This window comes from Nyctereutes procyonoides, unplaced genomic scaffold (genome assembly GCF_905146905.1).
Source record: "Nyctereutes procyonoides isolate TBG_1078 unplaced genomic scaffold, NYPRO_anot_genome, whole genome shotgun sequence".
NCBI lineage: Eukaryota > Metazoa > Chordata > Mammalia > Carnivora > Canidae > Nyctereutes > Nyctereutes procyonoides.
The window spans coordinates 8,283,016-8,404,911 of record NW_026575121.1 but is presented as its reverse complement, the minus strand read 5'-3'; the positions used below and the strand labels follow the sequence as shown (position 1 = coordinate 8,404,911).

The following is a 121,896-nucleotide window of genomic DNA, read 5'->3' as shown; positions in this document are numbered from 1 at the left end:
GAACGCTCTTCCCTCCGACGTCAGCCTGCCGGTTGATGCAAACCACGGCTTCCGCGGGTCCTCCAAAGGCCCGCCCCTCAAGCAGCCGCCCAATCATCACCATCACCATCGCAGCATCGACTGTTGTGATTTTCCTTGCATTGAGCTTGACGCCCCCCAACACTTGTTGTCCTTCTCCCCTTCCTCCCCGGGAAGCACCCAGACTCCTCTGCCCCCATCGCTGCTCAATCCACGGCCTGGAGCCGTGCCTGACATTTGCAGCAGCCCGCCCAGTGCAGAAATGGGATGCACGAGGGTTGCACCCTTTGACCCCCCACCCCCATCTCCCAAACAGGGGTTAGGACTCCTCATCACGAGGATGCCAAGTTCCAAACGTCTTCCGCATCCTCTGGGGACTTCCCGCCTGGATGAGAGGTCCGCCGAGGAGGCTGTGCAACTCGCCCGGACTAGGCCTTCCCGGTCCTAAACGCAAATAACACAGTTAGGTGATCGTGCGCGGCTCGGGGGCCCCGCGGGGACCCACGCTTGACTTCCCGAGTCCGACACCGCGGACGTCGGGAAGGGTGAGCACTAGGGCCCGGAGAGCCCGCGATGCTCCTCGCTGAGGTTCGGGGAGGGCCGGCGGCCTGCAGCGCTGAGTGGTCCTCCCCCCCCCCCCCGCGAGATGCCGGGGAGAAGGGGCGGAGCCACGCCGAGAGGATGAGCCCCGCTTAGGCCGCCGGAGGTGCCGGGGCTGCGGCTCTGGGAAGAGCCCCCGCTCCCCGAAGACGGCCCGGCGGGCCCGGCCCCGCTGACCCCACGGCGGTGAGCCCAAGGCGCGGTGGGGCGGGGGGGCGGGCAAGGAACGCAGGAAGGGCCCGAGACCAAACCTGCGCGGCCGGCCAGCGCCTGAGCATCTTGCCGGAGGAAAGGGTTAAGCCGTTTCCAAGGTAACGGATCAGGAAGCGCGCATGACGTTCGCCGCAGGTTCGTAGGTCAGCCTGGAGTTTAAAGCTCCCACGGCCGGGCGGAGTCTGGCCAATAGGGAGGCCGCCAGGGCGTCACGTGACGCACGCCCCGCCCCCGCCGGCGAGCGGCCCCAGAGCACGTGGGAAGGTTTTTTTTTTTTTTTAAAAAGCCCACCCACTTTTGCGCGGGCTCGGCCACCGAGTTGTTCTCTCGCGAGAGGCGCCGCGGCCTCTCGCGAGAGTGAGTGGGAGGCGTGGGGACTAGGTGGTGGTGCGGGCTTGGAACTGCGGCGGCGGAAGCCGGGGGTGGGCAGGGCGAGGGCGGGGGCGGGGGCGGGGGCGGGGCGGGCCTCGGGGCGGGGAGGGGGAGGGCCGGGGGCCGGGGCGGGAGGGGGGCGCCCGGCCGCTCGGCGGCTCGCGCTAGGCTGGTGGTTGCGGGCCGGTGACATGCGTGGGAGCTGCGGAGGCTGCGGCCCCAGGTGAGGCGGGTGCGGAGCCTCCCGCAGCGTGAGCCGCGCTTGGCCCCGGGGGCGGGGTGGGGGGGGGGCGCGGTGCAAGGGGCGGCCCGGCCCGCAGCCCCCGCTGGGATTTCGGGGCTGCCCGGAGCTGCGCCGCCGCACGGCGGTGGGAGGAGGGCGGGAGGAGGGCGGGAGGAGCTGGGCGGCGAGAGGAAGCCCGCGGCGCTGGGTCGGGGGGGGAGGGGGTGTCCTTGGGCTCGAGACGGGTGCCCCGGGGTCCGGACTGGGGCGGCCCGGTGCAGCCTCCCCTCCCCCCGCTGAGTGACGAGCCCGGTGTGCATCGCCAGGGTGGTCCTCGGAGCGGGGGCTCCGGTGCGGGAGCTTAGAGTCCGTGGGGCGCGCACGGGAGCGTTTGCTGGAGGAGGAGGTGGAGGAGGAGGAGGTGGAGGAGGAGGAGGAGGACGTTGCACTTTGTCCCCGAGCAGCATCCTTCAGTGTCAGGACCCCAGAGCCCTGGAACCTGGCGCAGCCCAGATCGCGGGACAGAAACGGAAGGCGCCAAGCAGCTCCTCGGAGCGGGGATGGTTTGCATCGTGCTGTCAGACGTCCTCCGAGGCTGCTGGCCGTTAACGGTTTAGACGCCCTGGCCGTTCCGTGTCGCGAGGGCATTGGGCGTACTTTGTGTCATTCCCGGCGCCTGCCTACTCTGCTTGGCGCACACCTAGGCGGGGGCGACCCCGAAGTGTTAAAAGCGTTGGTAAGATGGCAACGGCAGGGGGAGGATCTAAACCACTACCTGGGGTGTGCTCTCCCTCTCTCTCTGTTCTCAAACCTGATCGAGCCCGAGCCGGTTTTGGGAGTAAGGGTGTTAGGGAAATTTCAGGCTGAGAAATAGAGCTGACACGCGTCACCTGATGGTCTTAAGTGCAAACCAGGGTTAAGCCTTCTGGATCTCTCTTCGGCTTCGCAGTTGCCCAGCCCCTTGCAAAAACATGTGAGCTGCTTCCCACCGCTTGTTAGAGGTGATGTTGCAGTGACACTGGTTGATGCTGGTTCTGACACTCAGTATCTGAGTATCGGATTCCTGCAAGATACTCAGAAATACCCAGAAGATAGAGGGGACTCAAGAGTTCTAAGGTACTCAGGAATGCAAAGATGGTTTTAAGGTCTCGTTTAGGACTTGAGAGCAGCAGTTGGTGGCAGGGTTCCCAGCACGATCAGTGTCGAGTTAAAATAGTGCATTAGTAATGAATCTTGTTGAACGTCTTGTCACCTTTTTTTTTTTTTTTTTGCAAGTAGTACCACGGATTTTCTTACTTTCTTATGTTCCTTCTGGCAAAGCGACCCCAGGGTTGAGAATGGATTTCGCTGTTAGCCGTGGCTGTGAGTAACAGGGCACTTTAGGAGAGATCAAAGAAGGTAAGGCAGTCAGAACAAATGGGTTCCCAGGCTAAACTGGTGACCAGTGATGAATAAATGTACCCATGTAATTGCACTGTTGCTGACTAAGGTCCTAGAGATAGACTCCTAGGCTAGTGATAGGGAACTTGCTAAAGACCCTGCACCACAGTAAGGGAGCTTCTTCAGCTTCTAAATTCCTGGGATAAATCTAGAAGCCAAAGAAACCCTCCTTTATCTGTAGAGGCTAGAAGAAAGATAGTACATTTATTATTATTATTATTATTATTTTTTATTTTTATTTTTAATTCCAGGAACGTACTGTCTGGAAATAGGGAAATTTCCGCTTATAAATAGGCAGTGGATTCTCTTAAATACTTAAGGAAAATATGAAAGACTTAAGAAATGTCTTTTTTGAGAATGGGCAAAACAGACAGGTCTGGATTTTAAAAAGCTCCCTCCCATTCCATCGTGGCGGACTGATTTTCAAGGACAGAAAAATCGAATTCTGTGCTAGTCTTTATAACCTTTTGGTAAGGGTTTCAAGCTTTTAGCATGTGGATATTTGTTGATTTGTCTTGCCTTTGAAAAGTAACTGAAGGGGGGCACCTGGCTGGCTCCGTCTTTAGAGCATGTGACTCTTGATTTTGGGGTTGTAAGTTTGAGTCCCACATTGGGTGTAGAAATTACTTAAAAATGAAATCTCAAAAAATAATGAAGTCGTTTAGGGTAGGATAATTTTTTAGGCAAGCTGAATTTGTTCTCTTTCTGTCAGGTGGTCTGCATTTTAATAATAAAGTCACCCATTTGGAAGGAGGGTGGGACAGGCCAGGAAGAGATCCACACTTAGTTTGAGCTTGACTTGAGGATGTATCAACTGGTAAAGTAGGCAAAGGAAAGAAAAAATACTGTTATCAGTTTTGAAACGGACCAGAAGATCCGAAGGTCTTTATTCTCCTCGTCTTTGCATATAAAAATTCATTTTATTGTTAAATACTAGAGAAAGCGTTTGAAGTGTAGAGAGACTCAACAGGTTAAAAGGAGAAATGTTAACATTTTTGGATTAATCTGAGATTTTTTCCGTGAAAAAAAAATAAGATAAATGGCGTGGTGGTCTGGAATAGATTGGATGTAACTTGAATGGAAATGAAGCAAAATATAGAGTTGCTTTGGAGTCATGCAGATCTATTAATATAGACGAGCCTCTGTTTCCTCATCCCCGATGGATGGTGAGAGTCAAGATACCTCATAGATATTTTGAAGCATATAGTAGCTGCTTATTCAGTGTTTTTCCTTTGACCCCTTTTAATGGCTTGATTATTTGGCTGCGAGAGTCAAAAACCCATTTGAATGAACTTCGTTTAAAAAGGCATTTGTCATAACAGTTGGAGGACTGCCTCTGAGGTCCCTTGCATGAAGTCCAACTCAGCATCCTGGGAACTAGAAAATCTCCAGGCAATTAGTTACTTTTGAGGTTTTCTCTGGGAACACATGGTCTTGTCTCTGCCACTCTGGACTCTGTTATATGTGTTCTAACTTCTTTTAAGTTGGCTCTCTTTAAAGCTCTTGGTTTCTGCTTCCCTCTGGCTTCGGTTTGCATGAAACTTGGGTTTGCCGTGGTGCCAGGTCGCTCTGCTTTTGCAGCATGGTCCTCAAAGGTGTCTCTATATTTTAATTCTGAATTTCTGGAGGATAGTCCTGTGGGCCAGCTATCTACTCCTGGTCCGTTTGGCTGAGGACAGGGAAGATGGGAATAGGAAAAGGAGTGGGGGTGTGTGTGTGGAGACTTAGGTGTATCTCAGTTTGTACTTTTTTAAACTGGGTGTACTGTAGGTTTCTAATAAAGAGGGGATGGACAGGGAGGAGACGCTGGATACCTCTGGTGTACTTTAACATCCTGCAGTTGGAGTTTCCCCCCTAGGACTGCATTGAACTTGCTCTCAGTAATGCTCTCCTTCAGGACTGAGTCTTGTAGGTTTGTAAGTTAAGGCAAATTACGTAAGCGTTTTGTGCCTCAGTCTCTTTATGTGAGCTGGGTATGAAAACAACACTTTGTGCTGTGAGAAATGTGAACTCTGTTTAACAGCAGTCAAGCAGTGCCTGACTGGCACAGGGTAAGGATGTCCTATCCTTGCTCCTGACCGCCTACTGTGATACGGACTCGTGCAGCCTTCGTAGGTGAAAGAATATAGTTTCTTCCTTCAGGAGTTTAGGAGTTGAACGGTGACCACTCCAGACTTAAAACTCTTTCTTGACTCCAGTGACGCTAAATTCTTCTAAATCTCTACTTCACCTGCTTTTGCAACTGCCCCTTATTTGTGGTTCTTTGTTTACCTGCCTGGCAACCCTTAATCATGGTTGTCCCCGTAGATTATTTCTTGATCTTCGGTTCTTTCCTAGTCTGTAGGATCAGCTCTCAAGTTCTGTATATATAGATGATGCCTAGAATGATGTCTGTAGTCAGGCTATCTCCAACTAAATGTATATATTTTAGATGCCTTTTAGATATTATATTGACATAAAACACTATCTTCCAGTACCCTATAACTGGCAAAGGCTCCACTTTCCTTCCAGCTCCCCAAGCTTGAAACCTTAAAATTATCTTTCATGCTCTCTTTTTTTCTTTATGCCCTAAATCTATCCTGTCGGTTAATAGGTTTTGCCCAGGCTGTTGGGATGCCTCATATGTACAAAGCACTGGGCCATTGGCAAGGAAATCTATTTACTCATTCCTGCTGCTGGCAGGTTAGAGTACAGCCTTATTACTATGTGAAAGAGCTACTTAAATGTATTTTCAGCAATATATTCTTTGGGTCATGGCAACATAGATGTCACTGATAGAAATGTTTCTTGGGCTAAAATTTTGAACTTACTTTTTGTTAAAATAATCTTAGCGTTATGTATCGGTTATATCTATCTTAGGTAGATGAGGGTTATGTAGAAGATTAAGAAACTTCTAAGCCCCTATTCACTTTGGAAGCACAGCCTGAAGATTTTAAGTTTTTTTTCTTTTTTTAAAGGTATGTTTATATTGATATACAGGAAACTAGAGAAGCCAGGATCTTAACAAATAGATAATCATTTAGGTCATACACAAATTGGGTCTTTTTTATGATTGATTATTGTTTTGAAAGAGAAAACAAAGTAGTAACTGATAGCTGTGGTATTTTTAGATTTTATAAGTCAAACAGCAAGTCTGTTCTTAAGGAAGAAGCAAATGTTTGAATTCCTACTATATCAATTCCTGCTGTATCACATACTGTTTTTGCATATGTTATATAATTGCATTCTTATAGCAGTTGGGAAGATGAGCCTTAGCTTCCTGATTTTGCAAAAAGGGGAGATAGCCTCACCTTTATGCTACTGTTTGCCTGTTAGGTATTCTGTTTTGTTTTTAATGGTTGCTCCAAGGTTTTCATGATAACTAAAACTTATCAGTATCATTTTTTGTATACTGTACAAGCAGTATTTTTTTTAACTGTAGCCCACCACATTGTGTATTTTATTTTGTAATGCATTTTACTTGTGTCTGTTGTAAACCCCAATACACATTACTTTTAGCTTAAATTTTTTAAAAAGATTAAACAAGGAGAAAGTATCTCTATAAAATATCTTTTATATTACCCTCATATTTACCCTTTCAGGCATTCTAAATTCCTTGTTTAGATGCAAACTTACATCTGGTACTGTTTTTCTTTTGCCTGTTATTCTAGTAATGGTTGGCTGGTGATGAATTCTCACAATGTTTTTTCCCTTCAAATAAACTTATTCTGCTTTAATTTTTGGAAGATACTTACATTGGGTATGGATATGTCAGTTGACAATTTTTTTAAAAGATGTACTTGTTTATTTGAGACAGAACATGTATGTGAGCATAGGGAGGGGCAGTGGAAGATGGAGAGAGAGATTCTAAAGCACATTCCCTGCTGAGCACAGAGCCCAATGTGGGACTCAATCCTAGGATCCTGAGATCATGACCTGAGCTGAAATCAAGAGCTGAACCTTCAACTGACTGAGCCACCCAGGCACCCCATCAGTTAACATTTTTTTTTTTAGATGTTGCTCAGTTGTCATATTTATGGCTCAGCATAGTTTCTGACAAAAAGTCTGCCGTCTTTCTTTGTTCCCCTCTATGTAATATATACTTTTCTCTCATTGCTTTTCAGATTTTTCTATCACCAGTTTTCAGAAACTGGATTATGATGTGCCTTGGTGTGGTTTTCTTTTTGTTTATTTTTCTTAGGGTTTGTTGATTTCCCTTGCATCTCTCAGTTTATGGTTTTCATCAACTTTTGGAAATTTTGAGCCATTTTGTCTTCCTATACTGATCCTGCCCCCCACGTTCTTGGGGATTCAGGTGACCTTTTACAGTAAATCACTTATGCTGTTTTGTGTGTGTGGATTTCTGCTTTCTGTGCTTCATTTTGAAGCTTCTATTGCTGTGTCTTTAAATTCACGTTCTCTTGCAGTTCTCTAATCAGCTGTTGATTGTACCCAGTATGCTTTTTATTTTAGATTTGTTTTTATCTCTAGAAGTTTGGTTTGGATCTCTTATATTTTCTGTTTCTCTCCTTGTGACCATGTTTTCCTCTCCTTTCTTGAGTATATGGAACATATTTGTAATATAATTTTAACATCTTTTATGTTCATTATATCATCTTTGTCATTTCTGGATCTGTACTTAATGACTTTTTTCTTCCCGGTTACAGGTCACATTTTTCTCTTCCACTGGTAATTTTTGACTGTGTGCTAGCCATTGAGTTTTATGCTGTTGCTTGCTTGATTTTTTTTTTTTTAAGAGTTGTTGGATTTAGTTGGGGTTCACAGGTTATTTGGAATCTGTTGGATTGTTTTGAGGCTTGCTTTTAAGCTTTATTAGGGTGACTACAGGTCAGCCTCTGGTCTGGCGCTGACTTAGTTCCCCAACTGAGATAATTTTCTTCTCAGGAGGCCATCCATTGCCTGACATATCTACTCTGCCTGACTGTAGATATTGTTTGGCTTGCTGCTCTTTAGTAGGTAGTTCTTTCCCCTACCTCTGATACTCGGCACAGATCAGTAGTTGACCAAGGACCCTAAAAGAACCCATCTGCAACTCTGATGCTTTCATTCTTTGTGAGCTCTCTCTCCAGTGCACTACCCTGCAAATTCTAGCCACCTTGGCCTTCCCAGACTCTCATCTCTTTCTCCGCAACTTGGTGAGACTGCAAGACTGCTTAGCTTTCTTCTCTCCATGCTGTGACCTAGAGATAGCAGGCAACTTGTGTTTCCCTTCTTTCAGCGGTCATAGGCCTGGGTTACCTGTTGTCTAATGTCTTAAAACTCAGGTTTCATACGTTCTGCCCTGCTTTGTTGTATTTATATTTAACAGAACATTAATTTTTAACACTTGGCCATTCGGAACTTGGCCAACACGTTTTTGGAGCATTTATTATAAATATATTACCAAATATTATAAAATTAGAAATTATTGGGTACTTTAATATTTTCATTAAGTGTAGAAGTACCCATACAAACATTTAAAGGTATACTTTCCTTTTCAAAGACTTTTTATTTATTAACCCAGCAGATGTTTGAATACCTTTCATGTTAGAATACAGATATAGTAAAACATTTTTATCCTCGAGGAATTCACAAAAGGAAGGAAGCATGCAAATAGTGGCACCAGAGGAGTAAAGGACAAATCACTTCGGGAACATAAAGGAGGTGGCTACTTTTTGGGCAAAGAGAGGCAGATGAGATAAGCCAGATCTTCCTCAAGCAGGAAGGTCCTTGAACCGATGCCTAAAGAGGGAGTAGTAGTTCAGCTGGTGAGAGAGTAGACTGGCGGGAAGTTTAGAAGGGAGCCAGGTCAGGATTTGGTGATTGATTAGATGTAGTACTGTGTAGGGATTGAGGGAAGTTTCCAGTTTGGCCTGCTGGCTCATTTGGTTTACTGGCTCTTACTAATGGAATACAGAAAAACATTGTTTAGAGAGAAAGTTTTATTCAAATTTTGACATACCTATATTGGAGTAACTGGGATATTTAGTCAGAAGTGTCTAATAGAAAATTGAACCAAGGAACTGAAACTTTGTGCGGGAGCTGAACTGGGGATAAGACATTAGGGAGTTATTTGCAAAGTTTAAACCAAAGGTAAAGGTTAAATATCCTTGGAAAACTAGATAGAATGAGTACCATAAAGGACAAGGATGGAGATTAGAAATGTTAGCATTTGAGTAACAAGTGGCGAAAAAATTTAGGGAAGGAGACTAGTGTAGTGGCCAGAGAGATGGAGAACTGTTTCTCAATTAGAAGTTACAGAGGGGGGATCCCTGGGTGGTGCAGCGGTTTGGCGCCAGCCTTTGGCCCAGGGCGCGATCCTGGAGACCCGGGATCGAATCCCACGTCGGACTCCCGGTGCATGGAGCCTGCTTCTCCCTCTGCCTGTGTCTCTGCCTCTCTCTCTCTCTGTGTGACTATCATAAATAAAAATAAATAAATAAATAAAAATAAAACCATTCATTAAAAAAAAAAAAGAAGTTACAGAGGGTACTTGTTTAAGATACAGATTTCAGGGTCCCATGTAGATCTGAGTCTTGATCTTCAGGGGTGATGGCGGGTGTTAGAAATAAGCTGATCCACATGTGCACTGAAGTTTGAGAACCAGTGCTATAGGAAGAGAGTCCAGATAGGACAGAGACAAAGAAGGTGTTTCAGAGACTCCTTAGCTAGGTAACTCACGCTGTAAAAAGGTCAGGAAATAGATGTCAACTTTAAAAGGAGAGGCCGGAGGAGAGGAGGAGAGGAGGAAAGGAGGAGGAGAGGAGGAAAGACTTGGAAATACCTGTTTTCTGATTATGAAAGAACTTATGCACATCCAGAAAAAGAAAACACATAATTGTATCTACCCAGGTGAAAACGTTTATACCCATTTAGTAGATGTTCTTTTTCACATTGCATATGTATCTGTGCAGTCATACAGATTTTACACAAAAAATGAGATACCGTGAACATGTGCAAACTTGTCTTTTACTTAACGTATCATCTTCCCATATTATAGTTATATGACATTTCATAACATTAAAAAAAGTCCCAGTTGTCATGAATGATGACTGTCATGAGTTTAGTCTATATCCATTACATCCTAGACATGTGCATATATACACACAGAGTTGCATGTGTATGTTAATTATTTTTTAATGACAAATAGCACCTACTGTTTACACTGTTCTGCAACTTGCTCTTTACCTTAATATCTTATGGTCATGTCACATCAGGGTGTATTGATCTAACTTTCCAGCAGCTGGTAATAATCAGTCATACAAATGTAGTATGATTTATTTGAATTGATGGACTTCTAGATTATTTTAGTTTTTTTTTTTTTTGTTTTAGTGAACATTCTTTTCCATATATCTTCATGAATTTTGTGCAAGTGTGTATGTAGGATAAATTTTAAGAAAGGAAATCACAGGATCCAAGATAAGTGTAATTTATTCAGAGTGTTCCATATGTCTGTTTTCTCTACTCCCTATAATTGTTTCTCTAATGCTTTCATCTGTTTTTATTCTGTGATGTTTCTTAAGACTCCGTTGGCGTTCCAGTGTTTATAGCAATATCCATTCCACGTTTTGGTTGCTTCTAAGGGGATTTCATTTATTTTATGGTATTGTTTTTATTTTTGAATTTATTATTTATTTTTAAAGATTTTATTTACTTATTTGAGAGAGAGAGAGCATGTGCATGGACCAGTGGGAGGGTGGGGAGGGGAGGGCAGAGGGAGAGGGACAAGCAGATTGCCCGCTGAGCGGGAGCACAGTACAGGGCTGGATCCCAGGACCCTGAGATCATGACCCGAGCCGAAGGCAGGTGCTTAACTGACCAAGCCACCCAAGTGCCCCTATTTCATGGTATTGCTTTTCTATCCTGTATCTTTACTGAGCTCTAGCAGCTTGCTTCTCAGTTGCTTGCTTCATCTGTCTGTACTTTCTGTCTCTGATATGCTTTCAAGAGAATGATCTTGATTCACTTTAATTTCTTTGACTGCAGAAAAACACACTTAGTTATTCCTTGCTTAGTACTCTTGTTTATTTACCATAATAGGGCACAAATCAAAAAAACATTCAGTGGAAAGTTTATTATCAAAACCCAGAGGTGTTCAGGGGAAAATACTGTGGTTTTGTCCCTCTTATGAAATGTCTAAAACTACATTCTAATTACATAAGATGGTGAAGAAACCCTGCTCTCTTGTTCTTTCTCTCCCATTTATCTTTGCTTCATTTCCAAAGATATGCTTTACCAGAAGTATGAGTCATACCATCTCGTGTTGGATTCACTTGAATGGACTGTCGCAAAGATTATTCTCTGATAGATTTTTTCCCTTTGTGAGATAATATTTTACTTATGTGTTAAGTTAAATGCAAAGTGATAGAATAAGGTTCAGAGGGATGCCTGGGTGGCTCAGCAGTTGAGTGACTGCCTTTGGCTCAGGCCGTGATCCCGGGATCCGGAATCGATTCCGGATCCTGGAATGTGGGACACATCTGAATAACGAGTCCCACATCAGGCTCCTTGTGGGGAACCTGCTTCTCCCTCTGCCTGTGTCTCTGCCTCTCTCTATGCCTCTCATAAATAAATAAAATCTTTTTTTTTTTTTTAAAGAATAGGGTTCAGAAAATGAGTGAAGATACAGAACTAAATGTAGTTTCCTTTTTATTTATATAAATTCTGAGGTTCCATTCTGAAAATAGATAATATGGGTTTTGGGTGGCATGATTATATTTGTCTAGATTTTTTTTATTTCTTTAATATATTTCTTTTTATTCTTTTTTTTTTTTTTTTATCTTGTGTTCCTTCATAGGTCTCTTTGAAGGTTGGATTCCATTTGCTTTAGTGCTCAACTGTGAAGAGAGTGTTCTATCTAGGTCTGCTATTCAGGAGTGTTGTAGGTAGAGCAGTGGGGTAACTAGAGGTGTCAAATCCAGGCAGGATGTTGTCTCAGAGCACCCTGGCCTCCCCCAGCCTCCTTGTCACTGTTTCTTGTGCCTCAGGTATGGCTTGTCACAGCATCTTCTTCTGGTGAGCGGCTCATCTAGATAATTGGTGAGCTTTTTTTCTTTAGTCTATAAACTTTTCTTTAGTGTATAATCTTTCCTCATGTTGACTTTGGTTAGTAGCTGCAAGGGTGATTGCTGTTGCCTGCCTCTTACCCCCCAGTTTCAGGAGTCAGAGAGAGTGAAGGTGCTTTGTGTGCTGCTCCTCTGTCCTTCGGTGTTGTTTCTAGTGCAGTTGCATCATGTGGGAACACATCTGCGGTATTCAGTCACTCTCCTGTTTCTGGCATCTCAAGGACTTCTTTGTCTCTAATATAAAGTGTGATGAACGAGGAACAGCTTTTCAGTCCTTTACACAGTCTAGAGGAGTGTTCAGAGTCTGGAGTTTGAAGGTTGAGATTTGAACCTCAGCTCTGCTGCTTACTGTGTGGGCCTGCATGAATCGCTTAACTTCCCCTGGCCTGTTTGTCTCATGGTAAACCTGGAGTACTGTTCTATCAGTCCTAAGGATTAAATGAAATGTTCACCTGAATCTCTTAGCAAAGCGCTTGGGGGCATTGTAAGAAGAGGAATTATTTTATATATAGCATAGGAATATTTTCAGAGTTTTGATGTGTATTACACAGTTGCCCACTGGAAAGGTGCTACTTGACTCAGGTGCCGAGTTCGAGAATTTTGTTTTTCTAGAACCCTTGCATAGGCCTTCCTATTTCATATGCTTTATGTGGCGTTTAAGGCAAATCCCTTTGCTACTGAGGGTTGGTTTCTGGCAGTTGAAGGGAGCTCTGTGGGGGGAAAAAGGAGAGTTGGCCTGGGCAAAGTAAAAGGATTATTGTCTTGCTTTGGCCATATAGACTTTTATGCTTACACCTTGTTTTGAGGATTAGGCCCTCTTGATCATTTTGGTCCATAAGTAAATATTTTAGTTTTTCTTTTACCTATGATTTATAGTTTCCAAAGTATGTCTTATACATTATTTTCCATTTGGTTCTTACAGTAAACTTCTCCAAAAATAAATTAATATATACATTAAGGAAGCACATCAGAGATATTGCAATTTACATAGAGGAAAAAAAGCTAATGAGAAGTAAAATAGGGACATAAATGGTACTCTGAGTCCTGGTATATTCTTTATCTTGTGCTTTTGGGACCTCCCTTGCCTTTCTCACAATCCTGCTTCAATTCTAGTCATTAATCAAATTCTATTGTTAAGGAAACCATTAGAATTAATTCTAGTTAAGAGAATATCATCATAGTTCTTTCTTAAAAATTAGAATCTAGAAATCTCTAGAGGGAGGTGCAGGTGTGTGCGCACATGCGTACACACTTTGGTTTTCTCTCACAGCGAAAGCATATAAAATTAGAACTCCACCAGCATTTAATTTCTTTGCCATTCTGATGGAAACTAGGTTGATATTTGGTTTTGCATGTATATCTCTTATAGTGTAAATTTGTATTAATCAGATGTCTTAAATCCTCAACGGGGTTAATTCTTGGTAAAGCCAGTTTGAAACTAATCATTTCTTAAATTTTATTCATTCAAATTTTTAAATTATTTATGATTTAGAATTCAGTTCCTTCTCTCGTTCTTTACTATAATAAAATACTTCCCTTCCAAGTCTCTGAACCCAGGAGAGCTATATTACTTTGTTCTCCCCTGTATCCATAGCATCGAGCACAAGTAGATTTTAGATGGACCAAGGTACTGTGATTAGATGTGAATATTGAGTACTTAATGCCCAAGTTGATTTAAGCTCTCAAAGGTACTTTCTTAAAACGTTGATAAAAAGTTTAAGTCCTTAGTTTTAGAGTTTCTTCCAAGATGTGTGTGCAGGCATGCGTGCACACATGTATACATGTGCATGTGATAGGTACTCGTAATCATTTAACTTGGATGTTTTTTGAACTCATTGGCATACTGTTAAGATTCCTAAATAAGGAGTTTGTTTATGGGATTTTATTTGGTATATATTTTGTTTGATTTTATTTCATATTCTCATTTGTATATTATCAAATATTTCTGCCCAAGAAATACAGAGTAGAGCATTTACATATCCACAGTGGCTGTAGGGTTAGACTGACTTTTGGGAGGCAAGAAGGCCGGGATTCTTTTGTGATATTTCGCTATTTCAGATTTTTAAAAGGTTTTCCAAACTTTCCTTATTAAGACTTTCAAATATTTTCTTATTTGCTAAAAACCAAAACACAAAGGCAGTGAGATTGAATAGATAAGGGCAAACAGCTTTATCATAATTTTTTATATATCAGATATTTACGTTTTTATTTTTTTTTAAGTGACTGAATTTAAAGAAGTTATTTTAGGAGAGAATGTTTGCCTGAATCACTAAAATTAGTAAATTAGTTGTTTTTCTTTAATATGTTTTCTTTAGGTGTTATATGGATTAATTCTTCATTGATTACATACAGCAGCAATATAGTTATGGCGACCTTCCAGACTTTGAGAAACAGTCACATGAAGACTCGAGCATCTGTCAGAAAAGTAAGTTCACTGTATTAGATTCCTTTAAATGATAGTTTTAAATAAAAATGTTGACCATTTTTAAAAATCTTGTTAAGCAGCTATATGGTAGTCTTGTTTTAAGTAAATTTCAGTGTTGTAATTAGTAATATTCAGATCTTGCAAAGATTGGCATATATGAATATAGAGATAGGAAGTCAATCAGCCTTATTTCCCAAAGATCACAATGCCTCCCCATTTCTTCTCAACAGATAGTTTTCTGCCTTCTGTGTTCTCAAGGTGTTCCATCTTTTAGCAATATAAGCATCAGGTATAAATTTTCTTAAGTACCTTTGCCCCAAAATATTACCATTTACTCAATTCAGTAACTATAAATTTGAATATTTATTTATTTTAAAATTTTTATTTATTCGTGAGAGACACAGAGAGAGAGGTAGAGACACAGGCAGACGGAGAAGCAGGCTCCCCATGGGGAGCCTGATGTGGGACTCGAACACGGGACGCCTGGATCACGACCTGAACAGAAGGCAGACGCTCAACCACTGAACCCGGTGCCCTAAATTGGAGTATTTATTGTATGCTAGGTCCTGTATTAGGTATTGGATAATCAGTAGTGAGCAAATTAAATATAATTCCCTGATTTTTTTTTCTAGTCTGAGGAGGAACGCTCTCTCTTCCTCTTAAGACAATTTGGTTACCCTTCCATTTTTTGACCTCTTTTTTCCTAACATTTTATTGTGAAAAATTTCAAGCATACGGAAGAGCTAAAACCTTAGCACACCTAAACTTGCATGCCGACCACCTATACTCGACAGTTGTTAATACAATCGACCTTTGAACAACATAGGGGTTACGGGTGCCAACCCCCTATGCAGTCAAAGATCCATGTACAAGTTTTGGCTCCCCCAGAACTTTACCACTAAGAGCCTACAGTTGATCGGAAGTCTTATCCATAACTTAAACAACCAACTGACACATATTTCGTGTATGTCTTATATTCTGTATTCTTAACAATCAATTCTAGAGAAAAGGTAATGTTATTAAAATCATAAAGAAGAGAAAATACACTTACAGAAGGGGACTGTTTTTTGAAAAAAAAATCCACATGGAAGTGCACCCATGCAGTTCTAATCTGTGGTGTTCAAAGATCAACTGTATTTTATTTGCTCTGTGTGTGCATGTGTGCACGCACACATGTTTACTTTCTGGCAGAAGTACTTGAAGGTTAGTCTTTTTTTAAAATATTTTATTTATTTATTCATGATAGTCACACAGAGAGAGAGAGGGAGAGGCAGAGACATAGGCAGAGGGAGAAGCAGGCTCCATGCAGGGAGCCCGACGTGGGATTCGATCCCGGGTCTCCAGGATTGCGCCCTGGGCCACAGGCAGGCGCCAAACCGCTGTGCCACCCAGGGATCCCGGAAAGTTACAGTCTTAATATCTCTTCACTCCTTGAATACTTGAGCATGCTTCTCCCAGGGATTATCGTATCCTCCCCATATAACAATAATACAGTTACCACATAACAATAATGAACTTATATCACATTCAAGAAAATTAAGTACAATTCCCTAATGTCTGATACCCAGATGTACTCAGACTTCCTTTATTACCCTTAAAATGTCTTTTTGCAGTCTTCCCCACCCCCAGCCACACTCCCATTTTGGATTTAGTCTAGGCTCCTAGGCCTTGAGTTGCACTTGATGCTTATGACTTATTTTTGTTATTTTTGGTCTGAGAGTTTCTCCTCTTTTATTTATTTATTAAAATTCAAGAATGACTTTTTTTTTTTAAAAAAAGGACTTTATTTATTTATGAGTGAGAGAGAGGCAGAGACATGAGAGGGAGAAGCAGGCTCCCTGTGGAGAGCTTGATGTGGGACTTGATCCCAGGACCCAGGGATCACAACCCAAGCCAAAGGCAAATGCTCAATCACTGAGCCACTCAGGTGTCCCTCAAGACTGATGACCTGAGCAGATCAGGCTAGTATCTTGTATGATGTCCTGCATACTAGATCTGTGGTATTTAACTTATTCCTCTCTCTTCTGTGTTTCATAGACTCTAGAAGTTAGATGTCAAAGCTTGATTAGATTCGGGTTAAACATTTTTGGCAAGAATAGTTGTAGGTGATGTGAGGACAGAATTTCAGGTTTCCCTGTGATCAGTGATGTAAAAATTGATCAGTTGATGAAAGTAGTAATGTTGCCTGCAGTCCTTTTTAAAAGTGTATTTTCCATTTTCTAGTTATCTATGAGATGATACTTGGCGGTGTGCATATATCTTGTTTTTTCCCCAACAACTTTTTATCTAATATTTTTGGTATTCCTAATGACCGTTTCCTGAATCTTTTATTTCTTAGAACCTACAAAATGATGATTTTCCTAATGTTATCATTCCTTTTATATTTATTACCTAGAATTCTTAAAGAAAAGCTTTCCCCCATTAATCTTAAATGAGCTATAGTATCTCCTATAAAGATAGGGTAAATGCCCTTGAATTACCAGTTTTCAGGTTAGTGATTTGGTGGAATAGGCAAATGAGCTTATTTCCATTCATTCATTCAATTTGTATTGCTCTGGATTCATGGATTTTAAAAATTCTGTATTTTACAATCTTTTATTTATTTATGGTCATTTATTCATTTAATTTGCTCAAGGGGTCTCAGACATGGTCCCCTCTAAGCTGGGGCCTATGTCCTGTTGTGTTAGGCTCTTAATTCTTTGATTGTTTCCCTATTTCCTGGGATAACAGATTAACCCAGTTTCACCTTCTACTTTCCTTTCCTCAGACTTGGAATTGGCTATTTCTCCAAAGAACCCTTTCTAGTTTTTAGAAACCAAGTACTCTGGGTACTAGGATTGGTGTCCATATCTCCTTCAGTGTCATGAGTTTACATCAGTAGTTTAGGTTCAGATTTCATGTTTTTTTTTTTTTTTTTGAGTTGTTTGTATCCTAGCTTAAAAACTTCCAGTCACTAATGAAAACAGAATCATTTAAAATTCAGAATATTTTTAAGCCCACAGAAAAGTTGAGGAAGGAAACCAGTACAGTGAACACTATACATACCCTTCACTTAAGTTCACCCTCTATTAACATTTTGCAGTACCCATTCTGTTTGTATAGAACACACATATGCATGTGCACACATGTGCACGCATCCCTCTCCACACTTCCCTTTTGAAACCATGTGAGAGTAGGCTGCAGACATTTCTTAAGAATATCAGCATCATTACAACCCCTGAAAAAATTAATTCAATGACCTCATCTAGCATGCGGTCCATATACAAATTTCCCTAATTGTCTCAAATATCTTACTTTTTACTTTGCTCTTCATCTAGGTTCCAGTCAAGATTTGCACTTTATTTGGGTGTTGTGTCTCTTTGGTTTCCCCCCAGTATCACCAGATATTTCCAATATAAAGATATGTATCCTTTATAACTGCTACAATTAACAAGTAATCTGTAGGGTGATGCTGAGAGTGTGAGTAGCTTTTAACCCTGTGATAGGATACATTGATAATCTTTCCCTAGATCAGTAATTACATTGGGATTTACAAATAGCATTTAAAAATTTTGTCATTCTGTCCATATTTGTCATCTAGCATTCTTAGGTAAATTATGTGTTTTTCCCCCATCCCCTATTGTTTTATCTGTCCCTTTTAATGGATTCAGAGATTTAAAAAAAAAATCCAGTTGTAAGATTCCTAAATTTGACTAGTGGAAATCCTTTAGGTTGCCTTGCCTTTCCTTTCCTTTCCTTTCCTTTCCTTTCCTTTCCTTTCCTTTCCTTCCTTTCCTTTTCCTTTTCCTTTTCCTTTTCCTTTTCCTTTTCCTTTCCTTTTTCTTTTCTTAAATTTTAATTCCAGTACAGTTAACAGTGTTATATTAGTTTTAGCCATACAGTATAGTGATTCAGCAATTCTTTTTTTTTTTTTTAATTTTTTTTTTGTTTTATTTATTTATGATAGGCACACAGTGAGAGACAGAGAGGCAGAGACACAGGCAGAGGGAGAAGCAGGCTCCATACACCGGGAGCCCGACGTGGGATTTGATCCCGGGTCTCCAGGATCGCGCCCTGGGCCAAAGGCAGGCGCTAAACCGCTGCGCCACCCAGGGATCCCCTCAGCAATTCTTTACATTACTCAGTGCTCATCACAGTAAATGTACTCTTAATCCCATTCACCTGTTGCTTCTGTGTTCTTTTGAAACAGCCTGTTTAGTCCCTGAGCACGTACTTGGTACCTGTCACAATTAAGATGTCCCCTCCTGCATGTCATACTTTCTCTGCCTCTAGCCTGGAACCAGCCATTTTCCCAAGAGCTCTAGTTCTTTTTATCGGCAAATGATATTTAAAAACCAATATCTTTGTCCTGGGTGTCCTCATTACTACTGAGGGTCATTGCTTCTGTGATGTTTTAGTAGAAAAATGCAGTACATACGTTTAAAGAATCATGAGTTAATATTGGTAATTCATATTCATATTTGATATTAGATTTTTTTCTTTACTGCTTTGGTTTCATATGGATCTTGTCTTTTAAACCAAAGATTTCCACTAATTTCTTATTTATTAAAATTAGCAAACATTTATTGAGTTCATATAGTATGTGAGGTACTGAAATCTGAGGAAACAAATTGAGTAAAACAGTCTCTGACCTCAATAATTTGGTTTATTTCCTACCATTAAATATGAAAACACTCATGATAATATGTTGTGATATGGATTAAATGCTCTCAGTGTGCAGATAATACATTTATTTTGATGAAGGGGTGGGAAAATCTTCACAGGTCTTGGGCTGGGTAGGATTTCTATAGGGAAAGATTAGGGAGTAAGGACATTTCTAATAGAAGAGCAGATCAGTAAATCAGCGGAAGGAGAATAAGGTAGAATGAAATTAATGTTCTTTCTCTCTCTGACTATAATACCTATTGTTTTCTTTATGTAATTTTTTTCCTCCCTCTGTTCCTTTGTATTTGTGACCTCTCCCCCTCCCTCATTTTATCATGGATGCTTTAGGACCCCTGAAAGCCTTAGCTCAAGTTATTATCTTTTTTTCCATCTCCAGCTTCATTATGAGAGTAATCACTTTTGTTAGCATGCCTTATTATAGCATCCACATTACCTTACTCCTTACGTAATTGTCGCTTCTGTTCTGCCAGTGACTTGGGAATCAGGTATGCGCTCTGTTGGGTTTTAGTGTGGGGTGCAAGTGAGTGAACCCAGAATGGGGGCCTTATGAGCTTCCAGGAGATCGAATGCCTGGGCAATGGTATGTGTTTTGAGCACGTGGGACTCTACTTGATTAAGCCTTTTGTTGGTTCCTCCTCTCAGCTCAGTTGAGGTCGGTATGTATCCACAGGTGCCAAATGAATATTAATTGGAGAGTTAGTGACCCTACATTTAAAAATAGAATATCTGCAGGATCTTTTACCCTGTCTCAGAATTAAATAAGAATATCTTTTATTTTCAGAGCTTCAGTGAAGATGTGTTCCAGTCTGTCAAGTCTTTATTACAGAGTGAGAAGGAACTATGCACTATATCAGCAGAGGATTGTTTAAAGCAGGATGAACATGCCAATTTGACTGAGGTTTGACCTAATACTTTATGTATCTTTTCTTAAACACAATGTATTTTCACGCTTCCTTGTAAAGCTGCATCGTCTATTTTTAAGTTGCCTAAAATCTCTACATATTAATTCATGTGTGAGAAGTATCTGTTTTAAATATCAGCTGACATAATTGTCATAGTGTATTATAATGAGCATATTTAATTCCGTGCATTGGCATTGTTAAACACTCACCGGACATACAGCACAGTATTAGTTGATTCCTGCTATGTGCAGTAATTCATACTTTAATGCTAAAATTTTCTGCTCTGGAACATGAAATATATACTATTCTCATTTATTTTTTGGTTATTGTTAGCTTCCTTGATTATTTAAGTTCAGTACTTTGATACAAAATGAAACAGTAGTGATAAATTTGTTTTGAAATTCATGTATTTATTACTCAAGATATACTATTTGCTCACCTGCTTTTGCTACATCAATGTTTCCAGTCTTTGGACTTACTACTATGAAAAGAAGTAAATTTTTTCCTGCAGTATAAACAGTCTAGCAACACATTCATGTCTTGAAATAAGAGAAGTAGGGTAAGTAAGGTATTAGGTTGTTCAAGTTCAGAAGTGGTAAGTATATTAGTTAAAAAAGAAAATTTGTTTTGAAACCAAGGATCTAATATAAAAGTCTTGGTTGTTCTTATTTCGGGGAAGGATTTTCTTTAACATCCTTGAGAAGCTATATTTGAAGTAGTTCCGTAGGATGGTGGTGAGCATACCTTTTAGGCCTCTTGTGTTCTCTGACTTGAGCCTTTTCCTTCTGTGTCAGCTAATTTCCAGGGCTCTTGACTTTATTTTCTCTGTTATCCCTTCTGCTTTACTTTAGTCAAGCTGAGCTTCTCTTAATCTCCTCAGTTGTTGCCAAGTGTGGCAAGTCTCCTGTGTCCTTCTGCCCTCACACAGTTTTCCAGCCTGTGTCTCTCCAGCTGCTTACGTAGAGCCTTTCTGAGCCCACATTCCTTGGTGAGGCATTCCTCAATCAATGGGAAGTATAAGACTGCTGGCATCTTCAAAACCCATGTCAGCTTATTTTCTCTTTTGTATTCAGTAAAAGGAAACTTGAAAGAATAGAAGGAATTCTGTCTCACTTGAGGGTGTGCGTATCTCAAAGTATTTTTTCCAAGAAAGGAAGGAAGTTCATTTTTGTGTGTCTTTGTTATTGCATGTCTGTGATGTGCAAGGCACTTTCCTCCATGTTTTCTGATTAACCCTCACGACTGTGGAAGTGGAGTTGTACGGCTTAAGTTTTGCAGATGGGGAGCCTGGCTCCTAGAGCCTCAGTTTACCTAGAAACCTGGAAATTGGCTGTAGCACTTTTGGGAAGTGATAACCATAATTAATCAGGATAACGATCCTGGGGTAATACAATATTCCGACTTGTTTGTGAGTCATCAGAAAGAGACTGAGTGTCGCTTATGTCGTAACTATGCTGCTTTCCCTTAATTCTTGAGAATTGATTGTCCATATTGCTGTCATTAGAGTATTTATATTTTTAGTCACAGTACTTGCTTAGTTGACAGTTTACCATGCTGACTTCAAATGGAATTTTTCTTTTCTTTTCTATGATATCAAAGACATAAAGGGAATGTAAATTTTTTAAAAATACTTTTTTGGGATTATAAAAGTAGTACATGATGCTTATAGAAAATTAAGAAATACTACAAGCATAAAAAAGAAAATGCCTATCATTAATCTTATGAATTAGGGGGAAAAAACCATGGTGAACAAAGAAAAAAAAGTAAGATCACTTATAATTCCATCTAGAATTAATCACTACTTACAGTTTGGTGTATTCCCTTCTAGTACTGTTTTTCACATGCATGTTTTTAAAAATAAATAAGGTTGGAATTGGGCGCATACCTTGTATCATTTTTTCTGTAACTTGTCCTTTTTACTTAGTAATGTGACCTTTTCTCATGCCGTTAGATATATCTTTTTTAAAGACTTTATTTATTTATTTATTTGAGAGAGAAAGAGAGCATGAGCCAGGGGAGAGGGAGAAGCAGACTCTCCATTGAACAGGGAGCCAGATGCAGGGCTCATTCCTGGGACTCCAGGATCATGACCTGAGTCAAAGGCAGATGCCCCACCAACTGAGCCGCTCAGACGCCCTGCCGTTAGATATTCTTTAGAAATTTAATTTATATAAACTTCTGCAGAGAAATCACTATGTAAGCGTTTTGAAGGAATAAGTGATAGTATCACAGGGAGTCAATGAGGAGTTTTGGGGACCTCCCCAGGGAAGGCCTTTCTTAGGGGTTAACATTTAAGTTGGATCTTGAAGAGTAAGGAGGAGCAAGGTATGGAAACATCCAACCAATAGAGATCCAGGTTGAGGGGGTGTTATTGCATAGCTCTTGGGCAAGAACATGCTGGGCATGCTCTAGACCCAGAAATGGAGCCCATGTATATGAATGAAAGTGTGGGAAGGTTGAAAGCACTAGCTAACCCAGAGCCTGGGGGCCTCAGTTAGGATATGGCAGTGGGAAGCATGGAAAGGTTTGCCAAGGGAGTGACATGATTATTATCAAGACCAGGTGGGACAGGACTGTAGTAGTGCAGATGAGAAGTGGTGGCAGGGGAAGTGGAGAGAGGAACATGTATGGGAGATACATTTGTGGAGTAGAATTGATGGAACTTGCTAATGCAGTGGATGTGGGGAAGGTTGAAGAACTACATTATGGAACCGTATCTTTGGTGAAAAAGCTTTGTGATGATCTTTGAAAAAAACTTATCATTTTGTCAAAGACAGGATTTTAAAAATGTATTTATTTTTAAGTGAGGTATAATTGACATGGAACATAGTGGTTTCAGGTATGCTTCAACATTTGTATATAACTGAGCATTTTAATGTTTTTTTTGTGTGTGTTTTTTTATATCTCAGCTCTGTCAATCTAATTGCAGTAAGACTTAAAAACTCAAGTTAATGGAGCTTTATTCCTTTTTTATTCAGGTTACATTTCTAGGTTTTAATGAAGAAACAGATGCTGCGCATATACAGGTATAGTCAATTTATTGAACTGGAAAAGACCATGAGAGATTATTTGGGACAGATTTTGAGGCCATGAAATTTGCCTTATTTAAGAGCCCAAAATTTACTTAAATTCATCTGTTATCATTCCTATTTAAAGCTAAAAGACATTTTGAGATCACCTTTTGAGTGTGCTTTGGGCATTTTCACTTTTAGCATTTTCAGAGTATTCTTGTTACAGAAAGTAAAGTTAGGAGACCACAAAAGTAATTTATCTGAGAAAGTTGCAAACCGCAGGCTAACTTTTCCTCCATTCTGTGCAGCATAATGTAGAAAGTGAGACTTGTTTTTTAATTTGAATAGTCTTTCTAATCTGACTTTATCAGATTATTATGTTTTTAATTGAGCTAGAATAAAATTTAAAAGGTGAAATTTGTAAAAAGTAATGATTAACCAGTGCAAAAATTTTAGCCTGATCTCTGCAGGTGTTTACAGAGAGGCTGGTAGTTGAGATTATAATCAGCAAAGGAAGCTTCACAGCTATGTATCGGTTGAAGCTTGTGTAGATGTGATAGGCATACTTTGTTTTGTTTTGTTTTTACACCTTGTGCTGCTGCTTAATATTTGTGATTGCCATGAGTTTACTTTAGTGGTAAAGTGTCTCCCAGTGGACGAAGTAATACTGTTCACTTTTTTAAGAATAATGCCTATCAATGAATAGTCTGCTGTGTGTCTCCCTTATGCCCTTGCCTGAAAGAAACTATTTAGACAGAAAGCACAACAGAAGACATACTCCTGAGAACGTAAGGCTGAAAAGAGAAGTGTTCCACAGTATTTCTCTCTTTCTCTACTTCCTCTTTAAGAGTTACTGATAAAGTCATGTTTATAAAGGAATGTATTCTATGAGGGGTCAAAGACATTCATAACTCTTTCCCTGGGTATTTACATAAAAAGGGCAAATGATAAAAAAAAGGAAATCTCTTTTCTTTTCCTTAATATCTTCATAAAATTTTTATTCAGAGTCTAGAAAGATAGATTGGTATTTTACAATACCAGAAAAATACATTGGTATTTAACAAACATAAAACTTAAGCTCTAAGAAACACTGGCCATTGGTAAGAATCCTTATATGTAGGAAATACTCCATGGTTAACCTGAAGATTGCAGGTTGACATTTGTAGCTAAAAAGTATTAAAAACCTAATTGTCATGGATGCATGAGGTACTCTGTAAAAATGCTTTTGGCTTGATGTCAGTATTTAAAAGGCTATAGAAATAGGTATTAAAATATTTTTTTTTATTTTTTTATATATATGTTTTTAATTTTTTAAAAAAATATTTTAGTACATTTTATTTTTGAGTTTAAAAAATTGTGTAAGATAAACTACATATGTTAACTCTTTTGAACTGGAAAATGTATTAACCAGTAGATCTTATGGTTTTTGGATAAAGCCCACATTATAGGAATCTTAACAAAAGTGTTATTTATTGTATTACTGTTTTAAATTAGGATTTAGCTGCAGTTTCTGTGGAACTTCCAGATCTTCTGAATTCATTGCACTTCTGCAGTCTAAATGAAAATGAAATCATTTGTATGAAGGATATAAGTAAATCATCAGATACGAACAGTGGTCCTCTAAATCAGGTAATTTTTATATATCCTTTCTAATGTGTTTTTCAGGGCAAATTTTATAAAGACATTTGATGAAGAGTATTAAACTTTTAAATGCTTGGATGAAATTTCTTTCTTTTTTTTTTTTTACTGGTATCTCAAGGAAATATGATTAGTCAAAAACATAACTCAGGAGGCTTTGAAATCACTGAAAGATAGGATAATTTTGGCCATAGCTTTTTTTTTTTTTTTTGGCCATAGCTTTAAATTAGATTTTTCATGTGCGAAGTTCCCCAAATGATACGTAAGTACATATTCATTTTTTTTTTTGAAAATTGATTTCTCGATTTCTTGGATTTCTGTCTTTTTATAAATACTACAGGAACACCCCCCCCCCCCCTTATGGCCAATTCCAAATTTATATATTGTGTTCAGTGTTTTGGAGAAATTACTTTAACTCATTTTCTGTTAAAAGAATTTAGTATAAAGTTGATATCTGAAGATATGTTTTTTATTTATAAATAAAAATGTTACCATTTCAGACAGGTAGGTAGTTTTATAATAGCGTTTAGTTCTTTAAGTATTACCTTGTTGATAATGCAGCAAAGAAAAATGCTTTGCATGTTTTACCTCCTAAAAAGTGAATTAGTAGGTTTAAAGTTTGGATTACTTATTCCAAGTATAAAAGACTACGATGTTCATTATGAGGTGTACAGATAAAAGTAGAACTGGTTGCCTCATTTCTTTAATTATGTTCTTCATTTATATTTACTTTATTTACTAGGATTACAAGAGGTGATTAGCTATTATATTTAATTCCCAGCTCTTGACTAAGTCATTTGTCAATATTTGTATTTTTTAAGATAATGTGTATGGGGAAAAATCTGATGATTCATATTTTTAACCAGCTGTAAACATTATTATAAAATTGTATTATAATACTAGGGAAATTTAGGTAAAAGGAGGGGAAGGTTCTTTTACAATAGGAGGGCAGGTGGTATCCTGCTAGAAGCTACTGGAAAATGGGGTAAAAATAGAATAGAACCTGCTTCCTGCCCTCTACCGGTTTACAGCGTGGTTGCTGAGCTAGGTTAATGAACAAGGAAACTCTTGGCGATGTATGCTAATATAGGAAAGTGTAATTGCCAAAGATATGGATAGTAAGTTCTATAATATTATTTAAGGATCTAGAATGGGTCGAATTTGAGTACCGATGAGAAAAAGATTGGGAGAAAGAAAGCTTGAGAAGTGAGAAATGTTGTAGAGAAAGAAGGAAGAGTTAATACAAAATTGGGGAGCCTTTCAGGATACACACATTTCTGTTTTTCCCTGAGATTGTGTTTTTTCTAGGCTTCGCTTCCAGATAATATGCTTTGTGTGTATAATACATTTTGAAAATAAAATTATTTTTATCATCTTTCATCTTCCCCAAGAGTCAGCATTCTGGAATGCTCTGCGTCATGAGAGTGTCACCTACATTACCAAGACTCAGAATTGATTTTATCTTTAGTCTCCTAAGTAAATACGCTACTGGTATAAGATACACCCTGGACACATATTTGCATCAGAAGCACCAACTTGAGACTGCTAAGGAAGACGATGATGATGACACCAACCAATCTGTGTCTTCCATAGAGGATGACTTTGTCACTGCTTTTGAGCACTTAGAGGAAGAAGAGGCCTCAAAGCCATATAATGATGGTTTGTTCTTTACTAGACTTTTTCATGAAAAAATAAAAGTTTAACATTCAGTTTTACTAGTTTTTGGGCTGACTTATTAATTGAAATTCATCTTGGTATTTGATACAATTTAAACATTCTAACTTTTCTTTTTGATTCTGCAAAAAATTTTCTTGTGATTCCTAAGTGCATTGTTATCTTCTCTTTAGTTGTGCTATTTCTATTTGCTGTCTGTTATGGGTAGTACTGTTCAGGCACTGTTTACTTCATTACATTAAGTGTTTGGACCATGCCTGGGTTAAAATTTGAGAAGAGTTAGCTGGTAGAGGGATCATATTAGTGTTTCTAACACGTGTGACAAGGAGCTAAGCATTTCGTAGAACAAGTATTTCTAGATGCGAGGTAAAATGAAATTATTTTAGTAAAAGGTGTATTTGCTCTCAAGTGTGATTTGGGATGAATCTGGTAAACACATAGTGTAGAAGACAGTTATGCTACAAATATATATTTCATGCTTGAAGTCTACTTATTTCCATTGATATAAACTAATTTTTAAAAGATTCTGTTGAAGAATAATTTGATCATTTTATTCTTTTCCTATAGGAATAAATATTACTGCACTAAAGAGCCAGTGTGATGCTGCTTCACAGACTTCTTCTGGTCACCATTTAGAAACCCATGATTTAAGGATTCTGGTTAGTTCTGGGAGGCAGAAGTCATTGGCTAATAACCCTTCAGCTTCCTTAATAAATGTGCTGGGACATAAAGAACTACCTTCTGTGAAAACTTCAGTCACCACGTTAATTTCTGAGCCTTGGATCCAAAAGAGTTTCTACAGGTCATCTAATGCTTCAGATAAAGGTAGTGATGCACAGAAAACATTATTTTCTTCTTCCCCTGCCTACTCCTCTGAATCTGAATGCTCAAGTCCAAGTCCTGTTATTTTCTTGGATGAAGAGGGTTATCAGAAAAGTTTAAAAGCAAAACTTGAGTTACCTAAAATTCCTGTGATGAAAGATGATATAGAGGATTCAGACTCAGAAGTAAGTGAATTTTTTGATAGTTTTGATCAGTTTGATGAACTAGAACAAACTTTAGAGGCTTCTTGTCCATTTCCAAAAGATTCTGTCCTAGGGAAGCCATCGCAAAAGAAAGGACACAAGCATGAAAAATCTTGCTCTGTAACCACTACTATGAATCCTCAAAAATTCAAGTTTGATCGTCCAGCTCTCCCAGCTAATGTTAGAAAGCCAACTCCTCGTAAACCAGAATCCCCTTATAGTAACCTGTGTGATGCCCCGGATTCACCTCGCCCAGTGAAGGCGTCAGGGGAAGACAGTGGTTTGTTTAGCCCTATTCGATCTTCTGCCTTTAGTCCTCTTGGAGGCTGTACTCCTGCTGAATGTTTTTGCCAAACAGATACTGGTGAAGATAAGATTCATGAAAATCATGATTCTCTTTATTACACCTATGAGGATTATGCAAATAGCATTTCATGTGAGGTATTGGGCTCAGTTCTTCATACCCAGCACACTCATGCAACCTCAAACATTCATAGTATTAAAAAGGGAGAAAATAAAACCATAGCTCTTAAGAATGGAAGCCTTGATCAAAAAAATAAATCTAAAAATACATCCTTGATGATTAAAGATAGTATTCAGAAATTTGCATCAGATCTTGTGGAAAAAAGTTTCGGCAGTGCATTTAAAGACTTACAGAAAGGAGTCTCTTCATGTACCAATGCATTGTGCCATTTAGCCATCAAATTGACATCGTCCATTTTTCAGATGGCATTTAATGAACTGAGAAGGCAGTGTGCATTTTCACTGAGAGAACGTGCCATTAGCAGTCTGGCTAATTTTTTGGTGAGCGAAGCTTTATCAAATGCTTTACAGGATTTACAGTATGTAAAGAAGCAGATATTCACAAACACAGTTGCTAGGTTTGCTGCAGATCTTGCCGAAGAGCTTGTTTTTGAAGGCATCATGGAAGTGTGTCAGTTTTCATATCCCCCAACACCCACGTCTCCACCGTGTTGGTCGTTGGACTGTGAAGACAGAGTAGTAAAGTCATATGCAAAAGACTTATCTGAGTCTGTAATACAGGAAGCGTTTATTGAGCTTTCACAAGTTGATGTGACATTCACAACCAAGGCAGCAGTTAGTGTTTCTACAGATAACCTAAAGTGTGCGAGCACAGAAAATTTAGTGCCATTGACACAGACCTCCACGTTTTCCCCTGCTTTTAACAATCAGACAGTTATGGCAACAAGACCCATGCAGGAATATAAAAAGGAATACACAGTACAGCAGGCCTTGTTTTGTACTTCTGGAGTTGTTACTTCTATACCAGTGCCCTTGGCGGGAAATGCCCTTCTCCCATATCATATTTCATCTAATACATATCAGGCAAAGTCTCTTCAGTCATCTGATGGTAATAATTTGAATGGTGATTCTATCCAGACACATGTTACCACAAAAAACAAAGAAGAGGAAGTAGCATGTCTCAGAAATATTTGTTTACCCTCAGACCACAATCCAGGTAGCCAGAAAGATTTTAAACCAACTAATGATGATATTGAAATGCAAAGCTCTTCAAAATTACCAAGTGATCCTGTGATTATTAGCAACTTTTCTACAGCAATGGTGCATACGATTGTAAATGAAACGCTGGAGTCAATGACATCATTCAAAGGCACAAACACAGTTGATGAACACACAGATTGTGTAACTACAGCAGTAAAGGGAAAACCCTTTGCTTTTCACTCTGACCAGGCAACACTGCAACTGAGCGAAGCTAGCAATAAGGACATGTTTGCTGATCAGTTATCTAAATCTATTCTTAAACATTCCATAGATAAAAGCAAATCAGTGCTTCCAAATGTAGATAAAAGTGCTGAACACAAGGAAGACTTGCCTATTCCCAGAGAAGAGTCACAGTTCCCCAAATTTCTTGATCCTCAAGATCACTTAACCCACTGTTTGCTTTCAGTAGGAAAGGATTGTGTTCCAGAATGTAAAGGTTCATCAGCTCACGGATTTTCTTTAGAGACACTACCACCTTGTCCAACAATTGTAGGTCAGAAACCTGATTTGAAGGAAGTTGCTAATAAGGACAAATCTGTGAAAAAGCATAATTTGAATAATACAGCACTTGAGCCCTTGTCTTTTGGGCAAGAACACCCTTTTCCTCATTCACATACTTTGTCCTCCACAGTGCTTACATGTGTAGATGGTTTGCATGTGGAAGATAAACAGAAAATTAGAGACGGAAATGTAATACCTGGCACTCCGCCATCCACTCCTCTAGTGCCATCCCAGGCTAGTTCTGAATGGGATATTAAGAAGTTAACCAAAAAGCTCAAGGGGGAATTAGCAAAAGAATTTGCACCTGCTACACCACCCTCTACACCTCACAACTCGTCTGTTGGTAGTTTGTCTGAAAATGAACAAAATACTATAGAAAAAGAAGAGTTCATGTTGAAACTCATGCGATCTCTTTCAGAAGAGGTTGAAAGTAGTGAAGACGAAGAGCACCCAGAAGTGGATGTAAAGTCTGAGCACCCAGGGAAAAAAGTTCAATTTGCAGAATCATTAGCTACCCACATCATTTCTCTCGCAACGGAAATGGCAGCTTCCCATTTAGATAATAAAGTCATTCAAGAACCCAGGGTTAAAAGCCCTTGCTTAAATGCACAAAGTCAAAGAAGTGTGTCACCTGCTGTTTTAAATTGCTCAGAGGAAAATTTACAAACGTTACGCAATTTTGCAGGTGATATGGCGGCAGAAGTCATTACAGAAGCTGAGAAAATAGCAAAAGTTAGAAGTTGTATGCCTTTCAGGCAAAGGAAGAATAGTTGTTACGTTGATGGTGGCCGAGATGATAGATCAGAAGAGAAGTTGGAAATGGAGGCTGTAGCATACCCACGAGAAGGAGATCCATTCATTCTTTCGTTACCACCAAATCCTTTTATGTCTGGTCTGACGTATAAGTATCCCAGCTGTGAAAGCGTGACAGACGAGTATGCGGGTCATATTATCCAAGTGCTAAAACAGGAAGGCGGCAATAGTGAGTTAATAATGGACCAGTATGCCAATAGACTTGCTTATCGATCTGTTAAATCAGGATTACAAGAAGCTGCCAAGACAACCAAAATGAAGTGCAGCTCAAAAATGTTTCCCCTGCAAAGCTCACAGGTGAAAACCAAGAACGAACTATTAATATTCCTAAATAAAGAACACCACCAAGAAGTAGATAAAGAACGACAAAGCAAAAGAAATGGAGGTTACCTTTGTAAAAATCAAACCTGTGAATGGACGCGGGATACATATAAAAATGAGTGCTCTGAACTGTATAATTTTTCAACCTCTTTAGCTCACAGCATAACAAGAGATGTCAAAAAAGAGCTGACAACGTCTACGGTTGGCTTGCCAAAATCCTTAACAGATTCTTGCCTTTATGAAAAGTCTGGATGTGATGAAGATACCAAGTCTCACATTGAGCCAGAATTTCTTCAGTCTCTTCAGCCTCCCTCACAAAATCACAGATTTTATCACAGTACAGGCAACTTAAATGGATATAGTCAAGGAGAGAATGTTGTTCAAGCTATAGAGCAGTATGCTAAAAAAGTAGTGGATGACACTTTAGAGCTCAGTTTAGGATCCGCAGTTTTCCATGAGTCTGAGTCCACGAAAGCAGCTGATAGGGTCACTTATGCGGAAAAGTTGTCACCTCTCATAAGTCAAGCTTGCAGATACTGTGACCGTAAAGAATTGCACGATTGTACTGGGAATTCATCTCAGCACATTTCTAGACCGGATTCACTTGCTAGTAGTGGTAAGCCGGTTTCTGTTTCAAAACTTAGAGACATCTATCAGGAGTCTAGAATTTTTCACCTTGATGTCCCACAAATTCATGTTGGTCTCGATAAGAAGACAGTGCTTGCTGAGAAGATAGTTGCTGAAGCTATTGAAAAAGCAGAGAGAGAGCTGAGCAATACCAGCTTGGCGGCTGATAGCGGAATCGGACAAGATGGCATTAGCTTTGTTGAGAGCCTGACCACAGAAATAATGACATCGGCAATGACGAATGTTGGACGCGCGGTTAGCAGGTGAGTTTCAGATTTCCTTTGGGTCTTATGATAAAATGAAAAGTTACTCAGTCATATGTGTCTTAGGTCCTGTTCAGAACCCTAAGTTAACAAATCTTCCCTACTACATTTGCGTGGTGTTTCATATCCTGTATGTCACTCTCCATCTCTGTTGTCTCATTATCCCCCTGACCGCCCTTTGAGGGAAAGTGTTAATCACTTCCTGAACTACAAGAGGAGGCTTAGGGATAGTCACCTTGCCCCCCACCCCCCCCCCACCCCCCATTCACAGAGCTGTGAAGTAGGTAAAGCTGGATTGAAGAAAAGCCAGAGAGTTGTAGACCACAAATGCAGACTATCACTGTGATAGATAATGACTCCGAGATTTCATTTTTTTTTTTAAAGCAGTGTTTTCTTTCTCTCACAAAGGTAAGTTTTCATATAAAGAGGATAATTTAACGAAACTGCTACAAGGAAGAAAGCTTTAAAAAGCAGTAATTGGAAGTCTCTGAAGACTTCTGTTCCTGTTCTCACTTCTCCTGGTGGGTGCCTGTCTAAGGGGACAGTTCTCTTTCTGATGACCTCGCAGTGTTGTGTTTTTCAGTAGCTGTGCCTTGTGCTCAGTGATTCCAACACCATAGTGATTAAACTTTTCACTTTTAGCCTTTTTTTCCTCCCTGGAAAGCATCAGGACCAACTTATGTTCTTGGTTTGTAGGATTTTGTTAGGCCCACTGGACAGAGAAAGTTCCTAGAGTTGAGGTGGAATTTAATGGCGTCACATGAGTCTTCAGAATTTTTTTTTATTTTTGTATATTTTTAGTAGCTTTTGTCAGAGCCATGGCAAGGACTGCCTCTCTTCTTAGCCATCTTAAAATAGGGAGATGCACATATAGGGAATATAAGAAATAGTGAAAGAGGTTATAAGGGACAGGAGGGGAACCAAGTGGGAAAAATTAGAGAGGGAGACAAATCATGAGAGACTCCTAACTCTGGGGGAAAAAAAGGGTTATGGAAGTGGGGGTGGGCGGAGGGTTGGGGTAACCGGGTGACTGGCACTTAGGAGGGCACTTAATGGGATGAGCACTGAGTGTTACACTATGTGTTGCCAAATTGAACTTAAATAAAAACAAATACCCCTCCCCCAAAAAAGAGAAAAAAGGAAAAAAAAATAGGGAGATGCAGTTTGGCCAGGACCCTGGAATCCAGTTGTTCCGTGGCATCTTCTTGTGATGTTTCTGGTGAACGAAGGGAGGTCTCTATTTTCTGTAATCAGGCAGCTTCCTTTCTCCTAGAGTAGGGGTTAGCAAACTGACTCTCAGGCCAAATCTGGCCACTGCTTGTTTTCTTTTCTTTTTTTTTTTAAATTGTCTGTGAGCTAAGAATGGTTTTTACATTTCCTCCGTGGTTGATAAAACAATACTATTTTGTGACATGTGAAAATTAGATGAAATTCAAATTTTAATGTTCATAAATAAAGTTATACTGGAACACAGCTGGGCTCATTAATTTATGTATTGTCTGTGGCTGCTTCTGTGCTTTAATGCCAGAGTTGAATAGTTGGAGTAGTGAGATGGCCAACAATGGTTGGGTGTTTCCTGTTTGGTCCTTTACAGTAAAAATTGCAAGCCTTTGTCCTCGACCCACGTTTCCTTTGTTCATGACTACCTGTCAGTTCTTAATATGGTGATGTATAGTGAGTGGTTAATAAATACGTGAATGCATAAGGTAGTAGACTAGGCTTTTCTACAACTGAAGTAACCCTCCTCAAACAAGATTGACCTCAGGCTATTTTAACTGTTTCTCCCTGTGCCTCTCCCCAGGCTCTAGTAGGAAAAGAGACTCCACCCTAGATGAGAGGAAAATATTGATAGCTATCGATAGCTCAATATTTTTACTTTCCCTTCTGGCTCCCTTGGGTGAGTAAGTAGGCCCCTCGAGTTAATTCCTAGAAGCTAGTGCTGTCCTAGTCGAACTTTTTATCAAGGCCAGTAGAATATTACTTTGTATTTCTTTCCTCTTTTTTCTTCTTAATAATTGTATAGGGTTCTATAAGTGTTGATTATTAAAAGCTGACTCTAGTGTGTACAATGTACTGTTTCCCATTTTCTATTTCTGAAGTTAAAATGGTGTGCCTTTCAAACTTTAGAGGGATTCATTCAAGTGGATTATTTTTAAAGGTGTCATTTGGTGTCCCTTTTCTTGTAAATGTTTGATTCATGAAAATAACCATAAATATTTCACAAAGCTGTAAATGTACAGAAGGGTGGTATGTGGGTGGTATGTGAGTGTCGAATGGGGAATTACATGGTAGTGCATTTTTAGCAGAGCAAACATCTAAACTATATTGTGAGCCATTATTTCTGGGCCAGAATAACCCAGTAGTCATTAAAACTCTTCTCTGGACTTCATTTAGTGGGTCATTTCAGCCAAAAAAACCATTAGATTGCAGCGCATTCCAGAAAAATGTAAAAAATTAAAAAAAGAATAAAGTAGAGGTCTGTTACGGCTCAAAACTATAACGTGCCTGTCCAATGTAATTCCAGTTGCTGTATCTTAAATATAAAATGAGGATAGCCCCAGAGGGGAGTGGGGCAGTTCAGGATTTATTCTGGGTACTGGGGATACAAAAATAAGCAAAACCAGTAAAAAATATGTGTTCTCTAGAACTTACATTACAGTGGAATAAGACAAGTAAAACAGCGAAGTGTATCACACAATGGTAAGTGTTTTGGAGGAAAACTGAAGCAAGGAAGGGAATGGGGGCGAGGGTGGTGGTGGTGGGTGGTGCGGCAGGTGGGCACGGGTTGCAGTTTTGAACAGGCAGAGGGGGAAGCAACACTGATAAACATTTGAGCAAAGAGCCAAAGGTGAAGGGAGAATAAGTCGCACTGGAATTGGGGCAGAGGGTTCCAGGCAAAGGGGTAGGATTGTGCATGTTGGGGAAGCAGCACAGAGGCAGACGTGCCTGAAGTCAGTGGGCTGGGAGACTAATAGATGGGAAGAGATGGAGACCAGGAGAGGCTGTCATACCAGCGAGTGTATTATAAGGATTTGGACTCTCATTCTGATTGGTGAGGAGCTGTTAGAAGATTTTGATCAGAAGACTAACATTTTTCCTCTTCATCTTTAAAAATATCATTTTAAACTGCTGTGTTGAGAATAAAATATAGAGGGGGCAATTGCAGTAATTGAGCAGTGGCCTTTCTCGTGAGATGGAATAAAAATATAAATGTCTTTTCATTGAAAAAAATAATGAGAACTGTTATGATCCGTGCTCAGAATCTTCAAGAGATTTGGCTAGTTTGACTCGAGGCTTGATTGACAGTACTAGAATTCCTCAAACTACATTTTTGTTGTTGTTGTTGTTCTTCAAGCCAGAAAGAGTTTCCTCTCAGTACAAAGAAAAGTACTGTCTTAAAAAGTAGGTGATCAATGTAGGAACGTGCGCTCCTCTGCAGTGGTGCCAGTTGAAAGTATGAATTGCTTGAAAGAGAATTCAGATCAACAGAGCATTTGGGATGGATCCATAATAGATATAGCTCATTTAATTTTGAAAGTATTTTGCTCTCCTGCAGAGTCTCTTTATTAGCAGACACAAAGGGTTGAATGGGCCACTGGTGTGGCTGTGAGGATCGATTCTTGTTTTTGTCATCTTTTTCATCAAATTGATAGCTTCGGAACTCAGAATCTGAATATTTCGGATTGAAAATTTTTTTCCCTTCTCCCCCATTCCTTCCTTCCTTCCTTCCTTCCTTTTTTTCAGTCCAAAAGAAATAGAAGACTTACAGTCAACTGAGTCTTTCGGCAGCCAGCAGATGAATCTCAGTATTGGTGATGACAGCACGGGTAGCTGGTCTAATTTAAGTTTTGAAGATGAACACCAGGATGAAAGTAGCAGTTTTCATCATCTAAGTGAAAGGTAACTAAATTTATGCATGTGATTGCATAGTTTAGGTCCTCAGACCTCAGAATTATATTTACACGGGGTGTTTAAAAATTAGAAATTTGCCATTATTTTCAGAATGTGTTTTATGGTCTATAATGTAGTTCTAATAGTTTTTTTTTTTTTTTTTTAGTTCTAATAGTTTTTGACATTTATTAGATACCATGATTAGCTAAGCTAATTTTCTATGGCTGTGACAATAGCTGATGTGAAAAATACTGCATTCATTTGATTTTATACCCTTAGGATTTTCCTGGACTTTCGTGATTTTTGAGGAAAAAATGTATTTCTCATTTCAAAAAATTTTTTTCTTTAGAAGCTGAAAAAAAAGTTATCTGTAAAAGTTATCTAAATGACCCTGTAATATTCTCGTTATTAGTGAAAGTAATATCTTTCTTGGGAGGATTCCTCATTTACCCTGCTATCCAGGAACAAAATGGCCGGGAGCATTTATACTTGGAAATACATAAACTTCTTGTAAAAATACGGTATTGTACAGTGGAAGGCATTTCCCTGGTATATAACTTGTCTTAGTTAATTTTGTTCATAGTAACAGTCTTTAGCATATTTTATTAATTATGATACATTTGTTTCTTACATTCGTGACTCTCTAAAGGCATTCCTGACTAAACTATAAAATGCCATAAATTTTTTATCTGCATTAATTGATAATTGGAATTAATAAATGCCATCCAGGGCTGAGTCTAGGGAGAGGGAAAGGTCCTAGTTTTCGGCCTGTGAGAAGGACCCTGTGAGGCTTCAGTTGAACAAAAACCCTTGGAATTGACTTAAAAAGAGGAGGAAGTGAGAAGACTGTGGGAGGAGGGGAGGAAGGGAAGGAAATGACTTCTCACCTGCTAAAACACATCATCTCAGAGCATTTTGTTTGATGCTTGGATTAACCAGTAAGTATTAATATTTGTATAAAACATCTGTTTTGTCATAGTTTCTTAAAATGCTATGTAAACCACCAATACATCTTAAAATCTGGGTCAGGGACGCCTGGGTGGCTCAGTGGTTGAGCGCCTGTCTTTAGCTCAGGGCATGATCCTGGGGTCCTGGGATCGAGTCCCGCATCCAGTTCCCCACAGTGAGCCTGCTTCTCCCTCAGCCTATGTCTCTGCCTCTCTCCCTGTGTCTCTCATGAATAAATAGATGAAATCTTAAAAAAAAAAATCTGAGTCTAAGAAGGCAGTCTTTAAAACTGGTAGTGGGAAGTAGGGGGTCATATCCCAAACATTATTTGGCCCTTTCCATAACTCTACCTGGAATAGAATGTTAAGACTTAAATTCTCCTCTCATCTTGGAGAAACATAGGCTTCTAGGATTTCAGTGAGGGTCGACATTGCTGCGTAGAAAATCCTAGTGTTGCAATGGTGAACTAGGGTTAGTGGCCCATGGCATCAAGGGCCTCTGTAGCCAGCTGAACAGCTTTGTGCAGAATGTTGTCTGGTTAGATGGCTCTGTCCTTGGTTCTGTCCTTCTTAGCATTTTATTAGTGATAGAAAATAAGGAATCCTGCCCATTGCCATCAGTGGTTTTGCTTTCCTGTGGGTTCAGTTACCCATGGTCAGTCGAGGTCCAGAAGCAGATGATCCTCCTGACATGTTGTCAGAAGGCCACTTATTGTCTAACACTATTGTCATTGTGCCTGTGTCATTCACCACACATCATCTCATCTCATCTCAGATGATTATCATCTCACATCATCACAAGGCTGGTGAGTACACGCAGTAAGGTGTTTTGAGAGAGACCACATTCACGTAATTTTTATTGTAGTATACTGTTAAAATTAATCTTTTTAGTTTTTGTTGTTAACCTCTTACTGTGCCTAACTTATGAATTAAACTTCATCATAGGGCAGCCCGGTGGCTCAGCGGTTTAGCGCCGCCTTCAGCCCAGGGCCAGATCCTGGAGACCGAGGATCGAGTCCCGCATCGGGCTCCCTGCATGGAGCCTGCTTCTGCCTGTGCCTCTCTCCCTCTCTCCCTGTGGATCTATCATGATTAAATAAATAAAATCTTTAAAATAAATAATAAATAAATAAATAAACAAACTTCATCATAGGTATGTATGTAAAGAAAACATAGTATGTGTAGGGTTTAGTACTGTACTATCCATGGTTTCATGGATAGCCACTGCAAGCCTTGGAACACATTCTCTGCAGATAAGGGAATACTGTGCTCATTACTTGTGAATGACTTAAAATAAAGATGAAAAGATCATCTCATTAACCAGAACCAAGTTTCAAAAAGACTGAATCAGGCTGAGACTCAAAGAATTATGTTTAACATGGTAAATGCATTGGGTTCAGAAAATTAACTGAATTCAGTTAATTGTCTGAAAAACACCTGTAGTTTACAGTCTTAATAATAACAGTTATGCTATGTGGCTGTCGAGATTCAAGCATAAAGAAAAAGTAGGGCTCATCCTGGGTTGGTAGTGTGATTGCTGAACATACAACTTCTAGTGCCTCACCTTCCAGAGATTAAGATTCAGTAGGTCATTGGAGGTCCCAAGAATCTCAGATGATTTTACTGCGGGTGCTTCAGAGGCCACACTTAAGATACATGGCCGCACATGTTTTGTCTTTGATGACATCTGTAGGAACTGTAATTTTCTGGTACAGAGATCAGATAGGAGATAAAAGACTTCAGTGTTTTAGACACTCCATGAGCTTTTTTACTCCCAAGTAGGAAGGTTAGTAGAGGGCAACAGTTAAAGAAAGAATAATTTCAGAGTTTCATAGGTGCTTATGAGGAATGTGTAGTTATTTGATCTGAAAGAGGCTTGGTTGGTGTATGTGGGTCTCTTAAGTACTGCAAACTGGCTGTGAATTTCTTAGAAGTTATGTAGTGGGTTAGGTAAGAGATGGGACTGGGCTTGCGGAATTCTTGAGATAGTATTTATGAGGTATGTCCAAATCGACAGTTTTCATGTGGCTGAAAACCACAATAAAGAATCTGAGCCTCCAATTATCATATGGTTTCACTCATATGCAGAACATAAGAAAAATAGTGAAAGGGACCATTAAGGAAAAGGAGGGAAACTGAGTGGGGAACAATTAGAGAGGAAGACAAACCATGAGAGACTCCTAACTCTGGGAAACAGACAAAGGGTTGCCGAAGGGGAGGAGGGTGGGAGGATGGGGTGACTGAGTGACTGGCACTGAGGAGGGCAGGCCCTTGATGGGATGAGCACTGGGTGTTATACTGTAGGTTGGCAAATTGAATTTAAATTAAAAGAATCTTAACCTTTGACCCCCACTGGCTTGAGGTACATCCCTTCTAGACATAGGAAATATGAAAAGATGTGAAAGGAAAATACACAGATAGGAATAGATAGGAAATAGGAAAAGATTTAAAAGAAAATGATGGATGCAGGGCAGTGTTTAAGAATGAAATATCACTGTTAAGTGAAGATATTCAGTTGTTTTATGTCAGATTAATGGAAGATGATTGTATCTCCTAGGTTGCTCGGGACAGGCCAGGTTTGCTTCTGTTGCTTTGGTGTAGTTATTAATGGTGACTTCTTTCATTTCCCAAAGTGTCCTGCTTAGATGAAGAATTATACAGTCCCCCTAGTTAGGTGGCATTTCATAGATAACTGACTTTAAATCGGACCCACTTTGAGGGGTAGGAGGGGTGGGGGAATGAGGTTAAATAGAGGGAGTTTGAATTTTTAGTCTTCACATTTTTTTTTGGCGTTATTTCTTTTCATGTTCACCTAAACTTTAGGGGATGGATTTTGATGATTAATTAAAAGGAGGAATCATTATTGTTGTCAAGAGTATGGGTAAGGATTTTAATTTTGTAATATTTTCCTTTGTGTAGAAAATCATTCCTATATTAGAGGTAATGCAATGTTTGAGATCTTCAGTTTTCCCTTTCTCTTTCGCTCACCTCTGCCTCTCCATTCTATATTTCCATGTTTTTCCGTCTTTGGTTTGTCTGACGACAGACCACATAGGCAAAACTCTGGTTGCTTTCAGGGTTTTATGATGGAATTATATTTGTCTGAGCATAGGTTGGAAAGAAACTACTCAGTTTTAACTTCAGTTTTCTAATACAGTATGGTTTGTGACCGTTTGATGGTGTCAGAGTAAATACAGATACGCAAATTATTGAAATTGCTTGTAAACTCTTTAGAACTTTTAAATAATCATCCCTTTTTTGGTAACTGTGTCAACATTTACTGATGCACAGAAGATGATTTTGTGTTAATTCACTTTTTAAAACCAAAATTTTGGTTTTGTGTACATACTAATTTTTGTAATTGCCTAGCCTAATGTGGGGAAACGTAAGCTGCTTATCACTGCGAACTAATGTGCTTACTAATTATTTTAATGATTAGAATTTTAAATTGCATGTTTAGGTTTTAATCTGAAAAATTAAATTTAGTATTGTTTCTGAACACAGTCGCTTATTGTTTCTTATTGCTTTGCTGCAATGTTAGGATATCGTTTGCTTTCCTCTTTTGATTAGATAGTTTAAGGTGTCTGTGTGGCATTAGTGACTGGCCCACCAGACAGGTGTATTGCTCGATTAAGCCTTGATTACTCAAAAGTCTGATGAAAATGGATGTTATTTGCCACCTACTGAATTATACATAATGTATGAAATGAAGGTAATTGACATAATAAGGGTATTTTGAAATCAGAAAAAAAAAATAAATCAGAAAACATCTTTTCTCCAAGTAGTTAGAAAAGGTCTATTTGGGATTATGTTTGGTGCCTGTTATTTCAGTACCGCCCCCTAAATCCATCTGTCTAAAGAGTGGAGAGAATGTTAACGGTAACCTGTGATTTTTTTAAAATTTTACCCAAACTGAAGAGTTTTGGCTTCTTACAAATTATAGCCCAAGATTTGCCTAAACATGAATTTAATCATGAAACTTCTTGAGGCATTCATCCACTGTCCTAAAAGTGATTCTGTTGTGTCCATATGTGAAATAAATAGAAATTTAGACTATTTTTCCTGATGTGTGGAGGCCAAATAAGAAAACTCCCAAACGCCCGAATCCGTCCAGTAGCTGTGATGGTTTCTGCCTCCACGGATGCCCCCCTCCCCGGGGGCAGCTCCCGCCCGAACCTCCCACTTACCGCTGACAGAAGCTGTTCCAAGGAAAACCAAGGTCGTCTTTACTATTCATTTTCTGGTTCAGCTCTGTTCTTTTCTTCTTCTGGCAGTAATGGTAACAGCAGTAGCTGGAGCAGTCTTGGTTTAGAAGGAGATTTGTATGAGGACAATTTATCCTTTCCAACATCAGACAGGTTGGTCCGGTCCAGAAACTTACAAAACTGATGAGTCTTTCACACTAATGCATGATGTCATACTCTGAAAAGAACGTGGGTTACAGTGCCAGTATGTATCAACCTGCTTTCCTCCTGTGTTTGGACGTGATCCTGCTTGATAATTTACATCTAATGACAAAATTCAATTACGCTAAGATACAACTGACCTCTAATTGCGAAATGTGTTACATCTATGCATGTAGTGCTCCGCCTGCTATTTTTCATCCTACCAATTACTATTTCTTTAAAAAGAGCTTGCTTCCTACAGGATTTCTGGTTTTTGTTGTTGTTTTATTTGTTTTTGTATGTAATTTTACTTCATATTTAAGGAAAGCATAGGAAAAAAAAATTTACTCTGTTAAAAATATGTACATGACATCAGCAGAGGCATTAATAAATATTCATGGCATTCTATGATAATTCAAATGCTGTGTTATCCAGAACCAAATTAGTAGACTATTTTAGCTTTAAATTATTTGAAATCAAATTTGATCATGAAATTACTTGGTGTTCTGTATCACGGTAAGGTAGGCCTTCTTGGTTACTGATGACCTACCTGTCTAGGCATCGTTTACAATTCAGATTTTAACGTGAAATGGTGTGAGAAGCAAAGCTTCCTTTTAAATTGTCATTTCTTACCTTTTTAAATGTCATATATCATATCGTAACATTCATTCTTTTCCATGTTTTAAGAATTGGTTTTAGTACCATTATTAATTAAAGCTTTTTTTTTTTTTTAACTGCTTCTGCTCTTTTATTTGAAAAGTGATGAGCCAGATGATAAAGATGAAGATCCTGAGGATGATGGAGAAGGTAATTGACTGTTTCTCAAAGTGTTTGCATGTTTTTTTGTATAAGGTTTCCTAGAAGAGTCTTCACTTTGTGCGTTTTCATCCATGGGCCTCCAGGTTATTACAAATTAGGGTATTTGCAAATCACAACAGTCCTGAACTAATGTATCTGGCGACAGGTCCTTTGTTGAACCATTTGTACCATTTGATTGCTAAACTAATGAAGTGTACCCATTGGTGTGAAAACTGAATTACTTAAAAAGAATTATTCAGTTATTTGAGAGGGAAATTTATGATAATATCTCTCTGTGTAATTATCTTTTTTAAAACATAAAACCCTTACATTATAATATATAATTTATTAAAATTATGGCATATGCTCTAGTTTTATACTTCCAAACTAGTAACTTCTTAAATTAGTGTTTAGAGTTCTGGACCATGATTTGTAATCCTTAATTCCAATATTAGAGTATCTGAGTGAATGTGGAAACTTTCCATATTGAAGCTGAATTTTCATTTAGCTGGTTTATTTAAATGGCTTATTTTTTTAAATTATGAAAATAACAATAATGTCTTCTATAGAGCAGCACCTAAAAATATTTATAGTGTTTGAGATATTTGTTTTTGAGCTAGTGCTTTTTTTCATCATTTCCTTAGAAGTAGGGCAAACTGAGAAAAATGCCTAAATGAAATCTTGAAATGTACTTTATTAACACCTGAGTATCCAGTTTTATCTCTAGTTATGCCTTTCTTATTTAGGGAAGTCATGTACCCATTTTTGAGCTAAAATCCTCAGACTTGAGGTGATTATTTTTTAGTCCCAGTGCTTCTGCTAAGTTAGACATTCTGTTTTTAAGTAAACATTCTTCATATAGGGCTTCTAGAAGTAAGTTTTTGTCATTGGATATGACGTAGGAGTAGGTCAATATTTTTAGAGATACAGATAGGCTAGGTAATATTTGCTTTATTTTGCTGACTTAAAAATATGTTGACTTTGTCTAAGAAAGCTGTGTCATGTCTGGTATCATGATATCATGGTGTACCAGACCCATGTTTGGTTAAGAGTCATTGAGGGGAGAGAAGGGAAAAGGCAGTACTTTTTTTTATCTTAAGAGAATGACATGGATCCGTTGTCTAAGTGAAAACATTAGGGACCAACACAAATCCTAAAAACGATTAGTAGTAGTCTAGAATGCCCTGCAAACTTTAAAAAAGAATCAGGGACGGTCACCAACAAATTTCCACGACTGGCACAAACTGACGTGACGTCTGCCAGCATGCCCACTGTTCACCTCAGTGTGGGAAGGCACTTACTTGTGTGAGCTCTGCTTTTGGCTCAGCCCTCTTTAAGCAGGAGTGATGATATGGGTCTACAGGTCATTAGTTTTATAGCCAACAGCGATTCATCCTTCTTTATGTTGAGAACATAATTTTCATAAAAAAGAGAAACTTGTAATAGCTTATTTACAAAGAGGTGTGCCAGAAAATTCCCTGGTCTGCCTTTTGGGATGTAAGTGGCTGCATGTGACATTTCCCCTCCGTCCTTTGCCTAAAAAATGAAGTGGTTGAGAGCATGGAGCAAGACTGTTATGTTCATGTCCTGGCTCAACCACTGCCCCATTGTAAGACTCCGGATCTCTCTCTGCCTCACATTCCTCACCTGTAAGATGGAGATGGTAATTCTCACTTCATAAGATAGGTGTGAGGGTTCCAGGAGTTTGTATATAGGAAGAACTAGAACACTACCTAGGATGTAATATGCCCTGTACAAGTGTGTGTTGCTTCTGTTACTTTTCTTAATTCAAGAAGCTTTCTTAAAGTCCATTTAATATATTTCTTTATATGAGATTTCTATTTGAGATTTCTATTTTGATGGTTTATAGTTTTGTTTTAGCTTTATAGTTTTGTTTGCTCTTTCTTTACCTGTGCATTGTATTTTGACACAAATCTATGGCATTTATAGTACTTGAATTCAATGCCTCAAAATAAGTTTTGTATTTGTGCTCTCAGTAGATAGATGATCAGTGTTATTCCTTTGTTGTAGCTTTATTTTGCCCTTTGAAATAAATGTTTTGGTTGATGTTAAGCTGAGGATGAGGGAAGACAGATTTTTTTTTTTCCTAGCGTTCATTGGAATCTTAAGAAATGGAAAATATTTCTCTACCCATGGGAACCAGAGTATTGAGAGTTGAGTTGAGTTGATGAGTTTCACTTTATGTCGTTCAAATGCAAATACTAGGTTTGGGGCCAGACAGAAAGATTCTGCTCATTACCAATATCGACATGGAGCCTTGCACAGTGGATCCCCAGCTAAGGATTATTCTTCAGTGGCTCGTGGCTTCTGAGGCTGAAGTGACAGAACTTTATCTTCATGACTCTGCAAAGAAGGAGTTCATACAAGTAAGCACCTGCTGTGCAGGGTGGTTGTAAGGCCATGCTTAACCATCTTCGGTGTTCTGTATCCCATGGGTGACCTAGCCAGACGCCCCTTGATTGCACAGTGGGTCCGTGCTTGTGTGCTAGAGTCGCATAGTGGGTCTGGATGTTAGCCCTGCCCCTCTGGTAGTGTAACCTTGGGCACGCTCGAGGTTTCCTTATCTGCACTATGAAAATGAGAGGTTACCTTACAGAGGTTTATGAGGATTAAACACAATACTGTAAAAAAAAAAATATGCTTGCTCTAGCGCCTGAGACATCCTAAGCACTCAGAGTCAGGTGCCATTAATAACCATGTATTCATATGAAAAGATTGAGTTATTCTTTGTTTTAAATTGATTCATAATTATGCCTGGCAATTAGTATGTCTCCTACTCTGTTAATCCAGTTGTATTAGTGGGAGAAGCTAGCATGCTTCAAAAAGCCAGTGAAGGTTTAAACATAAGGGGCCATGGGGTTCTTAATAATGCAATGTTCGGATTCAGTACACTAATTGGGTATTTTTATCGAGAACTTAACTGTGTGCCAAGCATGTTGTTAGTCAAGATTTTTATTTTATATAGTCTTAAGGTTTTTGTCCCAGAATCTTCCTTATCAGAATTTTGATTTAATCTTCTTATAGGGTATAAAATAGTTCAATGAATAACCAGTGCAAATTGATCTATAACAAAAAGGGAGCAGTCCAGTTACTCTTGATTCCTGGTTCAGAATTTACAAAGATATAAAGAAGTGTGTGAAAGAGATACTCAGTAAAAATGACCTTTTGTTGGTATTTTATTGTTTGTTTTTTCTTGGACTTTTGGGTTTTTCTAGGTTAGGTTTCTGGTTTGGGGCAGAAGGAGAAGATAAGACAAAGCGATCCTCAGGAAATAAATTGTCAAGAAGGAGTAGATAGGAAAGGTGTGAGAACCCACTAGAGGGAAGCAGATATTTTCAAGTCATTTAGTCTTAAATAAAGTGAGGGCTAAGGAAGACCATGGGCAGAGCTGAGCGTGAGCATGATGGTGCTAGGCGCTCATCCCCAAGTAACCTAGGGAGGACATTCTGAAAATTCCTCAAGAAGTTAAACCTGGCATTATCATATAACCCAGCAATACCCAAGAGGAATGAAAATGTATGTCCATTATTCCTACCACGCCAGAAAGGGAAACATCCTAGAACGGATAAATAAAATGTAGTATATCTATGCAATGGAATATTATCTGTCCAAAAGGAAGGAAGCGCATACATGCTACACCATGGAGGAACCTTCAAGTCACATTAAGTGAAAGAAACTGGTCACCAGAGACCATATCATATATTTTATGATTACATTTATACGAAATGGCCTAAATGGGCACATCTGTAGAGACTGAAGTAGATTAGCATTTGCCTAGAGTTCTGTTTGGGAGACATGGGGAGTGTTCACTAATGGGTAGAGCTTCCTTTTGGTGCGACAAATGTGTTCTAACAGTAATTGTGGTGATGGTTGCACCCAACTTGGTGACTATACTAAAAACCATGGACTAAGTATACTTTAAATGGATGAATTATATGGTCTGTGAACTATATCACTATAAGGCTGTATTTAACAAGGCTAAGCATATTTACATTACAAAATTAAAGTAGTTTTTACAGAACTAAATAGAACAAAATGAGTGAAGACATATTCTGATACTGGTGACGATGTATTTATTTAAACCTGTATTTAAATTTACTTTTTTTTTTCCAAAAAAAAATGAAGTATTATTGAAGCATAACATTACATTAGTTTCAGGTGTACAGCATGATTCAATATTTGTCTATATTGTGAAATGATCACCACAATATTTATATACTTTTTTTGGTTGTTTTTTTTTGTTGAAACATTAACATTTCTTAACTTAGAAAGCCATGTTTCCACTGAGGCCAGAGTGTGTATTCCAGAAAAAAGCCACACTACATGTTGTGGAAGGAAAATCCACATCCTTCTACTAAGATTGACATCTTTATTATTTTGTGTTCCTAATTAAGGGTGTGGCAGATGTATTTAGTTAGGTCGAGAATTTCGTGTAGAGATGGCGACTCTACTCCCACACAGACTATCTGGTGGGTGAGGTTGGTGGAGTTCTGTCTCCCAACAGCCCCAAAGTGTCATTCCCTGGAGGAGATGTATTTGTCAAGGGCAGGAAGGAAACATGTTTAGTTTGTGTAGAGGGGTGGTAATTTAGGAGAGGAGGCCTTGCTATAAAACTGGGAAATAATATTTTACTGCAGACAGCAAGAATCTCATAGTTATCTGATACTAAAAATAAAAATGGAAACTTTGTTGTTATGAGATTGTCTTTGGCTAACATTGGACATGCCTTTCTTTCTTACCAGCTCTCAAAACGATTACAAGAAAAGGGATGGAAGGTGGGGGACGTCGTGCAGGCTGTGCTGCAGTACTATGAAGTGCAGGAGGAGAGGCACAAGTCACTGTTTGATTGGCTCTTGGAAGACGCATAGAACAAACTTCCAGCCAGTACATTTTATCGTTTTGAGAGAGGAAGAAACAGATCAAGATGCATAGGGTAAACTTTGAATATTAACATTTACAGTGAACTGGGAGGGAAGTAAATCAAGCTTTTTAAGCGCATTCAGTCATCCCACGTTGTATATAGTTCATACTTTTGTAATTTCTGTCAAAGACTATCTTCATTATGCTTCTGTGCACATGCGTAGTGTGTTAAGACCCTCAGAACGTTGATTTGAAGGAAAGTCTGACCATGAGGTTTTCAGGGACATGACAGCAGTCTTCTTGCATCTCAATAGTGCTGCTACAGACCACACTGAGGTGGCTGAGGACAGAGTCCAGGGACAAAGAGTTTTGCTCCTTCACAAACAAATGCTGTTCTATTGAGAACTAATCTGACAAAAGAGCTTTGAGGCTAATGGGTCCCCCCCCCCACAATAGAATTTCTGTTTTATTTTTAAAAGTCAATTTTATTTCCACAGCTCAGCTCTTGGTAGTTTTTTGAATCCCTTGCACTATTTAATTTCTTAGAAACATTGGTATTTTAGGTTCCGATAAATACCATAAATGATAGTTTCCCCATCCTTTCATCGAATGACATTATTTACTAATGTTGCCAATCCATCTGGCATGAAAATGAGTATGTGTTTGTGTGTGTGTGTGTGTATGTGGGTATGGGAGACTTTAACCTTGCCTAGTGGGTTTGTGCCCTTTTTTTTATTTTACTATTTTCTTGGTTAGAAACCCTCTGTTGACATTTAAAAGATGCTTTAAAATAAAATGTCTATAAAGGTTGTGCAGTAAGAATTTTTCTTTCTTTCTTTGGGCAACTTTGGGCCCCTAACTTATAAATGAAAATAAAGGTACAAAACTTGTTAAAATTTTAAAAATTAATGTTGATATGGAAATGCATCCAGAGAAGCCCAGTAATGATTTTCATGGTCAGATTTTTGAAAAAAAAAAAAAATCACAAAACTCTCTGCCTAGCAAGGATAAACCTTTTCCAGAAAAAGAAGGGACTCCCAGCACCTTCTCACTCCCATAACCCCCTCCCGCAATAAAATGGTATCTGCATTATTTTGTAAAGTCGTCTGACATGATTTTTCTGGGCTCCATGTTTTCTATTACTTTGTCTTCAGAAACTGCCACTTGACTTGAATAGAGGACCAAGATTGTGTCTTGGTTTTGTATGTGAGGATATGCATGTGTGAATTTTTGGTTCTTCCATTAGTGTTTTGTAATCTAGAATAAATCACTTTTCGTTGGGGGCTTTTGGTTTTGCTCCATTTCATATTCTTTTTTCCCAGAGCACTGACAGTTCTGGAAGCTGCACAAAGTGTAGAAGACATAGCACCCACCAAGGGGCAAGGAATAAGGGCACTTATATTAATTTGAATTAATAATTATGGTAGAGAAATGTATTTCATAATGAGAGAGTAAAATTCGCTTAAGAAAAATGCCCAAAGCTACTTAAATATTTTGAGGTTACTGTGTGAACTTTGATTTTTCTCAACTTAAAATAAAGAAATAGAGCAAGCTTTATAAATAAATTCACCTAAAGTTTCTTCAAGTATTTTTTACGGTGGAGAAATGCAGGAAATCTGTATAGCCGGAACTGTTTCTGTCTTTAGCTTCTCCAAACTTGAGATGCAGCAGCACTGGGCTGGGTTTATGAACGCTGGGAGCTGGGTTGTTAATCATAACAGGGATTAACTGATTATTAGATTAGATTGCATTTTTACACGTATATGACTATCAAGTTGTGTTGAGTAACTTCGATACACGTACGGGTTTGATTAACAGCAAATTGAGTTCTGCCTTTCTTTTAAACTTAAAGTGAAAATATATTCGTTTTGTAAAACTTCCTGTCCTTGGAAATGTTTATGTTTATATCTCTTATGGTAATAATAATTTTGAAGTAAGATTTTCCTCCTATCCTTGTTGTCTCTGCATTTGCTTGGAGCTGTGCTGGAGTCAGGGTTCCTTTACTTAGCCACCACGGAAGGACAGACCAGTCTATAGGTGTTAGCATGTGTGGTAAGAACCCTAATGGACCTCTACCCTTGTAGCAGTGTAGGGGTGTAGAGAACAATATTAAGTATTGGCAGATGTGAAAAGAAGTGTGAGCAAAGCTCCTTATATGGAGAGAAGTATCTTTTAATCAAGGACATTCTAAACTTACTCTTGTTAAAGGCACTTTGTGATTATTCCAAAGACATCTTATGTCTGTTCGGTTGCTCGGTCTTCAGAACAGCCCTTTTGTTGAGAGGACCACCCCGCCCTCCTCCCCCACCGTCTCATTTTATTACTAATCTACTTGACATATTTATATTGTAACATGGTAATCTTGCCATTCTGTGCATTTCGGCCCTCATGAAATTACCATGTCTTATTCAGAACTCTTAAAATTGTGATATGCATTGAGTTGAATTCTGTTTATCAACTTCAGAACCCTTGAAGGATCTGTGGAAAGAAAGTGAATGACATGAGGCCTCTGATAAGGGTTTTTTTTTTTTTTTTTTTTTAAGAACATTGTTTTTGACTGAAATGTAGCAATTCTTTCATAGCCTTCTTTTCCCAAGGCAAGTTTAAATTACATTTATATTTTGGATATTATTAATGTTGGTTTTGAAGATATTTCTTGATTTATACAAAATGAATGATTAAGTCATGGAGGAAAATTAAAATACCAATTGGGTTGGTTGATAGAATTTAATGGAGTAATAAGACCTTTGAGAGTATTCACTTAGTGAATACATGCGATAACATCTTTATACTTTGAAAAATGTTCCACTTACCCTTTCAGATATTTGATGTGAATTAATTCAACTCATAATACTTGCATTTTGCTTAAATAAGGGTTTTATGTTGCTGGTAGGAGAATTTAATTACTTATTAAATGTACCATGTATAAAGTGAAAGACCGTTTATCTACATGGCTTTGACATCAGTGCACATTTCCCAGAAGCAAAACTTAACCCCGACTGATCATCAGAATTCAGACTCGAGATATCTTCTTAGTTAATTATTTAGCTAATAGTATGCTTTCACAATTCACTGTCAGTTTCCCATCAGTATGTTGCTTTAAATTTTATATTTCTCAAAGGAAACTTCCCACAGTTAAAAAAAAATATATTAATGCATCCACACTCAGGGTATAGGGAAAATACTTTTCCATATAAAGCCCTGCCCACCTGTCACCAGCACAAGACAGTTAGAGCTTCAGTGGGAGTTAGGTGATTACCTTCAAGTGAAATGCATTTTTTTCCTCATTTTTAGCAAAAGACCCCACACGTGTTTACTCACTTACTGTATCCCTGCTCTGAAGATGGAGATGCAGTGTTGGTCACTCTTGTCACTTTATTTATTTATTTTTTTTGTTTTACCATCCATGTACATTCCTTTCACATGGGTAGAATTGTAGTTCTAGAAGTTCATTATTTTATTTTTGTTGTAATGTTTGAATACTATTTAATATCAGGTTTTAATATTGCTGGATTTGCTAACTTTGGTTACTTGTGCAGTGTTTAAAGTAATTCACATTCTTGTTTAATATATATATATATATATATATATATATATATATATATATAGCAAAAGCAGCTTTGGGTAATTGTAGCTGTTTGTGCAGAATTACTACATTAAGATCTCATATAACAGTAACTTTTTTTTAGCTTTTCTGTCCTTTAATATGTTCATTTACCAAAATACGAACTTCAGGATGCACTATAATTTTGTTTTTGCAGTGGCTCAAAATAAACATTTCAGAAATCACCTTTGTAATAATTTGCAATTAATTGTTCTTTTATCTTTTATGAATTGTTTGTCTGTGATCTTTCCTCTCCCAACTAAGAATTCTTCAATAAACGTAAGAGATGCCTGGCCTCAGTTTCCTTCTATACTATCTTGTTAACTGCTCTGTCCTGAACTAAACAACAAAGGCGTTAATTGAACTGCCATGATAGAAGACACATAATCTCCGTGCTTCTAAAATGGTTTCTGAGAACTGCAGAAGCTGGGTATTTTTAATCAGACCCTGGATTCTGGCTGTATATTCAGGCGCCTCTGAATGCTGACATAAGTGACTTGAAAGGCTGGCTGCCCAACCTATTCTGCATTTGAGTGCCAAGTGGAATATTATGGTTGCGTGTTCAGGAATTCTGGCCTGGATCCAGCACTCCTTCCGCAGGCGATAGGGAGCATACATACCCCCTGTCATGCCATGTAGCATCGGGCTTAAAAGTCAGATGTTGATTGTTGCTAATGGACCATGACTTGTCCTCAGTGGGTAAAGCCCAGAAATTAGGGACAGGGGCGCTATCGCTACTTGTCATGCAACCTCTCACCTAAAGCAGGTAAGATCAGTATCGTGCCTAGAAAAAAATCTGAATGATATACCAGCAATTCTTCCCTTCTCCATGGTTGCTCAAAGAGGGGAGGAAGGTTCTAGAAATTAGAGGCTTAACTTTATTGCTCCTGAACAAAAAGCAAATCATAGTTGTTAAGAGCACCATTTTTTAAGTGCGTAGACAAGAAAGAAGGGAGAGACAGCGCAGGTTTACCAAGAGCAGGTTCTATGAGATCTACATTTCCTTTTTCAATAGAATTGTCCCACTGGCGCATTAGGATCCCAGAGACCTGGTGCCTGTATCTTAACGAGGCATTTTGTATGGAGAAAGGAATGAACAGTTGTGGCTTCTTGGCTTCTGAGAATGTGTTCCCAAAGACGTGTAGTTTTAACAGGTCAGTGTCGACCTCGAGGGTCAACACCTAATGTACCGAAGGCCACCTGCTGTATAGCCATTTTATACCTGCCTTGGGTGAAGATCGTGTTGGAATATACTGACCAGGGGTGTCGAAGAGCATTGCAGGGCATTGCACGGTAACCATTTTAAAGGACAATATTCAAACAATTGTAATAAACTTGGACAAGGAACTTCTGAGTCTGTTTTATTTTTTTCCTCTTTTGTCCTTGTGACTGAACCACGATTTGACATTTTCTTCCAAAGATGGGACGGTTCTCTTGCTTACACACTTTTACAAATTGAATATTCTGAGCTCAGATATTTTCCTCCAAATACCATATTTTTATGACTTTCTAGACATACCCTTAGTTCTCTCCCAGTCACATAAATTCTGTGAACCAAGGAATTGAAGCTTAGAGATCCCGTAGGGGCTTACAATGATGTGAACTTGTGCAGAGTCAGAACAAGGCTGTCGGGGAGAAAAAAAAAAAAAAGCTGCCAGAATTACATCTGAAATCAACCTCCTCTCTTTTTCTGTTTATAACAGAATATGGGCAGTTGTGGGGCAAGGGGGCATGGATTCCAGGGAGACTAAAATGTTCTGATAAGGGCTTTTCCAACCAACAAGTCTTATGTCTTTGAGTCACCTCAAGTGCGTCGTGGCACATTTTGGGCCAACTTAAACTGCCTAGATTTGGGCAAGCCAGCTGACCTTTTCTACTGCGTTGAACCCTAAGAGGCCATGGCTTCCAGGAGGGGTCTCTGGTTAAACACAGAGCTAGGGAGATAACGGACAGTATGTTTAAGAAGCCCGATCACCTGAGGCCTCCGTAGGCCCAAGGGGCTAAGTGCTCTGGAAAGGCAGGAGGGGAGTAGTGGTTCTGGGTAAGTACAGGGAAGTGGGAGAGGAGAGACCCTCAGGGCTTCTATCAGAGTGTTAAGAGGTTGCAGGGAGAGGAAGTGTGCCATAGCCAGGGCCCTTGTGGGAGTGGAATGTGTTTGGGGGGAAAAAAAGCTATGACATTAGTCCCTGCCTTTACAGAGTTTATTATTTAGCGAAGAAGAGTCATTAAATGAGTAATTAGAGAAATAGCTATTTAACTACAGTTTGAAGGGTGGTGGGAACCTGAAACAGAGGAGCCTAATGGGGCTTCCCTAAGGATGTGCTGCTGAGGCTTCAGCTGGTTTCCAGCTGGGTGGGAACCAACCAGGCAGAGGGAGTCAGGGGGGTTGGGGGAGGCGGGGAGCTTTTTCAGTAGAGCAAACAAACACCCTGAGAAGAGAAGGCTTGTGGCTTGTTTGAAGAACCAAAGACCAGTTTGGCCAGAGCCTGGGGAGTTGTGACACATGGTGAAAAATATAGTCCGCTCTCACCCAGATGCCTGCTCAAGAAAGTGTTCCTAGTTGTTCTGCTGTAATGTAGGTTTTTTATACTGTAGAAGTTGGGTTTTAAGTCTGTGGCGTGGTGGGTTGATAGTCTCACTTGACCCTGTGCTTTTTATTTTATTTATTTTTAAAAATTGTATTTATTCGTGAGAGAGAGAGAGAGAGAGAGAGACAAGGACGTAGGCAGAGGGAGAAGCAGGCTCCCACCGGGGAGCCCAGTCGGGGACTCGATCTCAGGACCCCGGGATCGCGCCCTGAGCCGAAGGCAGTCGCTCAACCGCTGAGCCACCCAAGCGTCCCGACCCTGTGCTTATTAAACCATGCCTGGACCATCAGGTTTAGTCCCAGATGCCATCTCACCAAGGACAGAGAGAGCATGAACCATCCACACCCATGACTTGTCTAATGCGGGAGGAACCGAAAAGGAATCCTTTGAGTTGTCACTGAAAGACAAAAGGCTGCTTGGCCCAGAGAAGGAAAGTAGGGGGTGTGTGGTGTGTGTGTGACCTCAAAACCGTTTTTAAACATACAAACGGCTGTTAGTGGAGATAGATTGGAACTTGTGACCCTAGAAGACCAGGTAAGTGGGTAGATACTAGCAGCAGGTTTCAGCTTGTTCTCCCAAAATTAAAGCTCTCCCCAAATTAAAGGACTAGACCCTTTCCATGAAAAAAGTGTGCTTGTCTTTGGAGAGGGGTCTGCAGTGCTGTCTCATCGCTTTTGCCATTTTTAAAATTATTTTTTAAATTTTTTTTAAAGATGTCATTTATTTATTTATGAGAGACAGAGAAAGAGAGAGGCAGAGACACAGGCAGAGGGAGAAGCAGGCTCCATGCAGGGAGCCCGATGTGGGACTCGATCCCGGGTCGCCAGGATCATGACCTGGGCTGAAGGTGGCGCTAAACTGCTGAGCCACCCGGGTTGCCCACTTTTGCCATTTTTTAAAAAAGATTTTATTTATTCATGAGAGAGAGAGAAGCAGAGACATAGGCAGAGGGAGGATACCCAAACAGCTCCTAACTTTGGATTAGGTGACCTGCTTTCCCACTGCTTAATTTTTCCCGTGGCAGTTCAGTGAAGTTTAAGAAGAACGTAGGCTCTAGGGTTCAAAGAACTTGATATAAAATCACAGCCCTGCCACTTGCCACCTATCATAGGATCTAGAGCGAAGGCCTGGGATGGTGGTATTTTCCTTCACAGGGGATTTCCTTTGCTTCTGACAGGTGCCTGGGGGCACAAGTGGTCTTGGAGCTCCTAAATTTAAATCAAGCATTGAGGTTTTCTGAATAAATCAGGGGGCTGGAAACTGCTGCACACCTGGGCCAGGGCCTGTGTACAAGCCGTGCAGCCCATCAGGGTTCCTCCTTAGAGAAGGGGGTGGTGTTTGAGAATTGCTTTGTTGGATAGGGTAGCGGGAATGGACTCCTGCCTTGTTAAAGCCCCACGAGGCTGCCAGAGTTCTGTGTATCACATTTTTTACTTTTTTCTTTTTTTTACATTTTTTTCTTCAAGTTTGGCAAATATTCCTAGGACAAAAGAGTGGTGTTGGGTGCCGAGTTTCCTTGCTGGGGTTCTTTGCTTTTACTAGATGTGACCCCATTGATTCCTCAATATCCTTATGAGCTGTTTGATGCCTTTAAGAGGCTGTTTTGATATTTTATCCAATTTTTGCTCCCAGGTAACAACTCAAAATATTTTAATTTACATGGAAGTACTTTATTTATTTATTTATTTTGCTGTTCTCCATGTGCTTGACCCTTGACATCCCTTTTATTTGTCTCTTTTTTTTGAAGGGGTCATAAATACAAATGATATTAAATCCCGAGAGGTATAAGGACACACAGTGACAAGTTCTTAGAGCTTTCCAGCCACCAAGCGGCCCTCCCAGAAACAACCACCTTACGGTTTCTGCTGTGCAGCAGTTGTGCTAAATAGGATGCTTCAAAGCTTGGATTGGCTGTTATAACCCATCATCGGATGTTAATTTGAAAGTGTCAAAAAGCAGGAAATGGTTACTGTGAAAGTCAAGTTGGTGGTTACTCCTGGGGCAGAGGGATTGACAGGAGGCTAATGTGGTGTCAATAAGACTCTATTTCTTGCCTTGAATGGTGGTTAGACTGTATATATTTGTGCAATTCTGTGTATACATTTTGTTTAACATGTATGTGCGTACACACACACACACACACTTTAAAAAAACAACTGCACAGACACCTGGGTGGCTCAGTCCATTGAGCATCTGACTCTTGATTTCTGCTCAGGGCATGATCTCAGGGTCCTTAGAGCAAGCCCTGCCTTGGGCTCCATGCTGGAAGGGGAACCTGCTTAAGTTTCTCTCCCTTCATCTCCCTCTCCCATCCCCCACCCCACTTGCACACGTTGTTTCTCAAAAAAGAAATAGTAATAATTAAAATACATAAAAATAAAAACACAACTGCGGAATTGATCATCTCAAAAACACCCAGAGAGAACAGATGGGTTACTTGCAAAACAACAATTTGATTCACCGCAGTCAACAGTTCTGACAAAAGCCCAAGGTTAATAAAATGATATCTTCAAGCGCAGGTTAAAGTCAGATCTAGAATTTCACATACTTCTAAACTATTTTTCAACTATTTTTCAGTAATGAACACAAAATTAAGGTAATTTCTAACGGACCAAAAGAATTCACAGTTAACCTTCGTGCGCTGAGAAAAACTGCTAAATATACCACTTTCATAAGAAGGTTATTGAATGCTATGGAAACAGTGAAGAAGCAGTGTTTCAAGTAATAATTAAAATAGAAAAATGATTTCTATACACTAACAATGAGACTGAAGAAAGAGAAATTAAGGAGTCAATCCCATTTACAATTGCACCCAAAAGCATAATATACCTAGGAATAAACCTAACCAAAGAGGTAAAGGATCTATACCCTAATAACTATAGGATACTTCTGAAAGAAATTGAGGAAGACACAAAGAGATGGGAAAATATTCCATGCTCATGGACTGGAAGAATTAATATTGTGAAAATGTCAGTGTTACCCAGGGCAATTTACACGTTTAATGCAATCCCTATCAAAATACCATGGACTTTCTTCAGAGAGTTAGAACAAATTATTTTAAGATTTGTGTGGAATCAGAAAAGACCCTGAATAGCCAGGGGAATTTTAAAAAAGAAAACCATAGCTGGGGGCATCACAATGCCCGATTTCAGGTTGTACTACAAAGCTGTGGTCATCAAGACAGTGTGGTCCTGGCACAAAAACAGACACATAGATCAATGGAACAGAATAGAGAACCCAGAAGTGGACCCTCAACTTTATGGTCAACTAATATTAGACAAAGGAGGAAAGACGATCCACTGGAAGAAAGACAGTCTCTTCAATAAATGGTGCTGGGAAAATTGGACATCCACATGCAGAAGAATGAAACTAGACCACTCTCTTTCACCAGACACAAAGATAAACTCAAAATGGATGAAAGATCTAAATGTGAGACAAGATTCCATCAAAATCCCAGAGGAGAACACAGGCAACACCCTTTTTGAACTTGGCCACAGTAACTTCTTGCAAGATACATCCACGAAGGCAAAAGAAACAAAAGCAAAAATGAACTATTGGGACTTCATCAAGATGAGAAGCTTTTGCACAGCAAAGGATACAGTCAACAAAACTCAAAGACAACCTACAGAATGGGAGAAGATATTTGCAAATGACGTATCAGATAAAGGGCTAGTTTCCAAGATCTATAAAGAACTTATTAAACTCAACAGCAAAGAAACAATCCAATCATGAAATGGGCAAAAGACATGAACAGAAATCTCACAGAGGAAGACGTAGACATGGCCAACATGCACATGAGAAAATGCTCCGCATCACTTGCCCTCAGGGAAATACAAATCAAAACCACAATGAGATCCCACCTCACACCAGTGAGAATGGGGAAAATTAACAAGGCGGGAAACCACAAATGTTGGAGAGGATGTGGAGAAAAGGGAAACCCTCTTGCACTGTTGGTGGGAATGTGACCTGGTGCAGCCACTCTGGAAAACTGTGTGGAGGGTCCTCAAAGAGGTAAAAATAGACCTGCCCTACGACCCAGCAATTGCACTGTTGGGGATTTACCCCAAAGATACAGATGCAGTGAAACGCCGGGACACCTGCACCCCGATGTTTCTAGCAGCAATGTCCACAATAGCCAAACTGTGGAAGGAGCCTCGGTGTCCATCGAAAGATGATGGATAAAGAAACTGTGGTCTATGTATACAATGGAATATTCCTCAGCCATTAGAAACGACAAATACCCACCATTTGCTTCGACAGGGATGGGACTGGAGGGTATTATGCTGAGTGAAGTAAGTCAATCAGAAAAGGACAAACATTACATGGTCTCACTCATTTGGGGAATATAAAAAATAGTGAAAGGGAATAAAGGGCAAAGGAGAAAAAAATGAGTGGGAAATATCAGGGAGGGAGACAGAACATGAAAGACTCCTAACTCCGGGAAATGAACTAGGGGTGGTGGAAGGGGAGGTGGGCGGGGGGTGGGGTTGACTCGGTAAAGGGCACTGAGGTGGGCACTTGATGGGATGAGCACTGGGTGTTATTCTATATGTTGACAAATTGAACACCAATAAAAAATAAATTTATAAAAAAAAAGAATTAAGAACTCTGGAAAAAAATTAAAAAAAAATAAAATAGAAAAACGAAAGCAAAAAGGAACAACCACCCAAATGCAATACTGTTCTTATAATAATTTCTACTTACTTTCTATGGCACGCACTTCACATCGTTGAATCCAGGTATCAACCTTGTCATTATTATTCCTATTTTTCATGTGCAAAAAGTCAGGCTCAGAGAAGTTAAGTGTCTTCCCCGGTGGGCATAGTGGTAACACCAGGTCGGCCGGGCTCCAGTTCTACTCATTACATTACACTGTGTCACCATATTTAAAAGCCAAAATACAGAAGGTGACAAAATTACCTGTAACAACACCTAGAGCCAACAACTATTTACCTTGGCAAATTTCCTTCCAGTTTTCCTCTCATACATATATTTTATACAATTGGGATTTCTTTTATTTCATAAATAATTGCCAAAATAATTTTTTTTTTAATTCCACATTCACCTTCGGGATTTTCAAGTTTGGTGGTCAATGAATCTTGCCAGGCTCTTGGCTGGAAATATCTTGAACAAGAGCTCTTTGGTCTGATGGATACATATAATGTTGTATTTTCTTTGCATTCCTCTTGTGTGATGCTGCTTTGAGCCAAAGTTAAGACAGTTGATAATCTTTACAATGTAAGTATTTTAAGTAGATCTTTTGAGAAGAACAGTGTGTAAAAAGGATCTCCGGTTGTCTTCCAGAAAGCATGCAAAGGTATTTGATATCTCCGCATGACTATTTGATCTTCCCCTTTCCTGTCTTCACTCTTTTTTTTTCTTCTTAAGATTATTTATTTATTTGAGAGAAAGAGCACAGGCAGGGCCAGAGGGAGAAGCAGGCTCTCCGCTGAGCAGGGAGCCCAACGCAGGACTCGATCCCAGGACCCTGGGAACATGATCTGAGCCGAAGGTAGATGCTTAACCAACTGAGCCATGCAGGGGCCTCTCCTGCTTTCACTGTTACCCACCCATCAGCTCTGACAAGCAGTAGAGGCTATTCCATGCACGGTTTCAAGTCCCTCAGAACATGATGAGAAGAAAGAGCCATAGAAAGGACAAATGTCCTTTCCAAGCTCCAGGCCCCTTTTATGCAATTGGCCGGTGCCTTTTCCCTTTGCCCCCTTATCATTTCATACAAAGTGCTTAATAGCTCCTCTCATGTAATAAGTGCCTGATAGATGTTATCAATTTTAAAAATCATTATTTTATAACTTCTGAGTTCCACTGGAAATGTCAGATGGTCTGCGTGGTGATTGCTTCCAAGTATGAGAAGGGGAATCCTAGGAAAGCAGTTTTCCAAGGTGAGTTCATTGTGAAAAACCATAGAAATTAAATATAACCAAGTGATAAGCAGGGAAGATGGACAGATTTGTTAGAACAAAGGCACAGACGGTGCCGTAACAGAGAGGAGATGCAGATGACCCAGGAACCTAGAAGAATGAGGCAAAGGGTTTGTCCAGTGCAGATGAGTTAGGGCATTTAGGGAAACTAAATGAAAGACTTAGAGGTAGATACTGAATTTTTCCTTTTTGAAATTTAATTCATGTTCGAGGGCATGTCTACTGTCTTTGAGGTCTGCACAGGCTCCTAGTTGAAAGTACAGGTCCGCTTAGGGAGGCTATACTTTAAGTTATCACCTCTAATTTCTTCTTTAAAGAAAAACAATATTTTATTTATTTATTCATGAGAGACACACAGAGAGAGGCAGAGGCATAGGCAGGGGAGAAGCAAGCTCCCTGCGGGAGCCTGATGTGAGATTCGATCCCAGGGCCCCGGGATCACAACCTGAGCCGAAGGCAGATGCTCAACCACTGAGCCACCCAGATGCCCCTAATTTGTGCTTTTTGTAGTGATATTTTTTCTACCTGCCCTCGTGTAAGGCAATGGGAGCATACCTGTGATGAAAACATACTTTTTCTTTTTTTTTTTTAAGACAAAAAGCAAATAACTTTAATAATTATTTGGGACAAGAACTTGGAGCCAGGTAGACTCCATATTTACCAAGTTTATATATATATATATATATATATTTTCGATTTGCCAACATATAGCATAACACCCTCTTTTATTTTTTTTAAGATTTTATTTATTCATTTGCTACACACAGAGAGAGGGCACATGCAGGGGGAGCGGCAGGCAGAGGGAGAGGGAGAAGCAGGCTTCCCGCTGAGCAGGGGCCCCAATGCGGGGCCAATCCCAGGACCCTGGGATCATGACCTGAGCTGAAGGCAGACGCTCAACCGACTGAGCCCCCGAGGTGCCCCATACATCTTTTTCTTGATAAGGAGATGTCTGTGTTTTATGTAATGCAAATTGTGGGAGATGTAAGAAAACTAACATGAAATATATATATGATAGATGGTATGTGTAGTGGGAAGAGGAGTTGGAGAGGAAAAAAATGTGCCAACAGTATCCCCTTGTACTTCCATTTTCACCCAAACTTGGTATTATTGTTTTTAGTTTTGCCCACGTTTTGTATTAGATTTTAAATACCTGCCCACTTGGGATGGTGGTATAGTGGGTTTGGGTTTTGGCAGAATGGGACTGAGAAAATCTGAGTTTCCTGCTGCTACGGAGAGTCGTGAGCATGGATATAGAAGTTCATTCCTAAGAAGAGCAAATGGGACGGCACAGCAGCATGGGCCACACTGGCTAGAGACAGGGTGGGAATGTGTACACCTCAGAACCTGCCGATGTGGACAACCGGTGAGAGCTGAGCAGCAAACAGATCCAACTCCGTCTAAGTAACAGTTGTCTCCAATTCCATGTGCACACAAGCAATTCCATACCTTCCCTCCATTCCTGGAAATTTCCGCAAATGCCACCTGGAATAAGATGCTGGATATCTAGGAAGTAAGTGGAAGAAAAACATCTATCTTCAAATCTAAATGTCCTGAGAATCCTTAGAATTGATCAAGATTCAGTTTCCTGCCATCATACAGAATGTGGCTAGAAATGGAGACTAAGTTAGAGTCATCAATAGAAAATTCTATTTTCTGGACACCTGAGTTGGAGGCTTTAAAACCTCATACAACCAATACCTCCTTTAGAAGTGATGTTTCAGGGGCACCTGGGTGGCTCAGTTGGGTAAGAATCTGACTCTTGGTTTTGGCTCAGATCATGATCCCAGAGTCCTCAGATTGAGCCCCATGTCTGGCTTTGCGCTCAGTGGGGAGTCTGCTTCTTTCTGTCCCTCTCCCCCTTCCCCTGCTCATGCACTCTCTCTCTCTCTCTCTCAAATAAATAAATAAATCTTTAAAAAATAAAAAAGAACCGGGATCCCTGGGTGGTGCAGCAGTTTAGCGCCTGCCTTCGGCCCAGGGCGTGATCCTGGAGACCCGGGATTGAGTCCCACGTCGGGCTCCCGGTGCATGGAGCCTGCTTCTCCCTCTGCCTATGTCTCTGCCTCTCTCTCTCTCTCTCTGTGACTATCATAAATAAATAAAAATAAAAAAATAAATAAAAAAGAACCAACTCACATGTTATGAAGGCTGGCAAATTCAGAATCTGCAGGGTAGGCAGGAGGCTATAGACCAAGAAAGAGCCAACGATGTAGCTTGTATCTGAAGGCAGTCTGCTGGGAAAATTACCTCTTTCTTAGGGGACCTTGGTCTATTTTCTCTTAAAACCTGTAACTGAATGAGGCCCACCCACCTTACGGAGAATAATTTTTATTCAAAATCTACTGATTTAAAATGTTAATCTCATCTGAAAAATACCTTTATAGTAACATCCAGATGTGTTCGACCAAATATCTGACACTGTGGCAGATAAGACACTAAGCTAGCACATCAAATTCACCATCACACTGAGCTTTGGGGCCTGGTCAAAGTGAAGACCCCAAAGGACTATTCCCACAGTGCAGTTGGGAGGGTGGAAAATAATCACAACTCTCCCACTCTGAAGACTGGAAGAAAACTAACCTGTTCAAACCTTGGCAGTGAATCAAGGTTTTTTGTTTTGTTTTGTTTTGCTTTTTTCTGAGACTTGATAAACTAATTTTCACGTGAGCGTTTGTAAAGTCTAAATTCATCTTACCTGGGTTGCCTGGGTGGTTCAGTCTGTTAAGCGTGTGACTCCAACTCAGGTCATGATCCTAGGGTCCTAGGATCAAACCCTGCATCGGGCTCCCTGCTCAGCGGGAACCTGCTTCTCCCTCTGCCCTTTCCCCTGCTTGACATCTATCAAATAAATAAATAAAATCTTTAAAATAAATAAATAAATAAATAAATAAATAAATTAATTAATTAATTCATCCTACCTGAGTGGTCTTAAAAGTCCAAGCTGAGGATTCAGTTTAACATTTTTCTGTTAATGCTTGTATGAGGCAACCAGAAATCCTTTTGAAGGGTCCACTTCCATCCTAGGCTTCAGTGATTTCTAACGTAAAGTCCCCCTCAAACAATGAAAAGCTTAGATAAAAGAAAACAAATTACAAAACCATGAGCAGGAACCAGAAGAAATGACAAGAGTGGAAATCAGTTCAAAGATGTTATATGTTAGTGTTATCAAGCACCGAATACAAAATAGCTGTGCTAGATACATAGAGGAAAGCTTAAATATGAACAGGAACTGTCTCCACATCCACTAGGATGGTATAATTTAAAAAAAGATGAACAATAAGTGTTGGCAAGGATGTGAAGAAATTGGGGCTTTTGTACACTGCTGGTGGGAATTTAAGATGATGCAGCCACTTTGAAAACAGTTTGACGGTTCCTCAAAAAGGTAAGATTGTTACCATATGATCCTACAATTCCACTTCTAAGGATATACCCAAGAGAAATGAAAACACGTCTGCACAAACGTTTATATGTTCATAGCATTATTCACCGTAGCCCCAAAGTGGAAGTGACCCAAATGTCAATCAACTGATAGACGTGACCTGGGTTTTCTATTTGTCAGCCTCTTAAGGTTGGGGCGGGTGGGGCTGAGGGAGGAGACTGCTGTCCAGGGAGGCAAGCAAAGGGAAGCTGTTACCATCGCCTGTCGCACCTCAACGTCTTTCTTGAATCTCCTGGGCTGTATTCCTGTGTGTGGACTCCCACCGCAGCTCCTGAGGGAAGCTTCATTCTCCACTCTTGCCGTGGGTGCTGCAACAAGAAGCATCTGTTGCCCCACAAGGGGCCTGGATCAGAGGATCAGAGCATCAGAGGAAGATCCTGGAGGGAGGCGGGCAGAGGAGGGAAGGAGATAGAGGAGGACACTTTATTTATTTATTTATTTATTTATTTATTTATTTATTTATTTATTTATTTATTTAATGTATTTTTTTATTGGCGTTCAATTTGCCAACATAGAGTATAACACCCAGTACTCATCCCATCAAGTGCTCCCCTCAGTGCCTGTCACCCACTCACCCTATCCCCCCCATCCCCCTGCCCACCTCCCCTTCCACTACCCCTTGTTCCTTTCCCAGAGTTAGGAGTCTCTCATGTTTTGTCACCCTCTAATTTTTCCCACTCAGGTCCCCTCCTTTGCCCTATAATCCCTTTCACTATTTCTTATGTTCTCCGTATGAGTGAAACTATATAATGTTTGTCCTTTTCTGATTGACTCATTTCACTCAGCATAATACCCTCCAGTCCCATCCCTGTCGAAGCAAATGGTGGGTATTTGTCGTTTCTAATGGCTGAGGAATATTCCATTGTATACATAGACCACAGCTTCTTTATCCATCATCTTTCGATGGACACCGAGGCTCCTTCCACAGTGTGGCTATTGTGGACATTGCTGCTAGAAACATCGGGGTGCAGGTGTCCTGCCGTTTGACTGCATCTGAATCTTTGGGGTAAATCCCCAGCAGTGCAATTGCTGGGTCGTAGGGCAGCTCTATTTTTACCTCTTTGAGGACCCTCCACAGTTTTCCAGAGTGGCTGCACCAGGTCACATTCCCACCAACAGTGCAAGGGGGTCCCCCTTTCTCCACATCCTCTCCAGCATGTGTTGTTTCCTGTCTTGTTAATGCTCCCCATTCTCGCTGGGGTGAGGTGGGATCTCATTGTGGGTTTGATTTCCATTTCCCTGACGGCCAGTGATGCGGAGGACACTTTAGACCAAGGCCTCCGGCAGGAGTGAATCCCGAGGCCGCTGTGGGCGGGGGTGGGTGTGGGGGGGTGTGGGATGCTGCAGAGGGCGGACCTGCAGCAAGGCCTGGGGGGTGGGGGCGGGGGGTCCTCAGCCAAGAGCGGGGACATGCTGGCCTGTGGGGCGCCGCCCAGCGATTCAGGCTGAAGGAGTCGGGGCGCTCGAGCCCCCCGCGGGTCAAGGCGGCCCCGGGCCGTGCGCCCTGCAAGCCAGAGCTGCGGGGCGCGGAGGGGCGCGCGGACCTTCCGCAGGTGCTGCAGCAGCGACCCCCACGGGGGCTCAGGGCGGCGGCGCTCAAAGCACCCCCGGGGGCCTGCGGCGATTTGTTAGGATGGGAGGGAGCCTGTGGGAGGGGACCACGGAACTTCCAGCCTGTCCTGGAAACGCGGCTGGTCCGCGGTGCTCTCCGAACGCTGCAGTGTTCCTCTGGGCCTCAAGGTGGTACAGCAGCCCAGCGCACGGCGCGCCGCCTCCTTGGGGACCTTAGCCGCACCGCGGGCCCCGTTTCTCAGTCTCGTGTAGGCTTTCCTTGTTTCTTTCTTTCTTTCCTTATTTTTTTAAAAAAGATTTTATGTATTCATTCCTGAGAGACACACAGAGAGAGGCAGAGGCAGAGGGAGAAGCAGGCTCCATGCAGGGAGCCGCATGCCGGACTCGAACCCAGGACCCTGGGATCATGACCTGAGCCAAAGGCAGCATCTCAACCCCTGAGCCCCCAGGAGACTGGCTCCTGATCTAGCCTGCCCCGCAAGGCCTCTCCCCGCTGGCCCATCCTCTCCCCTCGCCCGCCAGCACCTAGAGCATTTTCTGCATTCTTCGGTCACTTCTGCTCAGGTTCAGGTCAGAGCTGCTGCCCTGGGGTCGTGGGGATGTCCCAGACAGCGCCGGGCACGCAGGTGGACCATCCTCCCTGGGCTCCTGGGACGGTCCTATCCCGGGCAGGTGAGCAGGACTGCAGAAGGCCGCCACCAGCAGTTCTCGGGAGCGCAGGACACCCCCTTCCTAATTATTTTACCTGTGCCCACCCACCTCGGTCACTCCTGGGTAGTTTTTTTGGGAATTTTCTATTAGCATTTCATCTGGTCTGTGCCATTTAAAATTAGCTGTCATCCTAAGTGACCTCTAAAAAGCACTCTAAATTCAGTCCCTGTTCAAAATGTCACCTTCCCTGAAATAGCAGCCACCTTCCATCCCTTCTTACCCCTTTGCATTATACCATTGCATTATGGCTTCATTTTCCTTCTCAGCCCCTCTTCCACCTGAGGTAAGCCTATATGACTACCTTTTTATCACCCAGGGTGTAAGCTCCCTTAGAGCTGGGGCTTCACCAATTTTGCCCTCTGCTGTGTCCTCAGCCCTACAACAGTGTCTGACATGGTAGTGGGCAGTCGACCACCATTTGTTGAGTGGATGGATGGGTGGGTGAGTGGGTGGACGGGGATTTACGCCTCCCTGAAAGGCCAGTGGAAAAAGCAGTGTTCTGGGAGTTTGCCATCTAGAGTTGAGCCACCAGTCACTTGTAAGACTTTGAGCAAGTTACCTGATCTCCCAGTGTGGCCTGTATCCTAGTCTGTAAAATGGGTGGGCTGGAGTTCATGATCCGAAGTTCTCTCCTGCCCCGATGGTTTTGGTTTTATGATTATGCCAAGGCCATACACCAAGGTGACAAGTAACATGCCATAGGCCATACACCAGGTGACAGGAGCCAAGGCCATATACACCCAGTGACAAGCAACATTCATTCTTGGAAGGAAACTATTGCAAATATTAACCTAGGATCAAAAGATACGTTTCTATATGTCCATAAACATATATATTATAAATGCTTCATAATCTTTATGTCTTTAATTTTATTTTTCTTAATTTTTAAATTTTGATTTTTTATCTTCTTTATGTCTTTAACAGATTATTTTCCTAAGAAAACCTTATATGTTTTGGTCTTTGGTCTATATTCTCATTTTGGTCTCTGGCTCTATGTAGTAATGTTTCTGATTTTTCTTTTTTCTTTCTTTCTTTCTTTTTTTTTTTTTGATGCTGATTTTTCTGACAAAGTTTCTTTTTCTAAATTATTGTTCTTCCTTTGGGATTTTCCTGTTATTTCTTCTCATTAGTAATTTCCAATTATCTAGAGTTGAGAATATACTACACACACCTACAGGTTCCCAATTTTGGAAAATTAGCAACATTATTTTGGGAAGGATGTCATGCTCTTAGTGTGCTCCCAACATGGGAAATAGGTTTTAATAATAATAATAATAATAATAATAGCCCTTACTTTGGAAAAAGAACTATCATCTTTATGCCATGATTTTCCTCTTGGTACTTGGCTTTGGTTGTTTTGTAGAATTAGCACACATCTGGCATCTAGAAAATCTTAAAATAACTTTTTGAATGAGTGGTCAGTGGCATGGGAGATAAAAAATTCATATCATGAGGGTAGACCTGCATGAAAGTGGTTCTTTCTCATCCAAGAGAGGAAATCTAAATGAGCTTGAGGGCAAAGGGCAGTGCCTTTCCAGTTACCTGATGGATTCTCCAAGTCCCCAACTTTAAATGTCTACTCTTGTCTCTTCCCAATAAAAACAAAACAAGTCATACCTGTGATAGGCAGAACAATGGCCCTTCCAATGTGTCCAAGTCTCTATCCTCAGAACCTCTAAATATTTTACCTTACATGGCAAAAGGGACTTTTTTGAGATGGGGAGGTTACCTTGAATTGTCCAGAGGGGCCTAATCTAATCTTCTTAAAGTGGGAGACTCTTTTCCAGCTGTAGTCAGAGGAAGATGTGAATGGAAAGGAAAAGTCAGAGAGAGACCCCATAGGTGCCTTTGAAGCTAGAAGAAGGGGCGAGAGCCCATGAGAACAGGCAGCTGTTCCTAGCAGGTAGAATAGGCAAGGAAACAACTTCTCCCTTGGAGTCTTCAAAAAGGATGTGGTCCTGAGGACACTGGTTTGAGCCTGGTGAGACCCATGTCAGACTCCTGACCTACAAAACTGTGAGATGATAAGATTTGTGTTGTGTTACACCACTTACTGCATAGTAGTTGGTTACAGCAGCAATAGGAAAACACAACATCACCTTCTTGTTGAACGAAAACTTTGAAGTCCCCAGAGTTAAAGAAGAAAGTCCAGGCCAGCCATCTAGAGCTGATCCTCTCGCCACATATGGCCACTGAGCATATGACAAGTGACTAATTCAAGTTGAGATGTGCGCCAAGTATAGAGACACATAGACTCAAAGACGTTGTATGAAAAAAAAAATCTCCTTAATAATTTATTCATTTGATGACCTGTTGAAATGGTACTATTTTCGATATATTGACTTCAATGAAATATATTATTAAAATGTAGTCAATTGTTCTTTTTTTTTAAAGGTTTTATTTATTTATTCATGAGAGACACAAAGAGAGAGAGGCAAAGACATAGGCAGAGGGAGAAGCAGGCTCCGTGTGGGGAGCCTGATGTGGGACTGGATCCCAGGACCCGGGGATCACGCCCTGAGTCGAAGGCGGACACACTCAACCGCTGAGCCACCCAGGTGTCCCCACCTATTCTTTTTTAACTTTTAAGAATGTGACTCTTTGAAAATTTATTTAATTATTTATTATTTATTTATTTATTTATTTATGATTGTTCCTATTTGAAAATTTAAACTATGTGACATGCATTTGCGGCCGACATTATACTTCTACTGGCCAACGCTAGGTGCTATAGAGCATCACTGAAGACAGGAGGTGCTAATTTCAGTGGCAGATAGTTCTCCAACCAGGTGGTGAGCTATGATGGGAATAATTGGGGAGAGGTTTCCAAGGGGAAAGGTCAGGTTTTCTTGTGTCTTCCTTCCTGACCTGGATTGAAAGAGAAGGTGTCCAATGGGTTTTTAGATCCTCAGCACCTAGCCCGACGACTGGCATGTGCTCAGTATTTGTTTGCAGAGCACGCATTCGATGTTGCTGACCCTACAAGGTGCTTTGAGGAGGCAATTATCCTGAACAATTGTCCTGAAGGAGCTAGAAACTATGGTCTAACAGAAAACAGGATGAAACGACTGGTGACGACTGGCCTGTTCCCTTTTGGCCCGTATCTGTTGCCCAACCTTACCTGTCCTGGACAGGGCCAGTTAGCATTTCCAGGGAAGAAAGGCATCAAAAAGACTTAGACACCAAAAGGCCGCCTCAAAGTCTGAGCCCAGATATCCAGAAACATTCCATGTAGTGATTTCTATCTGGTCTATTTCTTATCTCGGTGGCAATTTCTCAGTAATGCAGAGATAAATGGCTTGAGCTTAGAATCAGGAGACAAATTCATCTGATCTTTTGGTTCTTCTCTGATCTGCTGCGTGCTCAACTTAGCTTCCCTGCAGTTTCCTTCATCATGCCTGCCTAAAGAGGTACATGCTTTTGTTTATCAGTACAGAGTGCTGTGAGAATGAATTTGTGGCTCTAATTAGAAGTATTTTTTTAAAAAAATATCAGGGGTAATTTGCCTCCAAAACAAATTATCCTGGCACAGGAGTTGGGATGCTGATCAGTTGCTTTGCTGCAACCCTGACTTTGACATTTGCGGGACCAATTGTGGTTCAACAGTTATTATAGGGCCAATGTACCGTATTTGAAAGCATCCACCATGGTTATATGCAGCTAAGTGTTGCTGGTTATTTTTCCCCATGTGATGTCATTTGCTTAACTGAAATGAACTTTGTGCCATTAAAAATGGGGAAATACAATTGATTTCAAGGCCATTTGAGTCTGTTTTGAGGTATTGTGGACGGAAATATCCTGGTTACTTGGTTGGGATGATTCATGTAGCAGAACAGTCTGAGAAATAAACTTTATCTTGTCCTTGTCTTTATTTTTGTTTTCTATATGGAAACTAATAATTTGAGGTTGACAACGTGGATTTGGGCTAAATTTCTTCAATGAATTTTTTTCCATGGTTCTCTACTTCAGACCAAAAATCTCCAGCTCGACACTGTTTTCCAAAGGCAAACCTACACACGGGCCCTCTGAAAGATTGCTAGCCTATCAGATACCACAGTCAGCCCTTCTCCAAGGTTGGTGAGGCTCAGAATTCGTTGCATTTTAGTCAAAAACAGAATGTCACAATTTATTCCCAGGAGCCAGAAAGTGAATTAGTCATGACAGTGTTGTCAGTGGAGACTGTTGCCTGGTACACAGGCTGAGCTCATTAGTCTGACCCCCATGCTGGGGCATGGGATGCGTGACCAGTGAGAAAGTGCTGATGGTCTGGTAATTGAAGACAGCGTGTGTTCATATGCATAGCCCTGCTCACAGAGCTGTCTTCAGCAGACAGCAGGGCTGGTTGGTTACACACCCGCATGCACACACACACACACGTGCGCAGTTATGTTTTCCTGATGCTTCCAGAAAGTCTGTAAGTTAAGACAAATATATGGCCTGGGAGTGACTGACCATCCCATCACTATGAAAATGCACAGTCACAGGGAATGAACAACATAGCCACCAAAAACCAGCCTGTATTAAATGAAGAGATCAAGGCATTAACTACTCATGGAGAAAAGAATAGAGACCCAGTCCAACTATTTCTTACTGACCCATAACCACCTATTCTAATGATATGGGTAAAATTTATTATACCTGCCTATGTTTATCCTCTTCAACTAAACCATTTTGGTAGTCTCAAGTCTCCTGTTAAAAATTGAAGGCCACTCATTAGTTAAAATTATGTTTCTTTTAGTTCACTAAATATAGACTTTTAATGTCTTCGAGTTTCGGAGAATGCCAGTAGCCCTCGTATGACTAAGCACAGTTGGATCCAGCTTTGAAGATGTACGTGTTACATCCCCTCCCTTACTCCCCTTCTGGTGAACGAATAGCTTTTGTCCATGTAATGTTATGTTCAGTTGGAGAGCTGCTGGAAGCAATGTCTTGTATTCCCCTTTTATTTCCTTTATTTTGCTAGCATGCAGAGGCCGTGGCACGGTCTGTTATCATCATCACTGGTTAACGTTTGTCTTTGTGGATGTGATTGTACATGGGGCTTGTCAAAACCCAAGGAAATGTGGCCTTTGGTGAATGGCCATGGAATACTATCGCAACATTTTCAGAATGGCCCAGCACTGGGAATGCTACCCACAGCCCGCGCAGATACAAGGCGGGTCTTTTTGTCCTGGATGCCACTGGCACTCAAGAGTAGAGGGAAGTAGACATTTCAATAAGCATTTGTTTTTCTGCTTAAACAGGTGTATCTGGATTGTAGCTTTTTACAGACTGCATAGACACCTGCAATGGCATCATCTGCTTAGCTTGCCCTAGCAAGTTGATGAGTCTCACACGAGACCTACTGACACAACCTATGAGGATGGGGCAGCCAGGAATCCCAATTGCTTTATTATTTTGTTTTTTGTTGTTACTGTTGTTTTTGTTTTTAGAGAGAGAGAGAGAGAGAGAGAGAGACAGCATGAGAGTGAGAGCTGGGGAGGAGGGGCAGAGGGAGAGGGAGAGAGAATCTCCAGCAGGCTCAACGCTCAGGGCAGAGCCTGACAAGAGGCTCGGCCTCATGACCCTGAGATCATGACCTGAACTGAAATCAAGAGTCAGACACTTAACCAACTGAGCCACTGAGGTGTCCCCCAATTGCTCTAAATGAACTTTTCATTTTGGAATAATTTTAGGTTTACAGAAAAGTCAAAGATAGTACAGAGAAGTCCCATACCCAATTTTCTTCATGAATATCTTATATTAGTATGGTACATCTGTTACAATTAATGAACCAGTACTGACACATTATTAACTAAAGTCCACACTTTATCCACATCGTGCCCTTTTTCTATTACCAGATCCTATCCAGGACACCACATTATGTTTAACTGTCATATAAATATCTCCTTAGACTTCTCTTTGCTGTGACAGTTTCTTCTCAGACTTTCTTTGTTTTTGATGACCTTTGAGAGTTTTGAGGAGTTCGGGACAGTATTTTTTTAGAGTGTTTCTCAATTGGGATTTGTTTGATGTTTTTCTCCTGGTTAGACTGGGGTTATGGGTTTCTGGAAGGAAGACCACAGAGGTAAAGTGCCCTTCTTGTCTCATCACATCGAGGGTATGTACTATCAACATGACTCACTCTTGATGGTAACCTTGACCCCTGACTGAGGTGGTTTTGACAGGTTTCTCCACTATCAAATTACGCTCTTTTCCTACCTTTGCGCACTGTAGTCTTTGCAAGGAAGTCATTGTGGGTAGCCCACACTAAAGGAGTGGGGGGTTATTGTAGCTCCTTGTGGGAGAGAGTAGCTACGGAACTATTTGGAATTCTTCTACATAGGAAATTTGTCTATTCTCCTCCATTTATTTATTCAGTCATTTGTTTACATCAGTATGGAATCATGGATATTGGATTATAAGCCAATATTACTTTTTAAAAATATTTTATTTATTTATTCATGAGAGACAGAGAGATAGGCAGAGACACAGGCAGAGGGAGGAGCAGGCTCCATGCAAGGAGCCCGAAATGGGACTTGATCCTGGGTCACCAGGATCACTCCCTGGGCGGAAGGCAGACGCTAAACCCGTGAGCCACCCAGGGATCCCCAAGCCAATATTACTTTTAATCAAATTACTCCAGTTTTCTGTTACAAAGCTGTTACCATCAAGGCAGAACGGTACTGGCAGAAAACTTACCAAACTCAACAACCAAAGGACAAATAATCCAATCAAGAAGTGGACAAGAGATACAAACAAACATTTCTCCAAAGAAGACAGACAGTTGAAAAAATGCTCCACACCCCTCGGCATCAGGGAAATACAAATCAAAACCACAATGAGATCCCACCTCCCACCAGTCCGAAGGCTCAAATTAACAAGTTGGGAAACGACAGATGGTGGCGAGGATGCAGAGAAAGTGGAACCCTCTTGCACTGTTGGTGAGACTGCAAGCTGGTGCAACTACTCTGGAAAACGGTATGGAGGTTCCTCAAAAAGTTGAAAATAGAGCTACCCTATGACCCAGCAATTGCACTACTGGGTATTTACCCTAAAAATACAAATGTAGTGTGATCTGAAGGGGCATCTGCACCCCAATGTTTATAGCAGCAATGTCCATAATAGCCCAACTATGGAAAGAGCCCAGATGGCCATTGACAGATGAATGGACAAAGATGTGGTGTATACATATATACAATGCAATGGTACCCAGCCACCAAAAGAAAAAAAAGAAATCTTGTCATTTGCAATGATGTGGATGGAACCAGAGGATATTATGCCTAGCAGAATAAGTCAGAGAAAGGCAATTGTTATATGATTTCACTCATATGTGGAATTTAAGCAACAAAACAGAAGATCATAGGGGAAGAAAGGAAAAAAATAAAGATGAAATCAGAGAGGGAGACAAACCATAAAAGACTCTTAATCATAAGAAACTAACTGAGGATCGCTGGAGGGGAGGAGGTGGGGGACAGGGTAACTGGGTGATGGAGATTAAGGAGGGCATGTGAAGCCATGAGCACTGGGTGTTATATAAGACTGATGAATCACTGACCTCTACCTCTAAACAGATATACATTATATGTTAATTAATTGAATTTAAATAAAATTTAAAAAAATCACTCCAGCTTTGTCTGTGGGGAACTCTTTCAGTTGGTGCTCCTGTATCCCTTCCATATATTCCCATTGTTGTGGGGTCTTTTGCTCTCCTGGACTTTCTGCCATGGAAAGATCCTCCAAGAATCCACATTTTCAACAGGCTCCAACACATTCTAAAATTAAAGATTTATTGTGTTCAGCCTTCACAACCAGAAATTTCCAAATGGCCTGCTTCTTGGTGGATGTGTCGTTTTTAAAGAACTCATAGAATGATGTGTATCTTCAAAAATCTCTCTCAGTTTATTCCATGACATCTACCGCGAAGACATGTACAACGAGGCCGTGATTGAAACCCAGTCAAAAGTTGAGGACTCACATGAGGAGCATCATCCATGAAGCATTTTCGTGGGAGCTGCGGGGCTGTGTGAGGAAAAAGTGGGGCTGTGGGCGAGCCTGTGGTGTGGGAATGGGAAGTGACTCTGTGTTTGCATAGGGTATTGAGTGTGTGCGTGTGTGTGTGTGTGTGTGTGTGTCCATGCAGACTTGCACACACATAGGGAAACATTTCTTCCATCCATCTTGGTCACTGCCTTCTCCCCTTTATAACTGGATTCGATTGAGAGCCTGTTGCTGCAGAATGCCAAGTGCTGTGTGGACACACCCAATCCATAGTGGTACTTGGAGGTACATCTAGCATTCACTTTATTTTTTGAAAAAATTTAAAAGATTTTATGTATTTATTTGAGAGGGAAAGAGAGAGCACACATGTGCATGTGAGAGAGATTGAGAGAGAGCACGAGTGGGAGGTCGGGGCAGAGGCAGAGGGAGAAGCAGGCTCTTTGATGAGCAGGGAACCTGATGCGGGGCTGGATCCCAGGGCCCCAGGATCATGACCCAGGCCTGAGGAAGACGCTTAACCTCTTGAGCCACCCAAGTACCCGCTTTAGATTCTTCTTAACCTTCTCCAGCGATGATGAAAATGCAACCACAGCACACAGAACCAGCTTTTGCTTGGCTTGGCTCTTCTTTGGTTTCCATATTTGCCTTGGCTCCCCTGCTGGGGCTGAACATCTGCTTACCTTTTCAGAATGCTTCTGGTAGGGTTTCTAAACAGTGATAACAACAAATTACACATCTTCCTTGACATCGTGGCATTTTAAGCTGCAGACTGTCTGACGTTGCAGCCAGGAATTGCTTACTTGTTGTTATTATGTATCCCCCTCCCGCTGCCATATTGTCCATGTTGATTCTTCTTCCTTCTCTTTAGCCAAATGCCACTCCTCCTGCCCCCCTTGCCTCCCTCCTCCAACACACATGCTCCCTCAGTGCTGCAGAGGATAAGTAAGGACCTCCTCCAGGTGATCTTCCTCTGGCAGGCTACGTCCTCAGCAGCAGCTGCCTTCCAGGTATGACGCCTGGCACGCTCTACAGCGTTCTGGAAGCACTTGTGGGTTTTAGCGCTGTAGACACTATTGATTATTTTTATTGGGGGTTGGGGATGTTGTATATTGTCTCTCAGGGCTCTTTCCCATCTGTTGCTGGGCTGGAGTTTATGGCAGAGATTCATTTGAAAAGGGCTCGCTGTCTTTTTTTCATTTTTCTCCATTTGAGGCATGAATGCAGATGGGCTGTACTTTTAATTCTCCAGCTGCCACCTGGGAGGAGTTTGTCATTTCCCTCCTGAGGTAAAGAGGAAAAAGAAGCACATCTGAAATAATCTGATGCAGGCGTGTGCCAGCACCCTTCAGTTGCTCCAACACCCCGGCAACTCCGGCACCTCCAACAATTTTGGGACTTATCCACGTCTTGGGATCTGCTGGTGGGAAGCTTTCCTTTGAGTTGTCACTCAAGGCCTGGAATAATTGATGGTAAAAGTAGGGTCAGCCACGGCAGCAAGGTAACTTACCTCTGCTGAATGGTGTCTAGTTGATAAAACATCTTTCCGCACAACTCCATTTTCACAGTGACAGTGTGAGGTCGATGGACCACCCTCATTTTACAGCAGAGGAAACGGTAAGGGTTTTCTTGTTTTTCCCTTTCAAACTCATAAACATCCTAAAGGTGTTCCATGATGATTTCACTGGAGAACCCACGGAAATGAACCAACAATTGAACTACCGCAAGGGTGGAAACACAAAGAAAGAGAGAGAGATCCTGCTGTGTCTTGGTGGCTCTGCAAAGCGCTAGGTGGAGCTAGGGGCCTTGTCTCTAGGATGGTGGCCTGGAGTTCCTGCCCAGGATCTGCCTCCCCACCTCTTTCTCCTGGGCCCTCTCGTCTGGCCCCAGGCTGCGCTGCGCTTCCCGTGCCAAATCCTCTCCAGGCCCATCTCCCACTGAGAAGGTACTTTCCTGCCTGTTCCCTGCGGATGCTCATCTGGGCTTCCAGCCACCCAGCACTGACCTTGCGGTCACCTCCTTCATTTCCTTCCTCTGGGAGGTCTCAGTGGGATTCCATGCTAACCCCTTACCCATTTCTTCTCCCCAAACTGGTAGAGAGCACCTAGAACACTTACCAAACATTGAGGCAGGTTCCAGTCTTCAGTGACGCCTGGCTTCTTAAGCATGGAAATGCCAGAAACTGGCTATTGGGTCTTAGCCTGCAATGGTGGTCGCAACTCATGGGCTGGCTTAGTCCATCATCAAAAGGCTTCCTTCTTCCTCGTGGCCAACTGGGAGCACACCCAGGAGCAGAGGGTGCTTTAGGCATGTCTTTGGGGGTTCCTCTTGGGTTGCCTATGGACAAGGGAAGCCAACCTTGCACGGGCTCCCAGAAGTTCCCTTTCCTCTTGGCCTTCTGTCCGCTTTCCATTTCTCTCTCTCCCTTCAGGGGTCTGTTTCCTCCTGCAAAGAGGGCACTCTCTCTTCTTGCCTGGGTGTAGACAACCTCCATTAACTCTCAATCCTTAACATTCTTTCCAAGCCAAGTATACACAAGATCTAAGATGACAACAAACCTCCTCACTCAAATTAAGGTTGGTGTGTGTTATGCCACTACCTTCCCACCCCAAACACACACAACACACAGATTGGGGATGAGTGTGAACAGAGGCTCATCTTACTCCATTGGCAAGTCTTCAGTAGCCTTGAGGATGCCCAGCTTTATCTGGTTTGGGATCCAGTGTCAAATAGGTTTCCCTAAAGCAGGATGCATGTGGCCTCTGTTTCTTTCAAAACATGCACTTCCTTTGGCAGCAAGTTCCTGCTTCTTATGAGAGGGACACCTTCATCTCCTCGGAGAGAGCAAGGATAACCAACATCCCAGAGCCCAGTGGTGACTGCTCATACTTCCCGCGTTTCCATCTGCCTGGGTTTTCTTGGTGACTCATGCCATTCCCTGTGTGCCATTTCTTGCAAACCTTCGTTGAATCGTTAGTCAAATATTGTGCCAGACAGTGTGAGGGTGGTAGTGCAAATAATGGAAAGATTTAGTTCTCGTTCTCCCGAGACCCACGTCGCAAGGGGTAGGTAGCTGGTGGATGGACTTTTTCATAATTTACATTTCTTTTGCATTATTTATCTGTGCTTGTATTTCTATTGAGTGGAGCATTAAGACAGCTTCAGAGGACGGAGAGGTGGGCTTTCAAGTAGATGGTTGGGGGAGTCTTTTTGCAGGAGGTGGATTTGATTGTGACCTTGAAGGGTGTCTAGGCCTCTGGCTGGCTGGTTGAAAGAGTGGCTCAGACACAGCAGAGCACAGGAGTAGGGCATGTTCTCAGGGTCCCTCGTATGACTAGGTGGCACTTGGGAAGAAAGGTGGGAGGAGGAATGGCAGGGGATATAGAGGTGACACTGTTGGGGGCTTCCCCAGTAGAGGAATGTTTTTCCATTTTTCTGTGATAACCATGTAAAATGTACTTGGTACATCCATGAAAGGTATCCGACGTAATTCTCTTCAAGGGGGAGGCAGCTATTACTTACCAGCACACTCTTACCTACAGTTTTGAGCTTTGTAGAAGACATGGAAAACACTAGGCATGCACCAGTACCCTTGTGCCTCTGTGGATTTTTTTTTTTTTGCCCCCAAATGAATAATTTATCTGTTTAAATCTGTTTTGACTTTGTAAATGACGTTATGCCTTTTATTTTTGTTTTGTGCTTATAGCTTGTATGTTTTGGGGCCTAGGAATGCAGGTTTGGAGGCCAAACTGGTTGAAATCTCAGTTTTGCTGCTTCCCAGAGGTTGGATGGTGGGCCAAGTACTTGGCTCTCCCATTTCTTAGTTTCTTTTTCCATAGACTGGAGATGATAGTTTGCACTTTTCAGGGTTATTGTGAGGAATTAATGAATTTCTACATGCAAAAGCCCTTACCGCCTGGCACAGAATACATAATTAGTTTTGCTATTCTTATTATGCTTTTAAAAATTAAATGAATTATTCATGTTGGTATTGAAAGAACTAAAAGAGTAATACATACACATGGTGAAGCAACAGCCACAACCACAACTCTCTATTAGTGCAGAGAGTAAGCGGTAAATAAAACTCCCCCTATCCCCAGGCTTCCAATGACTTCCTAGTCTGAGGCCGTCACTGTTGCATTTCTCTTGTATCCTTCCAGAGTGGGTTGGAGTTTCTAGAATATATATGTGTGTGTGCCTCTCTCTCTCTGAATCTGAAATATGTGGGTGTGCATGCATATTTACACATATACAGTTATGTGTATCATTTTACACCTTGTGTTTTCACTTTATAACAGAATATGTTATAAATACATAAGTATCACTAAGATATAGTGATCATTCTGTCTACAACATGGACTATGTAACTACTTTAAATGACAACATAGTATTTCATTTCATGTATATAAACCCCGCGCCTTATAAGTGGAATATTACCTTGTCTTTGTGTTTACAAACAATGTACCCATGATCATTTTAATACATTTCCAGTTTGGTGGATAGTATCAAATTGTAACTTAGGAAGTAAATTCTTTCCTTCTTTCCAGGAACTTTTCAGTGCAATTTGTATTTTCCACTTATGCTTTGTGATATGAAGTGTTGGATTCACCTTCAACAGAGGTTGCCCAGATGTGAGCTATAAGGAGAATTTCTTTTCGTGAAGAAACTCTCTCTGATGGAGTATCTTCAAAATACTTCTTTTGAAAACATTTTGTTAAGTGCAAAAAACAGAACACACCTCTTATCAAGTTATTATGGCATCTGTTGCTTTCTCAATACACCAAACAAATCCATGAGTTTTAAAAAAAAGGAGACAAGGAAGGAATATCTGTATCTGAGTAGGTGAATATTTTGAAATTTTCCATTAACTTAAAAAAATTTTGTGTAGCTTTTTAAGTTTTATAGAGTGAGCCTGTCTCATTATCATAATTGAAGATAGGAAATAAGACATAGTTTTATTTTTTAAGATTTATTTATTTATTTGAAGGAGAGAGAGACAGAATGAGAGAGAGACAGGGCACGAGTGGGAGGGGCAGAGTGAGAGAGAATCCCAAGCAGACTCCACACTGAGCATGGAGCCCAGTGCAGGACTTAGTCTCACGACCCTGAGATCACGAACTGAGCCACAAGCAAGAGTTGGATGCTTAGCTGACTGTGTCACCCAGGCACCCAGAAAGAGAGAGATTCTTAAGCAGGCTCCATGCCCAACACAGAGCCCAACAAGGGGCTCCATCTCCCAACCCTGAGATCATGACCTGAGCTAAAATCAAGAGTCGGACAATTAACTGACTGAGCTGCCCAGGTAGGTGCCCCGGGACATACTTTTATAAATATCAGATTAAAAAGGGGGAAAAGACTGCTGGAGGAAGGCACACCAACAATCATGAGAAAAGGGGACAGGCAATGAAGACGGTCACATAAGAATTAAGAAAGCATAGCAGTTGGGTTTACAGCAGAGACCTGAGGAGCTCTAGTCAGTTTTGTGGACATGTTGTATTTCCACTATTCCAATAAATGTTAATATTTGAAGTCATTGAGTACAAGGGCTTAGGAAAGACATAATTGACTCACACAAGTAATCTAGTGAGAAAGTGTATAGTACATATTAAAATAATCTTCCTCAAGGGGAAATCAGCTGCCATTTGTAAATGCACGTATACAGTCAAACTCATCGCTTAGCAATGCTGGATGAAAGAGACTTTGCTGTATTTAGTCTGTTTAAACATATACTATTATTTTAAAAAATACTATCTTCAGACAGATCTGTTTGCTTATTGCTCCGTTAACTGTCTTGGATTAGACTGTTCCCTCCTTGTTCAAGTTGTTTAAGAAAGCGTCACCATAAAATATTGACAGTGGCCATAGCAAGATTCAGATAAACGACCCACAGGTCTGATTCTTTTCCAAAGAATTCAGGGGAATTTCCAAATTAATTTATTTGAATTCCACATGGAATTTGCAGTTCAGAAAGGGGCTGATAGCAGCTTATGTTTTTACCCTCTATGAAGATAGGGTTTACAAAGCGAATGACTTAGGTTAAATTCTTGGAAAACAAATTTCTGAAGTATCATCAAGTTTTGGTACAGGTGTCTGTTCACAAACAAACGGTGTGTGGTATCCACCATTACTGATCTATCTAATCTTTTTATGTAACTTCCAAGGGCTTTACAAGACAATCATCAATTAGTCTACTTGAAATGGTAGATTTTGTTCTGTTTTTCAAAGTCAGATTTTCTAACTTTCTATCATTCCCTATGTGGGTCTAGATTATTAAGGTCAATGCCTTATTTTAATACTTCATTTTCTGAATTTATTATATTGAATATTCTTGAAATGATGGACTTTGAATTTCCATCTTTTCTTTTTTTTAATTATGGAAACTTTGTCATAAGTAGCCATTTTGTCCTTATTTCCAGCATGTTCTTATCCTCAGTTATTCTGCAAGGCCTCCCCATGCTACTGTTTTACTCATTTTTCTAATGCCAGGTACATAAACTACTCTAGGGAAGAAAACACTGTTTGTCTCTCATAGAAATGTGATAATATACTTCTTACCACCTTCCAGTGAATGCCCAACAATGCCACCAGGCTCTGATCTTCATGATTCCAGCGGTTCTTTAAGATTAGGGCAGTTCGTTCCTGCCTAAACTGGCTGCCCAGCCCTTCTGAGTGCTTCCAGAGCCCTTTGTGCTAGGCAACTCCATTCCCAACTTTAAACTCTGCTTAAAAACCTTTGAACTGGAAAAAAAACAAAAACAAAAAACAAAAAACAAAAAACAAACTTTGAACTGGATATTGGGACTCCTGGATATGTTTCCAGATCTTTGTCCTTGGACTGTTATTTCACTTCTCTGGTTTTCAGATCTTCATCTTTAGTATAAGAAAGTGATAATTTAAAAGATCTTTTCTTGCTCTGAAATTCTATGATTCTAAAGAAAAAAAAAAGGAAAATCATAGTATAAGTTGGCATATATTTTTAAGCCCTGTTTTTACCTACTAAGACTTCCCAGATCTCTCTTTTCCTTACAAGAGCACTTCCCTTACAAGAGCACTACACTAGCAGTCAAGAAACCCTGGTTTGGCAATTGACCAATGCTGGGCCCTTGGATACCTCGCTTAACCTATTATTTGCCTAAATCATTGGCTTGTGCTAAAGATCAAACAATATTATGCACAAGAAAATATATTGAAGAAGAAAGTGCTATTAATAGTCATCATATTTTGAGTCCATGCTAAACCCTCTATTACCAGATCCATTTTAATGGTGAAGAAATTAGACTCAAAGAGGACTTGTCCCAAACACTACAGTTTGCAAGTGGATGGTTTGGGATTTGAAGCTCATGCTCTTTCACCTACACCACAGCCTCCTACTATGCACCGCATATTGGTAAAATGATGGATGTGTCAATATTTGGTGAATACATACTTTGTGCAAGGTGATGGGTTTATGTGTGTTAATGGTGATGAGGAGGTTGTAAATCTATAGTACTGAGGGCCTGCACCTAGCCCTCATCCTGTTTTATCTCTCACCGCCATTTGACCCTTCTGAGCACTTCCTTCTTAAAACATACTCTTCCCTTGCCTTTTGTAATCTAGCCCCCTCTTTGTGGATTTTCTAAAAAAAAAAAAATTTCCCTTTTTATCCAGCTATTAAGTACTGATGTTTCTTAAGGCTTGGTCCTAGACTCTTTTGTCTTTTCATTCCTTCTTCTTACTAATGCATCATCAGCTAAGACAAGAGCTTCAGTGACTACTTCTATACTGATGGTGTCTAAATTCATATCTTCACCTCCAAGGTATCATGCCTACTAGACATCCCCAGGGCACTGTGAATTTAGGTTCCAAACTAAGCTCATGATACCCATTCTTCTCCCAAGATCTCCTCCTAGATTTCTTTTAGTTGTCTTGAATGACATAATTTATGTAGGCTAGAGGTCCAGGAATCATCTTTTATATTGCCCTCTGCTGCAGTCTTCCTCTGGATTCATTATCAAGTCTTATCAGCATTCTCACTAATTTGTTCTCATATTTGTCTCCTCTCCATTTTGGGTGGCAATGCCACCACCTCTCACTGAGACTGCTGTGTTGGCCTCCTAACTTGACCTTCCTCCCTGTACCCCCTTCTCAAGTCCTTTTCTATACTACATATAGAATGATCTTTTAGATTTATTTATTTATCTGAGAAAAGGAGAGAGAGAGAGAGAGAGAGAGAGAGAGCAGGAGGAAGGGCAGAGGGCAGAGGAGAGGGAGAGGGAGAGAGAGAGAATCCTAACCACACTTCCCACTGAGCTCAGAGCCAGATGCATGGCTCATCCCCCAGCCCTGAGGTCATGAGCTGAGCCGAAATCAAGACTCAGATGCCTACCCAACCGAGCCACAGATGCTTACCCAACCGAGCCACCCAGGGGCCTAGAGCAATCTTTTAAATAATGAAAATGCATTCTTCTTCCCCATCCACGGTGGGTTTGCAATGCTCTAGGAAAAAGAACCAAATCTTTCTCATGGCACAATCTCTGAACAGTCCACTTTTTGCTTGCTCCTTTGGTCTCATCACATGTCCCCTTCCATTTTATTGACAATTCAGTGTCACTAGCCTTGCAGCTCTAAGGACCTGCCCTCTCCATTTCACAGCCAGGTCTTAACATAGGCTGTTTGAAATACTTATTCTACCTCCAGTCCCCCAGTGGGAGACTGAATAATGGCCCCAAAGATATCCAGGTCCACATCCCTAAAACCTGTGAATGTAACCTTATATGGTATCAGGAATTTTTCTGATGACATTAAAGATGTTGAAATTGGAAGATTATCCTGGATTATCAGGATGAGCCCTAACAGTAATCAATAGAGGGAGGCAGAGAGGAATTTGACAGAAACAGCAGAAGGCAGTGTGATGATGGAAGCAGAGATGGGTTTGAACATGCTGTGATCTAGCTTTGAAGATGGAGGAAGGTGCCATGTACAAGGAATGCAGCACTAGAAGCTGAGAAAGGCAAGAGAACAGAGTCTCCTCTAGGCCTCTGGAGGAAGTGTGGCCCTGCCTATACCTTTGTTTCTGCCCAGTGGAGCCCATTCTAGACTTCTGGCTTTCAGGACTATAAGATAAGAAGATCTATTTATTTTCAGGCACTAACTTTACGGTAATTTGCACAGAAGCAATAGTAAACTAATATAATACTTTCTTGTTTAAGTAAATGCTTTGAGCTCCTCAGAGTAAAAGAGAGACCAGGCCAGGAGTCTACAGCCATGTTGACCATGGTAACCAGAGCTACAGGTGGCTACTGAGCAAAGGCAGCTGAGGTGGGGTTGTGAGAGACTTGGGTCATCTTCCTAAGAGCAGTGCAAATCCAGTGAGTGTGGGGAGTGGGGTGCATTTGAATTTGATGGCGCTGCCATCCTTTACCCCAGCTACGGTAATGGGTACATGACCCAGGTCTGGCAATCATGGTATTCTATTCCCAAGGCCAAGGAAATGGGCCGATAGTCTAGTACTTGAGTCAAAGCAATTAGGGGCCTCTCCGGGGATTTTATATGAACATGGAAATGATAAACTCTCCCTTTCCTCCAGAGCTGCTGAGCTGGGATTGTGCAAGATTTGAACTATCCATGACCCAGGATGCCCCTTCTCCCTCTGCCTGGGGGGGAAGTACACTGATAGCAGGGAGAGTTAGGCTGACATACAGAGAGAGGCGGAGCTGAGATTAGTGGGGGTGGGAACACAGAGATAGAATGACCTGATTACATTTTTGGAGTCCCTGGTGTCTCTAAGGCCAGTTTTATTCCTGAGATCAGAGGGGTAAAAAAAAATCCCAAAGATCTCAGGTTGTAGGAGACCATCTTTGCCACTGTGTGAAGTGAGCTTGCCAAGAATGAAGCCAGCAGGGTGGAAGGCAGAGCTGAAAGATCAGGAAAAAGAGCTGGTGGCCTGAAGGCAGCTTGTGAACCTCGGGGATCCAGTGAGGCCTGATGCTAGCATGACCTCCTAGAAGTCCCAATTATGCAAGCAGATGCATTCCCTTTTAATCCCTAAATATTTTGAGTGAGGGCTCTTTTGCTGGACCAATAGAGTTTGATATATACAGCAAGCTGAACTGCACATTATTTGAAATAAAATTTTTAAAAATGTAGACTTGCATGATGTAGAGAAAAAGAAATTATCCAGAGGTTCTTGAAAGAAGATTAGGCAGTAGAAGCAATAACCTATTTTACAACAGCCTTGTAAAGGCTGTGGTAAATCAACTGCCTCCCTGCTAAGTTCCCTTTCACACCCCCCCAGCCCCTAGCCCCAACTCCTAGCCGCCCTCCACCGCAACTCCAACGCCCCCAGGCCCCAGCCATTTGGTGGGAAGAGTCATGATGTCCAAGGAGGCACAGAATCCATGGTCCCAGTGCTTTCAACTCTCTGTTATTGGTGATGATTTGGAAGGTATTAAAATATAAGACCTACACAGCAAGGATTTGGGGGTCTGTTTCATTCTTTGTTGTGTCTTCAGGGCTAGAGCAGTGTCTTGCTCACAAGTGCTCAAAAAACATTTTGAGTAAGCAAATGGTATCACATTTACTTTACACCTATTAGGTTAAGGACATTAGGAGATGCAAGGAAATTGCAGTTTGGAATGGTTTCTTGCCCTCACAGAGGACATAAATCAGTTTTTATTCTTTCTTTCCTAACTGTCTGTAAGCCTATGGATTTTTTAAAAAAAATCATTGCATGTGTTTTCTTACAATCTGCAAAATAGTCTTAAAAAAATCAATATTCTTAGGGATTCTCACATTGTCTGGTCCAGGCATTTCCTTGGATGCCACAAATGCATCCAGATCAAATGCTTAAGAATTACAGACTCCTTGGAAGCCCCAGGCTTATCCGACGAACTACAACCAACTTTTTGTTTTCAAACTTAGGAAATAGATAATTGAAAGAGTAGGATGATTTAATTCCACATCTGGGGTAAAAACATGGCAGTGCATTCTGTGTTACTCATGGAGCAAATATAACCCATTCAAGCAAGCCACGGAAATTGTGAATAAACGACCATAACAACTTTGCGATGGTGGTTTTCTGAATGCCACCAGGCAGTCCACAATGGGAGAAGTGCCAGCGTCCCCTCCTCCGTAGCCGTGCTTCTGAACTGGGCTTGAATCACAGCCAACGTGCTGTCATCCCTCGACCTGATGCCAGCGTTGTTTAGGGTAATCCACGTGGCCCTAGGCCCCCGATTGGCCAATGCCCTGAGCACCCACACAGGGCAAGGGTCACCTAGGGATTATGTCCCCCTCAGTGGGTACTGGGTACAGCAGTCATTTGCTACCCTCAGCCAGTGTACAAAGTGAACAGTCTATAAGGCAGCCCATGTGGTGAGTTGGTCAGGGTCCTCCCAGGGAGGAGGTGTGCACATGCGCTCAGCATCAGGGGCTGGGTGCTGTTTATTTCTGTCAAGTTAAGGAATGATTATTAGCCAGAAAGGGATGATGACGTCAGTTTGGTCTTTGTGGATTTCCTGGCTCAGTGTTTACGAACGAGACACACTCTTAATGGTCTAAGATATCTGGTGAAGTATCTGGTCCAATTTGTATCATACAGCAGTCATTGTTCATTTTCCCACACTTGGGTGACTTTCGTGAGCTCTCCTCTGCCATGCTGTGGGGATAATACTATGGGAGGAAGATGGAAGGAGGGGGTGCTTTTTCAGTCTTTCAGTCTTGGAGCCACAGGGTGGGGTAAAAAAAAGGCCTCAGCCAGAGTCAGCTTGGAGATTCCTTATTATCTTCTGATTCTGTCTTGTGACAACAAAGCTGTAGTTCTAGGTATCCTCTGTGATCCCACAGTCTCCAGACTGGAGGCAGGTGAATTTCTGGGTCTGAGCACTGGGCAGCTCTGGGAAGGGCCTGCTCGGGAGGTCTGGGGTTCCGCTGGTCCCCTTTCTTGCAGTGAGGGAAGATCAGAGGGCTGAGCCCCGCCTAAGTTCAAGGGGCCAAATAGCATGTGGGAGGCACTTCGGCCTTTGAAATCAGGTGCTGTAAGCACATGAGATAAAAATTTCTGGAGATGAAATGATGGCCAGGAGGCCCTTTGAAGGCTGACAGCATCAGTACAACTGATTTTCCTCTGTGTCTTGCCAAGCCCTTGGGCATTCGGTGTGTTGTAATGTAAGGACTTAGTTCAGGGGTGGTGGGGAAGGTACTCTAATCACCTGCAATGTCTCTGGGAGAGAAGAAGGGAGGGAAAGACAGAAGGTCGGAGGGGGTGGCAAAGGGAGGGCTTTGATGCTGATCTCTTCTTCAGAGCCCAGAAGGCGGAGAGAGGCTCTGAAAGGGCCCAGAGCACCTGGCTGCTCACCGTTTGCAGGATGCATCTACTTCTTCAAGCCTTGGTGTGGTTGCGGTTCTCCCAGGGGGGCCTCCCTTATCTCCCTCCTCATCTGGGAACCCGTGGAGCTTTCGTTGGTATTGGGGCCTGGTGGTTAGTCATATCTCCCTGACCCTTGGTGACAACCTGCTCTAGCACCTCATGTTATTCTCCACCATTTGTTGTGTGTCTGTCTCTCTCACTAGCCTGAACTCCTTTAAAGGACAGGAGCTGAGCTCTATCCATTTTTATACCACGTCTCCGATTCTGGCCCCCAAGTGTTCAGAACCTGCCTCCAAACAAAGACTGATGGCTCGGGAAGAGTGCCCCCTGACTCGTGTCAAGTCCAGAGAATCTGGAAGTCCTTCTAGCATGGCCATGCCACCAGAGACTTGAAATATAAGTTTTAAAATTTGAAAATGGTGAATTTCATATGTTAATTCATCCTATTTTTCTACATGTCTGTCTCCTATACTACATCTGTCCTGTAAATTCCTTTAGAGGAAGACATGCAATCTCATTTATATGTATAAGTTCTGTGCTTCCCAGCACCTCTCCCTGGCTTAGCATAACAATCTGTACTTAGTAGGTGTTTCAAAAATGTTTGTGTAATCTAAGTTTCCTCCGTTAAAATAAGTCTGGGTGGTGGTGGTAGGTGTATTCATGGTTCTCCAATATGCTCATATCCTAATCCCTGGAACTTGTAAATATCACCTCTATATGGCGAGAGGACTTTGCATATGTGATTGAGTTAAGAATCTTGAGATGAGAAAAGGTGCCTGGGTGGCTCTTGATTTGGCTGAGGTCATGATCTCAGGGTTGTGAGATGGAGCCCCATTGTGCTCCGTCTGCTTAAGATTCTCTGTCTCTCCCATGGAGACAAACCATAAGAGACTTTTTTTTTAAGATTTTATTTATTTATTCATGAGAAACACAGAGAGAGAAGCAAAGACATAGGCGGAGGGAGAAGCAGGCTCCCTGCAGGGACCCCAATACAAGACTTGATCCCAGGGCCCTGGGATCATGCCTTGAGCCGAAGGCAGACTTCAACCACTGAGCCACCAGGGCATCTCAAGAGACTCTTAATCATAGGAAACAATTGAGAGTTGCTGGAGGGGAGGAGGCAGGGGGATGGGGTAACTGGGTGATAGACTTTAAGGAGGGCATCTGATGTCATGAGCACTGGGTGTTATATAAGACTGGTGAATCACTGACCTCTACCTCTGAAATGAATCCACTATATGTTAATTAATTGAATTTAAATAAAAAAAAAAAGACTCTCTGTCTCCCTCTGCCCTTCTCCTTCAACAAAAGAATCTCAAGATGAAGAGATTATCCTGGAATTTTCTAGGGGCCTGATAGAATCACAACAGCCCCTATAAGGGGAACACAGAAAGATTCAATCAGAGGAGAAGGTGATGTAGCCATAGAAGCAGAGGTCAGATGTACTCTGAAGATAGAAGGGGCCAAGATAGAAGGGGCCACGAGAAGATGGAAATGTCAAGGAAATGGATTGTCCCTTGGAGTTCCTAGAAGGAACCAGCCCTACTGACAGCTTGACTCGTTAGCCTAGTGCAACTGATTTAGGATTTCTGACCTTCAGAACTATAAGAGAATTTCTGGTCTTGTAAGGCATGAAATTTGTGGTCATTTGTTATAGCAGCAATAGGAAACTAGACAGTGGTATGCCTTGCACCTGTGTGACCTCAGGGCAATGCAAAAGCCCTGCTGCACTGAGAAGTCAGGAAACAGGTGCAGACTAACTTGCAGAGTGATTTGCTGATTCCAGCCTTCTGTCTCCTTCCCAGTCAGTCATGGGGTAAGAAGACTCAGTCCTTCTAGCTTTGTGCATCCCTAAATATTTAAATGTAAAATTGCAGCTAGAGTAGTTGTTTGATGAAGTGACAAATGGGAACAACCAGCAAAGCTTCTATAGTGTCTGGAGCTCCCCGCTACGGGCCCATCCCCCTTCCTCTTAAACTCATCCACAGTGACGCAAACTAGGGCTCTTGGCTCTTCCCCAAAACACATTCCCTGAAAAAGGACCTCATGCTCCCAGGGGAAATGAGCTCTGAGTCACAGTAACAAGTCAGACAGCATTAGCCATTCCAAACTGTCACTGACACACTTGGCACATAATTAAACGCACCTAGAGAGGTAAGGGGCACTACAAAAAAGACCATGAAGTGAAAAAGAACAAAATGGAAGCATGTATGAAAAACATAATAGTTGAGATCAATAACATAGTGAAGAGATAAATACGTGGAAAAGTACAACTGCGACCAAGCTTATGAGTTAGAATGTCAGATAACTCTCCTTGAAGGAAAGGGTCAAGAGAGAAAATTTGAAAGAAAAGCCAAACCAAGGACCCAGAAGATAGAAGTACAAGTGTCATTATTCATGTGATAGGAATCCCAGAAAGAGAAAAATATCAAAAAAAAAAAAAAAAAAAAAAAAAAAAAGAAAAGAAAAGAAAAGAAAAAGGAAAAGAAGAAATGTTTGGAGAAACCAGCGAGATTAACTTTCTAGAATTACAGATGAATGAATAGGTTAAAAAGACCCATATCGAAATATAGAGAGCCCCACACATAAACACATTATAAGAGGGACACAGGAAAAGTTCCACAAAGAAAACAGATCATTTATTAAGCCACAAAGAAAGCCACAGAAATACCAAAGAATTAGTAGCATATAGTCTATGTTCTACAGTTACCAATAAGAGCCCATTTCCTTTTTTCATATTAAACAATCACTTTCACATTTTATTTGTTTTTATTTCAAGTTTTAATCTAAATTTCAGTTAGTTAACATACAGTGTGATATTAGTTCCAGCAGTAGAGTTCAGTGATTCATGATGGACATGCAACACCCAGCGCTCATCATGGGTCCATTTCGCCGTTGAATGTCAATGCATAATCCTTCACTAAAACGTGGGCTAACTGAATCCAGCAATGGTGCCATAAGCATATCTTGATCGAATGGGGATAGATCCATAAACACAAGAATGACATTAGATGGATCCCAGGATCACGGGTGGATCTTAAAGGCATAAAGCTGAGTAAAACAAGAAATAGAATGACGCACACAAATGAAATTTTACATTAAGTAAAAGCACGTGCACGCAAAACACCAATATACATTTTGTAAGAAGGTGTACAAACAAAAAGATGCGCAATGAACAAAACAGGAGGGTTTGGGCAGGGGGAGAGGAATGAGAGTGGAGATTGGAGCTGAAAAGATACATAAAAATTGAGGGGACAGCATGGACTAGTGAAGGTCAGTGGCTCCTTTCATCCCCTTCCAAGGTCGATTTTCGAAATGGCCACAGGACTTTGCGACTCTTTTTATGAAGAGTTGAACTCTATTTTCCTATCCTTTGTATTTTATTTTGTGACTTTCCTGGGTCGAGTGTCTTTGGGGAAGTTCTTTTTTTTTTTTTTTCCTTAAGATTTTATTTATTTATTCATGAGCGACACACAGAGAGAGGCAGAGACATAGGCAGAGGAAGGAGCAGGCTCACTGTGGGGAGCCTGATGTGGGGCTCAATCCCAGGACCCCGGGATCACTACCCAGGCCAAAGGCAGATGCTCAACCACTGAGCCACCCAGGTGCCCCAAGATAACATAGCTTTAGCAGAATCTTAAAGTGAGAATTTAGAAGGGTTACCTACTGGTATTGTTATATCTTCTCTCTACTTTCTAGTTTTTCTTTAACAAACATATGTTAATATTTGTTAATAAGGAACTAATAGATTTCCTTTGACCCCCAAAACTAATTAGACCAATATTTAATTTTATTTTATTTTTATTTTTTATTTTTTTATTATTATTTATGATAGTCACAGAGAGAGAGAGAGAGAGAGAGGAGAGGCAGAGACACAGGCAGAGGGAGAAGCAGGCTCCACGCACTGGGAGCCCGACGTGGGATTCAATCCCGGGTCTCCAGGATCGCGCCCTGGGCCAAAGGCAGGCGCCAAACCGCTGCACCACCCAGGGATCCCTTTATTTTTATTTTTTAATTGTAGTTCAATTTGCCAACATATAGCATAACACCCAGTGCTCATCCCATCAAGTGCCCCCCTCAGTGCCCATCACCCAGTCACCCCCACCCCCCGCCCACCTCCCTTTCCACCACCCCTTGTTCATTTCCCAGAGTTAGGAATCTCTCATGTTGTCTCCCTCTCTGATATTTCCCACTCATTTTCTCTTCTTTCATCTTTGGGGAAGTTCTGACCTTGGGTCTCAAGAGGTCATGCAGCTTCTGCTGTTACTGCTGGGAGCCCTGAATCCATCATGGGAGCATGCCTGGGCAGCCTGTCGGAAGATAACAAACAGCCATGTGGAGAGAGGCCCCAGTTGTCCCAACTGGCCTAGCAAGGGACATCATAAACCAGCCAGCCTCAGTCAACTCACCAGCTGTCAGCAGAAGCACAAACAAGCCCAGTCAAGTTCAGCTGATCCCATAGCAGATCAGAAAAATGATGCAGCTCAATCCAGCTGTAATTGTGACCTGAAGAACCACAAACTAAATAAATGATTGGTTTAAGTCGTTAGGTTTTGGAACTCTTATGCAGCAAATGCTAACTTTCTATTCTTAGCCATTATCTCTGGTGTGTTATACCTTCTCACTTTCTCTAGATCCATCTATCCCTCCATCCTTCCATCAGACCATCCATCCATCCATCCATCCGTCATTTATTGAGTGCTCATTCATTACGTTAGAAGATGGAGATACAAAGAGAAAAAATAAGACCCCATCCCCTCAAGGATCTAGATAAGGTGACAGAGAAATTATAATATGGAAACAGGGACCCAGCAGGCAAACTTAATCCAGACAAAAGCAGCATCTTAGCCAAAATTTGAAGTCGGGATGGGAGTTAGCCAAGGTAAAAAGTGATGTATGGGGATGCCGGGGGGGGGGGGCTCAGTGGTTGAGTGTCTACCTCCGACTCAGGGCGTGATGCCGGAGTTGTGGGATCTAGTCCCACATCGGGTCCTGCAGTGAGCCTGTTTCTCCCTCTGCCTATGTCTCTGCCTTTCTCTCTGTGTCTCTCATGAATAAAAAAATATAATCTTTTTTAAAAAAGTAATGTATGTGTGTATATAGGAGCTGAGGTGATGTGGTTTGGACTTCTGGCCTCCTGAAGTGTGAGGGCATGAACTTGTTTGAAGCCACCAAGTTTCTGGTCATTTGTTACAGTGGTGATAGGAAAACTAACACACTCACCCATGCCCTTGGAGTAAGGGTTAAACTTTTTCATTTTTTATATATATTATTTTATATACATATTTTTTAATATACATTATATAACTTAGTTGGGTGGCTTTGAGTAAGTTGTATGACCACCTTCCCTATTTCTTCAGCTATAGAATGACAGTGTTTGGCTACGTCCCCCCAAATTTATGTCTCTATTGATCTTACTGATCTCTGTCTTTTTTTTTTTTTATCTCTGTCTTAATTGGCAACTATACATCCTCATAGCAATAGAAAAGGAGTTTGGATCGTTTGGCCCCCTGGTTATTTTGGGTCCCACCTACCAGTCCTGGACAGCTGTGGGAAGAATAGATACATACATAATTTAAACCTGGTAGATGTTTTAAGGGATTTTCGCAGAATTTGTCTCTTTTAAATATATAGCAATCCTTCTGTGTCTCTTTCAATTAGTGTTGTCTCTTGTGGCAACACTGAGTTTTGGCTAATCCAACACCATTCCTAATCATCCTCCCTTGGGTGCTTCCATTAGCAGGTGGGAAAAGCTAAATACTTGCTTTCCTAGCCAACCCTCCCTTGTTGGCTGTTGTTGGGGGTTGACAGTGTACAGTGTACTCACACTCTGGCCAAAGGGACGTAAATGGAAGTCAGGGGGCCTGGCAAAATTTTGCTTTTCTGATACAAGCACAAACACCGTGCCCATGCAAATTGAACAACCCTTTTCTAAAATTTTAAAGAGAAAGGAAGAGAATTTTATTCAAGACCGGTTTAGGACAACTCCCCAGGATACACAACCTTCACAAAGAAGAGAGTGCTCCCGGGAAAGAACATTTGGTGCAGGGTTAATATATACTTTTTCCATAAAGAGTTACAGACCATCATGACAAAGGACATTCCAGAAAGTTACAGACTTTATCTTACATTTTTAGTAGGCACAAAGCTGTGTGACTTTGGTCTTACGGGAACCGGAGAGTTGTCGTTTTTTTTTTTTTTTCCCTCATATCTTTGTGTTTGGAATGCTCCTTTTTGGTTATTTATTTATTTATTTATTTATTTATTTATTTATTCATGTATTTATTTTAACAAAGCAGACATAAAATGTGTGCCTGGGGCAGAAATAGAGCCTGTGCTTTGAGGTTTTGCCGAGTCATTCTGACCTTGGTAAATGTTAAAGTATAGCTTCCCTGGGAGCCCCAGGAGCAGGACCCACAAACCTAAAGGTTGAAAATTTCCTTTATTGATTGCTAGAACAGTTCCTTCCCCTTCTTTTTGCTTTGAACTTGGACATGATGCCTGAAGCTGCTTCAGGGATTTATTCGTTTGTTGTTCATCTATTCAACAAATATTTTTTGAGCACCTACCAGTAGCTATGACCAGAATAGTCCCTGCTTTCATGGAATTTTCATTATGAAGTAGGGGAAGGGAAGACAGAAAATGTAAAAAAAATATATATAAAACACATATCTGATGTTGCTAAAATCTGGGAAGAAAATAACCCAGGATAAGGGGTTAGGGAATGATAGAAGGAGATTTGTGTGTGTGCCCATACACTCTTTTAGCTATAATGGTCTTGGCAGGCCTTTTGATAAGAAGTCATTTTTGCCAACACGGGAGGAAGGAAAGAAGTTGGCTACAGGCATGTGCTGGGAAGAGGGTTCCAGGCAGAGGGAATAGTAAGCATAAAGACCCCAGGCAGGAGTGTGACTGGCACAGTGTAGGAACACCAGGGAGAATAATCATGATGGGAGTGGACGGACTGAGATATGAGCCAGAAAAGGCAAGGTCTGTGCTCCCCCACACTACTGCCCATGCTTCTTTTCACCCAGTATGCACTTTTGGGGGCTCCTGCTTTGTGACTGTATTAGGTGCTGGGGGAATCAGTTCATTATAGAGAGGAATGAAGGAGCATGGTTGGTTAGGAGGAAGGAGAAAAGAATAGGGTCTTTAAGCGGAGTTGAAGGAGGTACGGCTGGGAAATGAGGTTGGACCTGCCATATTAATGTATATGAGCATGACTCCATAAACCATGAGGGGTTGTTGAGCATTAGGCTTTTCGTTTTGAACTAAGGGTTGATGTTAGAACCAATGCTTCCGATATATGTCTATATCCAGAAGCTAACAGGTGAGTGGACGGTGAGGCCTCCCCGGTTTTGAAGGAGACCCCAGGCTCCTCAGATATCTCTGTGTCTACTGGAAGGACCACCCACCCACCATCATGTCAGACAATGTGCACTGAAAACTTGTTGCTCTTTACTTTCCCATGAGGTAGACTTCTTTGCCGGCCCCCTGCTTCATGGTTCCTCCTGGACCAGGGGCTGGTAAAACAGTGAGCTCTCCAGGGGCTCCCCCCAGGAACTGGCACTTCTTTCCTTCTTCTTCTTCTGGTTAACAGCATCTCCAACCATCCCCTCACCACAGCCAGAGACCGCAGAGTCCTCTTAGACTTGGCCCATCTCCCTCACCTCCAGCCAATTACTAAGTCATAGTTGATTCTAACTCTAGTCCGGAATTGTGCCTCCCTCCTCCTCCCCCGTCTGACTGCCCCGGGTCAGCCCTTACCACCTCTCACTCGGGCTTCTCATAAACTCTGGTTGTCTACCTCCAACCTTCCTCCCATCTAGTTCTTCTTAGATGTAGAGGTCAAAAACATTTTTCTTTTCTTTTTTCTTTATTATTTTTTTAATTTTTAAAGACTTTATTTCTTTGAGAGACAGAGAGAGAACAGCCATGCACCAGTCAGGGGAGGGGCAGAGGAAGAAGGAGAAGCAAACTCCCCATCAGCAGGGAGCTGGATGAGGAGCTCAATCCCAGGACGCTGAGATCATGACCTGAGCCACCCAGGTGCCCCCTCAAAGACATTTTTCTAAATTGCAAATTGGATCCCAATCTTTTCTTGCTTAAAATCCTCTTAGTCCATAGGATAAAGTCAAACTCTTACCAGGACTCTACAAGCTTGCTGTGACCCACCTCCAACTTAGCTCTCTGTGCTGGCCCCATGCACCTTCAGCTACACCAGAGCATCCTAATGTGTGTGCCTCTGTGCCTTCATGCACACGATCCCCTTGCTCTTCCTCCCCTGATCCTCTGGACAAATTCTTCCTCACCTGAGGATTCAGCTCATGAGTCATTTCCCTGGATCATCCTTCTTGAACTCCCCTACTAAACCACTCTGGTGCCCCCGCCATGCTGTGTGGTGGTGCTTTTCAACTAGACCTATACATCAAAGTCACCTGTGTAACTTCTAACATATAATAATGATGCCTAGACCTAATGGCTAGAGATTTTGATTCAGGGGTTCAGGTGGGATTTTACAAATACCACAGGAATGGAGAAGCCCACTGATGTGGAATTTATTTGCTTCCCTGTTGATTTCTCCCCACAGTGATGTGGAGCAAGGTGCTCTTTCTCCAGAACATCTGCTTTTGAATCCTGGCTCTGCTACTTCGCTGCTGAGTCATCTGATGCCATTTTCTTCACCTTATTTGTGAAACAGGGTTAATAATAGCACTTAACTGACAGGCTGTGATGGTCAAATAAGTAATCTATGTGAAGCCCTTAGAACAAGGCCCTCAGTATGTATGAACTATTATTTGCTGTTGATAAAAGTGTCCAGAACAGGGACTAAGTTGTTTTATTCTTAGAATTACAAGGCATCATGCCTTTGCCTGGCTCATGGGTTGGCATTTAGTAAATGTTTGAGGAATTGAACTGAAAATTAGAATCTATGTGAGAAGAAAATTGGAAGACCGGGTGGGAGTAATGTTATGTCTCTAACTTCTTGCTTTATCAGAAAGACTTCGTGGAATCACCAGTCCGCAGCCCACCCAGAAATTGTCCAAAGATGAGCACCAGCAGATGAACAGGGAGTGCAAACCGATCAAGCTATGGAAAATGTGGAAACATTGTGGAAGAGCAGGTGGTCTCTAGAAGATTTGTTGGGAAAGCTTTTTTTTTTTTTTGCCCCTAATATTTTGCCTGGAAAATTCAATAAACACTGAATTGAATGCATGAATAAAATGCATATCCATTTGAGTGGTGGCTTCAAATAATTACATGGATTTACCATCTTGGTGCCTTAGAGTTGGAAGAGGTATTAGACATCTTAACTCTTTAGATCACCGTTTCTTTATCTATCAATGAAGGAAAATTGCAGTGGCTTCTCTGAACTTACATGACCACTTGTGTCAAAATGAGGGACTCATGTCACCGCTGGGCTTGAGATAGGCTGCCACCACCATTGTCATTAATAGTGATAATTATATAATCAAGCACATTATCTTCTCATTTCCGTCAAGACTACTCCTCCTTTTGTTATAATGGGTGGCATTGATCCCTTCCAGGTACCTCAGGTTGGTTACTATTGATCGGAATGAAAATCTATCATATTAGAAGTTGACACATTAGTAGAATGTGTTAAGTCAACGGCTCAGAAAGACATACGTAGACCAGCAGATGAGTCTAGAAAAGCAGATGAGATAGCAAATATAGGAAAATAGAAGGTTGATATTCTTTTAATCATTAAAAAAAAGGAGGGAGAGAAGCCAAGTAAATTTCCTTTTTTAAAAAAACCCTGATAAGTAAGCTAAAAGTCTTGATAAAAATTGGACTTCAAAAATGCTGCTCTCGGGTGCCTTCAGTTGTGGTAATTTAGTTCATCATAATTCTCTGATGTGTATTTTAATTAACTGGGTTCAGTTTTATTCCTTCCAAGATTATAAAGCACATTGTCCTGTACACAGATACCAGCAATAAATAGTATGTTGAATTGAATTCAGCTGTACTGCAGTGTTATAACTCCGCCTTACCCCAAACCAAAGAATTAGAGAGTTTCTCTTGATGTTCTTTTCACCTAGATTCATCTATTCAAATCAGGTTCAAATGTGTTCATTTCATACAAATGAAATTACATAATGAGACTAGAGGGAGGCGCACATTTTGATCGGTCCCAGTATTTGACAACTTCTAGGCCATCCCGGATGGGTGGCCTCTGGACATATTTCTTCACTTCTCTGAGCCTCTTTGTCTTCTGTAAAACAAGGCTAATGGTATCATTCTCACAAAAGGTTGATATGTGTCTCTGAGCATCTGAAAGCACCAGTAAAACAGCTGGCGTGTGGTAAACACTCCAAATATTTTGTTCCTACTGCCATTTTACCTTTTCCATTCCTTTCCTTTGAGGTCTTCAAGGATAGCAAATTATCCTTGCTTTAGACATTTCGATCGTCTGGGGAGTTCTGGTCTAATTTCCAGGGAAATAGCTAGTACTGGTTATTACTTCTCCCTTCGTCTGGTCTCATCTCTTTCCATACAGATGTTTACAGATGCAGAAAAGAACCTTCAGTGGTTGATTCTTCTATGCTCCCAATGAGATATGACTGTTGTCATGTGGAATAGTGTCTCCATTACTAAAGCACTTTGATTATAGGCACCAGCTCCTACATGTAACGTAGGATCCAGACCCAGAATAAGGCTCTAAGAGAGATGGTTAGGTCTCTATATCAGCAAACTTACTTCTGTAGGATTTTCTATCCAGGGCCAGTCTGGAAGCCCATGCTGCATAAAGCAGAGAGAGGGGCTGCTGAACTGTATAATACGATTTCCTGGATATATTTCTCAAATTTCGTAACCTGAAACGTGGAAAGACATGTCTGGAAATGGGAAGGGGAAACATGGCAATGAGACACTGCATTGAAGTGACTCTTAACGATATGTTGGGTGAATGTCTGTGTTGAAAAAAGGTCTCCAATCAACATGTATTATGTGTATCGTCAGTTGTTAAAAGGGAACTCATCAGAGGAAGATAGTCTGTATCTCTAGGTGAGAATGAGTCTGAGGGTGATTGATTCTCCAAGTGACTAAGAAGGAAGAAGCTATCCCGGAGAGGGATTATCGTGGAGGTGAAAGAAATGCCTTCTTTGGAAAAATCTTAAATTTAACAAATTTTTAGACTCTACATGCTTAATGTAAAAATTTAATTAATTCAAAAAAGGGGGTTAGGAACCTGATATCCAAATTTTTAGAAATGGTAACTCTGAACAAGGTGATAAACATATTTCCAGACATCTTTCTATGCATTTGTATAATTTAGATACATGTATATGTGTTTACCTAAATGGGGTTACGCAACTTGCATTTTTTTACTCAACAATGTGTCTTAGGTTTCTATTGTCAAAGGATCAAGATCTTTGTCATCACTGATACATAATATTTTATCATGCAGCAATTTACTCCAGAGAGTCTCCTTTTTTTTTTTTTCAGGTTTATCTTTTTGGTACTCTCTACACCCAAGGTGGGGCTGAAACCCATATCCCCAAGATCCAGAGTCATAAGCTTTTCTGACTGAGGCCAGCCCAGCATTGCCAAAGAGTTTCCTTTTGATTATTGATATAAACAATGCTATAATAAAATTCCCCAGGTAAGTGCTTTAGGTAAATTCCTATGAAGTTAGTTTATTGCATTGTTTTACATTTTGATACATATTATCAAAATTTATACTTTGCCATATACTTTATAAATGTATAATTCTATAGTGATACCTGTGTACCTGTTTCCAACACCCTTACCCGAAATATAAATCCCTTATTGTCTTTTGTATATGATGCAAATATTTTCCTCTAGGCCAATTATTTCCAACTCCCTTTTATGGTATGTTTTAGTTTTTAAAATTTTTTTACTTTTTAAAAAATATTTTATTTCTTAGAGAGAGAAAGAGAGAAAGAGAGAGAGATCACGGCAGGCAGAGGGAGAGGGAAAGAGAGAAGGAAAGGGAGAGGGAGAAGCAGGCTCCCAAATGAGAAGGACCCTGGGATCCCAGGACCCTGGGATCATGACGTGAGCTGAAGGCAGAAGCTTAACTGACTGAGCCACCCCATGCCCCTGTGGTGTGTTTTTATTTATTTATTTATTATTTATTTTTTTAATTGGAGTTTGATTTGCCAACACATGTCGGGTGTTTTTATTTATTTTATTTTATTATTTTATTTTTATTTTATTTATTTATTTATTTGTTTATTTATTTATTTTTATTTTTTTAAATAGTAAATTTATTTTTTATTGGTGTTCAATTTGCCAACATACAGAATAACACCCAGTGCTATGTGGTGTGTTTTTAAATAGAAGTTTCAAACTATATATTTAAATTTATCAGTCTTTTTATTTCTGTTCATGTGTGTGTGTGTATATGTGTGTGTGTGTGATATGCTTGCTCATCTATGAAAATATTACACCAAAGCATTTTATGGTACTTTAAATAATTTAATTTTTCAAATCTTTAAATCTTTGAGATATCTGGGATTTATTTTGATATAAAGGAAAAGGCAGAGGGATCTTGCTATATTTCTTTTCCCGCTCCAAATAGTGATTTAGTTTTCCAATATTTTTCTTAAATGATCGCATTCTTTATTTTCTATACATATCTGGACTTATTATTAGATTATTTATTATTTCTATTTATCAGTTTGTCCATTCCTGTGCTGGTGACTCACATAAATTTACTATTATATGTGGTTTTAAATAACTGTGGGGACAAATTCTGTATTGTCAATCCCACCTCCAATTTCTCTTATTTTTCAGATTAGATTTTTTTTTGTCTGTCTGCCAGCATTCTTTTAGAAGCATTCTTGATTGACTATAATTTTGATTGGATTGCACAAAACTTTTGATTGAGATCTAATATCTCCATATTGATTCTTTTTAATCCATCAATACCTCTTATTTAGTCATATTTCCTTTTATATATTTCAGTAATGTTTTGTTTCAGATTTTTTTTTTTTACATATAAATCATGTAGGGCTGCTGAAGTTTATTTCTGGTCGTTCGGCAAATCGTGATGTTTTGTTCTTTGTCATGTAGCTAATTAGGATCTATGCTTCTGAGAATTCTTTCCCCTGTGGACCCAAGTTAGGATTGGCCAAAGGAGAAATTTGCATGAGGTTTAGGAGTCAGAGATGAATCAGCAGCTATTGTGTTCTGAAGGTCATTGTTGGTCTGAGGCGGTGGGAGACCGAGGTGCTGGTAGGTTCCACTTTGTCCTGGCTTCTCCCAACACCACATGGTCTTTCTCATCGCTGACCACCGACCAACAGTAACTCCATGTGCACCACCAGATTCTTTGTTGCAACTCACACAGGTGACAGCCCTGAGGAGCCACCGACCTTCCATGCATGTCTACACCAGTCCCAGCCATCCAGCAGCTGGATGTGCCTAACTGCCTGCCAGCACTGACTCAGTTACCCACCCCAGGGCTGGTTAGTGAGTTTTCTCTGATCCTTTCCAGAACTTTACTTTCCTAGTTCACCTCAAAGTCTCTAAGGTCTAATTGGAATAATAAGTTCCTTATTCCTTAATACTCACGGAAGTTCTGCTTCCCTGACCAAATCCCAACCACTACACAGAAAGGAAAAGGACATAAGCACAGGCTCACAGGGATGTGTGAGGAATGGAAAGCTTCAGATTCAGGACTGGTGGGATGTCCATTGATTGGCAGGCTGGAGTTTGAGCACCAGAAGAGGGACCCCCATCTTTCACTGCCTTCATTGTTCACAGGGGAGTTGGGAAGGACAGGATCCCATATTCAAGCAGTGGGACCTGAATTTTGCAAGTGAAATTACAGCCTTGCTGGTGTGAGAAATATTAACTAGATTGTTCAGTATTAAATATAAATGTTGATCAAAGACACCTTTCTAGTTCCTAATTTGAAACATGTCTTATATTGGGCTCTAGTTTATACATGCACACACACACACACACACACACACACACACACACACACCGGGTGGGGTTGGGAGAGAAATAAGCATTGTGATAAAGAAGTATCCATGTATTTTTACTTTACTATTTTGATCAGTAGGAATGGTTATCAAAAGTCTTTTTGAAATTTAAAGAGATTCTCATTACATATATTATTATATTGTGTGTTATAATATATTCTCATTATATATATTATTATATTATATAATATACATATTTTTCTCCCATGACCAATTTACATGGTAACTTTTTGGTATGCACTGGATGTGTTCCTTCAAAATTCATAGGTTGAAATCCTATCCCCCCAATGTAGTGGTATTTGGAGGTGGGGCCTATGGGAGGTGATGAGGTCATGAGGGTGGAGCCCTCACAAATGAGATTAGTGCCTTTATAAAAGAGACCCCAGAGAGCCCCTTCTCTCTTCTGTCAAGGGAGGATGCAGCAAGAAGAAAGCTGTAAGCCAGGAAGTGGACCCTTACTGAACAATAAACCTGCTGGCACCTGATCTTGGAGTTCCCAGCCTCCAGAACTGTGAGAAATTAATTTCTGTTGTTTATAAACTACCCATTCTATGGTATTTTGTTATAGCAGCTCAAAAGGAATAAGACATTTTTGTAAATAGACTTCCTCAGTTAGTTCTGTTTGTAGTCCTGGTCAGATTTTGGGATCAGGGCCATGCAAGCCTAAAGGAATGGAAACGTTCCAGACTTTTTGTTTGTTTGGAACCAATAAATACCAAAGGTATTACCTATTCCTTGAAGGTTTGCTGTAACTCATCTATAAAATTAATCAGGTATTATCTACTTTCTAGGGCAAATCTTTAACTGTGTTTTCAATTAAAAAATAGTTCTTTGTGGGGATAAATTCTGTTAATTTCAATTTCTCTAGAAAATAGTTATAAGAATTATAAATTTTTCACATTATTTCTTTAGAAAACATTTGATCTGTACCTATGATTTGTAAACTTAACAATTTTTTCTAGTATTATATAGTTGTGCTTTCTCTCTCACAGGTTAGTTTTCTTTGTATATATTCACTGATAAATCTTATTCATTCTGATGCTTTTATTTTTTTCCAAATCATTTATTTCTGATTTAATATTTATTAATTCTATACTCTTACTATTTTTTATTTATTATGCTTTTTCAAGCTTCTTAAGATGAATGCTTTTTTCATTTAATTGAAACTTTTCTTATGTATTAGTAATACTATCTAAGGTTATGGATTTTCTATTGAAAATGACATTGGCTGTATCTCTTGAGTTTTCCATGGAGTATTTATATTGTCATTAATTCTTTTTTTTTAAACTGAATCAATCTTAGACATAATACACTTCAGATTTTAATGAAAACTCCATGCCAGTTTACAGAATAAAATATTTCTGACAGAACTATTCCAGAAATAACTTAACTTCATGTTTCACATTTACTGCAGGGTTATAGTCTTTTTTTTATTCCAAAAATATTTTTGAGAAATAATATTTGAAGGTTTCATCAGTTTTCCAAGAGCCTTTCTTAATCTTGAATTAATGGATTAATTTACAGTTTTTATTTTAAATTCCAGTTAATTACCATATGATGTGATATTCGTTTCAAGTGTATGATATAGTGTTTCGAAACTTCCATAGGACACCCTGTGCTCATCACAATAAGTGTTCTCCTTAATCTCCACCACCTATTTCACTCCCCACCCCTACCCTGTCACACCTCCCCTCTGGTAACCATCAATTTGTTCTCCATAGTGAGGAGTCTGTTTCTTGTTTTGTCTTTCTCTTTTTTCCCTTTGCTTGTTTGTTTTGTTTCTTTACTGGCATTAGTCTTTTTTTTTTTTTTTTTGGCATTAGTCTTTAAATAATGTGTAATACAAGTTTTAGTTTCCCTTTGACCAAAGAATTATTTATAGATCAAGTTTTCATTTTCAAGAAGATATTTTTTAAATCTTATTATGTTGTCAGTTTATGCTATTGTGTTGCACTCAGAAAATTACCAGGTGTCTGTGGTCCGTGAAAAGAAAGTCTACTCTTTTCTTTGATGTATATTGTCAGGGATCCAAGGGGGATGGACTAATAGATGAGGAAGAGGGGATTTTAGGATGGTGAAAGTATTCTGTATGCCACTATGGTGGTAGATACATGACATTATGCACTGGTCAAGACCCATAGAACTATATGACACATATAGTTCAAGGGTAAACCTTAATGTAAACTATGAACTTTAAGCCATTACAGCACATCAATATTAGACCATTAATTGTAACAAGTGTGCCACACCAATGCAAGATGTTTGTTATGGGAGAAGCTGTGTGTGTGCATGGGGGTAGGAGCAGTATTTGAGAATTCTCTTTGTTTTCTGTAAAGCTGAAGCTGTTCTAAAAAATGTGAAGTCTGTTTATTTGGCCCACTCAGTTTTGACCAAATGTTGCTTTTCTAGAGAGGTAACAGGGTGCAGGAAGACACAGACTGGGCTGAACTAGCAGGAGGCAGGATGAACTCCTTACCCTTCTATGACCTGGTTCCCTTAACCTTTTCTTTAAGCTAACTCTTAGCATATATTGTTTTAGATTTTGTCTTTACAATTAGAATACTCAAGCCCTTTTGTTCCTATGCAGTAAAATATTTGGCAATAGAGTATACTATCTTTTCTAAATAAAATGTTCAAAAATACTTATTGTATTGGCTATATTTTGCCATATAAAGAAGGTAACAAGGGCTCAAAACCAAGCCAGAGTCTCTTTCTGGCATTGCTATAAATCTCTGATCCATTTTCTAACACTCTTGCTTTTAAATGAGTTTGTAGCCAGCACATGGGCCTATTTGATAAAAGGTTTTGAAAAGAAGCTTTGAATTGCTGGGACTCTGGACCTTTTGATCTTAGTAAGTGGGGTGGGTGACATGTAACCCTCTTCTTCCCTTTTGATTGCCTTTGTGGAGCTTGTTGAAATGAGATGGGCTAACTCATCTTGCTAGCCATCCGTCAGAGGTAATCTGGAGAAAGAAGGTCAGAAAATGCTTTTGTCTTTAGGGACCAAAGAGAGTTGGTCACGGGATTTGTTTTTTTGTTTGGTTGTTTATTTTTTGGCACTTAACAGTAGTTGCTGTGGCCAGTTACAAAAGGAACTTCAGTGATTTTATTTATTTATGTATTTGTTTATTATTTTTGGTCTTTATTTTAATTCCAGTTAATTAATATACAGTGTTATATTATTTCAGGTGTACAATGTAGTGATTCACTAATTCCATACATCACCTGGTGCTGAAACCTCTGACTTTAATGGTTCAGAAGCATAGCTCTATTATCAGGGGCTATTAAATACATTGCTTTATATGCTTAACCTAATAGTCACTGGTGCAGCTAATGAAGCCAAGGGACGTTAAAACCCTAAAAGTTCAAACTAGGTTGGGTGTGGTAGGTTCTCCTTCAGTCAGCAGTTTTCAGGGCGGGGTCCTCTGCAGTTCCACTGCAAGATAAAAACCATTTTTCCTAATACTTTGAGGACATAATTTGCCCATTTCACTAGGTTGACATTTGCACTGATGGTGGATAAAATTGCTCAAACCGTAGGACCAGTCCAGGCAGCGGTACCAAGCTGTACCAGTAGCCATCGCATTCTTCCCTACCAGGTACCAGCAGTGTGATTTGTGATTATCATCATGTCCTGCCCTGACCCACCAGTCACAACTTTCTCCCAATTATTAAAAGATGTTTTATAAACAGAAATTTACATTTTATATTTTTATATTTTTATTTTTTTAATAATAAATTTATTTTTTATTGGTGTTGAATTTGCCAACATACAGAATAACACCCAGTGCTCCTCCCGTCAACTGCCCCCCTCAGTGCCCGCCACCCAGTTACCCCCACCTCCCGCCCTCCTCCCCTTCCACCACCCCTAGTTTGTTTCCCAGAGTTAGGAATCTTCCATGTTCTGTCTCCCTTTCTGAGTGAAATAAGTCAATTGGAGAAGGACAAACATTATATGGTCTCATTCATTTGGGGAATATAAATAATAGTGAAAGGGAATAGAGGGGAAGGGAGAAGAAATGGGTAGGAAATATCAGAAATTTACATTTTAGATGAATAACTGCAGGCTCTGGAGGAACTAGAGTATTTTTGCAATTGACTTGCAAGCAACTAGCTGCTTTTTCTATGGAACACCATATTTATCTGAGAGAATGATTGACAGCCTTGTGTCCTGGGCAATTTTTCTCAAAAATTGAGAAATTTGAGCCTGGCACTTCAAAGGAAACAACTGACAGTACTTACGGCCAATGATAAAATTTGAGTTTTATTTAAAATGAAAATTAGTTCAACGACTGATGAGGTCAACAGCTTCTAAATACTTTTTTTTTTTTTTGCTTCTAAATACTTAAAGACTTTTCCAGTGAGATCAGTAGTGACACGAACAAAAATTAATGGTTTTATATTGTATAACTGAAGTGTCAACATTTCAGAGATCTGCTGATATTTTTCAAAAGACCAATTCACGATGTTACAAAATTTGAATTGCAAGGAAGTTTGATGGATTTTCATGTAATGGCTTTAGATTTCACATTGAAGCCAACATGTAAGAAATCCTCACTTGTTAACATTTGGTGTAGTATCAAAGAAGAACAGCCAGTGATCTAAAATGGCCATTAAAATACTTCTCCTTTTGCAGTTACACATCTCTGTGAAGCCAAATTTTCTTTATACACTTCAACCAAAAGTATTGTAACAGTTTGAATATACAAGTGGATTTAACAATCCAACTCTTCTCTATGTACATAAAAGAAGTATACAAAAATGTGAAACAATGTCACTTTTTTCACTGATTCTTTTTGTTTGAAACCTATAGCTATTTTTCTTAAGAACATTATTTATATTAATATGCAATGGGGTTGTTTTTATTATTTTGGAATGAATTAATATACATTAACATTTTTTTTTAGTTTTTAATTTGGTAATTATTGACAGAAAAGCTCTTTGGGTTATCAATAGTTTTTAAGAATGCAAAGGGGTCCCAGGATGAAAGGTTAGAAAGCCAAACAAAACAAGGCCACATACACCATTAATTTGGGGACTAATTACCTTAGTATTAGTAACTTCTTCACAGAATTTATTTTTTGATATTTCTCACAGTGACCAAGGTAGTGCTGGGCTTAGTAGGTGCTCAATTAGTATGAGTAGAGTCAATGTGAACTTCTTCAACTTTGTAAGCTGCACTTCTGTGGCTGTGGTCACAGAATGGACCTTAAATATATGGGCTCAGCTCACCGTTTCAACAGATGTATTCTTGAAAAACTGTGTGTGACTGGAAATGTAAAACATCTACATATTTGCCTTTGTTGGTATTTTATCACTGTAAATCATCTTCCAGTTTGCTTATCAATTCAGGTGATGAATAACATGTTTACTTTGGTTTCTGTTCCTTTTTATCAAAGTTAGTGATCAAACATCCAACCTGAAGAAGTTTCATAGTCACTGCTAGAAAAAAAAAAAACACCCCAAAATCCTTCCCTTCAAGGAATTGACAAATTAAGGTGATTATTCTTTTTAGAAAGATTTGTGGGAATTTACTGGGGCTGTGGTAGGATGGGTCCAGTACAATGTCTTATAAGAGGGAGACCGCTCCCTCCAAAATCTCCTTGCATGCGTGGGGAGACATAGTATAAGAAATGCATGTCGAAGCATGAACTTGTAGAGGCAGATCCTGTCCGAAGCACTACTGTTTGGTTAACACTTATTATTGTGACCTCCTGCAGGAGGGAGACAAAATCATAACAGCCATTTCAACAATTAAAAACTGTGGGTTAAAACAATTTTTTAAATAAAAACAACAACAATTAAAAAAAAAGACATGGAGTGGTAGGATTCAGATAAATACGACCACCACTGCTAATAGTAATAATGACTAATCAAACTTGACAAGTTTATTTGAAATTTAGTTATATCCAAAATAATGAACAATAAAGTATAATTTGTGACTATTTTATGTCTTCACCTGGCCATGTGTCATGATTTTCTAAAAACGATTAAAATATGGTTTACAGACAGAAGCTTATGTTTTAGATGACCAAATGCAGGCTCTTGCAATACAAACAATTTGTCAGCAAAAAGGTCTTTATTTCTATTTAATGAAAGACAATCGTAACAGAAAAACCTGCCATTCCATCTCAGTTTTTTCAATCAACCAATCAAATCCCTTTGTTAAATTGACTAGTCATAAATCCAGTTGTTTAAAAAATCCAGGCAGCGGAGAAAGACTTTCAAGGGACCTGCCTAGGCAGGGCAGTTTCCCCCTTACAAGCCAGACACAACTATTTATCCAGTGTTACTGAGCATCAGCCATAGGAGAGGCACTGCGCTAAGTAGAGAAGGAATTGGAAATGACACAGAAGCTCTCTTCATGGCACTTGATTCGAATTTGCTTCCTTTATTTTTTATTTATTTATTTTTTTAAATTAGATATAGTTTTCCAGTTTCTTTTTTTTAAAATTTTTATTTATTTATGATAGTCACACACACACACACACACACACACACACACAGAGGCAGAGACACAGGCAGAGGGAGAAGCAGGCTCCACGCACCGGGAGCCCGACGTGGGATTCGATCCCGGGTCTCCAGGATCGTGCCCTGGGCCAAAGGCAGGCGCCAAACCGCTGTGCCACCCAGGGATCCCGAATTTGTTTCCTTTAAATGTGTTTTCACTTTTGAGTGTTTGAGGATGTAGGGCATACCATTTTGATCAAAATCCTTTTTCACTACTTCCGATGAATTTGCTGGATTGGAAATAAAGCCCAGCTGCTGATAGCTACAGATGTCATCCCAGCATTTCTGCTCTGACCTGGCCGTCACCCACTTCAACCACTTGTGATGCACTGCAGAAGTAAGCGCTCCAGGGGTCAGATTTATTTCAGAAAGCCACAGCACTGCTAGACTTGTTAGCATGCTCAGAACCAACACTTCCTGAGACAACTTGAGCGGCTGCATACAGCAGGCTGAAGCCTGGTGGCTGTGACACATCTGGCTTCTGCCGGATAATGGAGCTCTCATTCTGTGAGGTGCCCTGCAAAGATGTCACAGGTATGACTTCTGCTTCACTGTGCTTAGAATATGGCCTGGCAAGAAGCAGCCCTTGAGATGTGTTACTTCACCATCACAACCGCAGGCTGAACTAAATGAGAATTTGTATTTATCCCTTGTATTTATTTATTATAATAAATACAATTTATTTATATAATACATACAGTTTTGCAATATCATTGCAAAAATTATAAGAGAACACATTAAAAGTAATTAGCATAGGGGCGCCCGGGTGGCTCAGTCGGTTGAGCGGTCGACTCTTGATTTCAGCTCAGCTCGTGATTTCAGGGGTGTAGGGTCAAGCTTCAAGTTGGGCTTCATGCTCAGAGGCGAGTGTGCCTGAGATGCTCGCTCTCTCTCTCTCCCCCTGCCCCTCCCCCTGCTCATATGCTCTCTCTCTCAGATAAATGAATAAAATCTTTAAAAAAAAGTAATTAGCACAGAGCTAAAGAAATTATAACTGTTACCATTGTTGATATTATTGTTTGTGTTATTACTACTTTTGAGGCTGGTAGGTTATCAACTTCTGGTAAGCCATCCACTCAGTATGACACATGACGCCAATGGACCAGAGCAGTTACTGCTCCTAGGCATTGACATTTTCTGAACAGATAAAACATCATATCGACTATCAGCTGCTGCTTTAATAATTCAGAATTGACATCATCATATATTTATTCCATAGTCTCATCAAAAAAGAGTCTCTTCATTAAGGCCCCTGAGAGCATTTCTTATTTTCCTTTACACAATGTTTTCTCTGCCAACAGCTAGTCATGCTTTCTCGAAAACAATGACTACCTAAAGGAATATTGACATTCTGCAAAACCTCACCCTCCTTGTATTTTCATAATTGTCATGGAAAATTAAGATCCGATTAGAGAGACATAGCCTATGGCAGGGAAACATGTGATTCAGAAAACAGGACAGGATATTTTTCTTGTTGTCACCAGATAACTCTGAACTACAGACACTTGCCAAGCGTTGCAGAACTGCTTTGGACTTGAAAGGGCTCTTGTGCCACAGATTTCTTCATTTTGATGGCAGGGGTCATTGAAAGTGAATTTCAGATTGTGCTACCCGAAAATAGCAAAGACACTGTGGTAGCAGTTTCTTGTAATTCGACAGAAAATGTCATGTTTTTAATTGATTCAGATCTTTGGAAAACCGGAAGTGATAGGCAAAAAATAGCAACAAAGACTGCCAGAGGTGGATACTGCTGCACAAAATCTCTACTTTGTTGATGATTTGCAAATTGCGTTCGCTACTACAACCTTATTTGTTAAAAGATATTGGAAGATAACTTAATTCTTAAGTTTCCTTAAGATTTGATGCCATGGCACAATTCCCTAATTATACTCATTTCCCCTCATCCTGTCCATAACAGACCCTCCCAAGTTCCGCTGGGCATGCAGACCCGTTGTCTGGGCTCCCTTGAAGCTAGGTAGGTGACTAAACTCTACTCAGTGGGGTGTGAGCTGCCTCTGGAAAGAAGCTGGGGTCTTTGCTCTCTGACTTTCCTGTTGCAGATGAGAGCAACAGCATGGGGGACAAGGTAGGAGGGTACACTTCAAAGGTGAAGTTGGCTCTCAGTAAATTAGACCTTAATTGAAAAAAAAAAAGAAAAGAAAAGAAAAGAAAAGAAAAAACCCAGAAGAGCTTGGATTCTTGAAAGATCCCATGGAGCAGAGTCGGTTTCCTGGCCTGCCCTGCCCATGACCTCCGTACTTCTCCATCAGAGAAAAACACGCTTCATTCTGCTCGACAAGGCACTGTGTTCTAGAAGTGGCCGTGCCACAGCAGCTTGGGCTCTGCCTTAATTGGGAGAGGTGTTCTAAATTTTCCACACCTGCTGTTTTCCTATTGGATGAAGGGCTTGTGAGACACAGCAGGTGTTAAAAGGGAAAAAGAAGAAAGGCTGCTCTCCTGTTCTTTCCCAAGGTGGCAGGGAAAGCTCCACTTCCCATCACAGGTGCTTGTAGCATATTCTGTGTCCTCAGTGTCTGCACCAGCCTTTGTTTCTTTCTTTCTTTTTTTCCTGTAGTTTGTGAAAAGAAATTAAAATGACTATACTATGGCTTTTATAATCTAGCACAGAATTAGTAAAGCTACTGTAAGCAGTAAGTGGCCATCGCTGACTTCTTTTTCTAGAGAAGTTGGACCACAGGGAAAGAACTCCACAGGAAGAATGACTTTTGCATGGGCATTTCAGCATGCCCTGGAAAATGGTGGAGAGGATGATGCAAACCGTAATGAGGTAAATATGAGTGGTTTGTACTAAGCATATGGTGGATGGCAGCCAGCCTTACCCTTCTCCAAAGAGATGCACTCAACTTGCATTTACCAAGACCCCAAGCTTCGTCCCACAGACAGAACCGTGTGCATCATGCTGCTTACTGAAAGGGAATGGAGAAGCTGTGGGGAACCCTCTAAAACTCCCTCCGACATATTTAGGCTGTGGCCTGTGGGTATTTGCTCAAACTCCAGATGTATGGGTGCTCTTTTCTCAAATCGGAAGGAGATTTGCATCTGTCACCCAGGGTGGAGCAGAGGGAAAGGGAGCAGCTGTGACAGGCCACAGTAAGAATTCAAGACAGACTTCCTTTTAGGTCAAGCGCCGGTTCATTTTTGTCTCACCCATACCCTTGGTACACCTGGGATGGTAAACAGCTCAGTGAGTCATTCGGAAAGTGGAAACAGAGAATGTTGCTGGGTCTGCTATTGGGATTCGCATAAAAAAAAGTGCTTCCTTCTCCTCTGCAGGTAGCTCTTTATTGTCTCATGTTATAGTTATTTAGATAAGTGTATTGCTAGGAATTGTAGTAGGACAGGGATTGCAGGGGCTTCCTGTGCTGTAATCAAGTTGCTGTTTCTTAAATACCGTCCATGGTTCACCTAGTAATCTCAGACAAAATGATGATGATTCTGGAAATAACGTGAATCCCTTAGTTTTGGCATATTAGGCCCTTCATATTCTCCAGGCTGCCTTATTTCCAGCCTCTGCCTTCTGTGGCCATATGATACGATTTTAGATGGTAAAGGTAACTGAAACCATCAGAGTAGGGTTTTGGTGGAGGAGCATGACCCATCGCTCTTTCAGATTCTTGGTAAATAAGACTGACCCCATGACCTTCCCCACCATAATTTTATTTTTATACCCACGAGAGTCTCTGATGGGGTCCAGAGGACGATTCTGAGACCTGAGATGGTTCTCCAGGAAAGAGGTGGTTTAGGAAGTAAGAGCCTGAGCTCTCTGTTCACTTCCAGCTGCAGCCCCAGTGTGCCAGGCCAGCTTTAGAGGGGAGACCACAGTCCTGGGGCCCCAGCCCTCTTAGCCACCACCTTCTTTCCTAAGCTCGTTAACAAGCATGCTGATTAGTGGTAATTTCTCTGGTGGTTTTTGTGATGTGGGGATTTGTCCACTAAGAAATGGCCTGGAACCGCAAGTTCATTTAAAATAGTCAATCCTACTGCAGATAGAAATAACTCCCTGTCTATGTTGATCCTAGCTAGTGACCAGTGACTGGGAGGTGAAATCTTGGGAATGGAGGGCTAGGCTTCTGACTCAGCAGAAACCACCATCTGACATTTTTAGCCTCTTCTTGGTCCTGTCCTACTGCAGAGACTGTTCTTCCTACAGGCTGAATTTGACAAAATATCTCTACCAGCTAGTATTCTGAGATGTGCCAGCTGCCCCCTCACCCCACCCCACCAATAAGCTTTGTCCATTTCTTGTTATCCTTCTGATTCATAGCATGCTTCTCTAGGGAATTCCAAGATTTGGATGGTACTTAAACAAAATACCCAAGAAGAGGAGAAAGATAGTGTCACAATAGATCAGTAGTTCTCAACTAGGAGTGTCTTGAATCCTAGTGGACATTTGACAATATCTGGAGACATTTTGAGTTGTCACAACAAGGGGGACGTGTGTGCTACTGGTATCTCGTGGGTAGAAACCAGGGATGCTACTGAAGATCCACAGCGCATGAGACAGTTCTCTGTAACTAAGAGTCATCTAGTCCCAAATGTCAATAAGGCTGAGTTTGAAAAGACCTGGAATAATAGATGAAGACAGAGAAATATCCTCATATATTCTGTCTATCTATCTATCTATCTATCTATCTATCTATCTATCTATCATCTATCTATCATCTCTCTACCTATATATATATTCTATATATATATTCTGTGCTAGCAGAGGCTTAGAAAATGGCTTCTTAATTTTTGCTGAACATCTATTATGTACATGAATGGTGCTAGGTTTTATAAGAGTCTAAAAATAAAAGTCATATCCATTGACATCAAGTTTCCAATTTACTTGGAAACAGTACATACACAATGAAAAGTTGTGTTATTTATGACAGCAATAGTTCACCTACAAGGGAGATTATACTTACATTAGTTTGCTAGGCCTGCTGTAACAAAATCCCACAGACTGGGTGGTTTAAATGACAGAAATTTATTTTCTCACTGTTCTGGAGGCTAGAAGTTTAAGATCAAGTTGTCAGCAAGGTTGATTTCTTCTGAGGCCTCTCTCCTTTGGCTTGCAGAAGGATGTCTTCTCCCTGTGTTTTCAAATGATTTTTCTCTGTGTCTTTGTCCTTATTTCTTGTTTTTATAAGGGCAGTAGTATGTTGAGTTAGGGCCCACCCTAATGACCTCATTTAAATGTAATCACCTCTTTAAATATATTATCTCCATACACTGTCACATTCTGGTGTACTGGGAGCTAGGACTTCAACATATGAATTTGAGAGGGGATGTAATTCAGCCCTAACAGTACTCTTTTCTTATAACTTGATAACCAGAGGTAGAAATATAAGAAGCATAGAAACTCATTCCAAAGTATTATATAAAGTCTACTAGATGAAAAAAATATTTAAGTGATAACTAAAATAAAGGAAAATGGGCCCAATACACATGAAATTGTTTCTCAAGTCTCAAAGTAAGAAATGTTGTTGATCTGAACAGGGGTGATATTTTAGGAAATTCTCCAGGATAAAGGCCAGATTACTTCCTACTCCAACATATTTATTAAATACAGATTTATTTGAGCTACTGTTATATATTTGGGCTTTGCTAGGCTTCTGGATAAATAAACAATGATTCCTTCCTTTTGGAAGCTGATAGGCACATTTGTGTGTTTGTGGGTGTGAGTGCAGTGTGGAGGGTTGCTGGAGCATAAAGCAGGAGACCCCTCTGTGGGAAAGATCAAGAACATCAATATTTGTGTGGACCAGAAGCTGAAGACCCCCAAGGGCAGGGTGACTAACTCTGACCAGGGTTGTGGCAGGGCAAAAATAGCTACCATAGCTTGGACATATGGTAGACTGGTAGGTCACAGCTGGTGTCCATTATGATTGCTAAACTAGTTGCTAAGTATTTTGAATGTACCCCTGGGGAGTTGTGGAAGGTGGAAGAAGAGGTAAGATTGTGAACCGGATCTTGTGGGCCAGTAGGAGTTTGCCTGGCTGGGAATAAGTTGGCGAGGAAGAGCAGGGAATTATGAATATAGGCATTCCTTTGAGATAATGTGGATTTGGTTCTAGAACACAGTAAAAACTAGTCAAATGAATTTTTTTAATATTCCAGTGCATGTAAAAGTTATGTTTACACTATAGCATAGTCTATTAAGTGTGCCATAGTATTATGGTCTAAAAAACAAAGCACATACCTTGATTTAAAAAAAAATACTTATTTGCTAAAAAAAATGCTAACCATCATCTGAACTTTCAGTGAGTTGTAATCTTTTTGGTGTCAGAGGGTCTTGCCTCATTGTTGATGCCTGCTGACTGATCAGGTTGGTGCTCGCTGCAGGCTGGGATGGTTGTGGCAGTTCCTTAAAACAAGACAACAATGAAGTTTGCTGCATGGATTGACTCCTCCTTTCACTTAAACACTTAGAGGCCATTGTAGGGTGACTAACTGGCCTAATTTCAATATTTTTGTATCTCACGGACTAGGGAGGCCCAAGGAAAGGAGGAGAGACAGGGGAAAGGCTGGCCAGTGGAGAGGTCAGAACACACACAATGCTTACTGATTATGTTTGCCATTTTTATATGGGCGTGGTTGGTGGAGCCCCAAAATAATCACAATAGTAACATCAGAGATCATTATTCACAGGGCAGCATAACAAATATGATAATAATAAAAATGTTTCAAATATTGCCAGAGTTAGCAAAGCATGACACTGAAACAAGAAGTGAGCAGATATGTTGGAAAAATGGCATCAATGAACTTACTTGGTGCAGAGTTGCCACAAGTCTTCAATTCATAAAAAATGCAATATTTGCAAACAGCAATAAAGCAAAGCACAATAAAATGTTTCCTATGGAAGGAACCAGACTGTGGGTTAACATAAGGCAAGGACCGCATCTGTCTTGTTAATTCAGTGCTACCAGCTGACACAGAGTAGATTTTCAGTAAATGGTAATTGAATAGATAAATGAATGAAAGGGCATGACACAGAGAATGGGGAAAGTGGTGTGAGGAGGTTTGGAGAAGAAATCTGGGCCACGTACCTAGGGCTGCCCAGAAGAAGTCAACAGTCACAAGGTTCCCCAATTCCAGCATCCCAGGAAGCTCTCCAGGGAGATGTGAGACAAGAAGTATTTGAGGATAGAATAGGAAGTTGAGGCCTCATGCTGCCCTCCACACAGTCACTCAAAAAGAGTGGTTTTAGGGGTTGGATAGTTCTAGATCTCCTCCCATGAGACACACAGTCTATGATTATGGTTTGGTCATTGTAACTAATTCACCAAGTGTCAGTTTTCTCATCTATAAAATTGAAACAGTAATAATCTCATCGGTTGTAAATTAAGTTAGTTGATGTATACCAAGCACCGCAGGAATGAGACATAGTAAGAGCTCAACAAAATGCAAATTATTTTTAATTTGGGATGTCCACCAATGGTCTAGATCACTTTCAGAGTATTCTTCCAAATAATTCGTTAACTCCACTGACGTTTGAAATGTCTTAAAGGGGAAGAAAGCTACCATTCTGCAAACAGGGTCAAGTGACTTCAAGCACAAATAGTTATGGCTTCAAAAACATGAACATCTGGCTGAGGTGCCCAGAAAGTGTGACTAAACGTCAGACAAGGTGTAAGTAGACAACCAGCAAGCGTGAATGAATCTTGCTGGTTTGGTAGAAGGGAGAAGATGGAGGAAGTTTCTGGTTATGTACCAGGAAGGGGGAAGGAGGCTAAAGAGGAGGATAAAGATTCAAGAAAGAAGCTGAGACCAGAGGCAAACTGCTGACTTCTGGTCTTTCACTTAGCCCTTGGGTCCTACAGGACACGGAATGCAGCTGCAGGTGGAGTCCCGCTGCCCCAGGGATTCAGGAGGGCTTTTCCAACAGAGCTGGTGAGCCATAGAGGTTCCCAGAGAGCCTTCCTAGGAAGGAGAAAGCCCAGGGGCTGGAGTGGTTAGGGAAACCTTCCTGAAGAAGTGGATGGCAGCAGGGTCTGGAGGACTAGGGGTGTCTGGGTGGGAAAAGGGTGTTGGAAGAGTTCTTAAGGTTTGGGTCTTACTTGATTGTCTTGGCTTGAGGGACTCAGAGTCATGACTCTTGTCTAGATGCTGCGCTCTTCCTCCTGATGAGGAAGATGGAAATACATGCTCAGGGAAAAGTGACAAATGAGAAATTGAAACAAAACAAAACAAAACAAAAACCTTAAAATCACTGAGTGTTAACTAGGAGTCGGGGACTCTTCTAAGCAATTTATAGACACACCATTTAATCTTCTTTTAACAGCTTTGTGAAATGGTATTTAGTAGGTATGTTATAACCCCCACCCTGCAGATAGGAAACGTGTGATATGAGAGGTTAAACAATTTTGTCAGAATGCATAGCAAATCAGTGGTGGAAACTTCTTTCTAATGGACTTTCCTTCTATTCTCTTTTAATTGACTAGAATTCAACTACTGGGTAAAAGAAAACAGAGAAAGGGAGGCTTTAGTGGGGTGAGGTGGGGGGGAAAAGGTGGGGAGTGAAACAGAAAGAGAGAGAGCTTTGTCTGTTCGGTGGAATGTGATGGATGGGTCCTGAGCTTCAAGCCTGAAATAGTCAAGACTTACTGGAAAATCCAAGGAAAGAATATGTATTTAAGAAATAAATGGGGACCCCTGCCTGGCTCAGTGGTTGAGGATCTACCTTTGGCTCAGGGCGTGATCCTGGGGTCCTGGGATCAAATCCCACATCAGGCTCCCTGCAGAGAGCCTGATTCTCCCTCTGCTTATGTCTCTGCTTCTCTCTCTGTATCTCTCATGAATAAATAAATAAAATCTTTAAAAAAGAAATCATTAAAAAATTAATAAAAATAAATGAACACAGACACACAACTGAAGTATAATATGCATATGGAAAAGTGTACCAACCACAAGCATTCTGATTACTTATGATAGACTGAACACACCTGATGTTCCCCTTGCGGCCTGATCTTCCCCCACTCCACTCCAATTTCCCCTTCTCCTTCTTTTAAGTGATTTTTAATGATTTTCCAGCTGCCCACTAAGAAGGGAAGCACTTTGCTCAGGAGGATTGGCTGAGGGTGATGACAGAGGGCTTGGCACCCTTGATGAATAAATTAAAGAATTAATTGAAGGTCATGGAGAAACAGGTACAAAGAATTGGGAAGATGGATACAGGATTATACACCCAGAGCCTTTATTCTAGGCAATATTCTAGGGACGGTTTAAGAAAGTTTCAAGGGTAATTTGACTATTTGTAATTTTCACTGTAGTGCTGACCTAGGCTTTACCATCGCTCTCTGTCATCCGCAATCAGGTTGTTTGATTACCTGCGGGGGTTCTCTGTCCCGGGGGAGCAGCGACCTGTTTCGGCTCACAGCCTACTTCTCCTACATAGGAGAGGGGACATAGAGAAAGAGATGGTTGGATTGGCCCAGAGCCGGGCAGTCCTAGCTCAGTTTACTCTTGCTGTCTCAGAGGTGAGAGCTGAGCAAATCCTCAAAATTGCAAGTTTGGGACTCAAGCTGCCCTGGGGTAGCAGCTCCAGATTCTGCTAAGGGCTTCAGCCAATGGATGGCCACAGCATCAGAGACTAGGCACTGGGCCATAGACCACAGGGCCAGTGGCACTCTACGGGCATGGGACCCGTAACCCAATCAGATCAGCAGCCCCGCTTCTTGGGGCAAAGCTAAAGAGGGTTTGTGTGCCAGCCAAAGAGAGGGTTAGAAAGAAGTCAAGGGCGAAGCACCGTTTGCTCTTTGGGGCTGGTGGGTGGCTTGGTTTGGTTTGGCAAAGCTGGGGAATGGGGATGCAGGGCAGGGAGGGGAGGTGGGATTGAGTTCATGCTGAGGAGTGGTGGGAGGTAACGGTGGAAAAGGGGTTGCAGCCCATAGGTAAAGGCCTCGCATGTTAGGAAGAGAATTTTAACAGTATTTTGTAGGTTCCCAGAAAACTAGTGTTGGATTTTGAGCAGAGCAGTGATGCCGTTGTATTAGATGGCCGTCACGTAGTCTGTGCGTGGTGGAGGCCGAAGAGGAGGATTGCAGGGAGAGAATGTTGTAGAAGGAGGACAGGAGACCACTGAAGGACTCTGGTGATGCACAGCTGTACTAGGATGTGGGAGCAGGCAGTGGAAAGGTGGGTGGGGATGGATTCCGGAGGCGCTGGATGAAAGTGGATGGGCCTGAGAGAAATCCAGTCCTAGAGTCAGGCTCCGGAGAAGGGCAGGCTGGGAAAGGGCCAACAGGAGAAGCCCTAGAAAAACTGCTTTTCTCTTGAACTCAATGGCGAAGAGTTAATCCTACTCTTCTGTTTATAACCCACTGTCATCGTTGGTTCTGGTAGGGCCCTCGTTGACTTTATTTGTTCATTTCTTCTTTTCTTATTTGTTCACTTCATATTCATCCCCCCTCATTTTTATTGAGATATAATTGACCTATAACATTGTGTAAGTTTAAGGTCTACAAGTGATGATTTGATACAAGTATGCTTGTGCAGTGGTTACCACAACAAGGTTAGTCAACCCATCTATCTCCTCACATAGTTTTTTGTTTTATGTGTGTGTGTGTGTGTGCGCATAGGTGTGATAGGAAGATTTAAGATTTACTCTCTTAGCAACTTTCAAGTATATAATAAGGTATTGTTAACTATAGTCACCATGCTCTACATTAGATCCCCAGACATTTTTCATTTTATAACTGGAAATTTGACCAATCTTCTCCTCCTTGCCCCTACACCCCCAGCCCCTGGGAATCACCAATCTATTCCCTGTTTCTATAAGTTTGGCTTTTCTAGATTCCACATATAAGTGAGAATGCACAGTATGTTTTCTTTACCGTCTGACTTATTTCACTTAGCATAATGCCTTAAGGTTCATCCATGTGGTCACAGGTGGTAGGAGTTCCTTCTTTTTAGTGGTTGAATAATGTTTAATTTTTTTAACCAGAATATTTCATGGTTTGTCTTGTGTCCTTCCATCAGGATATGCATATTTGGTTGTCTCTTTTTTGGTGTATGATATTAGCAGCCATTCATGATCAAAGCTTAGTTTATTAGTACATTAGTTATCTATGGATGTGTAACTATATATCTTTTAAGATTTTATTTATTTATTCATGAGACACACACAGAGAGAGAGAGAGAGAGGCAGAGACACAGGCAGAGGGAGAAGCAGGCCCCATGCAGGAAGCCTGATGCGGGACTTGATCCCCAGACTCCAGGATCACGCCCTGAGCCGAAGACACATGCTCAGCCACTGAGCCACCGGGTGTGGAACAATATTGACGCCCATTTAGTCTTGCAACGAGACACATTAATTCTTCTACAGTTAGAAATCCAGGCAGGAGTAAGCTGCAGCTTTAGATTCAGGGTCTCTTAGAAGTCTATAAACAGGGTCTTGGTCAAGGCTGAAATCATTTGAGGTTTGACTGGGAATAGATCTACTTCCAAGTGTATGTGGCTATTGGCCAAATCAGGTCCTTGGATTTGTCTGACAGGGTCTCAGTTCCTTGCTGACTGTTGGTTGGAGGGTGCCCTAAGTTTCTTGCCACCTGGGTCTCTCCATATCTTACTTCATCAAAGCCAACAAGAGAGCCAGTCAATAGAGAGAGTCCGCTAGCAAGATGGATGTACAGTTTTATGTTATGTAATCACAGAGGACACAGACTCTCACCTTTACTGCATTTCATTGGTTAGAAGCAAGTCATAGGTCCCACCCATAGTCCATGGGAGGGGATCACACAAGGGCATAAATACCAGGGCTAAATGGGGGCTGCCTTAGAGTTTGCCACAATTAGATGTTGCAAAATGGCGATACTCTAATTCTAAGCACTCCTTCCTTGTTTATTGGCTGGAACACTTCTAGAACAAGAAACTTCCCCTGATATGTTACTTGGTTATCCACGGTGTAACTCATAGAGGAAAGTCAGACTAAATGCTTGATTCTTTCCTTTCATGTAGCAGTTTTCAAAATGAATGAGTTGATTCCCTTGAATTATCCAATGGTGACCAATTATGTGGGCTTATGTTGCTAATTATGTAAATGGTATTGTGCTAAGTATTGCGTTCTGTTTATTTCTTTTTCATCACTGTTTTTCAGATCTATTCATGCCGCTGGATGCACATCTAGCTCTTATCTTCTACTTGTTGAGTGGTATCCCAGGATGTGTATCATCTATTTAATCTATCTGTTCACCCAGTGGACACCAAGATTGCTTTCAAATCTCTGCCATGGTGACCATTCTCGTACAGTTTAATACCCTTATATCTGCAGTGGAACTGCTAGATGATAGAGCATAAGTAATTAGTCACTTTGCTTCACTAGTGCCAATTGTTGGCTGCCCAAACTTACTCTCTCATGGAAATGATTTATTAACATATGTAGCTCAGCTTGATAAGGGAGGGAGCACCTCAGTAACTTCATGAATGTTATGTCCTTCACTAAGCTGAATTTCTTTTTTTTAAAAGATTTTGTTTAGTTATTTATTTATTTGAGAAAGAGAGAATACAAGCCGATGGGGGTGGGGGGGGTGGGAGGGTGGAGGGGAGCAGCAGACACACAAGCAAACTTATCGCTGAGCATGGAGCCTGATGTGGAGCTCAATTCCAGGAGACTGAGATCGTGACCTGAGCCGAAGTCAGACACTTACCAAACTGAGCCACCCAGGCACCCCTAAGCTAAGTTTCTTAAGAAAGTTCTCAAAAACCCTTCTTATCAGAAGTATCCCAGTCATTCTGTATCTTTAAAGCCATCATAGCTATGCTAGGTGGTGGGGGCTTAGAGATAGAGCCTTATACTAGCATTTTCCAACCAAACTATTGTAATCTGGTAAACTATCCAAATTCCATTCCAGGCCTCAGAAATGAGGGAGAAGAAGGAGGGGACAAGGGGAGAACTGGGGAAGAGGTGGAGGAAATCACTTATTTAGGAAGGGGCAAGAGGGAACCCTGCCTTATCATTCACCCACTCAGCATCTCACTTTATAGACATGGAAACTGAGACCTAGAGGTGAAACCATTTCTTCAAGGGTCACTTTGTGAGTGTAAGGTCCTAGGCCAGTCTATTGGCCCAGAGGTGAGGTCTGGGTGGGTGGTAGGTGGGTGGGGGGCAGAGACCAAGGGTAGAGAGGGATGAGCAGGGAGATAGAGACTGAAGTGGCTTGGGTGAAGTCATTGCTTAGGAGCAAGCCAAGGAGACACAAATGTGAGGTGGGGAACATCAACCTATTGTCACCTCATGGAGACTGTGCACCTCTGGAAACACTTTACAAGCAACAAATGTGGTCTTCATCACAACTCTTAGGAAGTGGTGATTTTCATCCCTCCTTTAGAGATGTAGGAACAGAGGCTTAGAGGTTTTTAAGTAATTTCCTCAATATCTGGTAGTTAGAAAGTGCCAGACTGCAACTCATAATCAACATAATTTGTTGATGTGAAATCATTGCTCTTACACATACAAGGAGAGTGTTTCAAGGAGGGTGTGGTTAATGGGGCTTCATGGCGAAGAAAGGTCAAGGAGAGTGAGGAGAGGAAGTGGTTTCAGAAATTGTGGTCTTAGGTGGAATAAGTCTTTCCCCAGTTTCCTTAGGCTGCTGCTGTGGGGCAGTGGGAGGTCATATCAACTGATTTGGGGAGGCTCGAAGATGAGTAGAAATACTGAAATCATTTTGGACCACAGGCAAGTGGAAATACATGGTTGGATCTTGAAGCCTTAAATTATATGCAGTTTCAAACTGAATTTTTCTGGCTTAATCACAAAGTTAAAGAAACCATAAGTGACCAGTATGAAAGTGGCTCTTGCTCAAGCCCATAAAAATAAAATAGACAACAAAATAGAGAATATTCAAATGGTATTGATGACAGAGCTACCAGGAGGGAGGGCAGAGAAGTGCCATTAAGGCACTCAGTCCTCCCTGAGTGCCTGTGTCAGCAGAACATAAGAGAGTGGGCAGTTTGTCTAACTTGGAAGTCCACTGAAAAATTAATGTGTTGGGTAGCAAGGAGAAATAAATGATCAATGAGCTTTTCTACCTGCATTCTCTTCTTTGGAAAAGGGTATTTCAATTTGGGCATCTTAAATAGCAGACAGTCACCCACCCCCCCAAACAGCATGTTAATGAGTAGAGCAGAAAAAATTCCGTTGCTTCCAAAAAATACAGAGATTGTAGTTCAAGTGGCAGAGTGCCAGGTAAGTTGCATTTTGGGTTTTAAAAAACCCAGCATTTCATGACCATTGCAAGACCGAGGCAGGGTTGGCAGGAGGGGCTCTTTATTGAAGCCAGGTGTGAGCTGTCTCCTCTTCCTGGCTGGGGTGCTGCCCAGGCCCTGAGGAGAATTTCCTGTGGTGGTTGTGCATTTCTGGCCCAAGTCCCTGGTGCACCAGAATCTTTTCTGCTGCTCCCACGATCTCTTTTTCCTTTTTGTCCCTTTCTCCCCCTCCTTCTTTCTTAAGTCCTCTTTCTTTCCTGCTATAGACTGTGTGTATTTTGCCAAGACTCGTATGTTGAGGCCCCAACCCCTATGGGGTGCTGTTTGCAGATGGGGTCTTTGGGAGGTAATTGGATTTGGATGAGGTCATGGGGGCGGAACCCTCATGATGACATTGGTGCCCATTGAAGAGGGTGAAGAGACCAGAGTTCTTTGGGCCATGTGAAGATACAGTGAGAAAGTGGCTGTCTATAAGCCAGGAAATAACTGGATCCTTACTGGAGTCCGACCATGCTGGCACCCTGATCTTGGATCTTCAATCTCCAGGACTGTGACAGATAAATGTTAGTTGGTTAAGCCACCCAGGCTATAGTATTTTGTTACAGCAGCCTGAACAGATTAGACACTTCCCTCCCCAAGCCTTCTTCCTTGAGCAGTTTCACTACCACACTATATCAGAGATGTTTAAAAACTATGCATAATTCCAACATTTGGCTCACAGTGTTGGACCAATAGGATGCTATCTGTGTTTATTGTGACAGTGGTGGAACTTCCTTGACCCAGGAATGAGCACTCCTACTTACCCTTAGCTGAGAAAAGGCAACATTTTGTGAACTTTTGCTGGATAATTTCTTCTTCTGCAAAATAGAATGATACTGCCCGCCTCACCACAGGCTCCACGAGAAACAAATTAAATATGTGAAGACTCCTAGCTCAGTGCCTGACATGTAGAAACTGCTTGGTAAATACTGGTTGCTCTGAATATAAAAGCAGGATGGCTGATTCATTCCACCTTCCAAAAGAAAGAAGGATTTGTCCCTTCCTTGAAAGAGAAAAAGTGAGAAAACCCTGAAAGGGGAAGAAATAAATCAGAGAATGGAACTCGAAGTTCTGTGCTCTGAGTCAGCTGTTTTGAAGGTGATGGAAGATGGAATTTGAAGAAGCCTAGGGAGAAACCAATGTGATCCTGGCTACTAGGCGGTGGCATTTTATTAAGGGCATTAAACTGGTTAACACCCAAGGTAACCTTGAGAGACCCTGTGGATGGACCTGTGGGCATCAGTGTTTGCATTCAATCTGACACTTCAATCAAGACCCACTAGGTTTGGGATCCCTGGGTGGCGCAGCGGTTTGGCGCCTGCCTTTGGCCCAGGGCGCGATCCTGGAGACCCGGGATCGAATCCCACGTTGGGCTCCCGGTGCATGGAGCCTGCTTCTCCCTCTGCCTATGTCTCTGCCTCTCTCTCTCTCTCTGTGTGTGACTATCATAAATAAATAAAAATTAAAAAAAAAAAAAAGACCCACTAGGTTAATGAGGGCAAAGCTCCCCAGTGACCTCCCTATTATAAAATCCAACATGTGCTTTTCGGTTCTTGCTTTATTTGATCTCTGGAAAGTATCTGATGTTGGTGGCACCCCCCCCCCCCCCGCCAAGTTTTTTTTTTTTTTCCAGTGGCTATGTGACAAAATTGATCTTCTCTGTCTTAGGATCCTTTGTTGGGTTCTCTTCTTCCGTGTGTCCTTCAAGAATTGGTGTTGCCAAGGATTTGATGCTTATCTTTCTCCCATCATTTTAGGCAATTTGATATCTTCACTTTTAACCACCACCTACATGTAGATGATGCCCAGTATAAAACTGTTGATCTTCCTCAGGAAGTCCCTCTAATTCAGCTTGCTCTAATAAACTGGCATTGCCATCGGTTCTCCCTTTTGCGTGTCCCTGTACCCTCTTCTTCCCTCCAACCCCATCCCAGGGCTGCCTTAGGTGAGGCCCTGCCTCCTCTTGTCTGGAAGAGCCATGGCTTTCTATCTGATGCCCTGATACCTGATTTTGCTCTATCCACCCCTTATGCCAAGGAAGTGAACTTTCTAAAACACATGAGTTAAAAAAAATTCAACCTGATAGTTTGTCTTTTAATCAATACACTTACTTAATATGTTGATACTGGTTGTGATATTGTCATATTTGGAGTTACTGCTAACATCTTATAAATATATATTTTGATTTCTCCCCAACTCTGCTTTTTTTCCATTGCTTTGGAAACAATACATTTAGGTTTTTTTTTTTTGGTAAGTCATCCATGTGTTTTTACACGTGTACATGTATTTTCTAACAACATCTAAAATTATCTTAGCAGGTCCGTCCTCCTAAATGGAACACATATCACTGAATGTGTCAGATGTCACTGCTGTGCTTGGTGTAGTTGGAAAGTTCAGAACTTGAGCTTATGACAGCATCTCGCCCAGAAGTGCCTCTTCCAGGGTTTGTGCTCCCATGCTTGTCACATGGCAGGTGCACCACAGATTTTGATGGTTGGCTGCTACTGAGATGTGGGCCCCTTGGAATCACAGAGGCCAGAGGGTGAGAAAAGTCAAGTCAGGGAAAGTTCTGTGCATTGGACTGGGCTTCACATACTCCACTGGGCGCCTGACGCCTTTCTTTTCTGAATTGAAAGCCTACTTCAGAAATCCCTACTTCCCCGCAGATCATTAGGGTATTAAAGTGTTTTCAATACTAGAGAGAGTCCTGATCCTCTTACTGTAGAAAAGCGTCCTCATCCACTTAAGAGACTTCAGTGTCAGTGTTGAAAGAACAAGTG

General features: G+C 40.9%; 1 protein-coding gene across 6 annotated transcripts; it reads left to right on the top strand.

Moving 5' to 3' along the window:
- The first annotated feature begins 1,344 nt into the window (after window positions 1-1,344).
- Window positions 1,345-50,104, top strand: AKAP11 (A-kinase anchoring protein 11). 6 transcript variants are annotated; one of them, XM_055335793.1, is made up of 14 exons: window positions 1,346-1,426; window positions 1,891-2,162; window positions 2,705-2,824; window positions 14,226-14,335; window positions 19,782-19,898; window positions 22,881-22,928; window positions 24,408-24,542; window positions 25,943-26,210; window positions 26,793-31,299; window positions 35,044-35,199; window positions 40,412-40,495; window positions 41,283-41,329; window positions 43,547-43,707; window positions 46,084-50,104. In XM_055335793.1, the coding sequence occupies exons 4-14, from the start codon at window positions 14,276-14,278 to the stop codon at window positions 46,207-46,209; spliced, it is 5,709 nt and encodes a 1,902-aa protein (XP_055191768.1). In that variant the 5' UTR covers window positions 1,346-1,426; window positions 1,891-2,162; window positions 2,705-2,824; window positions 14,226-14,275; the 3' UTR covers window positions 46,210-50,104. The 6 variants fall into 6 exon arrangements, with proteins under 6 accessions (XP_055191766.1, XP_055191771.1, XP_055191768.1 ...); XM_055335792.1 differs by lacking the exon at window positions 2,705-2,824; XM_055335791.1 differs by lacking the exons at window positions 1,891-2,162; window positions 2,705-2,824 and having other exon boundaries at window positions 1,345-1,426.
- Window positions 50,105-121,896: the final 71,792 nt, after the last annotated feature.

Bases quoted from the DNA above. Each gene is read 5' to 3' on its own strand.
- AKAP11 (XM_055335791.1), top strand. From the start codon at position 14,276: ATGGCGACCTTCCAGACTTTGAGAAACAGTCACATGAAGACTCGAGCA. The intron at 31,300-35,043 runs GTGAGTTTCAGA...CCTTTTTTTCAG, and splicing joins GTTGGACGCGCGGTTAGCAG to TCCAAAAGAAATAGAAGACT. The intron at 43,708-46,083 runs GTAAGCACCTGC...CTTTCTTACCAG, and splicing joins CAAAGAAGGAGTTCATACAA to CTCTCAAAACGATTACAAGA.